Below are 109,640 nucleotides of genomic sequence, written 5' to 3' on the forward strand. Positions count from 1 at the left end.
ACACATGTACCACACATGTACAACACACGTGCACACACACGCACGCGCACACACACCCTGCACAGTGTCTCCTTTGCTCTCTACCTCCATTGAGGTAGGCTAACGATCTAGCACACAGCCTGTGGGGGAACCCCCAGCACCCCTCTGGAAGACCCCTTCTCCTAGCAGAAGGTTGACACATGCAGAAAGTGTCCATCCGTGTCCTGAGAAAGAGGCCCTCCTGGCTGAGGCCTGGCCTTCCCGATCCCAGTTGGCTCAGAGTGCCCTCTAGGACTCCCCACCCCACATACACACTGGAGGTTCTTGAGGGACAAACTGTGATATGGGTAACCTCGTGTCATGCTTCCTGTCCCAAAGCTAAGCCAGCCTGGGCCCTTTCGCAGCCACTCCTGAGGATGTGATATTTCAAAGGCTAGAACAGATAAGTCACAAAACCAAGCAGACTTAATGCTTGGTACTGGGCCTAGGAATCCCCAAGATGTGCTCCAGAAACAGCGTCTGCTGTCTGCTAGGTCTGGGAGTTTGCAGCCGGTGTGGAAGGCTTGATGCTTTTAGCCGGTGCCTCGTCTTCTGAGTTACGTCTCAGTCTAGTACATGTGTTTTAATATTATTCTGAGCCAGTTTCCACTTATTCTGGTCCAAAGAGCAGTTTGTTTTCATGTGGGATGTGTCTAGATTTTGTTTCTGTTTTGTTTTGTTTTGTTTTGTTTTCATTGATGACCTCAGTAGAGACAGGGGAAGAAAAACTAATATATTTTATGATATTAATATAGTCCCTGTTCTCCACATCTGGGATATTTATGTTGTGTCTGTGGAGATGGGAGTTCAGTGAGCAGTGTTAGGGAGGATGAGTTTACAGAGGGAAAGGTGGGGTCTGGGGAGGGAGAGATGTGAATACAGCAAGATAAAGAACAAGAGACTTCATCTCAGGATGCAGAGAGTCAAGCCCCTGGGGACTCTGACTTCATGAGTTGTCTGGGCAGAGTCAAGAAAAGCCTGGTTCTTGCAGGGATCTACAGTAGAGCCCTCAGGTGTACTTTGGTACAAAAAGTTTCAGTGCTGTCTGCCCCCAGCTGTCCAGATAGCTGCCTGAGACGTGGTGGGGCTGCTGCTGCTACAGAGCTTTACGGATGGAGTTAGGGCCACATGAGCCAGACTATCTGGACTTTAAAGGGTGTCCCACCAAGTGCTCCTGCATGACCAGACCCAAGGTCAAACCCTAGCAAATGTGAAGACTGGGAGCAATGGTCTGGGTTCTCCTCCCCTCTCTGAAATAACTAAGCTACCAGGTATCTAATATAATCACACACTGAAAAGTGCAGCCCATCTCTCCTCTGCCAAAGAGCAATGGAGAGGACCAAAAGAGGCATTATTGCTGGCGTATTGGGAACCTCGGAAAGTCACTTGAGAGGCTGATGCCTGTCAGATCCAGGGTGGTCACCACAAGTACATGTCCACGCACCTGTACAGGAAGGCGGGAGGACAGCGAGGCTGGCCTGGGACTGGTCAGGGACAGGCTCCACAAACACATCACTCCCAGTAAAACCCCCAAATAACCGCAGTGAAGTGGCTTCACCCCAGGGAAGGAGGAAAGAAAATACTTTCCATTCTTGTTGCACAAAAACCCTGGAAACTTTAAGAGGGGCTGAAAAGCCAAGCTTCTCTTGTGAGCTCTTCTAGAGAGCTAACAGTTTAGCATGATTGTAAGATTACCTAGGCTTTTGTGTTAACCTAAGTGGCTCCTCCAACCCAGAGGGAGAACCGTGGGAGCTTGGTCCAGGCCCCTGGCTGAAGCACGGTCTTCCTCTGTTGGCGTCAGACTGAGTGGTTAACTTGGGGTCAGGTCTTGTCTGGCATCTTCACATACATAGTTACATATGTAAATATCTCATCACCCAGAATGATGGGCCGACTTTGATAAAGCCGCTCTGCCCACTCAGTTAGGACATGATGGTGACTCAGCTTTGGGACCAAGCTCCCAGATTCACTCCATCCCCACCCCAATCCAACAAGGTTGCACCACAACCCACTCTGCCTCTGCCTTCTCCAGTGGGAGCATTTCAGGGAGCCACCATCAGCCTTGAGTTCATGAGAGGAAGAAAGCCCCACAGATCAAAGGCTGGAGCCCACTTCCTGAGTGATACCTTCCTCCCTCACCATAGCAGGCCCCTGGGGGTAGAGCACACAGCAGGCCGCCACCTCCCTGCTCACGGGTTTGCTTTCTGAACATTGCCCATCAACATTGGCCTTCAGGGAGTCGAGTAACCTACTACCTCCCCCATCGCTCCTCCTCCCTCCTGCAGCCCCACCCACACCGATGCTCCCCGTAGACAGCACACTGACTCAAACCCACCCCCAAGCCCTGCTCCAGTCTCTCCACCCACTGGTGTGGCTGTCACCGATGTTTACAACCAAGGGCCACCTGCTGATGTTTAATCTCTCACCTTCCCAAGGCTACCAGCTGGGTTTGCACTTCACCTCTGCCTACTCCTTCCCTGCTTAGGGTCCACCTGAGCACACAACCCTGATTCTCTTTTCCCTCCATCAAGGCAGTGTGTGATGACCGTGTGGGAATGAAATCTCTTGTACATACTTAGCACAGCACCTGGGGTATGAACTCACACCCCCATTCCGTAACGGGGTGCATTAGCGCTTACTGTAAAACATCGGGAGAAGTATAGTATTGTATTTGTAACAATATCGTTCTTTGTATACACGAAACTCAATGATCTCTATATATAAATATAAATATATATAAATAAAATATATCTACACGTGAGCCTGGAATGTCGCCACTGCACACCCACTGAATGTATTTCCTCTGAGAGTCTGGTCACCAGTCCTGGCCCACCCTCCCCGTCTTTGTGCCGTGGCCGCAGTTGTCTGGTTCGGGGTTGTGATGTATTAAATGTGCTCTCTCCTTATTTAACTGAACGCTAATGTCTGTATAAGAATCGCTGCAACAATAAACAAGGAATTTGCCTCTTAGCCCTGGCTGAGTGCCTGACTGTTTCAAGGAGGATGGGCCTCCGTGTGCAGGGAGGGTTTGCTCTTCCCAATAGGCCACCTCCGGCTCTAAGGATTATGGGGACTGGTTGCTACCCTGGTATTTATCTTATGAAGCTGGCTCTCAGTGGCCTGTCACCCCACAGTGTTCCCAGTCTCCCTGGAGCACGGGTGTCATGGGAGAAAGGACCCTGTTGGTTTCATACTTTGTGCCATCACTGAGGAAAGAAAGGCAGAAATTAATCCTTCCCACTACAATTAAATAAATTAAATAATAAATAAATAAATAAATAAATAAATAAATAAATAAATAAGTAAATGGAGACAGAAAAGGTCTTCATCAAGGATTGGGGCCACAGTGGGCAACAGTGCCTCAGAGGACCAACCTGAAGACTGTGAGAATGCTCCAGAAGCCTTTTACCTAGGACTCTGCAATCCCACTCTTCAGAGTTTGGCAACATGGTGTTCCTGCTGCCAGGGGCATGAGCGGAGCACAAGGCTCCCAAAAGAGAAGGCCTGGCCTAGTCTTCACTAGAACATCAACCTCCTTATCCTTCCAGAAAAACTAGTCCTTAGGGACTGTGCTCTGCAGCTGCTGGAAACCCTGGAAGGTAGAGGCTGGGAATTGTTGGGTTTTTGTTTTGTTTTTTACTTTTTTATTAATTTTTTTCATTTATTTTACATACCAACCAGTTTATCCTTCTTCATCTCCTCTTGTTCCCTCCCCTCACTCCCCTTTTATCCTGCCACCATCCACCCCTCCTGCATCATCTCCATATGGGGGCAGGCCTCCCATGGGTGTCAACAAAGCATGGCACATCAAGTTGAGAACAGGACCAAGCTCCTCCCACTGTGTTAAGGTTGGGCAAGCAACCCAGCTTGGGGATTGGGTTCCCAAAAGTCGGCTCAAAGTGCCAGGGACAGGTTCTGAGAATTGTAAAAGCCTTGTGGCAGCATGCTGTGCCCCAGAATCACTGGGTCTTTGTTACCATGCTTTATAGCTCTGTAACAAAACACTTGAGGTTGAAAAGCTTAAAAAAGATGGTGGTAGACTAAGACCCCCCACACACACACAGCTGTCTCCTCACAGAAGCATCTTAAATAGCTCTATTCACCACCAAAACCACTTTCACAAGAACTAACAAACCCAGATGAGGGATCACAGGACCTAGTTTTAGTGTGATAAAAAAAAAAAAAATGTGTTGACAGGAAGGGTCTTTATCCAGGAGCACTGACTTGGGCACAGGGTCTTCGGGATCTGCGAGTGCTCCTGGATGGAGACCACCCTGGCTCCAGGAAGAGAGCTAAGACTCCGGTAGGATGGATTTGTAAAGTAGCCTGAATCCACTCCAGCTGCTTCAGTGTCCTGCCACTAGTACACCATGCCATACCACTGTGGGTTTGGTCCCACTCCTCCTTACTGCACCAACAGATGGATTAAAACCTGGGTCAACTATGTGCTGCCTGCAAGAAATTCACTTCTGAAGATACATAATAGACTAAAAGAGAAGGGGTGATGTGATGGTTCATTTTCATTGTGCACTTAACTGGATTTAGAATCATATAGGAGGTTGGAAAGATGCACATCTGGGTGTATTTATGAGGGCGTTTCTAGACTCACTGAGGTAGGAGAGACCTATCATTGTACCTGAAAGAAAGAAAACTGCTAGATCTGAACTCCAGAGTTAATGGAAGGAAAAAAAAAAAGACCAAAAAGGAGCAATAAAGAAGTATGAACCATTAGCAAAATGAAAAGTTGTTCTTCTCAAAAACAAACTCCAGAGAAGTGAGCCAGACACAAAAGCAGAGGGAAGAAATACAACTTATACCATCGACTACAACAGCATTCAAGATTATGAACAATGACATACAAAAATTGATAAACTAAAAAAAAGAACAAATCTCTGTCCATATACAGGAAGACTGGCGGCATGGAGAAATAAAAACACTGGACAGTTGACATGAGCCTGTATTTAGACAACTCCCAAGAGTCCACCACAAAACAGCGACTTAATAAGTGAGTGTCACGTGATTGAGGGCAAGACCCCCAAACAGGCTGAAGTCAGGAGTGTCTCTACATAGCAACAGTGAAGTGATTGAAATGGAAAACAGTAGCCAAAAAAATTATCTAGGAGAAAAGAGCCCTGCAATGAAAAGTATAAGGCACTGGCAAAATGAACTGGGAAGGCCACAGAGAAACACAGAAAGATGTCTGTGTCCATGGAATCAAATGGTCGGTCGATACTAGCAAAACATTCATACTGACTGACTAAGCGACCTACAGATCCAGTGTGATCTCAGGCAAAATACCAATGACTTTCTTCCCATGTCTAGAAAAAGACCCTAGGATACATTTAGGAACACCAAGTAAATATGAACTAAAGCAAAGGAGAGCAAATTTGAGCCAAAAGAACATCATCTTGTCAGCTAACATGAAAATATACTACAAAGCTATAATAATCGAAACACGCTAATGATGTAAACTATGGGCCCATGGCACAACAGACTAGACCACGTAGGAGACTAGAACTGGACTCCATCTCTTACCACACACAAAAACTAGCTCAAATTAAGGACTCAACCATAAAACAGAGTGAAAGCAGACATAGGGAAAATATATTAAAAAAATAATTGGTTATTCCTAATAAGACTCCCAAACACAGAAAATACAAACAAAAACAGACAGGCAGGATAACACCAAACTGAAAAACCTGCAACGGTGAAGAAAAAAAAAGAATAAAGATCCAACCTAAAAACAGTGGGAGAAATATTTTCAAACTATGCATCTAACAAGGATAATTTTAGAATATGTTAGGAGATCAAGAGCAAATAATAATCTTCTTAAAAATCAGAACAAACCTAGAGTTATTTTCAAAAGGAAAAAACAGCAAAGAAATGAGAAACAGATGTGTGGCACCACGAGAAACATCACGGATGATCAAAGCCACAATCAGATGAACTCAGTCCACCTGGACTGGCCAGTGGCCGAGGAGACAGGAATGCCAGCAACTTCCGTGGGGAAAGAGAAGAAGAAAGAATGCAAATGAGTAGCGCCAGACGCAAATTCCTTAAGAACTAATTATGTGGTTGCCCTGTGATCCAGCAGCTCCACCGGTACGTACCCAAAAGTAAGAAGGTCCCAGTGTTAGAGAAGAGCTCTGGTCTCCACACTTGCACAAGGCGAGCTCGCTCACCCACTGAGCCATCACCACAGGCTTCTCAAGGCTGTCCTTGAACCATTACAACCAGCAGCCAGAAAAGCAACAGCAATCCCAGCATGGGGTCCCCCAGCCACAAGCAGCAGGGCTAGAGAGCAGTCAAGACTAATGGGCACTTTTAGCAAACTTTGAGAAACAAATATGTCACACACACACACACACACCCATGTGCTACCAGTCAGAGGGGTTTGGGATAATTCAGACAGGTGGGACTCCCAGCAGGGGAAGTTTTGGGACAGGACAGCAGCCCACAGGTGAGACTTTTCCCCCACGGCGGTCAGCTCACAATAACCCTTAGGAGGAGAAATGATTGTTTCTGGATTAGCTGGGCTTAACTATCTGGACAGAACATTTAAATGTAAGTCGGACTCAATCGCCCTGGTGGTGAGCCATGATGGAATACGAATTGCGGTTTTAATGAACACTCGAGATGGAAGTAGGACCTTTTGTGCCTTCCAGCCTATCGTTTACTAATAATTAACCCCTCTCCATCTCTTCTCGTCATTCTCTGGCTCTCAGTAATTAAGATATCTCAGAAGTTGGTTTTCTTATCGGTACCTGTATATCCAAACATCACAGGGCTCACTGTCACCCCAAAACTCAGCTCTCATCACAAAGGAAAGGGCTTTATTCTAGAGCCAGAAATGAGTGAGCATGACTCAGGGACACAGATTCAGGTTGTTCCAAATACCATATTCAACGTGGTAAGTTTCACCCAGTCTTTATAATTGCAGATCAAAAGACAGCTATAGATCCAGGCACTTTTCAAACGCTCAGGTGGAAACATCAGGTCGGCAGCTTCTGACCAAGCAGGGAAATCTCAGATAAATTTCAGATGCTGTCGATGCCTTTCTTAGCATCTGTGTTTGTGGAAGGCAGCGTTCTGTTATATCCTAAAAGGGTTCATAGGCTAGTCACAAGGATGCTAGGTCAGACAGAGTGAGTGCAATGGACAGCTAGGAAGGGAGCTAAAAATCTCCCCAGAGAGTTGGATTTGGGCTCTACAGGATTCCAACACTCCATAACCACAGAGTTCAGTCAGCCTGCCTGGTAGAATCTTCAGCATGGTTATAGCCTTTTCCAAAGAATTTCAGTTCTCAATAACCCATATATGTACATTGTAATGTGTCAATTTTTCAATCGTAAAAATGGCGATGAACAGTAACTTCAAAAGAAAATCATTTGACTCACAGTTCTGGAAAATCCAAGCAGCCTCACACCAGTGTCCTGTCCAGGGGCCCCTGGTGGAGAAACGAAAAGGGAGCCAGTAGCCTGAAGAAGTGGCCTAGCATGTGGGGGGCCTCCCTTTATAACCACGGGCTCTAGAAAGACTAACCCAACAGCCCATCCCATTCCTCCAAGACAGCACTGGCCTTGCTGGAGAGAGATGGCCTGGTTCTCAGCACCTTCCCTTCAGCTGGGGCTCCTGAGGGCCCTCCTCCACACAGCCACACTGAAGGCTAGAATACCAGCCCAAAACTTCCTCACTTCCGCTTTGGGGGCGGGACTAAATCTGAACTAGAGCAGAGCCTAGTCTCCCATCACACAGAGCAAAGTACCCCCATCGTGGATGACCAGGAAGAGCAGGAAGATAGATTTAGCTCAGTCCTGAGGAGCTGCTCAGAGAGGAAGACTCTCAGTTGGTCCTAGAGCGGGGACCTTTACCAAGCACTTTCTTTTCTGTCCGTTAGCTTAATCCCCACAACACCTGAGGGAAGCAGAGGCCCCTTCTCGTTTACAGCCCAGGAATCTTCGGTTTAAGAAATCAAGTTACCGCTCCAGTGGCTACAGCTGTGCTGGACTATCCCTGCCTCGCCAGTTTTTAAAGGCATTCCTTTAAATCGTAAGTGATCAGCAGTGGTCCATCTCCCGTGACAACTAGACGCTGGGAGCAGCAAGAGAAATCTTTGCTTATTGCCTTCTCTCCCCCTCATGTTGTAGGTGAGGTAATAACAGAAGTTTCCTTGAGAAGGTCACAGACCACCCTTTCTGGCTCACCCGGCTGACCTAAGCTACTGACCAGGAATTCCATGAGATAGAGCCCATCTCGGGCCCTGACAGGCTAGTCCTACAAAGAGAACCCTCTTGACGGAGCTGTGGCCCTGGAAGCCAGCCACAAGCACCCTCCTCACCCAGAGGCCCTGGCTCCCCACTTGCCCCCTCACTTCCCCACCGCCAAGGGCACCATCCTCCACAACTCACCCTCATCGCTAGGAAAAGGAACTCACCCTCATCGCTAGGAAAAGGCTTCGCCAGCACTGGGTGGCACCAGCGTGGGAGGGGGGCGCGTCTCAAGGGCAGAGAAGATGCTTCATTTTCCTTACCCCACAGGGAGAGAAGGAAGGAAGAGCTTTCCTGGTCTCTGTATTTGACAAAGGACAGTGCCCCTCAATGGGAGGGCAGTATCACCAAGAGTACCTGAAAGCGCCTGTAGTAGTGAGAAGCTGATGTGGGCAAGCCCCGCCCTGTGTCAAGCCACGCCCCTCTGAAGCCCCACACTCTTCCGCCCCACCCCAGCCACCCTAAAGCTCACAAAATCTCTTGGTCTTAGTCTTCTAAAAGTCTTGCTGTATCTGCTCCACGGTTACTTGACCTCATTGAGCGTGCTCATCTTGTGAGCCCCTGTGTCTAGTACGAACAGAATTTTTGCAGCTGAAAGGGATATCTAAAAACGGTTAGTGCCTGAAGACCTATAGGAAGTTGAATGGTTGGTTTTTTAATCAAGACGAGGGCACACAGAAATTTCAACCTTAGTACAATGTTAAATGAGAATGTGCCCTCAGAGTTCCGTTCCCCCTACACCGAGTGATCCCTTCTTAAAACAGGTACAGGCTGAGCGCTGACGGTTAATTGTACAACAAATGTGGGGTGTTTCCTAAGTTCAACACCCAGCAATACAAATCATGTTTAATGTATTTCAGACAATTTTAAATTTTTAATGGTTTTAATGGTAGTTGTTTTGCGTATATTGGTTAGAAAGTGCCTTTCTGAGACTAGGGAGAGGGTGCTATAGGGATCTAACCAAGAAGGGCTCCAGATTGACGGGGTAGTGTGCATGAACGCCCTGAAGCCAGCGTCCTCCAGACAGCGCTTGACTCCAGTGACTACAGCTGAGCTTGGCAGGCAGAGGGTAGGTAGACCGGCAGATGGAGATGGCTGGGGGAAAAAAACTGTAGTGCTACACATTTCTAATTGCTAATTGCTTCAACATGCGTTTTCAACTCTCCCCATCGCTTCCCTTTGCTATCTCCCAGGGAAACCACAGGCTTCAGAAAGCCAATGGTGGATTTGGCGCCCTCTGACGGAATAGTGAGGGAAAGGCCATGCCTACAAGATTCCCAGAGGGCAGCTGCAGGAGTGATGAATTGCTCAGACCTAGACTGGCTCCCACAGGTACCTTCCAGATGAGGACGCTAGGGAGACAGGCAGAGTTGGTGCTAAGACTCACTAACTAATGCTCCGCTGTGCAAACCCAGAGGCTGACAGAGGCGCTTTCGTCAGGTCCTGGCATTACACGTCAGGGACCCTGCTTGCAGGCCATCCCAGAGTTTCTCAGGTCATTTGGTGGAGACCATACATTTCAAAGGCATAGACTCTGGAACAGCATGATAAGAAGACACACACACACACACACACACACACACACATACACACACACACACACTTAGTGCCAGGGAAGCGCGGGGTGGGGGGGGGGGGTAGAATTCCCTGAGTCGACCTAAAATTTAGACTATTGTTTCCTAGCTCTCCATGTGACTCCAGCTTCAGGCTGGCCATGGAAGTACGAATAAGATTTGGAAGGCTCATCAAAGTCAGGGTCTTATAATATCATGTATATGGGAGTGCACATCCCCTGTCGCTGGCTGATGGCCCACATGGCCAGCACACACACACACACACACACACCCTTGAGCTGCAAACACCCTTCTGCAGCTTTGCATCACAGAAGTGATGGGCAGCAGTGGCCGGCTCCAGGTCACTCTATCCTCATGGACAACAGTCAGCCCTGCTGAAGTCAGAGGTCACACTTTGCCCAGGCCTCTTACTGGCCCGCACAGGTGTGCTTGACTGAGCTGTAGGGAATGCCTCGCTCCCTCCCACACAGAAGAAACCCAAGCACAACACAGAGGGGAACATGAATTGCCCGGGGTAACCAGCCCAAACAGGATGTGCTTTGTGACACCTGCTACGTGGCTTCGGCTTGGTGTCCCAGTTCCCTCTACCCTAACTTCTAACTTCTATATGCCTAACTTCTGGCATCTATATGAAAAATTTGGTTCTCGCTTTATGGCATCAGAAAGCGCAAAAGCTCCCCCATCTTAAGTTTGCTCCCAAGAACCTGGAAAGAACAACTCCAACTTCTGCAAAGATGAGCTCCTCAATGGCCATGCACCCCATCCTTTCCCATCTGACAGACCTGGGTACCAATAGCAGCTACAGGGACCTCCCCATCCTCCTGCTATTGTTAAGGAAGCAGGCTTTAATCCTCCAGGGGGCAGGAGGCCGAAGACACTGAACTGCCAACTAAATGGGCCAAGATTGGACCCAGCCGCCTGGGGCTCTGAGTCCCTAGGAGAATTCCACAGAACACTCCACAAGAAAAGCTAAAGGGAATACATCTAGCTCCCAGTGAAGGAGAAAGACCTGCCTCCTTCCCTGTTGTAGAATATTTGTTTTACTATGTAAAGATGTGTTGCATTTGCATTGATTAAATAAAATTAGCCTGGGCTCAGAGAGGCGGGGTTAGCAACTATTTCCCAGGAAGAATGAGAGGGGAGAGAACAAGGAAGAAAAAGAGGATGATACCCAGGGCAGCCAGGCAGACATACAGGGAGGAGGACATACAGAATGAAAGAAAGGCAAATGTAGATGAAGAGAAATGGGTTAAATTAAGTTATAAGAGCTAGTGGGACAAGCATAAGATAAGGCCAAGCATCCATAACTAAGAGTAAGTCTCCATGTCATGTTTTGGGGGCTGGTTGGTGGCCCAAAGAAAGCCCGCTACACTTCCTATGTCTCCAAAACAGCCCTGGTTTCTCATGAAGAGAACGAACCCTGGAGAAGGAAGAAGTGTGGAGTTGTCACAGCCTCAGTGACTTCTGAGGGTCCCTGATCTTGAGAGAATGACCACAGCCCTTGACTGTGCTCCGGAGGTCTCACCCTAGGGTCAGGTGTGTACCCTCCTGTGGGGACAGCCAAGCCCATGGCGTGTGGCAGCCAGCTCTGATTCCCCCTGAAGGAACAAATGTTAAATATATCATTACTAAAAATTAATGTGTGGGCTGGAGACTTGACACAGATAATGGAGTGTTTGCTATAAAAGCACTAGAGCCCCGGTCCCATCCCGAGAGTCCATTAAAAGTCCCAGTGTGGCAGTGCAAGCCTGTGATCCCAGCAGGGCAGCAAGAAGGCGACAGGCTCCTGAGGGACTTGCTGTCCTGTCAGTATAACCCGTCAGTGAGCTTCAGGCTCAGTGAAAGAGCCAGTCACACAAACTAAGGTAGAGCGTGACAGAGGACATTCGCTATTGCCCTCTGACCTCCTCACACACATGCTCACATACGAACACACATGTGCACAGTATCAAAGCAAATCACACAGGAAACAAAGATACTGTGTCATCGGGACAGAGTACTTCCGAGTCAGTTCACATCCCACACGGGGAGGGCCCCTAGCTCACAGCTCACTGCCCTCGGGGGGGATTTGCACTGGAATTACACACATCCGGGCCCATGGACAACTTTGGCAATCCTCTAAACTAACAAAACTGATAAGAAAAACGCTAATCATGGGGAGTAAAACTCTATGTCACTCGGCTTATGGACAGCACATAAATTTGAAGTGAGTCAGAAGACAGAGACCAGGGTGGAATCGCGTTGTTTTCTGACAGAAAGCACGGTGGGCCCAGTGCAGTTAGATCATGGGGTCCACGTAGTAAAGGTCGGGAAGAAATCCTGTTTCCTAATTCATTTCTCACTAAAATGAGTTATGAGTGACAGCAGGAGCTCTGAAAACCCCCAGGAATTCTGAGAATCGTCAAGCTTAGAGGGGAGCAGGCATCTCAGTCACCGGACCCTGTTTGGCGCACCCAAGTCATTGAGCCAAAGACTACGGTACTCTGGCGCCACCTGGTGGCAAACAGCAAAATGCGGGCTTGCTGATTGTCCCCATTTCTCTAATCATCTGGTGATCCCTTGGCTTATTCTTCCAAAGCAAGTGAGGGTAGGGCAGGGAAGAAAGCCCCTCCCGCTTTGGTTGCTTTGCCTTTTTTTTTTTTGTTACTTTCATGAAAAGGTAAATCAAGCAAAGAGGAGAAGCTATCAAGCTGGAATACACTCTTAGGGGGATTCCAGAACATTCCCTCCACCACCATGGCCCCCACTGGGTTCTCAGAATTCCAACCAATCTGGCCCTGGGATGTGTTTCTCCTGACCTGGGATACCCAAGATTTCCACAATACATGGGACTGCCTTCTGGAGGATCTGGGACAGGGACACCCAAAAGGCTTCGGGAGAAAATGATCTCCCTACCCTCCACTCCTGCTCCTGCCAGCCAGTTGCTGCCAAACCTTCAGGCCTGGAATAGCTTCTGCAGCAACACCCCTGAGAGCACTGGTCAAGCCTTGTACTTTCCCTGAACCAGCTTCTAAGCCCAGCGCCTATCCACCCAAACCCTGCAGAGTTGTTTTCCCTACTGCTGCCTGCTCCAATCTGTGAGCCAAACAGATCAAAGGTATATGTTGTTCCTGAACACATGAAACTGACCAATGGATAGTTTTTTTTTAAATGTGGGAAGAGAATTCTTTGAAGTGATATCTAACTGAATATGCACTGAGAATATGCACCTAAAGGAAAAATTAATACCTAATCAATCATAATACCTTAAACAGCCAGTGGTGAACCAAAAGGTCTCTTAGCGTTAAGTGGAATGTTTGGGCTCTTTGTAGATTGCTGCCGTCAGTCATCAAGCGTGGCTTCAGACTTAATTCTGTGCAGCTGAGCAGAACCCAAACAAAATCCCTGCCTGTCTGCAATTTAGTTTCCAGAAGAAGAGATAAAAAAAAATAATTAGGTAAAATATATACTTCTATCATATCATGATGTACACTCATGGGAAAAAAATAAGTGCAGAGGGTTGCAGTGTGGGAAGAGGGGGGCAGAAGAGGCATGTGTGCAAAGGCAGGGAGGGGAGTCTGACAGACGCGGAGCAGCACACTTGCAGTGGTGGGGTGTGCAGAGGCCCTGCGGCAGGAACAGGTCCTAGACTGTTCAGGAGAGCAGAGTGACCAGACCACGGGGGAGAAGGGGCATGGCATAAGAGCAGGGTCTAGAAGACCTAGTGATGGATGCCCACAACACCATCCACACACCTGCGCACGTGGAAAGCATGGAGGTGGGAGGGGACAACCATAGACCTCCTCACGATCCAAAGAGAATCCATAACCCTAGTGGCTTGTGGCAGGCTTCCTTTCAGACTTCTAAATATAAAGTTGTCCTTTTAAACCTCCCATCAGGAATTATTTGGAAATATTTTAATGTTTTCATTATACTATCATATATATCATATATTATATATAATATATATTTGTTATGAAATACTTGTTTAACTATGCAAATATATGTTGCATTTGTTTATGCTATGGATCATCCTGAAGGACAGTATCTTCCCGCTCAAACTCCCTTTGTGACAAACCCCAGCAAGGATAAATCCTCAAGTCCTCACCTGCACACAGTATCACTGTGGTGGGCTTGAAGAGAAATCCTAGGAGAAGGAGTCAAAATCTCCATTCATCATAGGTTTGTGAACAAGACAAAAAGAAGTTTACTTAATGTAAGTTTTACGTGATGTAAGTCTCCCAGCCATAGACCCAAAGAAACATGTACCAGAAGGTATGAAGGGAACATATATATATATATATATATATATATATATATATATATATATATATCACAATGACAGACATGTATTGTGGAACTACCCCACACAGAAGAACCAGAATAAGAAATCTACCATCCACCATCAAATCAATCATCAAAGATCAGACATCCCAATGCTCTAAAATATTTCAAGGCAGCAAAGAAGGAAGGGATACATCCTAATTAACTTTATAGAGAAAATATAATAACCTTTTTGATATAAGATAAAGTCAGAGTAGGAAAATAGACAAATACCACTGGCAAATACCATTGTGAATTTCCTAAATAAAATATTAGCAGAGTTCCACATTACATTAAGAAATAATACATGATGAATTAGTGGGGTTTATTCAATAATTCAAGAGTTTTTCCAATAGAAACCCATTATTATCATGGTACAGGCCCATCTTAATGTGATAAATAATACATACTTTGGAACCTAGGGATAGAGTTCAGTTGGCAGAGAGCTTGCCTCGTTGTATGAAGGGTTCAATCCCCAGCCCTGCATAAACCAGGCATGATGGTATGTGCCTGTATTACCAGCACACAACAGATGAAAGTCGTGAAGATAAGATGTTCAGAAGTTCAAGGCCAACCTCAAATACATGACTCCCTGTCTCCAAAAACAAAAAAAAAGCAAGAAAACATTAGAAGTATTTCCTCTAAGATGGGAGGGGAAGAGGTAAAAATGTGTATCTATCAGTGGTCTTTCAAACTGTACTAGAAATACTGGCCAATGCAATAAGAAAAGATAGTTCTAGAAGATCTCATAATAAATAAAGTCAGACATTTATTTGAGGCAGGGTCTTGTAGATAATCCAGACTGACCGCAAATACACGATTCATTGCCACAGTTTCCCAAGTGCTGGGATGACATATAATCCACACTGGTGTCACTATGGTCCTTTTGGAAAAGTGCCCTTGGGCCGGTGAGATGGTGCAGTAGGTAGAGGCACTTGCTGCTAAGCCTGGTGACCTGAGTTCAGTCTCTGGGATTAGAGCCACACAGTGGGAGGAGAGAAACAACTCCGGCAAGGTGTCCTCTGACCTCTACAAACACACTGCAGCATGCATACACACTAAATAAATACACAGAAACACACATAAATGTAAAAACAATTCAAGAGAAGTGATGTCACGGTATTGAGTATTGATGTTTCGACTCCGTGCATGTGTGTGTGTGTGTGTGTGTGCATGCGTGTGTGTGTGTGCATGCGTGTGTGTCTGTGCGCATGTGTGTGTGTGTCTGTGCGCACATGTGTGTGTGTGTCTGTGTCTGTGTCTTCTCTTTACCTCCCAGTTTCCATGCACCAGTGTCCTTGAAGTGACGGGCAGACTCTCCTGACAGAGGCAGAAAACAGAGACCACAGTTCTATGACTTGTAGATTATGTAATCTCAAGCAAGTGAATTTTCCTTGCTGAATAGCTGGCTCCTGAGCTACAAAATAAAGCAGCAGCCCTCATCAGAGGCCTCTGGTTTGTGAGTTGGGTTGATTGTTGAAAACGTGCTCACCTTTCAAAAGCGGGCGTGAGCACCTAGGCAGAGCAGCTCACAAACCAAAGCTGAAAATCCCCAGCAATTCTCCCTGCTTGGAATTCTCTCGTGCCCAATCTGGCTCCCTGAGACCAATGTGAATCTCTCGTTCTGAATTAGAATCCACGCACAGTATCTAAAGGGTGCTGGAAAACCCTCTGCAGACCTGGGACCTGCAGCCACTTGGCAAGAGAGAAACAAAGACTCATCCAGAATTTTGACTCTTGCTTTTTTGTTAGGGCAAAACACGAGAGAGCTTGCCAGCTGCCAGAAGACAATGGCCTGCCCTTAACCAGCACAAAGGTTCTCTTGTATCTCACCCATTACTTATTACTTGTTTACTTGTTCTTATTAGAGGAACTCTCACACCTCTCTCTCTCTCTCTCTCTCTCTCTCTCTCTCTCTCTCTCTCTCTCTCTCCCCCCCCCCCCCCACCCCGTCTCTCTCTCTCCTTGCTGGCACTTCTCTCCTCAGCCCTGGCCCTCTGCCCAGGATTCCATAGTTTAGGCAATACCTGTTGAGTGCCTAGCAAATTGAAATGGAAGAAAGGTGGAGCCCTCTGGCCTCAGGCTCCGCTTGTTTTTCAGAGGCCCCAGGGAGGAACACCTTATAAACAAAGATGGTTTTGTTGAGGCCTTTTCCAGCTCCCCCCCCCCATTGTTCTCTGTTGCAGCAGCCTGGGGAAAGGTAGAGACGGGCTCATTGGGTGGCAAGGTTGGCAACAGCTCCCTTTCCCTCTGCCAGTTCTTCCTGAAGCTGACAGACTCAAGGAGCCTTGGGCCTTGGCACTGTAGGCCTCTCCAGGGAATCTCAGGTACTAGCAGCCTCCAGCACAGACAGGAGGCACAAAGCAAGGGTGTGTGCACACCTGTTCCTGCTCCCTTCCAGTCCTCCTCCTCAGAATCCCCAGGTCCCACCAGAAAGTACAGGTTAAGGAGACACTGGGTGAGTTAGACTGGAGTGGGCCCCAGACCAACTCCAGGCCAGTGTAGGTCAGAGACAAGGTTAAGTTCAGAAAACAGTTTTGAAAGTTAATCTGAAAGATCACTTTCATGGCTGAGCCAGGGAATCTGCTGGTCCTGCTGAAGCAGCAACACTCGAGAAAGCAAATAAAAGCGGCCTGGCAAAGGGCAAACCGGTTAAGACCAGTAATTGTCAAGATGGGTGCAAATCTGACCAAAGCCAGTCCTTGTGTCAAGGCCTTCAACACAACTTCATTATAGTGTGTTAGCAACAGTCTGGGCTTTTAGTGTCATGTACCTCTCTCTCTCTCTCTCTCTCTCTCTCTCTCTCTCTCTCTCTCTCTCTCTCTCTCTCTCTCTCTCTCTCTTTTGCACGCGCGCATGGTTTCTCTTGTGTGTACATGTGTGTGTTATGTGGTGGATGCCAAGTACGTGCAGGTACCCTCTGAGGCCAGAAGAGGGCATCAGATCCCCTGAAGCTGCCCTAACAGGTGGTTGTGAGTGGCCAACATGGGGATTAGAAACAGCTATACCAGCTCCATTTGTTGAAGATGCTTTCTAGAATAAAATAGCAGTCACTCTGAACCCCTGAGACATCTCTCCAGCCCAGCATGGCAGACTTGAAATAATAAAATCTCTGTGGTGATTAGGATCACTCTAACACAAACATAAACACATTTTGAGCCTTGTGCAATGTGTCCCCCAAACCTATTCCAACCCTTACCCATTAAAAAGAAAATACACAACTCCGTTCACGGCTGGCCTGCCTATGGAGTGGTCTCCTGTGGCTCTGGAGTAGCCTAGTGTGCTTTCCTGGAGTAAACATCCACTTTCCCTTCACTGCAGAACTAGGCTATGCACCTTCTAACTTACATAACACAAAGGTCCTGCACGGCTGAAGACATGGCCAGGAAACAACTGTGAAAGGGTTGAATTACCAAATTATGAAAAAGACAAGGAGGAACCTTAAATGTCTATTTCTTTCTTGCTGAAAGGAGTTGGCTGAAAAGGCTACAGGCTCACAGCTGCTGCCCTACCAGGCATATGGAAGCCACTTTTACTAAAAGGTGCAGACTCCTTGCCTGAGCCCACGGGGTAACTGAACCAGAACGAAAGCCTGGCGTCTCCACCTGCATTTTGTGCCCCATCTCCTTTACTTTGGGTCAAATTCCTGCTAGTAAGCTGCCCGACAGGCGCCTCCTCAGCCTGAGTGCCTGAAAGCTGAGACACCTACTTTACCTCATCCCTCTTTAAAGCTAGAACACCAAGTCCTCTTTAAAGCTAGAACAACCCTAACCCTGCAGCACCTTGGCCTCCAGGGACAATAGACCCTGGTAGGCAGGACAGAGCACGCACAAGACGAGGGCAGGGATACAGATCTCCTTAGCAGAACCAGACTGGGCCCTCTGACAACAGCCTCCATTAACAACTTTGGAATCCCTTGAAGGTCAGAAGCTGAGCTGGTGACAGGCCAAACCCTGTCTAAGACTGCTTAGATATGCAAACCTCTTGCCTCCTACCGCTGTCATCCTCTGCTTGACCCGAAACTCAATAATACCCCAAGGCCAATTTGGGGTCACCCAACCTCTTATCTTCTGACCTCCCCAATGGATACCTCCCTCTGCTTTTCATCGCTTCTTGTTTCTGTAATTTGTGTGTCAGGATGGGTGTCTGAGCTTGCCCTGTAGGGACTGCTAGGCTCAGGGGCTTTTGCCCTACAACTTCAGCTAAACAATTGCTTGAGTACTGGCTTCTTTGAACATAACATGGTCACATAACCTTGTCATCCCATCGCCATACTAGCATAGAGAAGGCTACCTTAGCTGGAAGCCATTAACCACTGCAACTAAAGAAAACACAATACAGTGACCGTCAAGTCGATGCCAGACCTGAACTGGAGGGTTAACTGAAGGAGACCCCAGGGTGCAGCCTCCAGGAAGGAGGTCATCGTCTATAATGGGGTGAGACTACGTATTGATGTTTAGGGACACCCATGTTCTTGTAAATTAATGTATTGGCTCACCATACTGGATTTGAGTAGAATCCTAGCTTTGGTCTGTTGTTCGTACCTTATCTGAGGTGACCAGACTGGCTTGCTCACGTCACTTCAGGAAATGTTAACACAGGAATTGTATGGCATTCCAGAAAGGCCAAAATTATGGAGACAGCAAAAGATTGTGTCTTTTGGGAGTTACAGGTGAAAAGAATGAATACTCAAAATAAAGAGGGCTTCCAGACAGATGGACCACTAGGTGTGGTACTATACTGGTGGACACATGGCACACAGCTGTCTGTATCCTTAAGATATAGACAAAAAGTAAACTCATGTGCACCTCTGTCCTGACCTGCTTGGCTTATAAAATGAAGAAACCACAGACACACACCTAGAAAGGCTGAGATAGGGTGTGCTGTGCTCTCTCATGGTGACACAGCCCAGGCCAGAAACTCAGCTCTTAGTGTATACCACGGAGGAGGGGAGCTCGTGGTATATAGCTGAACAAGGAGGAAGGTTTATTATACACATACGGAGGCAGGCTAGTTCATCGTGATAGGCATTCTCTTAGGAGAGCATTCTCAGGTTTGTCCAGGAGGATGCTGTGGTTGACAGTTTCTGCATACACTGGTTTTAGCTAACAGTCATTCAAAACACCCATATTTAGACCAGGGACGGCTGTTCATCCTCTGCTCCCGGTCCAGGGAAGGCTTTGCTGTTTCCATGGGTCGGAGGCACTAGGGTCCTTGACATGACAGTAATGCACACTCCCTCCGGACATCATTCAGTACCCACACACATGCACTTGGGTGGTAAGTATGGGTCCATTGTGGTTAATGTGCCCTTCAGGTGGGGGGACGGTGATTATAAGGGTAGCTATGCCTATGATGGACAGAGGACAGTGAAGACTATTTGTTCCAATCAATTTCCAGTGAGCCTAGAAATACTTGAAAAAATAAACCTCTTTAATGAGAAAGGGGCTATGCTATACATGCCTTTTTATTGCTGCTACTTTATTTTTCTGTCAAGCCAGTTTGCTATCATTTATAAAAGTTTTTAGTCCATGACAGACATGGGGAAAGGAGCTGTTCTTTTATCCCAAAATGAGCCGCTATGTCCTGAACCAAACACTCTGGTTCCAAAATGGGAAGTGCTGGGCTCTCACCTCTGCTGTACCATTAATACTGTGCCTCAGTTTCCCCACTTGCCAACTGAGCGAAGAGAGCAAGCAGATTCCACCAGTTAGGCCTTCAGCAAATGTCTGGTTCCTCTGGCAAAGGAAAGCAGGCAGGCAGCCGGAATTTGGAGCCTCCTCCACAGACCTCACCAGGCAGGAAAGTAAGCCTTCGGGCAACGGCCAGCTGGACAGGCCTGAGCTCGTCTTCGTGAAGTGCAAAAGCTTGGTGAAGTCCTCCTCTCTGGCCTCAGACACCAAGACATAGAGCTTGCCGGAACATTCTGAAAGAGCAACTCCTGTCCTGGTTTATCCTGTGCCAATCTCACAAAGTGGGCACCATGTTCTTACTCATGGAAGCAGAGCCAACCATGATGTACAGTGTTCTGGCCAGCCAGATATCCTGAATGGCATTTACTTCACTAATGACGCCTTTGATATTTCTATGCTCAGTGATCACAGCTCTGGTATCATTCTGAGGTCACATTTGAAATTTTTCATCCCTACCCCTGGATCCCTTTAATGCAGAACAGACTACACTATATGCATTCAGTTAACACATGAGCACATATGCACATTGTTAAAACTTCAGTATGTGAGAGTATTTCTCTTTTTTTTTTAATATTTATTTATTTATTATGTATACAATAGTCTATCTGTATGTATGTCTGCAGGCCAGAAGAGGGCACCAGACCTCATTACAGGTGGTTGTGAGCCACCATGTGGTTGCTGGGAATTGAACTCAGAACCTTTGGAAGAGCAGGCAATGCTCTTAACCACTAAGCCATCTCTCCAGCCCCCGAGTATTTCTTTCTTTACACACACACACACACACACACACACACACACACACACACACACACACATACACGAGCAGGGAAATTAATGGTATTACTTCTAAGTAACCCCAAGATAAATATTCATAAACTATTGTAGCCTCATCAATAATTACAATATTACAGAGAGGGTAGCAGCCAAGGAAGAAAATGAAGTCTTCCCCCACAGCTTCAGGCTCTAGAATTCCGTGATACATTTTGGTTCTGATAAACTGAAGCAACCCTCTGCCTGCCGCTCTTAGGCTTCATGCCTTTTCCCCTTGGCTTGCAGCTAGCAACCACCTGTCCTCAGGATGGCTGTGGTAGAATATTTAACTATGTAAAGATGTGTTACATTTGTTTATGTTGCAGAATATTACTTTAACTATGTGAAGGTGTGTTACATTTGTTTATGTTGCAGAATATTACTTTAACTGTGTGAGGGTGTGTTACATTTGTTTATGCTGCATTTGTTTAATTATGTAAAGATGGGTCACATTTGTTTCACCTTGCCTGCCTAAGGCCCCTGATTGGTCTAATAAAAAGCCCACCATTCAATAGCTAAGTAGGAGAGGGGTAGGCAGGGCTGGCAGGCAGAGGGAATAAGTAGGAGGAGAAATATAGGCTCAAGAGAGAAACAGAAGAGGATGAGGGAGAGAGAGGCAGATATGTCCAGGGTCAGAAAAGCCAGGCAGCCTACAGATAGCCAGCCACGAGAAGCAGTGAAAAAATATGCAGAAAGAAAGAAAAGTAAAAAGCCCCAAGGCAAAATGTAGATGAAGAGAAACAAGTTATAAGAACTAGTGGGACAAGCATAGGATAAGGCCGAGCATTCATAACTAATAAGAAGCCTCCATGTCATGATTTGGGAGCTGGTTGGTGCTCCCCCACCCTGCGCCAAAAAAAAAAAAAAAAGTTTGCTACAGATGACTGGGAGCATCTTCGTACCATGCCTCAAAGCTTTGCGCTTCTGACATCTAGCTGGCTACAGCCCACCCTGAGCCTCTGAGCTCAATGGTGGTCGTCAGGGGCAACCAGCAAGGCACTGGGGGAAAGGACCTAGAAGGAGGAGCAACTAGGGAGGACAGTAGAGCGGGGGCTGGGCAGAGGGTATGTGAGTAACGTCTGGCCACACACAGGGGCAGGGCAGCACCTCCTCTCCCCACCCCTGGTAGGCAGAGAGCTCCTAAAGACGATGACTGAGGTGGATGCTCAGGGAAATGGCAACACTCAGCCTGCGGGCAAGTCGTCAGCAGTGATGCCAGAGATCCCCTGCTGCAGAGACTACAAGAAGGACAGGAGCTTGAAGGTGGGCAGCAGACCAGCCCCAGGTGACAAGCTATCGCGTGACAATGAGGACTTCTAGAGAAGCCAGAAGATGTGTGCCTCACTCGGGATGGGGCAGAGGTGGTAAGAACAGAAATTGCCCTCTGGGAAGTCACTGTTACTCTCTACTCAGGCGGCTCACTGGGGCACAGTCAGCCAGACCCAGCCTTGTCATGGCCCTTCATTTCTCCTTCATTTCTAGATGTTTCAACAGCCCACTTCCCACCGCAGTTCAGTGACCCCCGGGGCTCACTCCAGTTCTCACTCTGGCATAAGGGGCATGAGAGTCCCATGAGCCAAGCATGGAGCTCAACAACGTTCTTACAGAAAGGGGACACCCAAGTACTGCTCCCTGGAAAGTGGAGACAGGGCCAGGTGGCTGAGTTGAACCACCTTTGTGTGAACGTCAGCTCTGCCCCTTGGCTTCTGTGTGACCTTGGACAAGTTATACAATATTATTATCCTATAAAATGGAGACAGAGGCAGCTCCCACCCAACAGGCTGTCATGAGCATCAAATGAGAATTTAACCACCTCATCATAGTACTGAGGTAGAACCCAATAAGAATCAGTGCACACCTCCCAGGCAACCTTAATCCAGCCCCTTGCTTTCTCTCCTATCTACATTAACTATTTCCCAAGTAGCATGGTAATCTTTTAAAAATCTGATTAATATTATCTTTCTTGTGGCAGAAACATCCGCGGGCTCTCACTGTTAGCATAGAACACGGCTTGCCGGGCTCCCATCCAACTATCCTTTGGTACACGTCTGTGGTCACTAGTCTGCTCAGTCTCCTGTCTCTGCCTGGAACAAAGGAATAACTGGTCCTCAAAGTCATGACCCAGCTCAAATATCATTTCCTCAAAGATGTCCCCCTAACTCCCCTCTAACTTCCTAGCACTAATCCTACCAGTAATTGCTTTATTGATTTTCTGTTCAGGGCCATGCTTAGAATGCAGGTCCATGGCGCCACTCAGTCTAGCATTTGTAAAATTCAGCCCAGGGCTTGTCTAATGCGTTGTTATCTGTGACGTTCAGGTACTGTGGAAATGAAACTAGTTTGGTGGGCATTAGGGCACTCTGAACACCACATCTCCACACTCCAAACCCCCTAAGACAGTGGTTCTCAGCCTGTGGGTCGTGACTCTGATAAGCCTCTAGCTCCAAAAAAAAAAATATTTTCCATTATGATTCGTAACAGTAGCAAAATTACAGTTATGAAGTAGCAACAGAAATAATGTTATGGTTAGGGATCAGCACAACGTGAGGAACTGTGTTAAGAGGATGCAACATTAGGAAGGGTGAGAACCACTTCTCTATGGGTTAAGGCCTGTACAACTGAGTGAACACAAATCCTCCACACGGAGCCCAGAGTTCCAAAGCCAACACTTTATTCTCTCTTCTCCCTTAAGTGTTCTAGTTTGCAAACCTGAATAAACAAAATCTACCATATCCCTCCCCCTTAATGCCCTTCATGAAAAATCACCGCTTAGCAGGTCTCCTATCCTTTCTAAAGACGGGGTTGGAGGGTAACCCAGAGGAGGCCGGAGGACTGCAGTCACATGGGGTTAATCATCGTGTCTCCTGCCAGCTCCTCTCACCAAGCGGCCAGAGGCCGCAGGCAGCTATAAATAGCCCAGCAGCTCTCCCCTTACAGCAAGGGAATGAACTTGACAACAACAAGAGCCATAAGGGGTGAGGCAGGCAAAGACTCTTGAGCCTGCTTTTGGCTCACCCAGTGCGTGCCCCGATGGGGATGCTGCAAGATGCAGCAGAGAGAGGCTCCCTGCCTTCACTTCCAACTGGGAGCACACAGACAGGAAGGCACCTACTTCACCCGAGTTCACCTCAGTGCCCTCATCAGCAAAAACAGGAGCCAAAGAGCAGAAATAAGTAGTCTCCCAAGGACCCCTGTTTTCAGGTTCCCAGGGGGACCCCCAGCTCCCAGACAGTAAACAGCACTGAGGAAGGACATCCTTCCTTTGGACTGGCTTTCCTTGTCACTCAGTTCACAGGACAGTCTCTCGAATGACGCCTATGAGGCTGTGTGGCCGCTCAGCTTCCGCTCGCTGCTGGGGCCTCCGCTCGGCTCTAGGCCTTCCTGCCAGGGAAAAGGTGCTCAGGTCTCCACAGCTGCGCAGGTGCAGCAGGCCCGGCTGTCTCCTCAAGGTCAGCACATGGGCCTGGGAAGTGCTGGGCTGTGATGGGGCCATTATCTTTGGGAAAAGAAGAGAGGGAAAGAGGTTAGCCTCACTGGGACTGACCTTCCGACCCAGCCCCTTGCGTCTGTCTGTGGGCTTTAATGTTTAGGTGCTTCAGAACAGAAAGGGGTGTTTTCCAAAGTAGAATCTACTTAGAATTCTAAAAATGTTTTAGACTTTGCCTCTTCGGTAAGGTTTTGAAGAAATTCTAATTTTCTATTGTTTCAGCTGTACATAAGCCATCTATAATGGCTCAATTCTACTTTCTGGTTTTATTTTCAACATAGTTCTCTTGATATTTCTGCAGTATGCCTGTGTTCCAAGTCAGTGACCACTAGTGGCAGAGAGGGTTCTGGGTAGCGCAGCTTCTTCGGAATATCAAGTCCCACCTGCCACCTACTCTGACAGTCTACATGGAAGCTTGGTGTGTGTGTGTGTGCGTGTGTGTGTGTGTACATGCATTGTGGAATACACTCTGAGTGTGTAGGACAGAGACATTCAGTGTCTTCCTCTACCAATCTCCACCTCATTTTTTGGAGAGTCTCTCACTGTACCTGATGCTGGCCATTTTGGTTAGACTGGGTAACCAATGAGCCCCCAGGATTTGCCAAAGTTACAGGCTGGTGCCACCACGCCTTGCTTTTATGTAGATACTGAGGATCCAAACACTGGTCCCCAGGCTTGCACAGCAAACAGTTCTACCCACTGAGCCATCTCCCCAGCTCCAAGCTTGGGATTTTTTAACAAGAAGCAGGTGGTCCCAACATAGAAGAACTGGTCTGGATCGGGTAAAGAGTTTATAAAATGTCAATTAAGATGAGTGACGCTTCAGATGGATCTAATAACCCTCGGGTAAACAGATGGATCTAATAACCCTCGGATAAACAGCATAAAAAGCAGGGCACTATCTGTGAAAGCCGGAGAATGGCTCTACTGCCGGGCCGGTCTTTAATGTGCCATATAACTTTAAACACATAACTGTATGACTTCTCCAAAATGCAGAAATACAGATTATTTCTCATCCAACTAGGACCGATGAGGGAGGACTGGCCAGCTGACAGATCTGTGCAAAATTGAACTGTCTTGTCGCTATGGTGTGCGACACTGTTAGTGCCTTGGGAGAGAACCAGGGGTCTCACTGCCAACGAACCCCACAGGCCAAGCATCCCAAAGCCACACTGTTTCAGTCTGATTTTTCAAGGTCATTAATACCCACAAACGCTGTGACATTAAACTTTTCTAACACACTGTTAATTATAGTCACCTATAAGGCCTGTTCCTGTCTCCTAATTAAGAAGACAATTGACTGTACTCTTTATCAAATTTGACTATTATAAGACAAGTGTTATTTTTTTTAACTGGGGGAGAGTAAAATGGATCTAAAGAAAGTGTGAAAAGCTGAGTAGAGTTGGAAATAAAATGTACTCTTGCATTGTCCTTGCCTCCTTTTGGCTGGGGAGGGGTGTGGCGCTGATACCCCATGTGGGGTTCAGAAGCAAAAGCCCTCAGCTGATGACCCAGAATCTGTAACAATAGCCTCTGTACTCAAACTTCCAACTGATCTGGGGCAAAAGATTCAGTAAACAGGAGCTTTCTAGAGCCTGTTTTTCCAGAGCTAACTGTTAGGGACAGAGACTGGAGAGAAGGGCAGACCAAGCGCCTGGTGGACTCTCTGCCTTCGAGAAACAATGCCAAAGGGGAAGAGGCAGGAATGACAGTGGGAGCATCTCAGAGATGGCAGCGTGACCCGGAGCCGCTGGCTGACCACTCTTGAAGAGCGAGCTGCAGGAGGGTATGGAAGCCAAGCATCTCCTCTAACTAATCAGATCATTCTTTTCCCATGGGCTCCTGGGGAACTGGGGGAGGCTCTGACTTTGAATTTTGGTATGTATAAATGAATGGATGGATGGATGAGGCCAGCGAGTGGAAAGGAGGAGCAGAAAGGAAGTGAAGAGGTGAAGTGTTCAAATCCACCTGGAATGGTGAAGTAGTGATTATACTGAGAACCAGCCCAACTCAGCATAAGACACATTTGTTGGGCACTCCAAGGGCAAAGGCACAGAGCAGGTAACACTGGGCCCTGCGGTGTACTGTGTCCACAGCATCTGCCCCACTGGCCCAGAAGAATGAGTAAAGAGCCACACAGTAGCAGCAGCTCCCAGAGGGGTAAAGAAATGGTTCTTGCTGGGAGGAAATTCCACTTACTTGAAGATACAGGGCTGGAGACTACCCCGCCAACCCTCCCTTTAAAGATGGGAAACCCAAGGCCCAAATGGATTCCATCCATGCCTAGTTTTGTCTTTTCCCAGGGCGGCTTCAGTTAAGGAGCCTTTTACTTTTTAATCTACGGAACGAAAGGTATTCATTCCTCTAAGTCCTGTCAGATAACTTGTCTGGCCCAGAAACTCATAGGCACATGAACAGCTGCTAGAACCTTGCCAATCTTGAGAGTCTGTCATCATCTTTAAGGGCTGAGAAAACACAATATCCTGGGCTTCCCACCACTGAGGAAATCATAAACGGGGTGAACTCCATAGTGCCCAGAGCTTTTGCTTTCTACCAGGCACGGTTCCACCTTCCAGAAAATGGGGTTCTGTTCCCTTGGCCAAGACACTGCGGGAAAGGGACAAAGCCCAGAAGGAAAGCTCTGTAGTTTCCTCTCTCGTGACATAACCCTATCCCCAGGTCCCGAGAGACTGTAATCACAGACTTCAGCCACCGTAGACACCGGTTATTGGAAGCACGCCTGATATGAATCATAACAGTACCTGTTCTAGGAAACTGGCGCTTGTGATGGCTTCCTCCATGTGCTCCTCGTCAGACTTCAGAACGGATTTTATGTTCTCTACAAGTTCGTGGATGTCCGGAGTCAGGCTGCAGGAAGACTGCTCCAGGAACCTGGCCACTAGCAGTTTGGTGTCTATGTAAGACCTGTAATCTATCAAAGAGCGGGGTCTGCCTCGTGGTGCCCTTGGTCTCGCACCTCTCCTCAGAGTCACCGCAGCCAGCTCCAGCCTCCTTTCTGTCTGAGTTGCAGCTTCGCAGCTGAGCACTGGAGCAGCTGTGAACAGAAGTAAATAACACGTTACCATTGGCCAAGCCCCCTCTGAACACTAGCCATAAATCTCAGTGTAGACAACGACATCTAGCAGGTATCCGATGTCATGCGTGTACATCTCACCTTCATCTTGAAGAAGGAAAGAAAGGAAGGACAATGAAACCTACACAAGCCTATTGTGTGAAGCGTACTTCCAATAGGCTATGTCCTGAGACGCTGGACCACGGCCCATAAACATTCCCAAGGCGAAGATGGATGACACAGCACAGAATTCACGGTGCAAGCCACAGGGGAGTGTGTTTCATGGGGTACGGCAAGAAGATAGGAATGGATGGCCAAGCAGAAGAAACATAGCGGACCGAGGAAAGAATGTCGGGGATATAGAAGATACAGAATGGTCAAAGAGAGGAGGGGCTGATGAGAGACTTGTAGGATGGGCAGAATGTTTACTGCCACAGTACCTCTGTCCTGAACATCCTCAAGGGCACTGTACTGACTTCTATTACCGAGGCTCACAACACAGGTAGGAGGCAGATCTATGGCTATTACATAAAACATGGGTGAAGAAAGTTACATCACTCCAGAAGGCAAGAGAAGGTCTAAAAATCCGCTGCAGGTTCTACTTTCCGAAGGTTCCTCCATCGATAAAGGTATAAAGACTGGCAGGAAGCTGCTTCACCATGAAAGGGGTGAAGAAACAAATCCTCAGATCTGATCACCATGGGTCCAGAAGTCACCATCAGCCTTCATGGCACACAACTGTCAACCAAACACCCAGAAACACAGGCTAAAGCTGTGGGGGGACTGAGTGGGTTTCACACTCTCTCACTTCTTGGTGCCTTCCCCAACAAAACAAGCCAAAGGGGTAAATAATATCCTTTCCTCCACAGGACTGCAGAAGGCAAAGGGGGTCGAGGAAGGTCTCCATTTGCTGTGCCAACAGTTAAGTGCTCCTGGAAGCTGGAACACAGCCAGCTCGAAGACTCAACTTGCCATGCAGAACACAGGAGATCCACAATGAAGGTGGGGTTTGGAACCAGAGGCCAGGCTGTCAAGCCTACTGGTCTGCAGGGGCGCACAGCTAGTCTCAGGAGGTGGGGCTTCCTTCCCTCCTGGAAGCTGCTGCAGACACAAGAGAAGTGTCCTCTGTGGCTTCCATCTGGTCAGTCAGAGCTGTGACAAATGACACTCACTGTCAGAGGGACAGAACAGAGACCACAAGGGCCAGACAGGACCCAAGAGAGCAAGGTTAGAGGAGGTCCAATTACCCTCACAGAGTTCCCGAAGAGCAGAGAGTAATGCTAGACTAATTCCCCAAAAGAGGCCCTGCTGGCTGAATTACAAAAGCTGTTCACTTTATTCCTTTGTTTCCTTTATTTTTATGTACTTTTCTCTAATGAGAGATGTTTATAGACATTAAGGTATTCATATATTCAAAAAAGGCTCAGCGGTATTATTTTGAAAATTTCAAATTATTCAACCTCTCTCTATACTCAAGCAAACCCCAAAACAAAGAGGGAAGGAGATGAAATACGTGAACATGTTTTACTATATCCAAAGTTTTAAAGACATGGTTAGGTCTCAGTAATTAAGACTACTCGGGGCTGGAGAGATGGCTCAGAGGTTAAAAGCACTGATTGCTCTTCCAGAGGTCCTGAGTTCAATTCCCAGCAACCACATGGTGGCTCACAACCATCTGTAATGAGATCTGGTGCCCTCTTCTGGCCTGCAAGTATACATGTAAGCAGAACACTGTATATGTAATAAATAAATAAATAAATAATATTTTTAAAAAAGAAATAAAAAGGTATATAAAACTGCTTCAAAAAAAAGTTTAAAAAAATAATTAAGACTACTCAAACACAGTAAAATAATAAAATAAAATAAAATAAAATAAAAAGCTAACTAATGCAAGATCATGGAGCAAAAGAGTAAAGACATATGCCCCTTGACTGGTTCTCGCAGGCTGCCAGCAGCTAGCAATCAGGATGTGGTTTACATAATAATCTTGCAGTTACACCCAGCATAACAACATGTGCAACCAAATGCTATTGCCAATGACTTCAGGAACACACTCTACCAGCCTAAAACAAAGTGCCAGGGCCGGTAAGATCATCATCAGCTAAAGGCACTTGCCTCCCACATGGCCGTCTTAGTAGAGTCCCCAGAACCCATGTGGCAGAAGGGAACTCGCCCATACAAGTTATTTCTCCATTCTCCATCTATGCACCATAGTGTACCCACCCTCCCTGAAACAAAGAAACGATTCTTTTTTAATTTTAAAGGCATACCACATGTATTTTCCAAATGTGAAACGTAGAATATCTTATTTTCCCCGTGGCCTCTTAACCTCTCTCAAGATACCATTTAAATTTGCAGGGTCCTCAGCTAGCAAGAGCCACCTGACTGTACCTGGCCCCTCCGACCAATACTTAGCACCAATCAAATAAACACAGTCGTCTATCTACCAAGGACCTGGGGAATGACATCACCTCTCTCTTCTGAATGGTGAAGCAGAGGATCGCTCTTTGACCGTGTCCTCAGAGGTGGGAGGGCCCGCCGGCTTCTGGGAGGTTGCACCAGGTTGGAAAGAGGAGTTGGCGCAGGTGTGTTTTCTTCACCAGCTGTGTTAGGAAGAACCCCACCTGATTTTAAAAAAAATTAAAAATAAAAATAAAAGAAACACGTTATTTCAACAGCTGCAGCCTTCAAAATGTTGGCCAGGAAACACCTGCGGGCCCAAACCTGCCAAGGCAACAGTTATAAAATTAATAACATTTATTTAGGCTGGTGGCCCAGTCAGTTTTTCATTCCCAGCACCATGGCAAAACCTTCATCTCCAGATCACCCTGCTGCACTTAAAACAAGCAAACAAGCACAACTATAAAACCAAAGGGAAAAGTTAAGAAGCCATGCGAGCACACCAGTTTGGTTTGTTTCCTAGGGGTGTTTAGAATCTTTCTCACTGGGGCATCCTGATGCAGCCTCCAGGAGCCCCTGAGCTTCTCACAGCACCTGGCTCTTCAGGGAGGTGCTACCTACATGGGTGAGGAGGGTGCTACCCAAAGCTAGCAGATGCCCATCTGCCTGGCCCAGGGCACACCCAGGTTGGGACACTTTCAACAGTCCAGCAAAGGAGCCAGTGGCTGGAAAATGAAGTAGAAAATCACACTAGTTCTGGATGGTCCCTGCTCAGGAAATGCAGCTACATCAACTGGAAAGCTGAGGTTCTGATCGGAAAAGTCCTTGTTGTAAATAAATAGGAATCACAAGCATGCTTAAGGGGGAGAGAATGCTGGTTTATAATTCTTCCTAAGGTAGGGTTGTAGCTCAGTGGCAGGGGCCCAGTCTGCCCCCTCCCAAGGGTAAGGGGAACAGAAACACGCTCCAAGAGCACTACTGAGACGCTGCCTCCACCGGAAATGGCAGAAAGGTGATCCATTAGTTATTGTCATCTGCAGCTTTGTGCCGGTGGACAATTCTCTAGGCCATCTAAAACCTCCCCAAAGACAGAAAGCTGGGACAACGGTGTCCTTAAATTACAAGCATAGATGTAAATTGACTCTCGCATGGGCCACAGGGCTAAAACATTCTAATTCTCTGGGCAGTAAAAGCCTTGGCTGTAAATGACAGGGCAAACACACACTGCAAAATCATAGATGAAGAAACACAGGAATCATAAATTAACCTCTACTCTATTCCATGGGTTCCTAAGGATAGCTTGATTATTCATAAAGAGATTTTGTGTTTATCTTTATTTCAGTGTATTTTTTTCTCCTTCCCGTTCACATTTTAGGTCTTACGTCTAAGCCCTAAGCGTTGGACAGGATTTTGGCCCTGACAAGAGGATGTGGGCTGAACCATTGGCTCCAAGAATACCCTACCTCCATCAAAACACTGGTCAGAACATGGAATCAATGAAGACATGCACTACCTTGAGTTATTTGTGTGAAAACTGGCTCCAATGGGCTCGCAGCAGCTTCCGGTCCTTCTGGCATTTGTAATGAAGACTCCTGTATCACAAAGGAAGGGAGAAAGATTTATCTTTTTTATGATGTTCAAGTCACTGCTCAGAGGACCCCAGTAAACTCCTCAGATGGTGTAAGGGCACCTGTTTCCTCTGGACATACCTGCTCCTGGTCGATCTGGCTCACCACAGCTTCATACGGAGGTGGGGGATCCAGAGGGCAGAACACTTCCACACCCTTGATCCGTGCTCCATAGATATGTGGCAGCGGGATGACATCAGGACCAACCATCCTAGGAAAAGCACCTGGGCATCAGGAGGTGCGCTCTGCACACTGGCCCCTACAACTGGACCCTCTGCCTTTGCCTCTAGGCTAGGAGGAAAACCACTCACAGTGGCTCAGTCCTGAAGAGGACTAGCCATCCAAGCTGTCCGTAGAGGGTCCTTAGGCAAATGACAGAGTATAAAATTAAGTGCCTTTTTTTCCTCTTAAGTACACCAGTGAAAACACAAACAATAGTCCATAGCGACAGAAAGCACGAGTGACTGCCAGGCTCTGGGGGAAGGGGACTAGGGGCTGACTGTTTATGTTTGGTGTTTCCTTAGAATGAGAAAGAGGTAGTGGTTACACCATGCGGTGGATACGCTGAAGACCACTGAGTCATAACAGTCAAAGCAGCTAAGGATGAAAGACATCTTGGTTCACTCCTGCATTAGTCTACAGAAAATGCTGCTTGCCTTGGTTTCCTTAATGTCTGATTCATGAGAGGACTTCACTGCTAATTATTTAAGAGGAATTCATTTCAAACAAAAGTTGTTTTGCAATGCCACAGCTTAAAGCCAAAACAGGCGCCAACAGAAAGAACCACAAAGTGACTCCCACATCTTCCTAAGGGAGGTATTCTACAGTCCCAGGCTAATGATGCTCTGTGCCAGGTGTGAGGAATTAGGTAAAATTTAAAAACAGTCATAGAAATGACGGTGAAAGAGGTGGATTAAGGCCGGCGTTTTCTTTCTCTCTGAACTTGATCTAGCAAATGTGGCTGAGTTGACAAAAAAAAAATCTGAGTCTCACAATTACCAAGATATGGAGGCTGACTTGAGACAGTCACTCTATGTGATGTGAGCACGCCTGAACCAGCTGCTGGTTTCCTGTTAATCTCTCCCGGCGCTCCACTTCCTCCCCAACCCATCCTACCGGGATCAACTATTTCCACTCTGTTCTTCATCACCCTTCTCTTGGTCCAACACTTCCACTCTCTAACTGGGCATGAGTGGGGTTCCTTAGAAGGTAGCATCCAGTACATTTAGCAAGGCAAATGTATGATGCCTCCGCTGTATAGAATTACTCAGTGTTCCTTTCCCAGTGCCTTTCTCCCAGCTAAGTTAGGTGCTTTTCCCTCTAATTACTTCTTAAGGAATAGTCTCTTCGATGTTTGGAGAGGGCACGAGGTCCCTGTGCTCACAGACAGGCACTAGGGAACCCAGAAATGTTCAACATGCAGGGTTGTCTCTTTAAAGGAAGAGATGTATGACCAGTCAATGGAGGTGGTTAAAAGCCTTGGCGACCTCTGTGCTATCTGTATGACCACGGCCACATCTGGCTCCCCCAGGCTCCTACAAATAAGACTGGAGATGGCTAATAGCTTCCTTAGCTGGGATTTTATTGCTGTGAAAAGACACCATGACAACTCTTTAACTGGGGCTGGCTTACAGTTTCAGAGGTTCAGTCTATTATCATCATGGCAGAAGCATGGCGGCATGCGGGCAGACTCAGTGCTAGAGAAGGAGCTGAGAGTTCTACGCCTTGATCCACAGGCAGCAGAAGGAAACCGCTGGGCATAGGTAAAGCATATAAGGCCTCAAAGCTCACCTTACAGTGACACACTTACTTATTCCAACAAGGCCACACCTCCTAATAGTGCCATTCCCTATGGGCCAAGCATTCAAACACATGAGTCTATGGGAGCCATTCCTAGTCAAACCACCACAATAGTCTGGGTGACCTCTACGCTATCTATATGACAGAGACCACACCAGATCATTTGCTCTATCTATAGAACCCATCTAGGGGCTGGATAGATGGCTCTGGCTAAGAGAACTAGGTGCTCTTCAAGAGGTCCTCAATTCAATCTCCAGCAATCACATGGAGTCTCACAATCATCTATAAAGAGATCCAATGCCCGCTTCTAGCATGCAGACATACATGCAGACAGAGCACTTACATACCTAAAATACATAAATAAAACTTTAAGAAAAGAACTCACTTAGGGAAGAGCTGACTGCACTTTGAAAGAGTTTCAATGTAATTCTACCTTAATCTCTACTGTGCACACAGCATTGTGTTACACCAGTAAACGTTTTCCAGATTGTACTAACTTCAATATGCCTAAAATAAACAGCCCAGGGTCAGACTCTAGAAGTTGGATCCAACACTGGCTACTGAGTCATGCTGAACAGACTTCCTTCTTGCCCCACGTGGATCAACACTCTCCTTGCCGTGATGTTTGCAGAGACCCCCACCCCCCGCTCCCCCAACACACACACACACACACACACACACAGTTGTTTGTTGCTTTTCCTATAGTTGAGGGACCCTTGACAGCAAAATAAAAAACAAAACAAAACTAATTAGATTCCCTGCCAATAGTTACAGCAAATTATCAAAAGAAGAAAGGACACTAGAAAACAGGGAACTGAATTTTTGAAGTAATTAAAAAGTATAAAAAGGTTTAGAAAAAAAAGCAAAAACAGAGAGCCCTGCACTCAGGCTGTACTAGAGAATGTAAACAAACAATCCACCCATAACAATATCTGTTCTTGGAATATGAAAAAAAGAAAGGGGAACCTTATGGAAGTTGGTGAAAAGAAAGACTCAAGGCCAGCTGCATTTGAGAGACTAATATTGAGGAGGAGAGGCAGCAACTGGATTTAAAATTCATTTTATTCCTTGTGCCCATTTATGCTGCCCTGGAACGGAAAAGTTAGGATTTTCTATTGGCACCTAACTTGGGAGGTTCCCAGGGTGGGTGTTTACAAAGGAGTCCGATGAAAGACTCTTCCTGGGTTGGCTGGAGGGTACTGTCATGAGTGGGCATTCTCCCGGGACAAGGACTCGGCATGGATTTCATCCCAACTCTCCCATCCAGCTCATGCGTTTAAGACTCCAACTGCTGAGTGGCTCCAGGAAACTAGACCCTTCCTAGATTTAGTGGAGGAAGCCTAGCTGTTTGAATGAGGGAGGCCTACTTTCTCCCTAGAGGGCAGGCCAGCCTTCAGTCTTTAATGAGCACGACTCCTAGCATCATAGTTCTAGCACTTATAAACCTTTGCCCCTTCAGCAAAGGCAGAGGACTGCTGCACCCCTTGCCTATAGCGTGACTACCCCCAGCACTGTTTGTCCTGTCTGTTATGACAGTTTTTGGCATTCCCAACCCAGTGACTACCATTGCATCCACAGAGGTAAAGATACATTGGCTACCATTGTATCTACAGAGGTAAGGCACAGTATCTCCAGGGACCAAAAGGTCAGGAGAGCAGGCTTTCACCTTAGATGCTAAACTACCACAGAATCTCTTCCAGAAGAAAACCCAGAAGTTGGGGAGGGCATTTTACACAATGTGATCACCAAACAAATGACTCCTACGATGGTTACAATGACCACTGATGCTGCATTTTGATGGACCACACCTCAAAGTCAGTATGGAAGGAAAGTCTCTCTCCAGGGAAGCCACTTCTTACCTTACATCACTTCGGCAAATAAGAGTCCATGGGGACCATGGCAGTTTGACTAGGAATGGCCCCCACAGACTCAAATGTTTGAATGCTTATTCCTCAGGGACTGGCACTACTTGAGAGAAATTAGGAGGTGTGGCCTTTTTGGAGTAGGTGTGGCCTTTTTGGAGTAGGTGTAGTCTTGTTGGAGGAAGTGTGTCATGGAGGGCCCAAGTGAGGCCCAGTGGCTTTCTCTCTTCCTGCTGACTACAGATCCAGATGTGGAACCCTCATACCTCTCCAGCACCATGTCTATCTGCCTGCCACCAGACTTCCCACAATGATGACGATGAACTGAACTCTCTGAAACTGTAAGCCAGCCCCAGTTAAATGTTTTCCTTTGTAAGAGTTGCCGTGGTCATGGTATCTCTTCACAATAGAACACTGACGAAGGTAGAGACAAAAGATTGTTATTTCCTGGAAAGCTATTTTCTCTGGGATCCTTTGTAACTCAGCCCTAGAAGAATCAGCTTGGGAGGTTCTAAAACCAGAGATGGACCGCAGAGAGCATGTGTTTTATTGCTGTCCCTCTTTGACATCTGCAGTTCTCCTCTTATTTTCTGAAAGAATCAGAATCACCCCAGCCTGGCCCCTCATGCTCTGCAATGCCAGCAGGCCACTCTGCAAACAAAAGACTTGCTCTTCTAGACGCAACATCGGACATCTGTCTGCCCAGCTGATAGCCCCTCCCCCGGCTTCATGACTTGTCTCTGCCTGGGCAGGTATTCCAGAAGGGGCAAGATGAGACTCAAAGAACATTAGCAATGCCTAGAAGGGACCTATTTCAAATGCATCTATAGCTGTCCTCAACTCTAAATGTACTACAGATACTCAAAAATACACATGCCTGATCCCCAAAAAGCAAGCTAAAGGTGTTAATTTGTCCTGTAGACTCTTTTCCTTTAGGATTTAACCTTTAAACTCAGCGTAAGGTCACTTCTCTAGGGATGCCAGTGCTGACTTGGTAACCCAGTTGGCTATTCTGGGTTTGGGCAACCTCTAGGCACTGAGTACTGTGGTCCCTTCAGCCGCATTAGTGATCTTGACTGAGCTCCTGTCCTGGAAGCAAAGGAAATGGGTCTGACTCATTCTATAATCCAGCACGGCACTAAGCAAGCAGTAGAGGATTGATAGTGTTTGAGGAATGAATAAATGAGATTATTCATTAAAGGTCCAACTCTAAAAATCACTAACAACCAGACAAATGCATATTTCATTCTAGAAATAGATTTAAGAAAACAGTCAAAATTTGAGCTGGAATTTGAAAATGAAAAAAAAAAAAAACATGGTATCCATTTTTTTTCTAAGCCAGAGAGATGCAATTAATATTTTTTTTCCTTAGTGCCTGCAAAGAATCTCATGACTGTTGGGACCTGCTGATGGTGTTATAATGAAATATCGATTTTACCTAACTGGGCACACTTCCAGAGCAACAGAAATTCTCAATCATGTCAAATTACCCTGTTATCTCCCTGGGTGTCCATTTTCCCTAGGAAGCTAATGGAAATTGAAAAAGTATATCTCTGGGTCAAGGTTGGACTTATCTTTGAAGTCCTCTGGCTTATCAGAGAGAAACAGAAGGGAAGAGAATAACCCTCCAGGACAATCTGTCTGGATTTTAGAGAGAACGTGGAGCTCAGGATGAGCATTCCGGAGACCACACAAGTCTGACTGCGGACCGTACCACGGAGACCCCAGCGGGTTTAGGAATGGTACCTGCGGTTCAGCCGCGGTGTGCAGGAGTAAAATGTGGCAAAGTAGGATGGGGGAGGCACGGGTGGCACGAAGTCATCTGGGTCTGGAATCCGTCCGTGCTCTTCCACTTCTTCTGCAGACATCTGGGATTCATCCTAATTAAAGAGCATGTCAGGAGAAAAGCAATGGATCACACAGCAGGGATGGACAGCTGGGCCGAGACACCACACAGCGCTCCCACACACAGCAGGGATGGACAGCTGGGCAAAGACACCACACAGCGCTCCCACACACAGTAGGGATGGACAGCTGGGCCGAGACACCACACAGCATTTCCACACACTTACAATACACGGCCTCCTGCTGGCGAAGATCTGGAGATAGCGCAGAGCCGCAGCCACCAAACACACTGTGGTGGTCAGGGCGTTCAAGGCACACAGGGCGAACAGAACTTTCTGGAAACAACAAGACCACTGATCAGAGAGTAGTGTAAAATCATACCAATAACAGCGCTGCCCAAGCTGGCAAGCTTCCAAGCAGACGATAGCTACCAGGGAGTTAGGCAGCATCTGGCTTGTGGAAGTGCTGATGTAAATGCCGGCTAGGGTAACCCTCTGCCAGAATGGAGGTTATTATTTTACTTTAAAACCTATGTAGTTCCAGCTACTTTGAAGACTAAGGGAGGAGGATCATGAGTTCAAACCCAGACTGGGCAATACAAATACCGTAAGACTGCCTATGCAAACAAACAAAAACAAAACCAAACTAGACTGGATGTAATGAGATACACCTGTAATCCCAGTACCCTGAAGGCTTGAGACAGGAGGAACAGGATCTGAGTTCCAGGTCAGACTCCAATTCAAAAAAATAAGTAACCTAACACACACACACACACACACACACACACACACCAGAAGTTCCCTGTCTCACAAAGGTCTAGTGTTACATACAGGGCAGTCAGACCTTCACGTTTACGAGGTTCACCTCACAAATTCAATAAACCCCAAATGGAAAATGCTCAAAAAAGAACAAGGCTGTGCTGAACATGCGCAGATCCATTTTGTGTCATTTTTTTAATGATATAACAACTATTTGTAAAGTACTTCGCAGTAGGTCCTACCTCTAACAATGGCTCAAGCATGCAGACGTGTGTGTGTGTGTGTGTGTGTGTGTGTGTGTGTATGTGTGTGTGTGTGTGTGTGTGTGTGTGTGTAGGTTATGTACAAACCTATGCCATTTTATGGAAGAGGCTTGGTTGTAAGAGTTCAGTCTCCTCAGGGGTGCTGGCGCCAATCTCCCAGGGACTCAGAGGAACTGGTTATAAGCATCTGAAGGCTATCTAGAAATGTTCCTTCCAGAAGAACAGTGAGAATCTTCTGTGACTGGTGCCCCGCCCCACCCCACCCCAGCACTTCCCAGCAGAATGCAATCCACTTAATGTGAGGCCACTGCTTCTACTTTGGAAGCCACAGGCAGTGATGCGCTGCCTCAGGCACCCAGCTACACACAGCGGGAACCAGGGGCAGCCAGTGAGTAAACAGGACTTCTTTCCTCAAAATAGCAGCAAAGGCAACACTGAAAGTTGCTGTGGCTACAGCCCCAGCTTCTTCAGGGGCTTTCCCCAGCTATGCCAGACTTAGAACGCTCCAGATGACTCAGCTGCCAAATATGCAGAAGCCAAAGCAAGCAGGTCATTTTGTAAGTCCTGTACTGTACAGAGCTGGCATCTCTGAAGAGTTCTCTCTGTGCTTCCTCCCTCCTCTTCCTCTTCCTCCTCCTCACCAAAACCAAAGATCTAAAGAGAGTCGGTGGTGGCTGACTAACCCAAAGCTAAATGGTCACCAGATGATTTTGCCACCCACTGCAGCCAGGCTACAGTTGTCCGGCTCCATCCTAAAAGCTGATTTTGCATTTCTTTTTGACCCAAGTCTTTTGAGTGTTTTCCTAAAGACAAAGATCTCAAGTGTCTCCTGTATTTTCTGGCTGGTCTTGGTCTAGGTGTCCTAAAACAGCAGCATTCAACAAGTTCAGGAACAACAGTGCCAAGTGGGTGTGCAGCTAGCTTTCCCGAGAGCTGTGCCTCGGATGTGCATATAAACACACACCTATGGACACTTAGACTCCTTCCAATTTTTTTCTTATAAGTTTATATTCTTTAATGCAATGAAATCTCTCCATACTTAAGATGCAATCTGTGACCTTCTCTTCGCTCCACTCTGACGGTGGGTCATTAGTGAGGGGCTGCTCAAACTTGCTTTTAGCAGTGTGACTATTAGAACGCCATCGCTGAAAGGGAATAGCTCAAAGAGCCTTCTTGCCCTGCCCCCCATGACTCCCCCAGGGCCCCTCCCGGGTGCATGTCTTGGAGGTGCCCAGCATACCTTAAGCAGAAGGTGGACAGCATTGCAAGGCTGAACTGGAAAGAGCTTCAAGGCATTTTCCTTGTCTGTGCATTTGGCTGGTTGAAATTCTTCACAACAGAAGCAGATCTTGCCTTCTCCTAAGTCCACCTGAAGGAAAGATGCAGAAGAACAATGATTCTATTATGGGGGGCAAGGGAGGGAGACCCTCTTGCTACACCATACAGCACGTGTCATACAGGATGTGATGTGTATGGTATCAGTCAAGATTTATTTTATTTTTAATTGAATGTGCATGTGTGTGTGCATGTGCAATGTCAAACAAACAAACAAAAAGGCCAAAAGAGGCACTGGATCCCTAGAAGCTGAACTGACAAGAAGTTGTAAGCCACCCGACGTGGGTGCTAGGAGATGAATTTGGGTCTTCCAGAAGGGGAAGACATGCTCTTAACAGCTGATCCATCTCTCCAGCCCCAAAGTTCAATTCTTATATATGCTACAAGGCAGGCCAACATGGGGCTCCGTTTGCAACATTCCTTTGGGGACTCAGAGTTGTGAAACGTCCACCATCTCAGCGCTGTGGCACGAGTGACATATCTAAGGGACAGGGAGCACAGAGGAAACGACACTTAAAGCAGGAATGTCAGATAAAATGTGGGGCGTCCAATGTATGCGTGAGTTAAAGCAATTGTCTAAAATAAAAGAATGTCTGTTGAGAGTAACAAAGTCACTAGCGGTTCACCCAAAATGCAAACTCAATTGAGTAGCCTATAATTTTACTAATCAGAGTAGTCAGGGTTAGTCTTGCCTGTCACTTGAGCTCATAACTTAAGTGAATCACATAATTGACTTTGATTTCAAGAAGGCAAGAGGATCCCAATCTACCTCAAGGGTAAAAAGCACAGGGTGAATTCTGTGAACCATAGTCCTGGACCATATAGAACGACCTCCCTCTGCTCATTCTCAGTGCAGGCACAGGTTTTCAGCAAAGTGAAAATCGAGGAGTAACCTTGAACACTCTTAATAAGGTACTCTGCAAACTTTGGCCACTTCCAAGTTATTCTTAAGCAAGCTGAGGAAATACATAACTCCTGGCTTGTGTAAATAAAACCCCAAACTAGAGGACAGAGGCAATCTTTCTTTCTTGCTCTGTAGTCTGATCAGGTGAAGCTGGCGTTGCTTACCTTCTTCCTGAAAGGGAAGGTAATAGCTCATTCACTAATTGGTAATTAGGAGGCTCTCAATTCACTAACTGAAAACTCCTCAGGAATCCTCAAGGACTGTACAGTGAGTCTTAACTGTTAAAGTGAGGGAGGTTATTTTTCTTACTGAACTGATGTTCTTCACCTCTAGTTGCAGTACTGACTTTCATAGTTTGGCAAAAATAAGGGGAAAAATTGGTTCTTCATATTGAAATTGAGTAGGAAACTAAAGGAAAAAAATTCCCACGGTTGGAGTAGGTACCATTCGGTGGAAATGGCTAGTATAGTTTATTTTCTTTTCTGAGGTAAAAATTGTATATTATATATAAACTAAACTGAAGGGGTGTGCATGAATTTAATCCCAGCATTTGGTCTCAAAGGCAGGTAGATCTCTGCAAAGGCAATCTGGTCTACAGAGTGAGTTCCAGGACAGCCAGGGATACAAAGATAAACACTGTCTCAAAAAAACAAACAGATGAAACAAAAAAAAATTAAATTAAAAAATTACATATACACAAATAGTAAATATATCATTTGAGAAGTTTCAGCAGTATACTCATGCAACCCAGGGTCTTCTCAGCACCAGCTGTTACCATCATATCCAAGAGCATCCTTCATGGCCCTGCTCCATCAGCCTCTGGCCGCTTCCTCTCCAGGGACAGCCACCCTTCATTCTTTTTGCTCCCAAAGATTAGTATGACCCCGTCTAGACCTCCATGGATTCTAACATTTTTTTATGCTTTCTCATAAAACAATGTTTTAAAGGATGCATTACTTTATCAGGTTTTTATATACATTCTGTCTCTGATACAAAGAATGACAATCAGTCACCTTGATGGGCTCTCTGATTATCTCTACAGTGCATCCCATGCACTCGGTCCCTCATGTTTTGCCTACTGACACCACAACTTCAGCAACATCCCCACACTTGAGGACCCACACACAGAGACACAGGGCTATCTGTATTAGAATTTCCCCACCATTGTCTCAGTGTGGTGAAGTCCCACTGTTGACATCAACATTAGTTTCTCACCCTCTAAGTGAAAAGGGCCACGGCCACTCCAGCAGGCTCTCGTTCTAAGCTAGGCTCCACAGGAGGGCAGCTCCCCGACCTCCCAGCATCCCTTTGTCCTCCTCCTTCCTCACATAAAGTTGTGAGGCCTAAAGCAGCACCAACCACAGTACTGGGTAGCAACAAGATAATCCTCCTGCAGATGACAACTAACTTATTCTGCTTCCTCCTTGTGGGAACCAAACTGATTTCCACATGACTCAGGGTGGTTTCTATTTCTGGTCCTTGGTGCAAGCCTCCAGGCCTCACGCAAAGACCCATATTCCATAGTTCCCTCTGACAGTGCTAGGAGTCACTTTACAAAGGGTCCCCTTCCTCACCAGCCCATACTTGCTGTTTATAGTGAAGGGTGTCACAGGCTGGGGAGGAGGAGTTAGCAAGGCTGCAGTCTCCCACCAGACAGCCAAGGACACGGGCACTTCTGCTGTCTGCAAGCTTCAGGGTGAGCCCAGATAGATGGCAGGATTGTCCAGTTGAGTGCAAGCTAATCCCTTGAAACTTGAAAGTTTAATCATTACATGGTCATGAATGACAACTACTGTTCCCATTGCCACAAGGAAGTCCCTGAGGCTCTGTGCAAATGCCAGTAAGCAACAGTGCATTTTGTGTTCCTGCTCCTGCACCACCCTGGCCAACTGAACACCTACATCTACATTTCTGATTCCACCTCTGCTCAGTGTGGCTAAAGATCTGCTCTGATTTCTCTTCAAATGCTTCAAGTCATCTCAAAAATACCTGTATAACGTTCCCCAATTCCAAATGCTAAATTCCACCCTTCAACCTCAAAGTCATTTCCTCGTGGTCATAGTGTTTTATCACACCAATAGAAATGCCAACAAGTTCAAGACCCTTTCATACTAATCAACCTCATACCTGAAAGGACTATGCATCGGCTTCCTTTCTAGAACGACCACCACTGTGTTTCTCGTATTGGATTGAACATATATTTTCTATTTCACCTGACGACATCCGCATCGTACCAACCGGTCACCTATTGCTTATCACTATCATTTGATCCAAAAGCTTTAGTGTTTGTTTTAAAATTTGCAAAGAGTGTGAGGAATAATACCAGGTTTTGTGAGTCCCTGGGGAGCTTTCCTGATTGGGAAGGTTGTGGGTTTCACCGCAAGGGTTTGACCACCGTTTTTCTCATAATAAGTCAGCCTTCTTGGCTTGTATCCTCATCATTTCAATAAGGTAGATTGTAATGGGGGTAGAATTCCAAATAAATAAGATTTATTATAACCCATTAGGAGTCTACCCCTGCTGCTGTACTAAGTGAGACACTAATTACTAGAGGCTAGAAGCCCCCCTTTTATGGTTTAGGTCCCCAGAAATACCACTTCGGAGTAACATACCCAAGGGAACTGACAGCAGGGCTTGGAAGAGACATTTGTGCGCCCCTGGTCACATGGGTTTTCTATACAATGATTACAGACAGTGTGCATCATAGGTATGGACAATTCAACCTTCAAAAGGAAGAGAATTCTGACACACACTAAACCGTGGCTATCCCTTGAGGACATTACCCACAAAAAGACAAAAACTGTGGGACTCTATTTATACAAACATCTTTGGAGTGTTTGAATTGATGAAATAGACAGTGGACTATTGGTAGCTGGGGAAGGGACGATGGAGGGACATGCAGAGCTCTGGAGACTATTTGCACAGCAGTGTGACTGTGTGTGACACTACTGAACTGTACATGGTTAAAATGGGTTGTTTTATAAGCATTTTGCCACAATTTATAAAAACTATTTGCTTGGGTTGTTTGGTTTTTGTTTGAGACAAGGCCTCTGTACACAGACCTGAGTATCCTGTAACTATGCAGACCAGGCTGGCCTTGAACTCACAGAGATCTGCCTGCCTCTGCCTCCTGAATGCTGGGATTGAAGGCGTGCACCACAGTGCTGACACTGTAAAAACCTGTAAATTTATAGCTGCTTATCCACACGTGTGAGATCCAGAAATCTCTGAAAATCATAACCTCCTGCCCCATATGCCACTTACATGTTACGTAATAGATGGTTTATGCATCATGGCTCTCTTCCAAAATCAGAAAAATCTCAAAGGCTGGCACACGCTGGCCTCCAAAGCTTTCAGATAAAGGACTTTTGACCTGGATTCTGGTAATACCCATTTCTAGATGAGGCGGGCACATCATTTGAGGAGACCTGATCCATCTGTCCCCTACCTAACATCTGTGTCACACTGCTCTGGTCTGGCGCTGTACTGACCACTTGCTACTCTCTGGTCTAATGGCCAACAACCGAGGCAGACACCTAGCAGCAGGCTGCTCCTAGCTTACTTTTCCGGGTTTGTGCACCTTGCCCAACAGTGAGGACGACAGTCTGGGCCCCGCCCCATGTGCGCTAATGCTGCGGGAGGCTTACCAGGTCACACCTGGGCACGCTGGACACAAACTGTGCTCCTTGACAGCCTAGGATGAATCCTGCGAGATTTAAGAGGATGCAGACCACGGAGAGCAGCACAAAAAGGTTCACCTGCAACGAGACAGAAGAGGTGCTTGGGAAGGAACACGGCTAGACATGCAGACGGCCTCGAGTGCAGATACAGATTAAATACATGCGTTTACGCCAGACATTACCTTTCAGAAGGAAGCTTTAAGGAAAAACTCAAAACTTTTTTTAAAAAAATGAAGTCATGTTTTAATTTTTTTTCATATTCCTAAGTGCTGTGTGCTTTTCAGTCTTCACAAGAATCTCAGGTTCCTATTTTCATCCTCTTTGCAAATGTTTTTCCTCCTTGATCTTTTATCTGGATCTTACACTAGGCTCCAGCTATTTCCTCCTTAGGCCATTGAGATTTTGCCTGAGTTTTGCCAGATCAGTTACTGCAAGAGGCAGATGTGGAACCCCTGAGTCTATGGGGACCCCAGGAGTAGATCAGTAATTGCAGGAGGCAGATGTGGAGCCCCTGGGATCTATGGGGACCCCAGGAGGAGTGAGAAGTTGAGTCATTAACACCCAGAAATCACAGTGTCTGAATTTAAGAAAGGGGAGAGGCTCTTGCTTCAGTCCAAAACAGCTTTAGGTTCTAAAGAATGTTCAATAATCTTCCATGAACTTTTTTCCCAAGTTAAAAATAGTATCACTTCAAATAATTAAGAATTGACTAAGAAGTCAGTATTTGCTTGGTACCAATTAGACATTAAACATGTCTTTCAACTTGAGAACTGATTACTACAAAGCTGAAACCTTATCAAAAGCAAAAGCAAATATAAAACATCAGAGTCAATAATTGTCAGTATTAAAGCCAGTCATCCATTTAGATAGCTGATAATGTCAGAGATGTCTGGCAAATGAGTTTACATATAAACTTCAATATACCAAAAACATCTTCCTTATTTCAAGTCAGGCCAGCAAGCTCTCCTCAGACCCATTCTGTGTTAACAGTTAATGCCACATGGTGCCACTTTCCCTGGGGGAGGTAGGCTTCCATCTTCCTCTGCGATAGAACTTGGCTTCTTTCCTTTCTCTGTTACTTTGCACAAAAGCCATTGTCAAATCTTTGGGAAATCCTGCGGGAGCTCCTCTTGTGACTGTCACAAGCTGGCATCCTTGCTGATGTGAGCAGCCCTTTGCACTGTACCACTCATGCCAACACTCGTGGGGAAAGGAGGATGCGGAACTGGCCAAGGGCAGAGTGCAATCTTCCCACACAGCCGCCACATAGGCGATGTGAGGAGCTGTAATGAGCCTGCAGTCTTCGGACCCAGCCACACAACTAGTGTGATTACAGAGAAGACTTCAGCTGGGCTCTGGAAATTTTCTTTTTTTTTCTTTCTCATTTTTTTATTAATAATTTCCATCTCCTCCCCTCCTTCCCCTCCCCTCCCCTCCCCTCCACCCATACCCCCACTCCCTCCCTCTCCAGGCCAAAGAGCCATCAGGATTCCCTACACTATGTTAAGTCCAAGATCCTCCCAACTGCCCCCAGGTCCAGGAAGGTGAGCAACCAAACTAACAAGGCTCACAGTGAGCCCGTCCATGCCGTAGAATCAAAGCCTATCGCCATTGTAAATGACGGTGGAAATTTTCTTTTGTTTCAAGATAAGGTACCTTGATAAGAAAATGTGGTAATGGCCTGTATCACCATCAGTGTAATCACTAATCTTTATTACTAGAAATTAACACCATTGCATGGAAAATGTACGAAGACCCATCCCTCACAATACTGGACCCCAAAACTCAACAGAATCTTAAGTTCATCAAAAAACACAATAAAATCAACAAGTATGTCACAGACTAGGAGAAAATACTCTCAAGAACATAAAATATTACTTATACATTTTTTTATATGTTTGTGTGTGTACACATATACATGTATGTGTGTATGTATATATGTATGTATATATTATATATTGCATGTGGAAGTCACAGGACAATCTCGGATGTCTTTTTTTCAGGTACCACCGACCTTGTTTTTTTTTAAACAGGGCTCTGGCTGGAGCTCACTGATTTGACTAGTTTGACTGGTCAGTGAGTCCCAGGGATCCACCTGTCTCTAACTCCCCATCGCCGGAATTACAGTACAACACCATGCCTAGTTTTGTTTTTTGTTTTTTTTTTAACATGGGTTCTGGGTCTTGAACTTGGGTCTCATGCTTGCAGTGTGAGCCCTTTACTACTGGAGTTATCTGTCCAGCCCCATTGTAAATATTTTTATGATATATCTGCATGTGGAACACAGAAATAACTACCTACCTCAGGAATGAAGTGACATCCCAATTAAACAATGTAGTCCTAGGCAAAGATTTTACACACACACACACACACACACACACACACACACACACACACGGAGGGATAAAAATGCAGAATAGCCAAGAAGCACACAAAAAGGTATTCAACATTATTAGTCATCATGAACAAAAGTTAAACCATAATGAGACATCACTATATACCATCATAATGGTTACATTTTCAAAGCCAACAATGTTGCTAAGGATGAGGAATATTTAGACACTGTTGTATGAACAGAAAATAGTGCCAGCACTATAGAATACAGAAACTAAATAGAAATCTAATCTGCCATGTAAAGGTGTCCCAAATAATTCATGAAGATACTTCACCCTCTAGTCTCTACTTCATGAACTGCACAGGGTGACTTCCTCCCAAAAAATATACCATCCAAGAAGGAGGCAATTAACTCAGAGAAACCAACAAACACTCCATCCACCAGGTGACATCGTGTCAGCAGCACGGGACCTCGGTAAGGTGGACTGGGATCCTCCTCCAACCCATAATATCCTCCATCTAATCCTGAGAACCACTTCAGACAATCTCAATCTTGCAAAATACCCAAGAAGCAACCCTCAAATCTGTCAATGTCATCCCAGGGAACAAGGGACCCCCAGATGCTGCCTTGGCCAAGAGGAGCCTCGGCAGACCAGGCAGCTATGTAACGTGATACATTACGTTATGTTGCACCAACAGCAAACACTAGGAATACACCAGCTGTTAAAGAGAAATTTCAGTGTTACGTAAGCCACTCAGCAATACCCAGAAAGGGGACTTTTTCTTACGTTTCATATATTTTAATCATTCTTTCCTTTAAAATATCACCACAGGTGATTTGTTTCTTCTTTATAGAAATCTGAAATATGGGACCAGGATCCAGTGCAAATTTGCAAGACTTGCTTTTCCTACCTGTTAAATGGGTCTTTGTCCTTACCAATCTCAAGAAATTAATGTGGTATACAAATTTTCCTATCTTAAAGGCCTTTGAAAAATGTTACATATTAGCCGGGCGGTGGTAGCGCATGTCCTTAATCCTGGCACTTGGGAGGCAGAGGCAGGTAGATCTCTGTGAATTCAGGGCCAGCCAGCTGTTATAGCAAGTTCCAGACCAACCAGCCAGGGCTGCACAAAGAGACCCTGTCTTGAAAACAGTAAATGAATCAAAAGAACAAAGGACATTCCCTCTTTGGAGGAGGCAGCTTGTTATCATCACTAAGTGAGTTTGACCAAGAATGTCACCAGGCCCGGCACCAGCTTCTCACTCGTTTATTCTGTGAGCTCCCCTTCCCACCCTCCCTTCCCCCTCCATCTGTGGGAACTTGCTCTGAGGACTTCTTTGCCATTGCAAAGTGCAGTTCAGCCATGGAGAGGCAATGACAGAGTCTTCGAAAAGGGGGGAAAGCAAGGAAGGCTGTGGAACTGGCCATCCGTCTCCTTCTTTACATCTCGGGCCAGTTGTGCCCTCAGGGACAGACATGGGCCCTCTCTGAGGTCCTGCCCCGGGATGGTGGCCTTTGGATGCTGACCACAGCTCACTGCCCAGGCTGAGAGAAGAGTAACAGTATGCTCCCCACAGCATGCATGGGTGCTTGGAACTGTCCCTTTTTTAACCTCATGTCATGTTATAATACTGCCATCTGTTCCATACTGGGAGCCTGACGCAATGTCTCTACGAACTGTGCCTGGATTTAGACCATGCTTTCTACTTTCTGAGTTCAGATCCTTGTACTCAAATGAGTCTTCATCTATTCGGTGCCACAGATTGGGCCAGTGAAGTCACAGAAGCAGACTCATTCTGAAGAAACGGAAAGTCCAGGGTAGAAAGAGAAATGTCTGTCTACAACTTTGATCTTAGATGGTGAGCTGTAGGGAGAGCCAATATACTACCCTGAGATGTTTAAGAATAAGGTATGCAATCCAAAATCCAGAGAGTAATCCTAGGGGAGCCTCCACATGTGCTTACTAATGAGATCTGCATTTTATGAATATTTATATCAAATACTATTATCCAAAGGTATGAGTGTTTTGATTTGGTATTATAAATTTGCCTCTACTCAGATCTCTTGCAATTGAGATGCCATTTTAATCCAGGTCTTAAGTGGCCCCCAAAAAGAATACTGGTGGACCCTGAGGCAGCCCAGAAGCAGGCCCTGGGTTTGCCTATACCTTCTAGCTGAGTGTTTTCCATAATCCCAACACACAGCATCATTAAATACCCATGCCTGCCATAGCTTGGTAACGTTGAGTGTCTCTAAATTTCATTCTAGAAACAGGTGGACCTTTCCCTCCTGCCTAAGGAATTTTATAATTGTTCTTTACTTTCATTTGACTCCAAGGTCAAAAAGAACTTAAGCTTCCTGTGTGTGTCTAAATGATAAATGGCTCCAGGAACTACAGGACAGCATCGGCTTAAATATAATTATGTTTAAAAATGAATTTAGACTTTTTATTCTCATTCTATGTGTTTGAGTGTTGGCCTGCATGTGTGTAAATACACTGAGTGGGTGTAGTGTCCACAGAGGCCAGAAAAGAGAATCAGATCTCCTGGAACTGAAGTCACAGAGCGTTTGCGAGCTGCCATGTTAGTACTGAAAAAAACAGCCCTGGTCCTCTGCAAAAGCAGCAAGTGCTCTTAACTGCTGAGTTCTCTCTCTAACCCCTCCTGAAACGAACTTTCACATGGTGAGTTGAGGGTATTTCAGCATATTTTAAATTTCTGCATTGAAAGATTTCACTTTAACGCTCTTTTGGTTTTTTTTCGGTAACTAATATGCTAAATCCCAAAACAGCACTAATGTGAGATCTTTAAATGCAGAAATTTAAAAGACAGATAACAGGGGAAAAGCACAAGCCTTTGGAAGGTAGAATTGACTTGGGGGTCCCGAGGAACTGGATTGCACAACACCAACAAAGAAAAGGTAAACATGACAAGATTTACTCATCAGAACGCCCAAAGACTCAAACATGGGCAGCCATCAGATCCCTCTGGAAATAAAAGGAAGTTTAAAATTAAAATTAATGGAGTCTACTGATGAAGTCACTGTAAACTAAAACAAGCATGGTGGAACATTACTGGCCTTTAAACACAGCTCTGACCCACAAGGAGTCTCCTGTAGTGAGAATTCTAATTGGTCTTTACAACAAAAACCTGGAGTCAGAAATTAGGGAGTGAAAGCTGAAAGATCAGAGAAGCAGAGCAGTCGGCCACTAGTTCTCACCTCTACTGAATCCTCAGATGGAATGGAGTATCCTGTCTCTACAAGTCCTCAGACTGAATGCCTTGAGCTCCTTCTTCTACTATTCCTCTCTCTGCCCAGCCATATCCCTTCCTGTCTCCACCTCCCTAGTGCTGGAATTAAAGGCGAATGACTCTCAAGTACTGGGATTAAAGGTGTAAGCCACCATCCCTTAGCTCTGATTCTCTTTTAGACTGGATCAATCTCATGTAGCCCAGGGTGGCCTGGAACTCACAGAGATCCATCTGCCTCTGCCTCTTGAGTGCTGGGATTAAAGGTGTGCGCCACCACTGCCTGACCTCTATGGCTAACTAGCCCCACACTCTGATCCTCAGGCAAGCTTTAATTGTTATAGCACAAACAAAATATCACCACAGTCTCCAATGGCGTCAAGCACAGCAATGACCAGGAACAAGTCACTGATACATGTGACAATATGGATGATCTCAGAAACATCCAAGTAAGTGAAAACATATATGCTTTGTGCTTCCACATATGTAAAGTTCTAGAAAATAAAAAACTAAGAAAGGGAGAGAGAAAGGAAGTGGGGGGAGAGAAAAACAGGAGATAATACTATATATTTCCCAGTAACCCAATCAGTTTGCATGGACCAGGGAGTCAAGTATTTCCCATAACATCTCAAAAGTTCAAACACCAGAAAAGAAATGATAAAATCTAAAGAGTCCACTTGTAGCTGGGAGCCTAAAACCAAGCCTGCCATAAAGCATGTGCCCAGTAAAAATGACCACATAGTTGACTCATTATTTCTCAAACGTTCCCATTGGTTACTGGTTTTCAACAGGTAAACCAGCAGAGAAGGAGGGAAATAAGTGTTGATTGAAACAATAGGCATTCCAGAAGAAAGCTGTAACACGGTTCAAACGGACCACAAAGCCTCGAGTACAAGCTGCAGTATGTGGCTTCCTATGTAGACGCGGGTCATTCCCAAAGACGTGCATCTGACAAATCAGAGAACGGAAGGACTTCAAGGACCCAATGTGGGATCAATCATTCAAGGTCTTCTACTTGTGACTAATTTGCGTTTTTAAATATAAAAGACCAAAGTTACTTGAGCTGTCCCAACGTCATCAGTGACAGCCATATGACAAGAGAGTCAGCAGACAATGAGTGCTTACTGGCAACAGCGGAAGTCACCACAGAGGGAGTTCTTTGCCACCAGAATGCCACCTGAGCCAGGCCAAGCCTATAGATTTAACAGCCGGTTACAGGAAAGAAGACAGAGGAACACAGCAAACCTACCATGAGATGCAGTAGAACTCAAATAGAGAAAAAATATATAGTTTGTCCATCAGATAAAAAAAAAAAAGGAGGAAGAGAGGGTTATAGCAAACATGGAGAAACATCAGCCAGCTGCAACCAAGGGTTCAGTTTGGTGCCAATTAAAACAACGTAATTATGAAAACTACAAAGACAACGGTTAGATGCTTGGCAAGCTCAATAAAGTATCTATCATATATACATATATATATAGATAGACAGATATCATATATATATATAGGCTACACATACAAATATATATATATATTTGATATATAGGATATACACACAAATATATGTGTCTATGTATATATGTGTGTGTGTGTGTGTATGTGTGTGTGTGTGTGTGTAGTGTGTGTCTATCCTAAGGCATTTAAAAATGAAATGGAAATATGAAAATGCTGGGCTTTACTTCAAAGTCATCCAGATGCCAAGGAGGAGGGAAGTCATTAGGAGTCTCCATGACATCATTTTGGACAAGTGTTGGTTACTGTAACTGGACTATACAGGGGGGGAGGCTTGCTAGGTTTCTCTCTACTTGAAGTATGTTTGAAAGTTTCCCTAACAAAAGAAGAGAATGAAGGAAAAAAAGTTTTCTCAGTAGGTAAAAGGGAAGGGCAAAAGCAATCTGAGAGTTGTGCTTGATTCCCAAAGCCATGTAAAAATCCAGATGTGGTGGCATACATCTACATGTAATCTCCATGCTCCTGTGACATGGGACACAGACACATAGACGCAGGAGAGTCACCCAGGAAGCACACGGGCAGCTAACCTCGGATAAAGCAGCAGAAACAAGGGAGCTCCTCCTTCAGTGAGGTGGAACATGGGAACTGACTCCAGAAGGCTGTTCTCTCCTCCACACGTGTGCTACGGAGTGTGCACAAACTCATGGAGTGGTGCAACATTTGCACGTGCACATGCATGCAGACACACAAACTTTTCCAAGAGGATTTACTTTTTATAGTAAATGTATAGTCTCTCTTTTGAATTATTGTAGATTTATTTATCTTATTATTTTATGGGTATAGGTATGTTGCCTGCATGTATGTGGACCACGTGCTTGCCTGCTGCCCACAGAGGTCAGAAGAGGACATCAGAAGACCTAGAACTAGATCTACAGATACCATGTGGAAAAGAGCCAAGGTCCTCTGCGAGAGCAACAGATACTCCCACTCTTCAGCCCCAAATGTTATACTCTTTTATTGATTATCTTAGTTTGGATTATTATCACTGCGATGAAACACCATGACCATAGCAACTTGGCAAGGGGGAGGGGTTTATTTGGCTTATACTTCCATACCACTGCTCATAATCAAAAGAAGTTGATGTGGAAGGTCCTCTGTCTATGTGTTGCTTTTATTGGTTAATGAATAAGAAACTGCCTTGGCCTGTTGATAGGGCAGAGTAGAACCAGGTGGGGAAAACTAAACTGAATGCTGGAAGAAAGAAGGCAGAGTCAGAAGAAGCCATGGAGTCGCCACCAGAGACAGACATGCCCAAACTTTGCCAGTAAGCCACAGCCATGTGGCAATACACAGATTAATGGAGATGAGTTAGTTTAGGATATAAGAGTTAGCTAGAAATACGCTTAAGCTACTGGCCAAATAGTATTGCAAATAATATAGTTTTTGTGGGATTATTTCAGGAGTTTAAGCAGCTGGGAACACACAAGCGGACTCCTACAAGAAGAAGTCAGGACAGGAACTTCAACAGGAGACAGGAGCTGATGCAGAGGCCATAGAGGGGTACCACTTACTGCTTTGCTCCCATGACTTATTCAGCCTGCCTTATCATAGAGCCCAGGATCACCAGCCCAGGGATGGCAGTACCCACAATGGGCTGAGCCTTACCCTTTCAGTTACTAATTAAGAAAATGCCCTATAGGCCTGTCTACAGCCACTCTTATGGAGGCATTTTCTCAGTAGAGGCTCCCTCCTCTCAGATGACTCAAAGCTGTGTCAAGTTGAGTCAAAACTAGCCAGCACATTAATCCTGCCTCAAATCTCCAGAAAGTCTGTTTCAAAGTCAGCAACGGAGGATGTTAGTATTTAAACTGTCAGATATGCTCTTATGTAGTTTTCAAAAAATTTAATTTATAAACTAACAGGTTTCCTATGGTATTTCATACATACTGCTAACATTTCTTTGATCTGTGGTTGACTCCCTTTCTGGGACTGAAGAGATATGTGTTTGCATCTCTCTAGGTAAAGTCAAACAACACTACTCACTACAATGCAGAAAACATATTTCTCAGATAATAAAAATATATTAATGTATCAATTATCTATCTTCAAAGAGAAATGAAAATGTAGCATACATCAAACAAGAACAACTGTTATGGAAAGAATGATTTAGTGATCTCAAGTTGTTAATAGTTTTACAAAAATATAATTATAAAATAAATACCACTATAGCATGGTAAAAAAGCAAAATTCAAGAAAACACCTAGAGGATAAATTAAGAACTGAAGAGGAGCTGGACCAGCAACTGGCAGCAGTGACATTTGCACGTGCTTACATAAACCACTTGTGTTCTTTAGACAAGTAAAATTTATGTACGTCAATTACAGCATTGGAAACCCACACTTAAGAAAAAGAATATGGAGCAGGTACATAATATCTGAGATGAGATATTTTGTTTTGTTCACACAAGAAAGCAAAGGGGCATTAGGAACTTCAGGAAACAGAAAGCTGTGCATCAAAGATGTGCTGGTTTGACTGTGAACTGTCCCCCCCACCGGCTCCGGTATTTAAGCATTTGATCCCTGCTTGGTGATGTCATTTACGGAGACTGTAGGATCTTTGGGAGGTGCGGCCTTGCTGGAGGATGTGGATCACTTGGGGTGGGCTTTGAGGGTTTGTAGGCTGACCACACTTGTGGTTTACCCTCTGTGTTTGTGGCTAATGATGTGATCTCTCAGCTTCTTGTTCCTACTATCACGCTTGTTGCTTGTTGTCAGGCCACCCTGCCACCATGGGCTCTTATCCCGCAGGAGCCATAAGCCAAAATAAACTCTTGCCCTTAAGTCGCCTCTGGTCATGGTGTTTTAACAAAGCAGAAGAAGAGTAATTACTAGAAGTCATGGTCCAAAACAGAAGCCAATGAAAATATGGCATCTGCAGAGTGAAGAATAGACAAGAATATTAATGCGCTTTGGCTTGGCTGCTGAGAACACTGCTCGCCTGAGTGACACAGGATTGCATCTCCTGCTCTCTGCCCATCATGCTCCCAACCACAGGAAACAATGCGTGCAAGTGGGGCTTGAGAGACACAGGTCACCTGTTCCTTCCCAGTGTTGGTGGCAGCCGCTCTGTGAATTTTGCCACCCTTGTCTATTTAGATGAAATTCAGGGCTAGGCCCTTGACTTTCCTTCCAGCGCAAGATGAAAAATGAGCTCTGGTCACTTCAAGTCATAATTAAAACTTAGGTCCTTGAGATGCCCATATTTGTGTCCTAGTGGAAGCTCGGGATTTCGTTTGAGTTTTGGCTTTTCTCCTTGGCCCTGGGCCCATGACTGCAGGAAATAAGCAGGGCTGCACGGGAATGGCAAGGGGCAACTGCATGTCCTGCTTCCTCTGTCTTGTGTCTAGGTCTCAGCTTGCTGTGATTGATAATGTCTCATTATCAATCAGCTGATGATCTTCATCCATCTTAGCGCGGCTGCAGACACTCACTCCACCTATGAAGCCCGCACTGGCTCCTCCGGAACACCTATTGCTGGACCATAGTCTCTCTGTCTTAGCATCAGCAGTGCAAGCCCAGCCTCCCTCACCTGTGGTCTCCCCACTCCTCCAGGGTCCTCACTCCACTTTCCTGCAGGTCCAGTCAGCCAGCTACAAGCATTTTGCTAGAGCCCAGGCTGTGACTACACAGCTGTTTCCCAACTGAAGCCACAGGGCATTCCAACCAGCCTTTTTTGGCATAACGCTAGCACAGTCAAGGGACCCATATCAGGTCTCCAAGTGCTTATCTCTAAGTACCCCCTGGGGGAATGGGGAACTCATAATGCCACCACAATCCAGTAACTTCCTCCATAACATTTGTCTCTTTAAGCCCTAATCTTTTTATAGGCAGAGCAGGGGGGTGGGGGGAAAGGGGGTAAGGGAGAGCAGAGTTCAGCTAAGGACTGCAGAATGGGTTTTCAGTAACGGCTTTGCAAGCCCTGCTTAGATCATCAAAGACCTCTAGGATACAGGAGAAACAGTATCTATCTCTCCTCAGGTGAATTCAAAACAATCTGCTCCTGGCTCCCTAGGGCAGTACCGTCCACATCACACACACGCAGCAAACACCATGGATGGATTTCTCTGTCATATAGGTGGTGTGCAGGCAAGATCTGGATGGCATAACAACCTCGAAAAGCAAAATGTCTGCGCTATGACAGTATGAGGATAGCAATGTTATTGTCAAAACCCGGGGAGTGGAAGGAAGAAAGGAGGGGACATGGCTAATTTCTTCTTAGAAAAGGCACAGTCTGAAGAGACGATGGGAAGCTAAGGAACTATGTGAGACAGAAGCATATAATATAATTCAGTATTATAAGGTCACCAATAGAGAAAACGAAAACTATTTTAGAAAGAGGGAGAAAGGGAATACGGATTAGCACAAGGCAATGAGAGTTTACAATGCTTAACAGCAGCATGTCATCAGATCTGAAGGCTAGAAGAAATATAAAAAAGCCATAGCTTTTATTTTTAAAAAGAGTAATATGGTTAACAAGTTCTTTTGATAAACAAAAGTGGATTTTTTCCCCCTCGTATTTGTTACTTTTTCTTACTGCTGTGTGTCTTAGTTTGATTTCTAATGCTGCGATAAAGCCGATTACTAAAAGCAACTTGGGGCAGGAAGGGTTTATTTGGCTTCCATGTTCCTGATTACAGTCCATCACTGAGGGAAGCTGAGGCAAAAACTCAAAGCAACACTCCAGTCGGAGAACCAGGAAGCTAACTGTAGATCTGCAGCTCCCCCTCTAAGTCCAGCCCCCAGTCTCATCCCCAGCTCTGTAGCAGAACACCTGCTGCACCTCCCTCATGCTCTGACCCCATTCCCAGAGGACTAAGCAGATTCTGGTGGAACATCTTGGCTTCCTCCCTCCTGTGAACCCCTCAGCCCTCACTCCTCATTCATTTCCATCCCTAAATGTCAGCTTCCAATACATAGGAACACATTTGGCCTGGAACCCCTAGAAGTCACACCTACCAGAATCCTAGAATTTCCTACCTGACAATACACAACCACCACACTCTTCTAAGAACCAGAGTGGGCAACAGAAACTAAGAACAAAATACCCACCCAAAAAAGACAACACCAAATATCAGCACCTGGAATTACAATTTTCCCAGACCCAGCTGCCTAAATGTCAGTGTAAAAATACAATCAATAACGGCCAGGGCAGCATGTCTCCAGGAGAGCCCAGCATGCCTACCACAGCATGCCCTGAGGATTGCACCAGGCTGAGAAACTGCTGCGAAGCTCCTTCTGCTCCTTCAGCCAATTGCCTTTAAGATACCAGCCCACTTGGGCATGGTCTCTGCTGCTTTTTAAAGCAGGGGTAGCCTTGAGCTCTCTCTCTTGCTTCGGACTCCACTTCCAGCTACTAGACCCCTTTTCCTGGTCGTGCAGAGGGCTGTTGTCTAGGACAGTGATCTGTAGTTTTTCCTTTAAATAAATAACCCTTTTATTAATCATAATTCCAAACTGGTGTGGGATTGTTTTGTGACTTAGGCCGTCAAGAAACAACAACAAAACCCTTAAGAATGGCCTTTATGAATATGATACAGTTCCTTAAGGAGGAAATCTATGAAACTATAAACCAGTGAAAGGAAATAAAAAAAACAGTGCAGGACTAGAAAGTGGAAATAAAATTAATATAGAAAACTCAAGCTAAGTGGAATATGGAAATGAAAATTTTAGGAACTCGAACAAGAACCTCAGAGACAAGCCTCACCAACAGAGAAAAAGAGATGGAAGAAAGAATCTCAGGTATTAATGACAAGAAAGAAGAAATGAATACCTCAGTCAAAGAAAATGTTAAGTCTATCTATGCCCAAATACAAGGGCACCCTCGTATGTAAAATAAACACTACTAAAGCTTAAATCACACACTACACCCCACACACTAATAGTGAGAGACTTCAACACCCCACTCTCACCACTGGACAGGTCAGTCAGACAGCAAATTAACAGGGAAATAAGGGAACTAACAGATGTTATGACTCAAATGGACTAAACAGACATCTGTAGAAAATTCCATCCAAAAACAAAAGAATATACCTTCTTCTCAGCACTTCATAGAACCTTCTCAAAAATTGACAACATACTAAGTAACAAAGCAACCTCAACAAATACAAAAAAAATTGGAATAACCCCATGTATCTTATCGGATCACCAAGGATTAAACTTAGAATTCAACAGCAACACTAATTTCAGAAATCCCACAAATGGATTTTAAACATTTAAATATTGTTTAATGGAAATTAAACAATGCTCACCTGAATCATCAATGGGTCAAGGAAAAAATAAAGGAAGAAATTAAAGGCAGATTAACTCTCAACAGAGAAATCTAAACTGGCTGAAAGACACTTAAGGAAATATTCATCATCCTTAACCATCAGAGAAATGCAAATCAAAACAACTCTGAGATTCCATCTTACACCTGTCAGGATGGCTAAGATCAAAAACACAAATGACAACTTTTGCTAGAGAGGATGTGGAGCAAGAGGAACACTCTTCCACTGCTGGTAGAAGTGTAAACTTGTACGGCTACTTTAGAAATCAATATGGTAGTTTCTCAGAAAATTGGGAATTGATCTACCTCAAGACCACTTTTGGGCATATACCCAAAGGATGCTCAATACCACAAGGACACTTGCTCAACTATGCTCATAGCAGCTTTATTCATAATAGCCAGAACCTGGAAACAACCTAGATGCCCCTCAACCGAAGAAAAGATAAAGAAAATGTAGTACATTTATACATATATACTAAGTTGTTAAAAATAAAGAGATCATGAAATTTGAAGGAAAATGTATGGAACTAGAAAAAAAATCATCATGAGTAAGGTAACCCAGATCCAGAAAGACAAACATGGAATGTACTCACTTATAAGTGGATATTAGCTATAAAGTAAAGGATAACCTTGCTACAATCCACAGATCCAGAGATGCTAGGTAACAAGGAGAACCCAAGAGGGGACGCATGGATCTCCTGGGGATGGGGAAATAGAAGAGATCTCATAGATGGAGTGGGGGACGGTTGGAGATGGGACTGTGAGGAATACGGTTTGGGAGGGGACAGAGGTGGGGAGTTGATGGAGGAGAGTTATCTGTCTATGTTTCTTTCATTGGTTAATTAATAAAGAAAACTGCCTTGGCCCTTTAAGAACAGAAAATTAGGTAGGTGGAGTAGACAGAACAGAATTGTGGGAACAAGGAAGTAGAGTGGGGGAGACGCTTCAGGCATTCGCCATAGGAGACTCCATGCTGCTGCTCTCCGAGATGGACACAGGTTAAGATCTCTCCTGGTAAGCCACACCTCGTGGTGCTACCCAGATTACTAAATATGGGTTAAAGGAAGATGTGAGAATTAACCAATAAGAGGCTGAAACTATGGGCCAGGCAGTGTTTAAATGAATACAGTTTCCGTGTAATTATTTCGGATAAAGTTAGCCGGTTGCTGGGAACTGGGCGGCGGGACGCAGCCCCGCCGCTTCACACTACAGATTGGCGCCCAACGTGGGGCTAAATCCACTTAAAAACCTTGCCCGCTTGGGATCGGAAAGAAAGTACTTTGAGACCATGCCAATGGCTCACTGCTCCCTTCCTGCACCTGGGCAGATGGTGGAATCAGGCTTAGGCGAGCGGGACAGCGTTTGCGGATTCCTGCCGCCATAGAGAGAGAGGTGTTTTCAGTCTGCGCAGTACTCTGCGCATCTGATTTGGCTGTAACTTGGATTAAAAGAGTTTCTGTGCTGCACGCTCAGTATCAAAATTAAACTGCTGAGTGCGGCTCCAATGTCGACTGTTGTGTGCCTGGAACTGTGTGCGGCTCAGGGGCACCAAATGACTGAGACAGGAGCGGCTTTGGCTCTGCTCCGCCATGCTGAACTGTGCTGATCTCAGGCAGGATCTATCGTAATTACCACAATAACTGCGCAGTTAAGGTTTAGACTTGGCTGTAAACAGGCAGTACCGTATTACCTATAAGTGGCGCAACTTAAGTTTTTAAGAAGTGCTTAACCTTTTAAGAAGTGCTCCTGGATAGTAAAAAATTACAGATTCACAATAGAAAAGATTCAGACATAGAAGGCCTTTAAATGGCTCACGTAGGCTTAAAAGAGAGAAAAAGAAAATATAGAGAATAAAGTTAATGCCTTAAAAAAAAAAGGTTAAAGTCTTTAAAGAGACAGAGTACAGATAGTTATAGATTAAAAGAAGTAAAGTGATAGAGTAAAAATAAGCCACGTAAAAATGGAAAATTCACAGAGAGTCTGGATTATGTATTTTGTTGTGTTTTCTTTGATTTTTTTGACTGTAGAGGAGCTAAGTACAGAGAGACATTTCGTTATATGGGCTGCCAGGCTAGATCAGAATGGACATCTTAACGGTATGACTTCAGGATTTGGATCTAAGAACATGATGCTTTGGAAAAGAGTTTCTTCTTTTGTTTTCACAGAGGACGAGACTCTGTGGATTGCTTCTATCCCAATATGGTATGATAGACCACGCCCTCCTGAAAGGTTGCTGTGAACATCTTCAAAAAATTACTTCACTCAACTGCCAACTGAGAGGAACCTAGCACACAGGTTACACCATGAAAGACCTAAATAACAGCGCCCCCATTCAGCAGGAAGCAGTTTGGAGAGAAATAACTGCGCCCATTTTCCCAAATATTGTTTATAAATGTTCTTTTACATTTAAAGGGGGAGATGATATAGATATGAATAATTTGCATTGGTATAGATTTTAAGGTCAATTTTGTTATATGTATATGTATTTCTTATCTTGATTAAGCTATTGTGATTGTAGTTCATTTTAAAAACTGTAATGTATAATTAGGAAATATAGGTTGTTAATGGATAATCATTGATAATAGTTAAGCTTGTAGTCATGTTATTAGATTTTCTAGATATGTAGAGATATATTTCAGTTAGATAGACATTCTTCATATCTTTCAAAGACTGCAGAATATGGCATTTAATGTTTTAATAACTTAGGGTTTTTCATGACAATGAGACACGTCTGCTCCTGGCAGCACCAATCTACTTCAAGAGGAAGATGGGCATCGAAGAGGCTACTTATGGAGTTTGTTAGCCATTTGGGCAAGAAACTGCTCTTGGCTGGACTGTTGCATAAACTGGACACAAAAAACCAGCAGAGAGAGGACTGCTGAACTTGCCTAAAGGTGAGATGGTCTTTCGGGGTTCCTGATTCATGAAAGAGTCTGCGAGACATTCTGCAGGACACAGCAGAAAGTGACTGAACTGTCTTTGGAATTTTTCTGCTTCATGGAAATGTCTGCTGGATACTGTGGGCCTGAAGCCCGAAGATGGATGCCCCAACGGTACAGAGGAACTTTGGGTGACTGTCCAGGCAGCGAGTTGTCTCTGTCATTTCTAGAGTTTTATAAGTTACTTATTTCTTATTTACTCAGGTAGCATTGAATCCTTCTGGAGTCTTTGATGGAGTTGAAGAATAAATAGATACTTATAGCTTTCCTTAGTTATGATAAAAGATAAAATAGATTTAAATATTGTAACTGTAATACTTGCTTGATAACTGTTTTGTTATATGTAATTTTGCTATGTTAAAGTTGAAGCCTTTCTTTTTTGTTTAAACAGAAAAAGGGGAAATGATGGAGGAGAGTTATCTGTCTATGTTTCTTTCATTGGTTAATTAATAAAGAAAACTGCCTTGGCCCTTTAAGAACAGAAAATTAGGTAGGTGGAGTAGACAGAACAGAATTGTGGGAACAAGGAAGTAGAGTGGGGGAGACGCTTCAGGCATTCGCCATAGGAGACTCCATGCTGCTGCTCTCCGAGATGGACACAGGTTAAGATCTCTCCTGGTAAGCCACACCTCGTGGTGCTACCCAGATTACTAAATATGGGTTAAAGGAAGATGTGAGAATTAACCAATAAGAGGCTGAAACTATGGGCCAGGCAGTGTTTAAATGAATACAGTTTCCGTGTAATTATTTCGGATAAAGTTAGCCGGTTGCTGGGAACTGGGCGGCGGGACGCAGCCCCGCCGCTTCACACTACAGGGAGTACTAAAAGAGACCCCAGCTAAGACTCCTAGCAATAGTGGATGTGTAGTCTGAACTGGCCATCTCCTGTGACCCAGCCGGCCTAGCCACACAACCTTTTACCTACAGTCTGTTCTGTCAAAGGGACGTGGGTGCTAAGTAAGGAAGATTGTGAGGAGATTGTGAAAACAGCCAACCAATAACTGGTACAGCCAAAGAATAAGCCCACCCTCTGACATTGCCTGGAGTGCCAGATCCAGAGGCTGGGTGTCCCGGAGACCTAGGGTAGAACCAAATATGATTGGAGGGGGAAAAATGTCAATGTACTAATACCTAGTGATATTCTGCTATACTCATAAATTGCTGACTACCCCAACTGTCATCAGAGAGGCTTCATCCAGCAACTGATGGAAAAAGATCAGCCCCACAGCCAGGCATTGGGCCAAGCTCAGAAAATCCTGCTGAAGAGAGGGAGGAAGAGGCCAGGGGAGTCAAGGACTTCACAAAAGAACTCATAGAAACAACTAACCTAAGCACACAGGAGCTCACAGAGTCTGGTCCCACAAGTCAGTGAGCCTGCATGGGACCAGCCTAGACCCTTTATGAGGAACAGTTGGGTAGTTTGGTCTACTTGTGGAACTCCTAATGGTGAGAGCAGGGGCTGTCCCTAACGCTTTGGCTGGCTTCCAGGAACCTATACCTCATACTGGGTCGCCTTGCTTAGCCTTAAAATAAGGGCAGAACTTGGTCCTAAGGTAACTTGATATGCCTTGCTTTGTTGATATCCACAGAAGGCCTTCCCCCTTTCTGAATAGAAACAGAGGAGGAGTGAATTGAGGGAAGGGAATGAGAGGAAAGGTGGGAGGGGAAACTGGGGTCAGGATATAAAATAAATGAATAAAAATTTAATTAATAAAAAATGGGGTAGAGATCTACACAGAATACTCAGAAGAGGAAACTCTGATGGCTGAAAAACACTAAAATGCTCAACATCCTTAGCCATCTTGGAAATAGAAGCCATAAGTACTTTGAAATTTTATCCTTCACCTGTCAGAATGGCTAAGATCAATATTTTAAAATGACAGCTCATTCTGGCAAGGATGTGGAGTAAAGGGAACACTCATCCTCTGCTGGTGAGAGTGCAACCTTGCACAGTCACTGTGAAAATCAGCGTGGCAGTTCCTCAGGAAAAGGGGACCCAATCTACCTGGGGCATATACCTGAAGGATGCTTCATCCTACCACAGAGACATGCTCAACCATGTTCATTGCTGCTCTGTTCATAATAGCCAGGAACTGGAAACAACCTAGATGTCCCACAACAGAAGAATGATAAAGAAAATGTGTTATATTTAAACAATGAAGTTTTTAGTACTTTGCCATTAAAAAAAAATCATGAAATTTGCAGGTAAATAGATGGAATGAGAAAAAAATTACCCTGAGTGAAGTGCCCCAGACCCAGAAAGACAAACATGGTATATATTCACTTATATGTAGATGTTAGCAGCTAAGTCAATGATAATCACATAGGTTAGGTATAGAGCAAGGGACTCATGGGGACAGGTAGATCCCGTTAGGAAAGGGAACTAGACTAGACAGTTATGAATGGATTGGGTCGGGTGGCTGGAATGAGAGCCTCAAGTGGGGAAGAGGAGAGGAAAGGGGGATGAGAGACAGCAAAAATTAAGGGCATTTGAGGAGTACTATACAAACTTAAAAATAGTATAAGATTCCCAAAATATATATAAATATAAAGGTAATCTAACTGAAACAGCCAGATAATGAGGAGACAGACCCTCAAATAGCCATCTCTTGTCACCAAATGTAACTCCAGTACCAGAACTGGGTTACATCTAATCGAGTTGTTGGTCAAAGGGGTCCATCCCATGGAAACCCCCAAACAACCCCAGGCTATTGCCAAGACTATAAATTGCTCCTCACAAACTGATAACAAGGCCCCATTGCTGAAGACAACATCTACACAACTTGTTGACCATAGACAAGTTGAGCTGGTGACAACATAGCCCCTTCAGTCCATCCACGGTCTAGTGTTTTCTATATAAGAAAGTACTCTACAAATCACCAAAAGAAAAATGTGTTCACCAAACCAGCCACAAACATTTTGATCTAAAATGGTGTCCTGCCTCCAAGATATGCTAGTGTAATGGTGACACAAGGCTTACATAAGGAACCAATGTCTAATTTGACTTAGGGACATTTGACTTCACCTTGTTTCATCATCAGAGATGTTTCCTTCTATAAGAGATGGGGAAAAATACAGAGACCCATGGAGAGTGAGAGACCTCGGAACACTCAGCCCTAAAAGGGATGTTGCCAGCAAATCCCTCCTCTCAGGGCTTAGGGACCCCCACAGAAGAGGAGACAGAATGAGTGTTAGAGCCAGAGGGGATGGAGGACACCAAGAAAACAAGGCCTGAGAAATCAACATGATCCAAGCTCACAGGAACTCACAGGGACTACGGCAGTGTGCACAGGTCTGCACCAGGTCCTCTGGGTACATGTTATGGCTTTCAGGTTAGTGTTTTTATGGGACTCCTGAGTATGTGAATGAGTGAAGTCTCGATTCTTGGGCTCTTTTCTTGGGCTCTTTTCCTTCTGCTGGTTTTATGCAATTTTGATGTGTTACTTGTTGTTTGATTTTATTACTATCCCTTAGAAGCCTTTGTTTTCTAGTGAGAGACAGAAAGGGAGTGGATTTGGATGGGAAGAGAAGTGGGGGAGACCATGGGAAGTACACAGGGTGGGGAAACTGTAATCGGGATATATTATGTGAGAAAAAAAAATCTATCTTCAATAAAAGGAAGGGAAGGAAAAAAAGAGAACTTAAAGCAGGGACCTGGAGGCAGGAACTAAAACAGAGACCACGAGGAGCTCCCTGGCTCACTTTCAGCTCTTTTTCTTACACCATCCAGGGACAGCTGTATCATTGCCCACAGCTGGCTGGACCCTCCTACAGAAATCACTAATCAAGAGAATACCTCACCAACTTGCCTATAGGCCAGTTTGAGGCACTTTCTCAGTTGGGCATCATTTGCCCAGATGACTCTAGTGTGTGTCCAGTGGATGCCACACATTTAGACTGATTTCCCCCTTAAGCAATCCTCTCAATCTTCTAGGTTATTCTAAGCCCAAATAAGTTGACGGTGAAGATTAAACATTGCCTCCCCTGTTTAAAAGGCATTCTGTAAATTATACAGTGTCACAAGAGTGTGTTTGAAATACAGACAGATAACATATTTACAGGCAGAGGTAGATGTCAAGTATATGGGACTTAATCGCAAAGAGGAAGTCTATCATGCCCAGGATTTCACAACTAATTAGGGGACCCACTACAGACCTGGATCCTCCAATAGCATGAGGAATATCACTAATATACACACAATCCTTTCTCATCACTAAAGGGCTCTAACAGGCCCCCTGAGGCATCTCTGTGGTACAACTTCTTGCCACAATCACCCAAGCCCTTACATTGCTTCTCCACCTGTCCCACATAACCAAGACAACCACAATGATGCTGTCCAGTAGCTACACCCCTGGAACTCCTTCTCCTCACAGAGTTACCATAAATGCCTAGTACTTTAAAATAGATCTACACTTGAATTTTAATATTTTAACATAATATAAGTTAATATTAAATTCATGAGGGGAAATCACTGCCATATACAGCCAGAGTTCTTAATTATACTCCTAACAAGAGAAGCTAACTCAGCTTAACTATGGAAGGCATTTCTTGCAAGGCTATCAAGTAGCTTGCAAAATCCACAAGAATCTGAGAGAGTGCCAAGGCTACTGAGTGCTGGGACCTCTATCAAGGCCATACAGGAAAACCAGGCCCCTTGGCACCAGCCTTGGCACTCCTGCCACCCTCCATTCATGGGTTCTGAAGTGTTCTGGCTGCTCCACATGGGCACCAGCATTCATTCCAGTGGATGGCAGGGTCACAGCCTCATCTGCTGATGCTCAGAAGGAAAGGTGTGGCCTTAGAGCCTCCACTGCTGGAGGAGATGACCTGTTTCTCACAGAACTCACTAAGGTAGAGACACTAAGTCGAAGATGCTGAAGATGCTGAGAAGCCAAGGATTAAACAGAGGATAACTCTGTACAACCCCCTCTCACACAGTGTCTCCAACACAATTCAGAAAGTAAGTCTTCCCTCATTCCATCCCTAGTCTACCCCAGTTTCCTGAAAATCTTTTTAGAAAATGCCCACGCAAATGCAAGTGTTTAAACCGATTCCCCAAGTAGTTAATGTTGTCAACTGGTTAAGACCTAGAATCCCTGAGGAGACAGGCTTCTCGGCATGCCTGTGAGGCATCCTCTTGACTAAGTGTATTGAGATGGGGAGACCTCATCTAAATGTAGGTGGCCCATCCCTATGGCTGCTTCCTGACAGCCACAAAGGGGGCGCAGCTGCCTCAAGCTCCTGATGCCATCACTTCCCCAACATAATCAATTGGACCCTGGAAATGGGAACCAAATCAAACCCTCCCTCCTTGGGCTTCACTTGTCAGAGCAACACAGTGGGATGGGTCATTGGTTTTAGAAGGAAAAAAGCCCACACAATGGCACCCTCTGTATTACGTGTAACACCTCACAGACCAGTGACTTATATGAAGATGTCCTCCAACCCAAGTTGTTTCTCTTCTTGCCCCCAAATCACTCAGAAGCTGTATGACGACAGAAGTCACAAAATAATCCCACACTAGTTCAGAATTATGAATAATAAAGGGTTCTTTATTTAAGGGAGACTTACAGATCACTGTCCTAGATAACAGTCCTCTGCACAAAGGGGAACAGGAGCAGAGTCTAGCAGCCTTTACAGCTGCGTTTATAGTATAAGAGACCACGCCCAAGTGGGCTGGTATCTTAAAGGCTATTGGCTGAAGGAGCAGAAGGCATGCCCACGGCACTGTATCTTAAATGCTATTGGCTAAAGAAGTGAAATGTGCTCCCACAGCAGTTGCACTTCCCTCCAAGTCATTTCAGGAATAACAACAGTCCATGAGACCCTAGATGGCCAGGGCCACGGACCAGAAAGAGGGCTGCCTCTGGCACTGCCCAGCACTAGACTGTCTGTCCTGCTCCAGCGCTGACGGTGTGGACACACCCGCTGGCCCAGCTGCACCTGAAGGACAGTCAGGAACTCACAGTCCAGGACCACCAGGCAGCACTCACCAGAACAGCCAAACTCCAGAAGCCTGCCTATATTTTACCTTCCAACAACAGTGGGTGTCTTCACTAAAACAGAATGGCACATGTGGGAGCGAGGTGGCTAGTGAAGTCATCAGCTTACTCCACTAATATGAACGATGTAACAACTGGTTCTCAGAAAAACCTGTACAGACAACTAAAGCCCACGTAAGCTCCTGTCCCTGCGTCGGGCAGCTCTCATTTCAGACACGCCACTCTGGAGCTGCGTCTCAATCCCTGTCCCTCAGCTGACTAGTTCTGGGTTGGGCTATCCATTTCTGACATTTTGAACATTACTAAAAATAACAAAAAACAATCTAGCAGCTTTCCTCTGGGCAACACTTGATTCTCACAAGCAAGACTGTGAACCAATTATCCACGTATGTATCATGACTTAGCGCTTACAGGTCAAGTTCTGCGTCCAGACCCTTCTCTGGCTGACTAGCCCATAGCTCTTCTGATTCTGGACAATCCCAAACCTCAGCTTGTAAAATTCATCTTCAGATAGCTTGTAAAATTCATCTTCAGATAGCCCAACCACAACCCCAGCTAGAACCCTAAAATGACCCCCTGTTTCCTCATCCTTTCTGAGATCTGCTGGCAAGGAAGCATTTCTCCTACTGAAGTAGATTGAAGAGACAAAGTATGTGTTTGATCAACGGGCTCTTAGAGGATCAACCACGGTGGCCAAGACAAGAGGCTGCAGCAACACTGCTTGTGTGCTCTGTTCCATGCGGCTGCTATAAAATCTTAGCTCTGTGTCTCCAGGAGGTGTGTGATTATTCTTTGGTCTGGTAGCTAATACACATGAGTATTTATAGCAGAATTTGATGGAAGACTCCCTTTCGTTGGCTTAGCAGAACAGTTACCTCTAAGCTTCGATAATAACCTGGTGCTATCAAACCCTGCCTGATCTTGGGAATGCAGCCACACTGGCTTAGGTCACTGTGAAAAGCACAGCACCGCCCGGATCTAGATTCCACCCTGGGAGTGACTGCAGGCCTCTACCCCAGGGTCTTCCCCAGGGTCTTCCCAGGCACCACTCCCAAAGGTGATCACGAAGAAAAGCAAAGCTCTGTGGCCTGAACCCAGCAGCCTCAGCCAGGCCTAAGTGTGTCTGTAGTCACACAGCAGAGCAAGAGACGGGCTCTCCTTGGAGGCTTCCTCATGATGATTTTTATAATATATAATATGCTTGCCCTGCATTCCATTTATCAATTCGGTGTCAATGTGCATTTATACCTTTTCTTCATTATAATCCCGAGGGACAGCTGTATTCCCATTTTACAAGTGAGAGGCTCGAGCCCACCATTTCCTGCATGGTGGCACACGCCTATAGTCCCAGTGGCCAGAAAGTAAAGGTAGAAGGATCAAAAGTTTAAAGTCATCTTTGGATACATGATATTCTATCTCAAAATGACCACGAGAGAGAGAGAGACAGAGACAGAGACAGAGGAGAGAGAGACAGAGAGAGACAGAGACAGAGACAGAGAGACAGAGAGAGAGGTGTATGATTACTGAATTACAACTTATACAAAGGGAGCTTACGATGGTCTGTTGAAATGCCCATTTGAAATTAAAATATCATCAAAATAACTAAGGAAGGTTCTGGAAATCTCTAATAGTATATCATGAAGGACTCAAAATATTGTTCTAAATTAAAACGCCTATTTCACAGACATATAAATTAAGAGATTTCCCCCACAGGGACCTAATAATTAGTGGTAATGTGTCAGCATTAAATCAAGGTTTTATGCACTGTGAAATAATAAGGGCTCATTCCAAATTATGTACAGCCACAAAACGCATTTGAATGAACTAGCCTAGGGCCAAAGTGCCTCAGAGCTCATCTCAGCCTCATGGAAGACTCCTCACTTGCATGTGATGGTTTGGATTACAATTCTCCATGACATCAGGAGGTTCTTTGCATGGTGGCACATGCCTAGAGTCCTCGTACCCACAAAGTGAACACAGGAGGAACAGAAGTTTAAAGCCATCTTTGGATATATGATGCTCTATCTCGAAATGACAACCAGAAAGAAAAAGGAAGGAAGGGAGGAAGGGAAGGAGGGAGGAAGGAAAGGAGGGGTGGACGGAGGAAAGGACGGAGGGACGGTGGAAAGGAGGGAGGGACAGAGGGAGGGATGGTGGAAAGGAGGGAGGGACAGAGGGAGGGAGAAAGGAAGATGACACAGCTCTTTCTAACTTGGAGGTTAGTCATTGACCACTCTGAACAGGTATGTAAGCTTCCTATGATTCTCATAACAGATGAAGGGCCCCTGATCTCAAATGGCTTTCTGGAATAGAGCCCCCTCCCGAGCCTAACTTATTGAGTAAATGAAGGGAGGAATGTATACATTAAGCCATTCTGTTCTAACTATAATAATAGAAGGGTCCTTTTTAAATAGCCACTATAGTTACCATCTCTTATCCTCGGTGTGGGGTATGACCTAGGGGACCTCTGGAACCTGCCAGGCATGGCGGCACACACCTTTAATCCCAGCACTCAGAAGGCAGAAGCAAGCAGATTTCTGTAAATTCAAGGCAACCTAATCTACGTGATGAATTCCACGCATGTGGAGATGAGAGGACAACCTGTAAGACTACATTCCTTCCTTCTACCATGTGAATCCTGGGGATCAAACTCAGGCTGTCAGGCTTGAGCCACCACCTGGCCATGAGCCTTCCCTTCATTTGTAACAGTAAAGAACAGTGTCCTTCGCACACCGATTTGAAGGTCCTATGCATCCTGTCTATTCCAAACTGACAAGAAAGTACCAACAGTCCCAATTAGCACTTCACAAGTAACCTAAACTATAACAGTCAGCTGGGCACCCATAACGCAGATCCTTACTAATCCACCACCAAAGGAAACCATGTCATTAAGACAGTTCCATTTACAGGACAATTTTTGAGACCATTTCTAGAACAGGGACTGCTTTTTTTTTTTTTTTTTTTTTTGGTTTTTCGAGACAGGGTTTCCCTGTAGTTTTCCTGGAACTAGCTCTTGTAGACCAGGCTGGCCTCGAACTCAGAGATCCGCCTGCCTCTGCCTCCCGAGTGCTGGGATTAAAGGCATGCGCCACCACCACCCGGCCCCAGGGACTGCTTTTTAAACAACTACAAGACATTTTTGGTAAAATCAAAAAGGGTTAAACAGTAGAAAAATAAGAATACACCTTAAATGTGGAAAATGTTTGTCTTCTGTGGAAAAGACTACTACTACACTACCACACAAAGGCACATGCCTGACCCTACTGACAACTATAAGTGTTTAAGACCTATTTTCCAGTATTATTATTGTATGGAACATGTGAGCACTCTTCCTAAAGAAGAGGAGTATTCAATAAATGAAATTCTGGGTTCTTATGAAAGCCTGAGTTTGAAGGAACCGGGACAAACTGACCCGCACTTGTTCAAGCTGATAAACAGCCTGAAGTAATCATGACGACCATCACAGGGGCGGCTACACAAAAGAACTGCTTCTTACAGAGGGACGCTCACGTGTTCCGGGCTAGTGTAGCTGCAACTGAAAATGAGGACAGCTGCCTCACAAGGGACTGGACGTGGGCCAAGCTTGCCCCAACCTACACACGGCCCCAAAAGCATACGAGCAAACTGGAACTGACCAACAGTCTGGGACTAGGTCACTACACTCAGTTCTGGAGAGCAGGAAGCAGTCACTGGGGCAGCCACTTCTTGAGGGTGTGACTGCTGAGCTGAGAGGCCAAAGCGGGGGCAGTAGCCAAGCACCAGGCTAGAGGAAGAAAGACCCGAGGCAGACGGTGCCAGGACGGGAACAACGGCTGAAGCCAAGAGGTGCCAAACCTGGGCAACTGAGCCCGGGTCTGCAAAACGCTGCCCTAGCATGTGCCCCGGAAGAATAGTCCCAAATTCCCAGCCCTGGGGCTCAGAGGCAACAGCACGCAGAGAGCAAGGCAGCCTAGTTAAAGATGAAGTCCAAGGCTTGTCTGGGTAGCATGAGACCCTGGCTTGAAAAAGCAACAAAAGGTGCTGCTGGCTTCTCTAAGGGAACAGGCCTCTTTCCAGCGTTAGCCCTTGGCACATTCCAACACTCAGGAAGCAAGGGAGGAGGCCCGGCAACAAAGAAAGGAAGGAAAGAAAGGGGAGGGTTGAAATATACACCAAGAGAGGGGGAAGTAAAGCCACTCCTAGTATCCCAAAGTTATCCCCCTCAGTACAGAAGAAGCCATGTTCCACAAAGGCCAAGAGTTTTATCGCCCAGAGGAGGTGCCAGAAGAACTTCCAGGCACATCTGACAAGCACTTCCGGTTTCTTTCTGCGCACATTATTTTTATTTTTTAACATAATGTATTTAATGCAGGTTATGATAGCAAGAGTGTGTGTGTGTGTGTGTGTGTGTGTGTGTGTCCGAGCATGATGTGTGTGTGGCAGGAGGTACGTGTAGAGGACAGAAGATATTAGACCTGCTAAAGCTGGTATTACAGGCAGCTGTGAGCCACCTGATGTGGGTGCTGGGAACTGAAGTTGAGTCCTCTGCAAGAAACACTAAGCCATCTCTCAGTCATTGGTTACTTTGTGAGAGGAGGTTTTGCAATGTAGCGTAGACAGGTCTTGAACTCTCCACAGTTCTGCCTCAGCCTCCTGAGTGCTGGTATTACAGGCATGCATCACCACACCTGGCTATATTACTAAGATTTGTGCAAACCCTAGGTTTTTCATATAGCATAGTGACCAAGACTTAATTTATCAGCTGACAGACTCAGCATTGCCTAGTACAGTCCTAAAAAAATCATTTATTATAAGTTAATATTGATCGACATTTTACAACTGGCCTAGGTGCTCGTTTCTGTGACAAAATGCTGACCAAAAGCAACGTGGGGAGGAAGGGATTTATTTTAGTTTATGCTTCTCAGGTCACACCCATCACCAAAGGAAGTCGGGGCATGAACCTGGAAGCAGGAATTGGAGCAGGGAATGAATTGAAGGAATACTCCTTATTGGCTTGCTCCTCATGTCTTGCTAAGCCTGCTTTCTAAAGTACCCATGACCACCTGCCCAGGGGTGGCACTGCCCAGAGCAGGAAAATGCCCAACACATATTCCTGCAGGACAACCTAATGAGGACATATTCTCAACTACAGTTTCCTCTTTCCAGATGCCACTTGCTTGTATCGAGTTGACAGAAACTAATTGGCACAGTGACAGTCTTTACATAATCTTCTACCACTATAATATGAAAGTCCAAATGCCCAACTATAAGATAAAAATTAATGATGCAATGGAAATACAATAGAAGGCTGTTTAGCAATAGTGAGAGACACATGGAGAAACAATATTAACTAATGTTAATTTGTAAAACTTGAAATGGCTCTCAGAGTTGTTTTGATTTGCATTTCTCTAATGGCTAAAGATGTTGACCATTTCCTTAGCTGTCTTTCATCCATTTGCGATTCCTCTGTTGAAAGTTATCTGTTTATGTCTGTACCTCATTTTTTATTGGATTATTTGGTTTTTTAAAGTTCTTGAGTACTTTGTATTGGAGATCAGTCCTCTGTCCGATGTGGGGTTGGCGAAGATCTTTTCCCATTCTGTAGGCTGCCGTTTTGTCTTGTTGACCATGTCCTTTGCTTTACAGAAGCTTCTCAGTTTTAGGAGGTCCCATTTCTTAATTGTTTCTCTCAGTGTCTGTGCTACTGGGTTATATTTAGGAAATGGTCTCCTGTGCCAATGCATTCAAGTGCACTTCCCACTTTCCCTTCTAACAGGTTTAGTATGATTTGGTTTTATGTTGAGGTCTTTGATCCATTTGGACTTGAGTTTTGTGCATGGGGGTAGATATGAATCTATTTGCATTCTTCTACATGTTGATATCCAGTTATGCCAGCACCATTTGTTGAATATGTTTTCTTTTTTCCATTTTATAATTTTAGTTTCTTTGTCAAAAATAAGATGTTTGCAGGTGTGTGGATTGATATCCAGTTCTTCGATTCTATTCCATTGGTCCTCCTGTCTGTGTTTATGTCAATATCAGGCTGTTTACATTACTGTAGCTCAAAACAACTCTGAGATTCCATCTTACACCTATCAGAATGGTCAAGATCAAAAACACTGATGACAGCTTATGCTGGAGAGGATGTGGAGAAAGGGGAACAGTCCTCCATTGCTGGTGGGAGTGCAAACTTGTACAGTCACTTTGGAAATCTGTATGGAGATTTCTCAGAAAATTAGGAAACAATCTACCTCAAGACCCAGCAATACCACTTTTAGGTATATACCCAAAGGAAGCTCAATTATACCATAAGGACATGTGCTCAACTATGTTTATAGCAGCATTATTCATAATAGCCAGAACCTGAAAACAACCTAAATGCCCCTCAACCAAAGAATAGATAAAGAAAATGTGGTACATTTACACAATGGAGTACTGCTCAGTGGTTAAAAAAAATGACATCTTGAAATTTGCAGGCAAATGGGTGGATCTAGAAAAAAAACATATTGAGTGAGGTAACCCAGACCCAGAAAGACAAATATAATATGTACTCAATGTAAGTAGATTTTAGACGTAAAGAAAAGAAAAACTAGCCTATGATCCACAACCCTAGAGAACCTAGATAACAAAGAGGACCCTAAGAGAGACATACATGGATCTAAATAGGAAGGAGAAAAAGACAAGATCTCCTGAGTAAATTGGGAGCATGGGGTTCACAGGAGAGAACAGAAGGGGAGAGGGGAGGAAGGGAAGAGGGCAGAGAAAAATGCATAGCACAATAAAACAATAAAAAAATTAAAAACTGTTTCAGGTGTTATACATGTTGTATGTCCTATGTGGTGTGTGTGCATATGGTACATATATGTGAATGTCAGTGTATGTGTTCATGTATATGCATATGGAAGCCACAGCAGGACAGTAAGGTCTTCCTCTATCACTCTCTGCCGTAATGCCTTGACCAGGGATGGTCTCTCACTGAACAGAAAGATCATCATTTTGGCAAGGATGGCTGGGCAATGAGTCCACAGGATCTGCCTATATCTGCCCCCCAATGTTGGGTTGCAGGCATGCACAGCCATGCCCCCCTTTTGTATGTGGAAACTAGATATTCAAAAACAGATCTTCACGCCATCTTCCATACCCCCACACTGGGTACAACAAATATCCTTCACAACAAACTATAGATTTTTTTGAACAATGATGAAAAAATAGAGTAAAAAGCAGTTAAGAAAAATGACTTTTATTAAGGTCATTTTTACCTACACTTGTTAATGCCCACTAATGAATATATACGCCATCTTTCCAAATGATACAATTCAAGAACAAAAGCCTGCTAGTGTGTGCTTTCTTGAACTCTAGTTAGGATACATGCTCATATTCTTTTCATCATTTGGAATTTTTAGAATACAAATATCAGGGAAGGTTATTTTTCATTTGCTTTTTAAACTTGAGTATTTTAACAGTGAAATAGAAAACTGTACTGCAAAAGTTGTTCCTTTAGCCAAATACAAACAAAGAACACCATCCATCCAAAAATTTCCTGCAGAGACTAGTCCCAAACAGCTGCAGCAAACCATGCCTCAGCTATGAGCCATGGTTCATCTATACCTCCTTCCCTCCTGCCCTGCCTTCCAACATATTAAATGCTACACTGGCAACTTAACTCCTTACAATTTTTAAAGGTGTTTCACTAAAGGCAATAAATGATGGAGTTATAAATGTAGCCCATGTTACTTGAGGAGCTGAAGACATGTGTAGTTCAAGATTCTCAAAGCACTGTGGGGACCCATGATTCTGACATGTCTACTCCGCATCATGCTGCTTCACCATGGAGTCAAAGTGGAAGTGGCTGCCCGCGACCTAGCCTGTATGACTCTTGGGGTTGGAAAGATAGTCCGTATAATGCTTGTAGTGCATGCAAGAGGACCTCAGTTTGGTCCCTAGAACTCAAGTAAAAAGGCTGCCAGGATGGCATGTGCTGGAGTAGGAAGGCGGGAGGGTACCTAGCTCTCACTGACCAGCTACTCTGGCCTAATTGGTCAGCTCCATGTTCCGTGAGAGACAGTCTCAAAGTAGACAAGAGTTCTTGAAGATGCCACCAAGGCTGTCCTCTAGCCTCCATCACACACATATAAAGCAAACCTTTTTGTATGTTCGTTTGTTTGGTTTTTGTTGTTGTTGGTTTTTGGGTTTTTTTTTTGTTTGTTTGTTTGTTTTTTGAGACAGGGTTTCTTTGTGTAACTTTGGAACCTGTCCTGGAACTCACTCTGTAGACCAGACTGACCTTGAACTCACAGAGATCCACCTGCCTCTGTCTCCCAAGTGCTGGGATTAAAGGCTTACGCCACCACCACCCAGCTAAAACAAACCACTTTTGAAAATGACTTCTGGAAATAATTAAACCTTATATCAAGAGATATGAAAGAAAAGTAATACGAAAAGCTACCATGTGTTTTTAAATACTCTTCAATGTAAGTCAGATTTCCTAAACTTTATTTGAACGTGGCAGTTATGTAGACTCCACTGCTATTTATTTGTTTGTTGTCACTGTCTCTTAAACTAATTCCCACACCAGGTAAAAACAAAGAACAAAGACTCAGATCATTGGCATTGCCATTGGACACTGTAAAATGGTTCATTTTGGGACATTAATTTTAACTCTACAACAGGAAGATAAAATCATCAGCTAATGTCTACAAGAGCTAGCTCCAGGATAGGCTTCAAAGCTACAGAGAAACCCTGTCTCGAAAAAAAAAAAAAAAAAATCAACATTAATGAGCTAAAGAGACAATGTAGCAAATCTGAAAAACAAAATTATGAAGTTTCCCAGCCAAACTATTCGAACAATAAAATGTTATATATTTGTGGGCTGCTTGGGACAAAGAAGAACAAAGAATGTGGGTGGTGGGGTTAAGAGCTGGGCAATAGGTACAGTGAACTCACTATATCATCCCCGCACATGCATGTACCTGTACATATGCACGTGGAAACCAGAGGAGGATGTCAGGTGTCCTCTTCCACCATCCTCCATCTTTTTCTTTGAAGTGAACCTGATGCTCACCATTCCAACTAACCCAACCAACCATCTAGCACCCAGGATCCACCTGTCTCCACCCCTCAATAATGGAGTTATAGGCATCCATGGCCATGAACAGCTCTCATGTGGCTGTTGAGGATTTGAACTCAGGTCTTCTTGCTTGCATAGCAAGCACTCTTTCCCACTATGCCATCTCCTTAGCCCTAAACAGATTTTTTTTTCAACTGTATCATCAGAATGAATTTAATTCTGGAACAAGAAATATTTGTATAACTCTAGATGTGCACAGAGCTTAAAGCAAACCATAAACCATCAAGATTATCATCTTTCATCATCATTATTAAAGGAGCATTTACTTCTAAAGCATCTACTGTCAAATTATTTTTTAATGAGCAAGGACATTTAAGAATTTCAAGTTTACTTAAATGGGCTTCAGGTTTTCTGAAGAGGAATGTGGTACAGTCTGTACATACCAGAAGTATCATAGGTCTTTTCCAAGTGGTCAATCCAATGATTCCAGAGAGTATCACCTGTGAGGATAAATACATCATCAGCCCAGAAAATGCTAGTTAAACACTTCCCGTTCTTGCTGCTTATATAAACCATAGCAAAACCACTCTGGATTGTCTTACAGACCTACAAAGTATGTTTATTGGCTGTGGTAGTTTGAAAAGACTAGCCCCTAAGGGGAATGACACTATAAAGAGGCTTTTTTGGAGTAGGGTTGGCCTTATTGGAGGAAGTGTCACTGTGGAGGCAGACTTTGAGGTCTTATATGCTCAAGCCATGCTCAGTATCTCAGACCACTTCCTGTTGCCTACAGTCAAGATGTAAGAAAGAACTCTCAGCTCCTTCTCTAGCACCATGTCTGTCTACATGGTGCCTTGCTTCCTGCCATGATGATAATGGACTAAATCTCTGAACTGTAAGCCACCGCAATTAAATGTTTTCCTTTATAAGAGTTGCCATGGTCATGGTGTTTCTTTACACAATAGAAACCCTAACAAAGACACTGGCTGTGTGTGCCTTCCATTTGTGTTAGTAAAAAGATCAGTATCTCTGACCAAGTATTCCATATACTCAGTCTTCTGACAGTCAGTCTGTGACATACACAAGTATCTGCATGGGGCAGGTAAACTCCAAAACAGCAGACATAACCCTTGAGGGTATCTCCTAACCTAAGTTTAGAGCCTGGGTTCCACATTCCCCTGATCCCTCACTACACTTCCCTTCCAGGTACCCCTGCCCTTCCTTGGCCTTCCAGGCTAGACCCTGAACTTGGTGCTGCGCCCTTTTTACTGGAGTACCCATTCCTCTCGATGACCCTCCTAGCTGCCTGAGAACTCATGGCCATTCTACAAGCCCCTACTGTCATCTCCTTTGAGAAGCCTTCAGGAACCTCACCACCCCATGTGTCTGCCTGTACATATCAACTTCTTTTTTCCCTTAAAAACATCCTGATTATGGCAATTAAGAGAATCTGCTGCTCTTGAGAGGACTGGAGTTCAGGTCCCTGCACCTGAGTCAGGCAATGTGGCACCCACACACACATATACAGACAGACAGGCACACAAAGACACATACATGCCTTTTTCTTCTTCTCTTTAAGAAAAGTCTGGTCATCATTTGTGCATCTCTGCTCCTCTTAAATCCTTGGCTCCTACGAGTGCTGGCCACATGATTATCAACAAGTGACTGTCCCGGAACATTCACTCCACAAAGAGGAACTATGGAGAGAAAGCTCTCGTGTTGCACAACAATGCTTCAATTAAAAACAACACACTAAAAGAACCAGAATGTTGCCAAAACACAGACTGGAAACCACCCCAGCCTTTGGATGGCACGGTTCACTAAACCACCAGAGAGAAGAATCAAAGTAATCCTTCACTGGGGACACCCTGAGGCTCTTGAGTATACTTGTATAATGGGGTGCATCCACCAAGCGCAGCAAAGAGGAGTTTCCTTCATGGAGCATCTCCCTTGCTCCAATCCCTCCCATGCACACATCTACAACTGTTGTTTATTAACTACAATCAGGCAAGTGTGTTCAGATCAGGCGCACAGGTTCACCTGCAATCCCCCATCTCAAGACTGAAGCAGCCCAGAGCACACACCAGCACGGAACAAAATGTACTCACCTAACCTTGACCCAGAATCCCATATGTACAGGCTGGTGATGGTTTCTTTCTACCCAATCTATCCCGAAAGCACCATTAATTTCAATAGGAATCCTCTTGCCTTCATTCTTAATGTGTGGGCTGTGTTGCCTCTCTACATTGGAACAGGGACCCAGGGCTTTGGTGGCCTGCTCAGATTCAAAAGAGCCAGCCATATGACCTTGGCTAAGTCTCTTCATTGTCTCTGCCCTCACTCTGGTCTCCTGTGAGATGTTAAGTAAAAGAAATCAACTCTGGCTCTCTTCCAACTCAAAGAATGAACACTGAGCTAGGTGTAGTGGCGCACACATATAATACTCAGGATGCTGAGGCAGAAGGATCATAAACTCAAAGTCAGCCTGTTCTCAAACAACCAAAAATAAATAAATAAATAAACCACAAAAGACTGATCCCACCATGATGAGAGATTCCTCAGAAAACCTGATACCCAGTGAGTCTATGAGCACACACTCATGTGCCTGTGAACACATGTTGTTGTGTGTGCATGTGCATGCATCTGCCATATGGGGCCATTTGTTCATGCATGTATACATACAAACATCTGCATGGATGTCCTTGTCTGTGTGTCTCCGCCTCTTCACCCTGCGCTGACTGGACTTGGCTGAGGAAACGCAAACTGGTTTTATGTGAACACATGATTGAGTACTTCCCTGCCCTTGAGGAAATCACAAGCTGCCCACTTCAGTAAAAGAAAATAACTATGATTTGAATTATTTGAATTATTATTATGTTTGTTATTTGTGTCAGAGTTTCGTAATACCCTGTGGTCCAGCTTTCAGGAACATTCTCTTTTTTTTCCATTAAAGCAGTATTATTAAGATGAAATGTCCAGCCTAGGACAAAAGCCTATAAAACAGTGGTGTGTCAGAGCTACACTTTCCATCTCTGTAACAGCCTCAGGGTCCCACCTCCTCCACGCTCACAAGTTAGTACATTAGATGCATTTTATGTAAGCACACATCTCTCTCTAAATTCTTATTGCTATATGCCAATGGCATGCATGTGTATGCACATATGCACAAGGGTGTGATGGCCACAAAATCGTCATGACAGAATTGCTTTCTTGTTTGTTTTAGTTTGTTTCTCAAGACAGAGTTTCACTGTGTAGCCCTGGCTGTCTGGAACTCATTCTCCAGACCAGGCTGGCTTCAAACTCAAATAGATCCACCTGCCTTTGCCTCCTGAGTGCTGGGGTTAAAGGCATGCACCACCGCCTCCTGGTTTAGATTTGCTTTTTCTGATCTCAGTAAGCACTTCATTAGAATCTTGTCAATCCACTGAAATAGCTGTAATTTGTTTCAGCTTCGCGGCTATACAGCCTTCTATTGTGTGGCAGTGTCTAATGGAGTCAATCATTTCCATATTTGTGGGCATGAACTCTGGTCCCAGCTTTTTATTCTTGTAAACAATACAGCCATAGACATTCATATGTTTTGTGAGTATATCCTTAAAGACACGTGCTTTTATTCCTGTTGGACAAAGTCTCAAGAAAGGGGTGGCTAAGTAGCATGTTATTTATATTTCTTAATTCTAATATAGTCTCATGGGTGCCTTTTGCAACGAAGGCCTTCTTCTGATTTGGGGAGTGGCATTTTATCTACATCATAGCAACGGCAGAAAATGTAATTGAAAAATATGAATACAATATTATATATAAAAATATCAATAACCTCACAATATATTTGGCAAAGATATTAAGACTTGTTGGTGAGAAAAACAAAGCTTATAGGGCATTAAATAAACCAAGACATGCCAAGGTAGCGGGTTAGAAGGCATCGTTGCCACTTGACTTCTGAAACGGATTCTGAGCACAGCCTGCAAGCTTGTGTGAACCACATTCCTTACCAGGTGCTGGAAAGTAAGTGCAGTCGGCTGGCAGAGCTGATTTAAATCTCCAGCACTTTAGAAGGCTCGGGCCTGCCTATCACAAGTTCAAGGCCCACCTGGCTACTGAGTAGCTCTGAGGCCAGTTAGGCCAGGCAGGGAAATTCTATCTCAAATAGGAAGCCAGGCGGTGGTGCCGCACGCCTTTAATCCCAGCACTCGGGAGGCAGAGGCAGGCGGATCTCTGTGAGTTCGAGACCAGCCTGGTCTACAAGAGCTAGCCAGGACAGGCTCTAAAGCTGCAGAGAAACCCTGTCTCGAAAAACCAAAAAAAAAAAAAAATCAAAATAAATAGGAAAAAGAAGGCTGGGGTTACATTGAGGGGCTCGGTCCCCAGTACTAGGAGGCAGAAATAAAACTTCACCCTAGTTCCAGGTGGTAGTTGCATCCGCAAGCCCCAGTCTTAAACCGGCAATAAACCCATGACATGTTAACGTTCACCCAGTAGCCCTGTTCTTTGCAACCCTGGTGAATCCCAGGCATTTGGAGAACACTGTGAATGGGGAGGGCTGAAAAGTCGACAGAGAGTGAGAAGCCTCTGAAATTGGTGACAGGAACTGAGGCGCTGCTCTAAGGTCGAATCCCTTAAGAGTGCAAGACTCAAGGAACGGGATGCTTAGATGCCTGCACTTTGTGTCATCCAAGCAGGGTGTTGTGGAAGGCCAGAAGAGAGAGGCAGAGCACTCTAGGCTCTGCCTCCTCTGTGGCAGCAGTAGCTGAGCTCTGTCAGGAGAGAGTCCAGAAGGCCTTTAGGAATGACCTTTTATGGCTTCTCCTATACTCAGTGCTACTACTGACTTAACTGTCGAGGCCGTGAGGTTTCTGTGCCTGAGAAACCTCACTCAAATGCCGTGAGCAGCTTCTAGAAGGCACTTGGTGATGGTAAGAGTCAGTGACCAAACTAGGAGACGAGCTTGCTTAAGGATCACTACCTAAGTCTGAAGACATCTCCACCCCTGTGCATCCTGAAAGGACAACGCCATCAGCATTCTTCCACCCGGCACAAGACACAACGTGCCCCGAACACGCCGGTAAGAACCTACGGTAAATGCCAAACCATCTCCAGATAAATATAATCAGAGCCATTATCTTTCTGTGTTGTTCCTTGTAATTCGTTCCCTGTGGTTCATGGGAACAAAACAGATCTTTCCTCTTCCCGACAATGCAAAGGGAGCGCCTGAGGTCCAGCAGCACCGAGTCAGTGTGACCCACCATGTGCACCTAAAGCCCTGGATTTTCCAGCTTAGAAAGCAATCATTAAAATCAAAGGCTTATACCTCTACTGCCCTATATCCCTGGCTAATCCACAAACATGCCTTAAGGCAAAAGTGCTCTGGCTCATTTGTCAAAACCTGCTGGCCCTAAACACAGATGTTTAAAAGCCCTGTGTTTACCTTCTAAATAGGCAGAAAATAATTTATCCAACTCTCAACAACCTATCTTTCCCTGGAACTGAAAAAGTGTGTGTGGGGGGGGGTCCTTCCCTTTTTACAGCATTTGAAAATCTGAATAAGTGAACAGAACCCCCACAATAGGCACCACAGACAGCCTGTTCACTTTACTTTGGTTATATAGTTATTGCCTTGGTGCTGGAAAAATATGGAGGATTTTTCAATACAGTATCCAGTATATGCAAGGGAGGAGCCAAGCCTTTTCCCACATGTTCTCTGATACACAGAATCAGTCCAGAGGAAAGAGCACCCTGCTCATTTTCCAAATGAATAACTCAAGGCAAGAACGTGTACGTGAGATTCTGCTGTTCTGTAAAACAAAGAACTGAAGAAAGCCAATAAATTTCACTCCAAAAACTATCTTCAAATAAAAAAAAAACTATCTTCAAAATGTCCCTTAAATAATTGTTTTACATGATAGGATATGTGTGTGTGATTTACATGATAGGAAATATATATGCACAAACACTGTTTAAATGGTTGAGAGTAGAGAAGTAGAATCTAATGAATGTTACAGAAAATATATATTTCCTATTGTTTAACTGGCAGTAACTTCAGAGCTTTTTGTCAGTTTCTTCCCTGGTCATTCTTTTTTTTTTCTTTTTTCTTAGTTATAACGAATTTTTAAATAGGTTTTCCTCAATGATTCTTCATATGAAATTGGAATCTTGCCCTGGCATCATGGAGTCAAGAGAGGGAGAGTTCCAGTTACTGACAGAGCAGAGGGAAAGGAATGTTTGCAGACTGACCACGTGGAAAATGGGCTCCCTGGGAAGAGCTGCACAGGGCCGAATCCGTGCCCCTCCTCTGAAAGTGCTCCCAGGGATCCCACAGGGCATCAGCGCTGGGGCTGGACAAACCACTGCAACTCTCTCTACTCTTTCACATAGCTCGTGTGGGGGATGCCATCTCCCACAATCCCAATGGGCTCAAAACAATACTAACTAAACACACCCAAACTGAGAACCAGGAAGACACAACCTGAATTCACACAGACATCAAGAACCTCCCTCAGCCACTCACCAACTATAGGCTGTGTTTCAAGAAGGGCAGGCTAATCTCTTGGCACTACAAGCTTTGGACATAATAGTCATTAACCAAGACTGCCAAGGGGGAAATGGTCGTAGAATGTTCAAATAAAAAAGATCTGAATGCATTTTTTTTTTCTGAGACAGGGTCCAGTGTAGCATAGGTAAGCCTCGAGCTCGCTGAGCCAAGGATGAACTGGAAATCACAATCCGCCAACTTCCCCTTCACGAGTGGCCTGAATTATATGACTGACCCATGTGCCTCCACCACTCCTGTTCAGGCAGTGCTGGGGTTTGAACCCCAGGTCTCTGGTGTGCCAAGCTGGTGCTCTACCCGCTGAGCTACATCTACAGCAGTCAAATAAAAAAGATTACTTTAGGAGCCACTGTGATGGCTCAGCAGGTAAAGGCCCTTGCCACTAAGTCTGACAAACAGAATTCAATTCCTGAGACCCAGAGAGTAGAAGGAGAGAACTAATCCCTACAAGTTGTTCTCTGACATATATACTCTCTCCATCCCTCCCCTTCTCTAAAGAACATAGTTTAAAAAATAAACAAAGATTATATTAAAATAGTCCCTTCATATTGCTGAAATATTAATTCAAGAGTGTTGAGAAGGTTGCTTACAGGACTTCAGGGTTCAGAAAAGTGGGGGGAACCTCAGTCTGAGCGACACGCCTCCCAGAGGCAAGCATGGAGGAACAGCGCTGTTTCCAAGTGAATCCACTGCCACATCAAATACAAACCGGATATCTTTACAAAAACCAAACTAAGTTTGGCCGGTTTCAGTGAGGAGGCAAACCGTAAAGCGCTGGTGGTCATTCACAGTTTGAGAGGAGGAGGTTCTTTCCCAGTGCTCACACATAGATTTCGGTTAGCATCAGACTTGTTAGCCACTTCCTCTTTAAAGACCAGGTCAGATACAAATCAAAACTGCTGATGTGGGCCAGGGATGTGGCTCAAAGGTAAAGCTCTTGCCTCTAGCCCTGAGTTCAATCCCCAGATCTACAGAAAAGAAGGGCGAAGGGGAAGGGAAAAGGAAGAAGGGAAAGGGGGAAGGGAGAAGGCGAGGGAGAAACTGAGTGAACGTAATGACAGTATGCCTGCATAATGACATATCACACCACAATTAATGGGAATGAGTTATTGCTAAACTGGACGAGCCTTGAAAATACCCTAATTAAAAGAAGTTATTCATCCACAAATGACCATACATTGTATGATATGTATATATATATATGAATACATGAGAATATATGTGAATATATGAGTATATATGAATATATAGATATAGATGTAGATATGAAATGTTCAGGATAGAAGTAGTCTACGACGACAGAAAATAGGAAAATGGGTACTACCTGGACAGAGGGGTGGGGAGGGGGAGAGAAAGAAGGTCAGATGGTTTTGTGAATTTCCTAAAACTCATTGTGGTGATGGTTTTGCAACAATGAACTCTCGGGAAACTCCCAGGCCGTTCTCTTTACATGCAGGCTACAGCTTGGTAAAAAGTTGGCTTATTTTGTTCTGTTTCCATTTTTCCAGTCCTCAAGTCACAATTTTTCATCATTTTCCACAGAAACCTTCGTTCAGCCCTTTGAGTTTGTTGTAACGTGTCAGAGAATATGCACTGGAGTGTTGCATGGCTGAAGGCACACATTTGTAATCTGCCTGAAAATAACCAGTGTGTTAAGAGGAGAGACCGTGTCAGATATTCAGATGTTGTTAGCTCCTGTGGCTGGGGATGAGCCAACCCACAGGGACATTACATTCTCCTTTAAATGTGTTAAAACTTTAATTTTTTTTCATAGTGAAATGTTAAAAGTAGAAAGGGGGTCACTTCTTATGAATTCCATGTGTCTCTAAAAATACAAACACTGAAATACTTACACATAAAATTACAATGACGTAATATTGAGATTTTCAAATAATAAGGGAATTTTAATCTGCTAAATGGACTGAGAGTTAAAAGAGCCTAATTCCTGCTTGACGGTTCCTCGCTCTGGCATCTATCAGGACACACAGGACCAGTGGCAAAGCCTGGCACGGGGACAGATGAGACCACTGTTCTTGTGGCTGTGGGGTAGCTGTGGTTTTGTTATACAGTGTCTGCCTAAATCTAACTTTTCTCCTGATACAGGATCTCTTTTTAAATATTTATTTATTTATTATGTATACAGCATTCTATATGTGTGTATGCCTGCAGGCCAGAAGAGGGCACCAGACCCCATTATAGATGGTTGTGAGCCACCATGTGGTTGCTGGGAATTGAACTCAGGACCTTTGGAAGAGCAGGCAATGCTCTCAACCTCTGAGCCATCTCTCCAGCCCTACAGGATCTTTTTTTAAAGAGCTCTCTAACCTACATGAGTTTAAAACATGACACAAGTGTGGTATTTTTCTTCCTGAAACACCAAGAGATTCATGGTATCTAACAACATATGCTTAAACCCTATTTGCTTATTCTGAAGATACAGATAATATTCATTGGTTCTGTTGCCACTTTGCGAATTCTGAAGTTGACCTTAGGAACAGGTCACACACACACACAAAGAAAGAATAAGTGACAATTACAGGTCTGGATACTGACCTAAGGGCACAGGGTAGACTATGACATACAAAAGAGAACCTCTCAGGTCCAAATCCTAGACTCCATCTTGGGTCTGACTTGCTTGCGACAGAGAACAAGCCCGGCCGGTGAACTCAAGGTACCCCTGTGAGTTCTGCCTTGTGAGCTTTGTTTTCCATTGCATCAAATCCCCCTGTGGCTCCATTGACATCCAAGTGCATCTACTTACTCCTGAAATAATTCACAATTGCAACATGATTTCAGATTTTCATTTTAGGAAAAAAAACATGGTGTGTGTGTGTGTGTGTGTGTGTGTGTGTGTGTGTGTGCAGGTTATTTGTGTGGTGTATGTACCTGTAAGTGTTTGCATGTGTGTGGTGGCAGAGAATGATACTAGGTACACTCTCCACTGTATTTAATTTGTGGAGGCTGGGTGTCTCATCAGTTTGGCTAGGCTGACTAACCAATGACTGTCAGCAATCTGCCTGTATCCACCTTCTCCCAACCCCACCCCAGGCACTGGGGTTACAGACTCCCCTCTCCCAACACCCAGCTTTTAGGTGGGTCCCCAGGATTCAAACTCAGGTCCCCCATGTATATACAGCTTCACTGACTGAACCATCTCCCTAGACCCCCCCCCCACAAATCTTTTTAATAATCTAGCTGTCTTGAAAGAAAAATGGATTATGATTTTTCAAATTTTTGAAAAATTTTTGGAGTAAATCAAAAAATTATGTACAAGATTCTGGTTCAATGAACTTAGAGGAAAGAATGCAGACATCATTTGGATGACTAGCCTGGCAAGGGGAATTATTATTTCTGTTCCTATTCTATTTAGAGTATATTTCAAGGTTTTCCAGAGCACTCACAGACAGTAGCAGAGTCAAGGGACAGGACTACAGGGTGGAATTCTGTCAATCTAAGACATAAATTGTGAACTTCACTCACGACAGCCCGAAAGGACTGGGGTCCCAACAGAACCATTTAGCAATGGTGTTTAAAAGAAGAGTAGATTTGCCAGGCAGTGTTTGTGCACACCTTCAATTCCAGTGCTTCAGGGGCAGAGGCGGGCAGATTTCTGTGAGTTCAAGGCCAGCCTGGTCTACTGAGTGAGTTAGTTCAAAGACAGCCAGGATACAGAGAGAAACCCTGTCTCCAAAAAAAAAAAAAAAAAAAAAAAAAGTAAATTGATACTGGGTGGATAATACAAAACTCCAAGTTAAGCCAGAGAAACAGAAACCTATGTTCTTCATGTTCTTATTCAGACAATTACTCCAGGTTCAATAAGTTCTCCCACATTTTTTTAAAGCTGAATTTGGTCTTGATTCTGGCTGCGCTTTGACGAGCAGAGCACAAAATGTACACTCACTGCAGATGGTAGAAAAAGCTATAGACATTGCCAGGCTCTCCGAGGGCACTAGTTCATGGACGGGTCATTTGCTTTACTCAGCCTCCACAAGCATTGCACAAAGACCTGTTCCCAAGTCTCCTGGCCCCTGGTAAACCTCAGGGGGCTGGATGCTTTGAAAGTTGTGACACTTAGGCGGGATGAGTAGCCATCCTGTCTACAGATGCTTGCTCACTGGCAGCCACTTTTCTCAGAGGCCAGGCTTCCTTCCCTGTGCCCATTGGTCAGGGAGGCAGGACCAGGTGTCAGGGCAGGTCAGACATCCCCAGCTAGCTGCCCACACTTCTGGAGTTCGGGTGAGTGTATCCATAATGACAGGTTCTGTATCTTGAGCACCCACTTCTGCTGAGCAGCCTTGGTGGCTCCAGGAACCCACCCAGGGTTTGAGCCCTCTTCTAATGACCAGGTACCAAGCCACCAATCACACACAACCTCTTATTACCTCTGAGCTCCTTGGGGTGCAGTCACCCAACACCAGATACGCTCTCTCATTTATCTGTGTCTTAATGAAGAATAAAAACAATCGCCTCCCCTTCTTCAGTCTGTTACTTTGCCCACTCCAGAAGTACTCCATCATGCAGGGGTTTGTTGGTGTATCGGTAAGGAAAACACATCAAAACCCCTGCCCTGTGGGAGTTTACTTTGCCAATGTAGTACAAATATTCAGTGGCCAACAAGTTTCATTTTTCTCCCATCCTTATGCCAATCTCTTAAAGAGCTCAATAATGTGCTTAATGTTAACTTTACTGGAAACAAAATCCTTAGCGGGCAAGGAACAGACGCTGCCCAGGTGCAATCCAATTCTCCCTCGAACTTGACTGCCTCCCAACACTTTTCAGCACTCATTGTCGCCAGACACTTCAGGTGGCTGGAGGATCTGCGCTCCCCAACTGAGGTCAAACAAAAACAGCCGAAGAAACCCTCCACAACCCACTGCCCCAAGGGTGGACCCCCTCAGAGCGGCGCGCTGTACTCACCGAGGAGCCGGCCCAGAACGGGCACGAGTTCTTCACCTGCGGCGAACTGCTCAGCGACAGCGCCCCGAAGCTGAGCGCCACCATGCAGCAGCCCAGGATCAGCTGCAGCAGCCCGAGCGACAGGAGCGGGCGCGCGGGTAGCAGCGCGGAGCCGGGCGCGGCGGGACGGCGGGGCGCGAGAGCCGGTGGCGGGGCCAGCACAGCGGCTGGGGCGCAGCGGGGACGGGCTGGAGGCTGCAGAGCGCCCCGGGGCCAGCGTGGCCGCAGCGGGGGCAATGGTGGCTCCTGAGAGGCGGCGGTTGCGGCGCCGGGACCCCCGGCCTGAGGTCCGCCCGACAGCCCCGCCACAGGGCAGCAGGAACCCGGGAGCACCACGGGCAGAGACATGGGCGCGCGGCGGGCGGGTGGCGCAGCGGAGCGGAGGGTGCGGCGCACCGGGCACCCGCGCCGGCGTCGCGCAGGACGGACTGCGCACGGCCCAACCACTTGCTGCCGCCGCCCGCGCCGGCCGCGCCCACCTGCCCCGCGGGGCCCGCCCCCCGCCGTCCCCTCTCGGTCACCCACGATGACAAGTGCGCCGCCGCCTTGGGGTCACCCGGGAAAGGCGTCTGGGAACGGCGGGGCCACGCAGCTAGCGGCCCACCGTTCAGTGTCTGTCCCCAACAACGGTGCCGAGGGAAGTGTCGTAGACCCGGGTGCCTCTGAGGGCCGTCCTGAAAGTGGGACCCTGGCGACTTTTAAATGGGAAGGAAGTTCCCGTGTGATTCTCCTCCTCCGCCCCCCCCCACCCCCGCCGGGAGGAGGGGCTGCTGGCAACCCGACGGGAAAAGGTCCAAGCCTGGGAAGATGATGATTCCCTGGACGTTACTGCCTGGGAGCACGACCTGCGTCTATGGCCTCTACCGTAGGATTCCCGGCGCTGACGCTGCAGCCTTTGCCAGGAGAGGACACAGTGCTTTCCCAGCACCAGAGTAGGAACAAGAGTGGCAAGAGCAAGTTACTTTGGCAGTCACTACCCTGCACTCATAATAAAAGAGCCCAGGGCAGCCCTGTTGGCAAGAGTCACTAGCTCCATCCTTCTAGCTTTGACCCGGAGCTAATTGACATCACCTGATAGAACAGAGAATCCCAAACTTCCCAGGAAATAGTCTAATGTAATCGTTATCTACTTTGGTAATTTATGATACGTCTATCAAGCTTTAAAGAAAAAGCAATTATTCGCCCTTGCACAATAGTTTCCCCTAATAGAATGTCTAGACGTCTAATGTATCACTGGTGAGCGGCTGATAATGGACTTCTTTGCCAGCTACCAGCCAAAGCAGTGTCAATTTGCAAGGCACTTCTAGCATTTGAAAGCTTGACTTTTTGGAAAGGTTAGGGAATTTAATTCTCTCCTGTTCAGTAAAACAAGAGAAATGCAGGTTTGTGTGCTCTGATGGCAAAGGCTGTATTTATATCGTCATTACCTCACACCTTGTGATATATTACCAGTGTGCATATGTTTACATACACACTCTTTAAGCCATTAAACCACCTGTGATTAATAGTGCCTGGGACTTCCTTTCAGACTGCTCCCAGGAATAAACTTCGGGGTTCGGAAGGGAAAGTCGATGTCTTTTTAAATGAACGCTGGAAGTCTGATGTCTTGCATACTTTAAAAAAAAAAAAGCCTACAATAGACACTCTTAAATTGCAGGTGAAGATGAGTTAAGCTTCCTCAGTGCTGTGGTTATGACTTTTATTTTAAGCAAAGCTTAAAAGTATTTAATTTTTAAGTCCGGCTGACACTCTGCAATACAGCATGTCCACTGAGTGTTCAGACATCCTCTCCGCTAAACAAATCTATTCTATTGGCCAGCGCCTGACACCCGAACCATGCTATTAAAAATGCATTTCCTTGTGTCTAAGAATGTTGGTGTTAGAAGTCAGGGTACCCTCCTTTCCTTGGGGATACTTATGACGAGGACAGGGTTGGGGGAGGTGCTGGTGACAATCCATGTCTCGGTGCCAGTGCTAATTACACAGCAAAGATCACTGTGAAAATCCATACAGTTATGTTCAGGGTCTATCTGCTTCTCCATGTTTTACATTTAAGAATCTACCTAAGGACTTCAAGTGCATGAAGTTTCTAGGTATTTCCTCTCTGTAGAAACACACAGAAGCAGAGAGAAGTGAAATTCATAAGTGGTTTTTATCCCCAGCTCTGCCCATTAGAAGGTCATAGAACCTTCCTGGAAGCTCCTACCTCAGGGAGCTTTGTTGTTCTGTTTCTCTCCCCCACTCCCACTCCCTCTGTTGTTGTCAGCAACATTTGAGCTTCTTTTCCTTGTTCCCATAAACACAAATCTAGATAAAATTGTCCCAGCCTTTAAAGTGACAGCAATTAACGCCCTCCCTCCAGTATTTGTGCTTGAGATTCCTGTAACCAGATCTCGATACTTCACACTTCACACACCTGCTTACAATAAGTATGCGGTCATCCTTGACTGAGCTGTATGAAACAGATCTCTTCCAACAATGATTCAAAGCCACTGGGTCCAGTTTGGTGAGGAAGATAATAGTAAAATAGTCAGGGGCTGGAACTTGAGGGACCGGTGAGGGTGGGGTGGAGGGGTAGCAACTGAACCCTCCTACAGGACAGGAAGTTCCTCAAAAACTGACACAGAGTAACCCAAATCTACATCAAATGTGGACATAAACAGTTTCATAATTCATAGATTCATAATTTCCATCTGAAGATGGAAACAGCCCAAGAGTAAGTCAACTGGATGAACACAGAACTAAAACCTGGGGTACCCACCCAGTACGATGAAGTACTCACACGTGCTACGATGTGGGTGGACCCTGGAGACATGCTAAGTGAAAGACCAGTCACAGAAGGCACAGACTATACAATTCCATTTCGATAAAACGTTGACAGCCAATAAATCCATAGACAGGAAGTCGCTTTGTGGTTGTTGAGTGCTGGGGAAATGGGGGTATCGTGGGCGTAGGTAAGAGCTAATGAATGTGGGGGGCTGGTGTTTGTTTTCCCAAGGTGATAAAAGTAGTCTACAGTTGACTGTGGTGGCCACTGCACAATTCTCTGAATACATGAAAAACACTGAATTATATGCGCTTTGTTTAAATGGCCAAATTGTACAATATGTGAATTATAACTAAGTTGTTACAAAAATAGTAAAATTAGGAAGAGTATTTGGAAAACTTGACCCAGATGCCTTATTCATATAGGTAAAAGTTCAAGTGAACAATAGTCCCACCGCATTGTTTCATAAAACCCAGCAGCCAATTGTCCTCGAGATCAAAGTCATTTCCAAGAAGGGTCAGCTAATTCCTGCCCACTTTCCCCCTGCCTGTCACTCAAGGTCCACTCCAATCTTAAAGCCTTCTCCGCTGAGGAACCCTGCTCCCTGGACACTGTTCAACTCACACCCTGGTTTCTTCCACACTCCTCAGCAGACCCACTCAGCAAAGCCAATGAAAGGACATTCTTCCTGTCACCGTGGGAGCTGCCGAAGAAACTCTCCTCAAAACGCGCTCCCTGGCAGCCTGCCTCTAGCTGTTACAGTTCACAAAAAGACGAGGCCTGCTCTGAGCTGAGAGACCCCTGTGGCTCTGGAGCAGCTTCTCAAAGTGTGCCCCACAGACTCCTGAGCCATGGCGGAGAAATGCAGGGTCATGGACTTCTCTAAGTTCAGTGGATCCAGAGTCTCTACTGGATGGCTAGGGTCCTGTATTTTAAATTAAGAGAACTATTTGGGATCTGAAAATATTCAGACTCCAGAACTTTTATGTCTATCTTATCTTACGGTAGAAGTCTAGGGACAGCCGTTCTGTGAGAAAGCTGGTTTGGTTTAAAAGCAAGCTTGCGTGGACATGCGTTGTGGTGAAGCGTTTGTGGTTCTCAGCCACAAAGTACTGGTACAGGGGTGACTGGCACATGGGTGGAAACGGCACCCGCGTGCTCTCATACCAGTCAAGGTTTCTCCGGCCTTAGTTACTGGATAGCACAATCACTTGCAGATCCTTAAACCTTCAGTCCTTCGTCACCACTGGAGAAGAGGAACTAAGAAAGCCAGGCACACTGAGATGTCTGGATCCAAAATACCCGGGAAACCTCAAACTCCTGCTTCTAGATTCTGGGTCTTTAAGCCTCGCCCTTGCAGTTTCTCTAGAGGGCGCTGTGTTGTATGAGAGGATGTGAGGAAATGGATGAGGGGGACGTCCAGAGTTCACTACACAGCACAGGGGGCCGAGTAGGTTTTGTCGTTGTTGTTGTTAAGAGAATGGAATGAACGTGGATTAATGAAGGAATGAAACTCTGCACATAGCTAGGCAAATGAGACACCACGTCTTTCTCAAATGATAGTAGAAAGTGGTGGTGAAGAATTGCTAATAGCTTGGCGCCAACACAGATTCCTATGTTAAACGGGAAAGCTTCAGCCATGTTTTTCTTATTGGTGAAACTAAGTAGTACTTCCTGCATTGAAAAATCTCACAGAGGGCGACTCAAGACAACTGCCTTAAAAAATTGTAATTCACAAGTTTCTAGGGTAAATGAGCTACTGTGAGTGTATGTGAGAGAGAGAGAGAGAGAGAAAGAGAAAGAGAGAGAGAGAAAGGGAGAAAGAGAGAGAGAAAAAGGGGAGAGAGAGAGAGAGAGAGAGAGAGAGAGAGAGAGAAAGAAAGAGAGAGAGAGAGACCTATGGTATCAGAGTTTCCTGCAGTTTCACGTTTGAAGCGACAATTCAGCTTTGTCTGAGGGACTGGTGGGGCTTCCCAGGGAAACCGACAACTTGATATATTTTCTAAGGCCACACATGCTCGCTCAGAGGTGCTGGTGTAGGAGGCCTGTGATGGAGTAAGGATATGCAAATGTGTATAGCAGAAACTTCCCTGAAAATCTAGGTGCTGATCTATCAAGAACACCTCGGGGCCAAAATGTCATTCTAAACCAAGAATTTAGAGGGGTGTGTGTGTGTGTGTGTGTGTGTGTGTGTGTGTGTGTGCATACATGTTAAATGAAGCTTAAAGAGAACCCAGAGCCCACAGCCCTGGTGTCAGGCTCCCTGCGGCTGGAATATCTGGCGTCCCACTCACCGCAGCGTGTGACCGGCCAGGCTCAGGCTCTCGTCCCCAAGCTGTGTCCTCTCCTCCACAGAGAGGTTTAGGAAGTAACTGAGATGGGCCTGATTGTGCCAGGTCCCGATGACACTGATGGACTCCAGTCGCACCATCCTGGCTGGGCTTGGGTGGCGAGAGAAGACGGAAACTGCACAGTGGTGTGATCTTTCAGTGTCTGCGGAAGAGGCAGGTGGACACAGTCTTGGAAAAACCACCAAAGCCCCTTGAGGTTGGGATTTCAAAAATAAAACCACCAACACTGGACTTTGTAAGCACAGACCTTCATGCAGGCACAAAACAGAAGGATAGGCGTACCCAGTGCACCTGAGAACAAATTCTTAAACCATTCTAGAAAGTAGGAACCTGTGTAGCAACCATGCAGGGCATGGGAAGCAGAAAATATTGAAAGAGCCACTGGATGCTTGGAGCATATAAGGTTTGTAGGAGACCTGAGGCATTTTTTAAAAACATATTTCTTTTTATTTTATGGATATGGTTGCTCTGTTTGCACGTAATCTGTGCACCATGCATAGTTCCTGCAGCGGCCAGAAGAGGGTGTCTGAATCTCTGGAACTGGAAATAACCACTGTGAGCTGCCACGTGGGTGCTGAGAACTGAACCCAGGTCTCCTGGAAGAAGAATAAATACTCTTAACCACTGAGCCATCTATCCCCTAGTTACAACCTCAGGCACATTATCTCACTTAAGACCACCAGCAGCCACACCCAGCAGTTAATTTTACCCATTTACAAATCAAGAACTCTAGCAATAAGGAGAATGAGTCCCGAGGATCAAGAGTCTGAGCCTTGGCTGGGCCACACAGTTAGATTCTGTCAAGAGAACCAAAAAGAGAGGATAAGGAGGAAAAGAGGGAGGGAGAATGGAACTTGAGGTCCAGAGGTAACTAAGCATGGTGATGTTCTTGTCCCAGCTACTTAGGAAACTGAGGCAGGAGAATTGTTTGAGCATAGGATTTCAAGACCAGCCTGAAACAGAGTAAGACCCCATTTCCAAGAAAATATAATAAAAAACTTCAGATATTTAGACATTTTTTCCTTAGATTCAAACTACAGAGGCACAGAAAAACCTAGACCGCCTGATTTCTAGTTCAGTTTCCCAGTGCAGCACAGAGATATTTTGTGTCCAGCTTCATTCATAATTCAAGGACTCGCAGGCTGAGGTGGGGGAGGGGGTTTTAAGAATTTCTAATGCCTTAGTTAAGGCAGACGTTTTAATTATGTCTGTTCCATTTTCAGTGACTGTTTCGCTCTGCCAGGATAAGTCATCTTCATTGTCCATGAGACTGAAGTGAGAACTGCCTAGGAGACACACGTCTGGGCATTTCTCTGAGGGTGGGTTTATTGAAAGGTTTGAGTGAGGAGGGACGACTCGGAATGTGGGCAGCACCATCTTCTGGTTTGCCGTCCTCATCACTCTCTGCTTCCTGACTGCAGACGTAGTGTGACCAGTGGCCTCACACTCCTGCCACCAAGCCTTCCCACCGTGACGGATCACACCTCCAACTGTGAGCCAAAATAAACCCTTCGTTACACTACTTTCCTTTGGTATTTATCACAGCCACAAGGAAAACAACCACTAAATACTCAAACATATTCAGCCAGGGCTGCCATATTTCTGAATGACCCACCCCCCTGCCTAGAGGTGGAGCCTAGGGAAGCCACCTGTCCTGCAGGCCACAGTTGGTTGGTTTATGTTAACAGAGGGACTTCCACCATGTGACAGTTCTGATGACTCCATGTGAGATAAAAAATTTTTAATAAAAAAATTAAAAAAAACAACAGAATATCCCTCTTAATATTTCCTGAAAATGTTTTTGTCAAATTCAATATCTAGTCTTCTAGATGAAATTAGATGTAAATTAGCCAATTACAAAAACCCCACATACAATATGACTCTATTACATGAGTCCAACAAAGACAAACTTCGAGTCAGAAAGTAAATTAGTGATTGCTCCAGGCTGGGTATGGCACTAAAGACATGAAGGTGGGGCGTAACAAAACCTGGCTGTGATAACGGTCTCACGTACATATGACTCCACTAAAGACCAGTGAATTGTAGGCTTCAAATGGGTTGATGGGTAACATGTGCATTGTGGTTCAATAAACCTGTTCAGAAAGTTTCCCTTATTTTTAAATCTCTTAAATCACATAATTTCTCTTTTCTTTCCTTTTTTTTTTTTTGTTACAGTATTTTGCTATGTAACCCAGGATGGCCTTGAACACATGATCCTCTTGCCTCTACTAGCTGAGTGCTGGGATTATAATTTCTCAGTTATGGTGAACTCAAACTGTCAAAAAAAATCAAAACATCATCTATTAAATTTAGAACAAGCTTAGCATGTCATACACTTTACTTCCGATGCTGCCTTGAGTGCTTCAGCAAAGTAACAAAAAGTATTTAGGAAAACAGTGGCTATCATTTAAATATATAACTTATAAACTGGACAAAAAGTAGGATGATATGAGCATGAAGCCACAGAGGAATCCATCAAATGTGGACATCTTTACAGTGAAAAGTAGATTGAGAATTTCATAGATTCATATCAGTTTGTAAGTCGTTACCAGAAAACAAGTGTATATGCTGAAAATCCTGACAAGCAACCCAGTAGTGGAGGGCTGGTAGATTTCACGAGCTGGCAAAGGCTCAAAGTTGATACCACAGAAACAAACAAACAAACAAACAACAAAAGCATCATAGGACAGTGATGAGGAAATGTCCCATGTCTACAGCTCTGGGGGACACTTAGCCTTAACTTAGGGTGGTAAGGCAAATGTGTGCATGTGCGTGGGTACGTCCCCAGCTAACTTAGTACAGTGCCTCAGCTAAGTTAAAGCATCCTTCCTTCATGCCTCCCTAAGAAGGGATGACTGCTGTCAACTGTCGGTTGTCACTGCACAAGAGGCACATCCCACTTCCAGATACGTCACGTGTGAAGGAAAAACACAGAGCAGATCAGATTTCACTAGTGAATGAACATCTTGAAAAGTCTCAAAAGAATCCAGCTGAATTCTCTGGGATTCCCCTACTATCCCTTAGTGAAGACAAGCTTTAATCCGGGAAGCTTTAAATCGGGAAAGTTTAGAGGCATCAAAAGCACACTATTGATGTCTCAGTGTTAAGAGTTGTCCATGAGGAGTGACAGTCTTGTGATCTGGCTTTAAGACAGGCTACTGAATAGCCGAGTTAGATAAACAATGCCCTGTTGGAAACCTGCCAAGCTCAGGCTAGAATCAGAACGCCTACGAGAACACAGGGTTCTCCTTGTGAGATTATTTTACTGCATTCCTGTGCATTATTTACATGCTCAGAAGATTGACTGGTCAAACAATGAAAATATTTAAGAAGAAACCCAAATATAATAAAATGATTGTGCTTGAAATGTTGAAACAGTTCAATTGGCTGACGTTAAAGCAGATCAAACACTTAAAGGGCCCTGAAAAAGTGATTCACAGTTGACAGGTTTAGAAACAAGAGTTCTGCAATTGTAAACTGGAAACAAAATGCTTGACCCAAAAGGAGGTTTCTGAAGAGTCTTTTCTGCAAATAAAACCCTTCTTCAAAGTACTGAGAAGGCTCCCAGTAACAGGCCGGAGAATCACGTGATCCCAACCATCCAATCAGAGTGTTTGCCTAGCATTTTTCAAATTGCCTGGGGGGGGGGGCGGATTTTCTATGGAGGGGAGAGGTTGGAGTCACCAGTGTTGTGATCAACCTCTGACCTTGTCTTGGAAGGATACAGCTTAGATGGAGAGTGAACCTGATGAGCCAAAACACAGGTAAAACTCAGGACACAGGGAAGAGACTGTGGGACCTTCAATTCTGGACCAGCTACCCTGAAGTTAGCTATACTCGCCCTCTGGCATAAATTCTGTATTTAAGGAAAACTGAAACATTTTTCAGGCAAGGATGGCAAATCTAATGGACTCTATTCAGGATCTAGAAAGATCTATTTAGGAGCAGAAAGCGGTAGAAGAGAGAATGAATGCATTGAAAGCAGATGAAACCTCACCTTAGCCTGTGAATTCTGCTCATGTCAGCCTGGGGAGAAAGACCAAATGGAAATCTGCAAAAATAATAAAATCATGTAAGCTGTCAAATTCCTTCTCATTAAAACTGAATCATAATTCCGAACCCATCACGTTGTAGGAAGTAAATGATGGACAGGACACACCTCCACTACAAAGCATGGCTAAAGCAAGGGCCTTAATTACATATGGCCAAGGAGGTCATGACCCAAAACTTTCCACAGAACTTTAGCAATCTGTTTCACACAAGATAACACTAGGCTACAGACAAACATTTAGATCTGTGGACTAGAACTGGGAGACCGGAAATGAACACATTTAAAGTCAATTACTTTTTAACAAAGATGCCAGATGGGGAATGCCTTCTTCAACCAACAAGGCGACCTGCTTGCACGCCACATGCTAAAGAAGGAGACTAGAGTTTTCCTCCTTTGTGCACTGGAATTCACTCACAGGCACCCAAGTTACTCTCAGGGTATAAAGTTACTTTATAAAATGTGAGTGGGGGCACACGCCTGTAATCGTGGCACCCAGGTGATACACACCTGTAATCACGCACTTAGGTGGCACACGCCTGTAATCGTGGCACTCAGGTGACACACACCTGTAATCACGGCACTCAGGTGACACACACCTGTAATCCTGGCACTCAGGTGGCACACACCTGTAATCGCGGCACTCAGGTGGCACACACCTGTAATCGCGGCACTCAGGTGGCACACACCTATAATCCTGGCACTCAGGTGGCACATACCTGTACTCAAGAGACTGTGAGAAGATGACTAAGAGTTCAAGGCCTGGGCTGCATAGTAAAACTAGTTACAAAATGGTGTTCTAGACAGACAGTTCAGCAGTTAAGAGTGCTGTTGTTTCTGCAGTGGATCAGAATTCAGTTCCCAGCATCCACATCAGGTGCCTTACAACCTGTAACTCCAGTTACAGGGGATTAGATGCCCTAATTCAGCCTCCATGGACACCAGGCACCAGGCACACATGCACCGCAGACACCAGTACACATACAGGCATGGCAGCCCTGACACATATACATAAAATGAAAAGTAAATCTTTTTTAAAAAAATAAATATACGCGAAATTAAAAAAATTCCCACAAGAAAGTATAAACGCGATCTTCAAAATCTTTAGTTGGGCAATAATTTCTTAACTATGACACCAAAGTATAAGATGTGACCAACAAAAACAAGAACAAGGAAAGAGATAAATGGAGGTCATGAAAGTCACCCCTACATGCTACTAAAGAAGACACATGAACAACAACCCTGCCACAGAGTCTTTGCTCTAAAATGGTGTCCTGCACGCAAGCAATGCTAGTGCAATGGTTGCTCAAGTCTTGTAGGAGAAACCAACCAATATCTTTTTTGACTTAAGGCCCACATCACAAGATGGAGCCCATACCCGATACTGCCTGGGTGACCAAGAGCCTGAGACTAGACAGTCCAGGGACCTAGGGTTAAATCAAATTCTACTATTCTTTTTTTTAATGTAGCAATAAAACGACTCCTAATGACACTCTGCTATACCCATAGACCAGAGCCTTGCTCAGCCGTAATCAGAGAGCTTCCTCGTGTAGCAGATGGGAATAAATAGAGAGACCACAGTTGGATATTATGCAGAGAGTAAGAGACCTTGGAACACTCAGTCCAAAAAGGAATGTCTCCACCAAATTCCTTTTCTCGGGGGTCCAAGGAACTCTGCAGAAGAAGAGGCAGAAAGACTGTAGGAGCCAGAGGAGATGGAGGACACCCAGGAAACAGGCGCCCTTAATCAACAGGACTAACACACATATGAACCCACAGGCTGAGGCAGCTGCCCAGGGCCTACATGGGTGTGCACGAGATGGGGGTCCTGGGGCTGAAAGGAGAAGGGGACACACCCACCCATCCCTCACCTAGAAGCTATCTCCAATGGATCACCACTTGCAGACGAAAATTTAGTTTCCTCCAAGGAGTCTTACTGGGAAAACAAAGTGTTCTTAAGGGCAGGCTGCATGATAGCAGTAGACGGCCAACAGAAAACAAATTCAATGGCATCTTTGGAAGTTCTTTGCTTTATAAAGTCGTGTTAGGGCTTTTTCCCTTTTTAAAAAAATTATCTTAATATTTTTAAATTTTTATTTATATATTTTATCTCTTTTTACACTTACAGGTCCTTTGTGTACGTGTTATGGCTTCCAGTTTAGTGTTTTTATGAGACTCCTGAGTGTGCAAATGAGTGGGTCTATGTCTCGTGTGCCTTCTCTTGGGCTCTTTTCCTTCTGCTCGCTTCCTTTGTCTTATTCCCATGTGTTAGTTTTTGTTTTCTATTTTATTTTAAAATTATCCCTTAGAAGCCTGTTTGTTTTCTAATGAGAGGCAGAAAGGGGGAGCATCCAGATGGGAGGGGACATGGTGAGGAACTGGGAGGAGCAGAGGGAGGGAAGTGGTCATCAGGAGATGACAACGATGTGAGAGGGAAAAATCTAGAGAACACCATCAAGATTGTGAAAAGACAGTCCTCAAAATGAGAGAAAATTTCCTACACCATGTATTTGATGAGAGACTTTATCCTAAAGAACTTTATGAATCAAAAGGCAAGAAACCCAATTGAAAAAAATGTACAAGCAATCTAGAATTCTTTTCAAAGTAGACTTACATAGGCAACGGGAGCATGGAAAGATGATCGGTGTCATTAACCATTGGGAGAGAAACATGTTATCACCCACACTCAGCGGGATGGGGAAACAAATCCGGGAGAAATAAGAGTTAGCCAGGGTGAGGCAAAGTTGAAACGCTCATATGTTGCGGGTGGGGGACAGAAAGTGGAGCGGCCATTTTAGAAAACAGCTTGGCAGTTACTTACCATATTTAACATTTGACCCCGAGTTACTACACAACCCAGGAATCCCACAGCTAGTTCTATAACCAATATAAATGAAAATTTTGTCCACGCAGAAGTTTGTGTGCAAATATTCCTAGCAGCACTACTCATAATAGCCGAAAAGGAAAAATCACTCAGATGTCATCCTCCCATGCACAGAGAAAAGGGTAAACTCAGATGGATGTACCTGTATAAAGGAGTATTATCCAACCATAAAAGGAATGCAGCGTTGGTACAGGCTTCTATATGAATGCAGCTCTGGAATATTAAAATAAGAGAGAGAGGCCAGCCTCAAAAAACACACACACTATTTCTCTATTAAATAAAAGGTCCAGAATAGGCAAATCTATAGAGGTAGAAAGATTAGTGCCTGGTTGAGGATAGAAAGGTAGGATGGAGTGAGGGGTGGGTGTAGGGTCTTGCTAGAAATATGTACGGTGTTTTTTGTAGGGAGTATGATGTCCTAAAATTACGTTATTGCAATAGTTCTCCAGCTCTGTGAATACATAGCAAACCACCAAATACACACTTTAAGTGGGTGAATTACACGATATGGAAATTATATTTCAGCAAGGCTTTTCTGAGACACAGAGACTCATGGTTCCCCTTGAATTTTAAGTTCCACACTCAGGAACACCGCAGATCCCAGAGCAAGCCCTCTCCAGCCAAGCTTTGGGAGCTGAGGGAAACAAATGTCTCTCTTCTCCCTTCAAGGCTACAAGGGCTCAGAAGGAGGGGATGACAGAGAACAAATTGACAAAATCGCCGAGCAAGACAATGGCCCAAATATTATTTCAGAGTATCAACAGTCCGCCTTCACAACCAAACCAGCGCTTACAACCGAATTCACTTCTTCCTGACAGCCCGGAAGCCCGACAGCTCAGTGTGTGCACGCAAATTGCAGCTGCTGACAGAGGCCTAGAAAGCCTCCTAGGAAAACTCGAGTCTTCTGATAGCCAGAGCTCAGCCTCCACGTCTTCACCTCAACTGAGGAGACATAGCTAGAAGGCCCAGACACTACCAAGGTAGGAGAGTGGGTCAGCAAGGCCCACATGGCAGGAAGGGAGTCTGAGGAAACTGTGATGACCCAGCTTGCCTGCAAAGTTTCCCCCAGACCTGCAGTTCTTTGGACAGTATTGCCAGCTGGCACACTGTTTTGGCTGATCATTAACATTCTTCTTGTGTTTATTTTGGGCTGATAGCATCTGCTCATTGGAAAACTCCAAAGTCACAGTCCCCCCCACGAGATTGAAAATAGAATTATTGTGAGATCCAGGCATCCCACTGGATGTATACCCCCAAGGAACTGGAAGCACAAGTCTCCAACGGGTCCTCACCCGCCATGTTGACAGAAGCTTTTCGCAGTAGCCCGTCTGGTGCCTGTGGGTGGACAGAAACCAGGGAACAAGTGAAGTATCTTGAAGCCAAAGATCAGAAATCCAAGCTTTTCCAAAATCCAAAACTGAATTGCTGACATGCCACAAAGGAAATATTTCTTTTTCTTAATTATTTATTTTTATTTTATGTGCACAGGTGTTTTGCTTGCGTGTGTATATGTGTAAAGGTCTTGGAACTCCTGGAGCTTGAGTTATAGACAGTGGTGAGCTGCCATGTAGGTGCTAGGAATTGAACCCGGGTCCTCTGGAAGAGCATCCAGTGCTCTTAACCACTGAGCCATCTCTCTAGGCAAAGAAATATTTCTGCAGAGTGAACATTTATTTCATGCACAAGGTTAAAGTATTATGTAATAATTACCATTAGGCTGTATGGAGTATACATGAACCATGCGTCAGTTTCTGTGACGAGAAATGAATTCCATCCACAGGTTATATCACTATACATATGCAGATATTCCAAAACCCACAAAAAATGAGATCTGAAAAGCTTCTGATTTTAATCATTTGGTCTAAGGATGACTCAGCCTATGTCTATCCACAACGGAGTATTACTTATCTCTGAACACTGAGAGAATTCTTTCATCTGTGCACACTACATGAATGTATAGAAACTCATCGAACCACATTAGTCCATGTAGGTAACACAAGGTTTAAAAATTAAAAAGAGGGACTGGAGACACATGCTACAACATGGATTTAAAAACCTTTTAAGTGAGATAAGTCAGCCATAAGAGAGCAAATATTATGTGATTCCACTTATACCAGATGCCTTGAGGAGCCAAATTCACAGACACAAAGACTCAAAAACAGAGACATGGGAAGCCTGTAGTGAATGAGTTTGGACTTTTGGGTTTTGTAAGGTGAGAGTTCTGAAGATGGGGTACCCAACCATATAAATGCTTCAGTGACTGCTAACCTCACACGTGAAATGGTTAAAGTGGTAACTTTCATGTTATATTTTCCTAACAATAAATTTGTATTTACTTATTTAGGGACAGAATCACACTGTGTAGCCCTGTTGGTCTAGAACTCACTATGTAGCCCTGGCTGACCTAGAACTCAAAAAATCTGCCTGCCTCTGCCTCCCCAGGCTTGGGATTAAGGCCAAGCTAATGAAATATCTTTAAGTATAATTTCAGAGGGTAAAAAGGAGAAGAAAAGCATTTCCCTTCTTACCTCTCCCCCTTCTCTGAGTTCTCTCCCCTAAGGCAAGCCATAGTTTGTCTTTTCTAAAACCTTCTCATAAAGGTCAGAACTACACCATGGGAACACATGGGCCTGCCCAGCTCCCTTCCTGCAGACAGGAATCACTATGGGATGTGAGCTGAGCAATGGGTCATCTCTTTGTAGCTGATGCTCTAATCCCCTTCCCTTCATCCTGCCTGGCAGTTCTGAGTCCTGATGCTGGAGAGTCCCTCTGTCTAGGTCCCTGCGCTCTTCTAGGTGCTTTCCAGACATCCCACAATTAACAAGATGACACTAGCGATAGACCTTTGCGGTTGAGACCAAGCATGTGGCTGCTGTGACTGCAGCTTATCCACACCTGCCTGGTGCATCTTAAAGCCCAGATACTTTGGCTCCTGCCTTCTTTTGGCAACATATATGATGAGTTAATGTAGACTGTCTGTGGAAGCATACCCCTACAAATCTCACACAAACATAATAAAGGTTCATGTCTTATCTCATACAATAGGAGTGTGCTGGTGAACAGGTCAGTAGCTGGCTTCATCCATGCAGAAATTAATGTGGTAGATGCCAATGGTCTCTCTTCCAGATAGCTAGAAAGAAAAAGGAGCCCATAGAAGCAGCTAGGAGAGGAGCTGATGGCCCAAACTTGAAGTGAAGCATATCTGTAGGCAGAATTTTCTGTCCCTCCAGCCAGCTCCCAAATAACCACACAGAGACTTAGTATTAATTATAAGTGCTTGACCAATAGCTTAGGCTTATTACTAACTAGATCTTACAACTTAAATTAGCCCATATTTTATCTATGCTCCACCACATGGTTCTGTACCTTTTTTTCAACCCAGCATGTTTATCTTGCTTCTCCCCACATTTCCTGGTGACTCCATCCTTCATCTCATCTCAGAGAACTTTCTTCCTGTCCACAAGTTCTGCCTAACCTCTTCCCTGCCTAACTATTGGCCATTTAACTCTTCATTAAACCAATTAGAGCAACATGTCTGCACAGTGTCCAAAAACATTGTTCCACAGCACACATCCATGACTTTCAGCCATTGGCTAGAGTGTTGTCACCTGACCATGCATCTCTGTGAGGGAGGCTACAGAGGTTCTCTACCTGAGTGCCTAGGAAGAGGAGAAGCAGCAAATGGCAGCCTCTACCACCTACCCCTTGGCACATGGGCCCCAAACTGGACACATGACTTACACTAAGCCAATCAGAGTGCTTCCTCAGATCTTCTCTATGGATCAGACACAGACAGGAATTTATTTCTTGGCTTTGGAGTGTAGACCAGTCATTAGCCTTCATCCTTGAAACCTGATAAAAAAGCATTTCCACCATCAGAGGGAATGAGGATGAACATGGAGTTCATGGCTTGAAAGAGAGCAGACAGAGAGCAGTAAGCAAGTATCCTGGTGACCCTACTTGGACACAGCTTCAGTGCCTGATATCAAGTCTGCCCCTTCCATTCCAGGCATGCAAGCCAGCAACTTTACAACTGACTTCTAGATGGCCTTCTGTCCCTTAAGACTGGAAGAATGCAGGTGCTAAGCTCCTGTGAGAATGACGCATCCCAACACTGAACAAGCTTCCGTTGAGTGGCCCACCATGTGGAGAAGGAGACTGACTGGTGGAGTGAGAATCAGAGGAGCTGACTGGCCCTGCCACTAACTGCCCATGTGACCTAAAATAGAATAATGTTTCATATTCGTCTGATGGAGGAGAGTCATCTGTCTATGTGTTACTTTCATTGGTTAATAAAGAAACTGCCTTGGCCCTTTAATAGGACAGAAAATTAGGTAGGCAGAATAGACAGAACAGAATTCTGGGAGAGAGAAGGCAGATGCATCAGGCAGTTGCCATAGTCAGTCTCCATGCCTCTCCTCTCCAAGACAGACGCAGGTTAAGATCTTTCCTGGTAAGCGACCACCTGATGGTGCTACACAGATTACTAAATATGGGTTAAAGCAAGATATGAGAATTAGCCAATAAGAGGCTAAAACTAATAGGCCAGGCAGTGTTTAAAAGAATAGTTTCCTTGTAATTATTTTGGGTAAAGCTAGCCAGGTGGCAGGATACAGCCCCGCCATTCCTTCTACAATTCATCCCCAGTAAAATGAGGTGTCTGGGTCAATCTCAAAGGACCCCATCAATTATGAAAAGTTGAGCCTGTCTACACTCTTCATGTCCCAATACAAATATTCCTTCTCTAACACTGCAGGAGACAATGTCTGATGCTAACTTCATTATAAACACTCTTCCTTGCTCCTAAAGTCTCTCAACAGCTGTATTTATTTCATTTGTTTCTATGACATTGTACTACTAACTGGATACCTTCTAATAACAGAAATGTTTTTTAAATATTTATTTATTTATTTATTATGTATACAATATTCTGTCTGTGTGTATGCCTGCAGGCCAGAAGAGGGCACCAGACCCCATTACAGATAGTTGCGAGCCACCGTGCGGTTGCTGGGAATTGAACTCAGGACCTTTGGAAGTACAGGCAATGCTCGTAACCTCTGAGCCATCTCTCCAGCCCCTAACAGAAATGTTTTCAGTCATGGCTCTGTGGGTTAGGTGTCTGAATAAAGACATCATCAGGGCCTTGCTCCTTTCAGGGCTCTAGGGAAGAAACCTTTTTTGCTTCTGGTAGCTTTAGGTATTAAAGGTAGCTTGAGATATAGTTGTGGCTATACCACTTTGATCTCTACCTCTGGGTTCCCTTGGCTTCTCCATGTACCTGTGGTTAGTTCCCCTTCCAGATCTTCAAAGGAAACTTGTAGTTAGATTTCTGGTCTATCCAGAAACCTGGGGTTGATCCATCTTATCTTTAACTAATTAAACCTGCAAAGACCCTCTCCCAGTAAGGTCACATTCCCAGTTCTAGGCATCATGTTACAGGTATATATTTGGGGGACCACCACTCAACACACTATATCATAGGTGAGAAATATTAAGAAAACCTACAAAAGCAGCATATGGCTTGGGTATATGTTACACGTTCCGCTGATGTAATACATAAGGAAGACAGAAAATGCCTTCCACCACCAGCTGTAATGTTAATCTATCATGTGGAAAGACTGTCAGAACTAAGGGGTTAAGCAGGGGCTCTTTTTTAAAAAAAACAATAGGTCTGAAAATGAGCCATGCAGCCATGCAGCCATGCAGCCATGCAGTCATGCAGCCATGCAGCTCATCCCACTGATGCTTGATTATGTTTGCTCCCACTTCCGCCATCCAGGTAACAAAATGTGCGTATAGAATTTTTCCTGGGCCCCCGCTCTTCTTGAGTATGGAATGTCTATCAAAGGGAAGCAGTCAAGTGCTTATTCTCTGAAAGCAAATCAGAGAGCCAACCACCTTGTCTTTTCAAGAAGCCATTCTGTGTTTGTTTTTTCCATTCCAAAAATACCACAGTCATTTTGGGAGACAGTTGTATGGCGGGGAACCAGGAGGTGGAACGCAAAGCCCTCGTGTTTCTTGTGGGCAGGCTCTTGAGCACTTAAGTAGCTGCATTCCAGTGCCAGGGGCTGCTGGAGAGGTACAAACCAGTCAACCGACGAGAGCCACAGGCAATCTAAGATGGTCAGACCCTGGAAAGTTAGTGTGCCCTGTAGGAGGGGTGGCCACCTCTGAAGTCTGGGGAGGGGGGGATCTGAGCCTGCTCCAAGTTCTAATTCTCAGCAGAGTACTAATGCGTAAAACAATCCCACACCAGTTTGGATTCAAAGGGTTATTTATTTGAGGGAAAAACTTACAGAACACTGTCCTACACGTGTCTAGTCACTGGAGCAAGAGAGAGCGGAGGGCTACCTCTACTTTTTAAAGAGAAAGATACCATGCCCCAGTGGGCTGGTATCTCAGTGCCTATTAGCTGAATAGGAGCGGAAGGTGATCCCGCAGCAGAGGACAACCCCCCAGATACCATCTTGTTTTGTTTCTTGCCATATCCATAGGATAAAGTGCAGCCAATCCAGCTACTTCACCCAGTGGACAGTTTATGGTTGTTTATCACCATTCTCTTTCCCACAATAGGCGTTCTCCCCGCTCAGAATGGTACCAGGCTCAAGAAGGGGAAAGAAGCCATTCATGGTGCTCAGGTGGCAGAGACAGGCAGCTCTATATGAGTTTGAGGCCAGCTTGATCTACTTCCAGCCAGAGCTACACAGTAAGATCATGACTTCAACCAAAAGAGGGACAGACAGGGGAGGGAGCACAGCAAAGAGAACATCGGAAAATAACCATAACCACAATATGAATCATGAAACAGACACTCCCCTAAGGAGATGTGGGGTACTGTAGCTGTGAACATTAATTGGTCAGATATCAAAAGCCAATTTATTTTTAGTTTTGAGACAGGGTATCACCAAGTAGCCCTGGCTGGCCTAAACTCACTATGCAGACCAGGCTAACCTTAAATTCGCAGACATCTACCTGCCTCTGCCTCTTGAGAAATGTGATTAAAGGCATGCACCACTACATCTGTCAAAAGTCAAATTTAATCAAGCCACGTGATCAGTTTTGTAAAAATTTAAATATGTTGAAAATTATGTCTATGAATAGATTTTTTTTTTTTGGAGAGAGGGTTTCTCTATGTAGGCTTGGCTGTCCTGGAATTTGCTGTATATACTGGCCTTGAACACATAGAGATCCACCTGCCTCTGTTTCCTGAGTGCTGGGATTAAAGGCATGTACCACCAACTCTGGCTAGATTTTTTTTAATGTCCCAAACGTCCAATTAACTTAAGCAAATGTTTATTTGTTATTTTAATCAGTGATTTGTGAGAGAGGCCACCACAGTAAAATGTCTATATGAAGAGTCCATGAATAGAGTTAAAGAAAATCACCCCTAGACTCATTTATACAAAGCTCTCCTGACTAACCAGCCAAAGCACACAGGGTGGATTCCCACACGGAAGTACAGCCAGACACAGCAGGAGCAGACAAACAGCTTGGTTGCCACTGGCCTGGGAGGGCCTGGTTGGGAGCCCAGCATCTACCATAGGAGAGCCAAACTGTGTCTCACAGTTGTAAACCTGTCTACCCCTGTTCCTGATCAGAATGCTTTCCTTTCCTATTTCCACTGCAGAGAAGACAACAAGGGAATTTGGAGCCTCGTGGCGGAAGTAGATCTGAGCCCAACATGAATCTTTTTTGCCAAAAGCTACAGAGGTGGAGCATTCTCTGGGTGCTGCCTTGGATGATGGCAGCCCCGCAGCAGCCAGCTCCAGGGTAACCACAGGCTCAAGAACAGAGATTCAGGAGGACTCATCCTTAAGGATGCAGGGGAGTGGTCTGGGGCACAGAAGCTGAACTGAAGGCTTCTGTAACCCAGAGGAAGGGGAACATCAGAAACGAGGCATAGCTTCACCGACAAGCCTCCGAGATGACTCAGGAGGGTCCCTGATGGAGATAAACTCAGGGCAATCCCTGGCGTCCTTTTTGTTGAAGGCATTTCACTTCTGAACAAGTCAGATAAGACTCCACTCCTGCACTCCGACCAGGGAAACAGATCATCACTCAACCGCCACCAGAGACGCTTCCGCCTGCGGCAGATGGGAACAAACGCCGGGACCCACAGCTGAACATTACTCAGAGGGTGGGAGATCTTGGGACACACAGCTCTGAATGGGGTGTCTCCATCAAACCCTACCCCTCAGAGCTCAGGGAAACCAGAGAAAGAGGAGGCAGAAGCAGTGTAAGAGCCAGAGGGGATGGAGAGCACCAAGAAAACAAGGCCCTCTGAACCAACATGAGCTACGTACATCACAGATAACTCGCAGAAACTGGAGCGGCACAAGCAGGGGCTGCACGGGTCTGCACCATGTCCTGTGTACACATTATAGCTTCCAGTTTGGTGTCTTTATGGGACTCCTGAGAGTGTGAACAAGTGTGGCTCTGGTTCTTGTGCCTGCCCTTGGGCTCTCTTTTCCTTCTGTTTGTCCTGTCCACCTCCAATATGTTAATGTTTATTCTATCTTATTGTATTTTATTATTATTATCCCTTAAAAGCCTGTTTGTTTTCTAACGAGAGACAAAAAGGGAGTGGATCCAGATGGGAGAGGAGGTGGGTGAGGAACCGAGAGGGGTGGAGGAAGAGGATATTGTAATCAGGATCAATTATGTGAGAAAAAAAAAATCTATTTTTAATAAAAGGAAGAGCGCACACCTTGGCACTTGCTGGACGGTCTACAATGCTGTCCTGAAATTGGGTCTGGCCTTCTGAAAGCTATGCCTGTGGTCTGCTTTCTTCCACCCACTTCCAGAGTCCCAGGTAACCAGGTTACCCACTGCCCACACTGAGCGCAACATGCAGGAGGAGCCTTCAAACTGTCCACCGTTTTATTTTTTTTTTTATTTTTTTTTTTCCACCGTTTTATTGAAGGAATGATTTTGAGGGTTTTGTGTCTCCTGTCACACAAAGGCTTCCTGGAGTAATAGGAAATCCCAGGATGTCCGCTTCCCTGGACTTGCTTAGACTTGAATGATGGCTATCAATGCTGTCTCCACTCTGTTTGATGGCCTAGAAGCTCAGACAGAGCTACACCACCAGCAAAGAATACAGGGCCCCATGTCATTTGCTGTGCATCTCCCAATCACCCTTGATTACGTCACATTTGCCTACACTGAGCTTTCTTTATTCAGATGGCATCGTGTTCTTTGGACCTCTCTCCACATCTGCCCTTTGAACATACTTAAAGGATAAAAAAAAAAAAAAACTTGTCAAACTCAGATGGGGAACCGGCAGAAACAGCTTGCTTCGGAATACTTTTATCCCGCTTTTTTGTTTCGACTCTTGCCTCCCCTCATCTTTAAATGGCTGTGTTTGCAAACTAACATCTGCTATGTTGAGTGGAGAATGCATCTCTAAATGACTGGGGATATTTTTAACCTCTGGTGTATTTATTCCCACTTGGGGACTTCTTCCAAATGATGTCTCATGAAGAGCTTCTCCTGAGTCCTGTGAGAGCATGCTCAGAGAGTTTCCCAGGGGGAAAAAAAATGAACTTCTGGGTGGCTCTGGGTGTCCTGAGAAATCTGTGACAGTCAGTGACCCAGTGGAAGATGCCAGAGGTCCGAAGGAAGGTGTGTTAGGGTCATCTGTCCCTTCTTCCTTTCTCCTTCAGCTGGTCATAAGGAGCGGGCTACTGCTTCTGGGCCCTAGGTTTCTCCTCAGAGAGAGGGCCTCATGTTCAGAATGGTAAAGTGGAGGATCTCGGGAAGTATGGTAACTCCCTGAGGAATCACAGGCCCACACAGAGAGATGGAGAAGGGACCGTCTGTGTGTTATGGTTTGATACAAAGTATTGCCCTCTGTCCTCATTTGCTTTCTGGTGTGAAAATACCATGACCAAAAGCAGCTTGGGAAGGACAGCGTTTGTTTCAGCTGACAGGCTACATTCTATCATTGAGAGAAACCAGGGCAAGAGTTCAAGCAGGAACCTGGACGGACACAGGAACTGAAACAGAAACCACAGAGGAATGCTGCTTACTCGCTGTCTCCCAGGCTCACATTTAGCTATGTTTCTTACAGATCCCAGGCCCACTTGCCTAGGAATGGTGCCACCCACAGTGGGCTGTGCCCTCCTACATCAATTAGCAATCAAGAAAATGACCCACAGTCCAGTCTGATCAGGCTCCCTCTTCCCAAGAGACTTTAGCTTGTGTCAAAGCTATGACAAGGATACACACACACACACACCACACATACACAAAGACACACACACACAAAGACACACAGATGGAGGATTTCCTGCCTCCTTGCTTGCTGGCTGCTTAGAAGGAGCAGCTCTGTTCATCTCCCTCTCTCACCACTGGACCATGAACTGAAGCATATGGAACTGGGGGCACAGTAAATCTTTCCCTTTTTAAATTTTTTCTCTCGGGCGTTTGTCTCAGAGACAGAAAGCTGACTGGCGTACCCTGTTTCTTGATTATGTGGCCTCAGCTACTACCTCAGAAACCCAGGGCCTTTAGGTAAGGAGAGTAGGCAGGAGCTTGGACCAGAGACCCAGGTTAGGGAATGGCAGTCACAGTGAAGATCTGTGGTTTCTCATGATGATTGCTCTCACCCACATGCTCAGCTTTCTCCTCTTCTTGTTCTGCCTGTATCATTTTTGGGGGGGTGGGGTTTCAAGACAGGGTTTCCCTGTAGTTTCTAGAGCCTGTCCTGGAACTAGCTCTTGTAGACCAGGCTGGCCTCAAACTCAGAGATCTGCCTGCTTCTGCCTCCCGAGTGCTGGGATTAAAGGCATGCGCCACCACCGCCCAGCCCGTATCATTTTTTTAAACGTTAGATCTATAAAGCATTTTTACTGTAGTAAACTAGCAATATCATAAAATCTATGTCTTTGATGTGCCAGTGAACATTGGGTTGCTTTGGTCTTTATGGTATTGTAAATTATGGATTTTAGAAGATATGTGCAGGGCCTGGAGAGATGGCTCAGAAGGTTAAGCACTTGCTCTTACAAAAAGCCAGGGTTCAGTTCTCTGCAGTCCCAAG

General features: G+C 45.1%; 1 protein-coding gene and 1 long non-coding RNA gene across 2 annotated transcripts; both read right to left on the reverse strand.

The window, feature by feature from the left end:
- Positions 1 to 23,396: 23,396 nt before the first annotated feature.
- Positions 23,397 to 86,897, reverse strand: Fam189a2 (family with sequence similarity 189 member A2). Its single transcript, XM_038350020.1, has 11 exons — positions 86,511 to 86,897; positions 75,490 to 75,546; positions 43,667 to 43,777; positions 39,021 to 39,149; positions 36,987 to 37,094; positions 36,661 to 36,794; positions 31,334 to 31,463; positions 31,138 to 31,216; positions 29,696 to 29,848; positions 26,914 to 27,206; positions 23,397 to 24,160 (listed from the first exon to the last, which is right to left on the reverse strand). Exons 1-11 carry the CDS (start codon positions 86,895 to 86,897, stop codon positions 23,954 to 23,956), a joined length of 1,788 nt encoding a protein of 595 aa, XP_038205948.1. The 3' UTR covers positions 23,397 to 23,953.
- A 5,231-nt stretch (positions 86,898 to 92,128) lies between these two features.
- On the reverse strand, positions 92,129 to 99,659 carry LOC119806745. The gene is made up of 3 exons (XR_005284260.1): positions 99,393 to 99,659; positions 95,665 to 95,718; positions 92,129 to 92,263 (listed from the first exon to the last, which is right to left on the reverse strand). It is a non-coding gene; the product is annotated as an uncharacterized LOC119806745 (long non-coding RNA).
- Positions 99,660 to 109,640: the final 9,981 nt, after the last annotated feature.

This window comes from Arvicola amphibius, chromosome 1 (assembly GCF_903992535.2).
Source record: "Arvicola amphibius chromosome 1, mArvAmp1.2, whole genome shotgun sequence".
Classification (NCBI taxonomy): domain Eukaryota; kingdom Metazoa; phylum Chordata; class Mammalia; order Rodentia; family Cricetidae; genus Arvicola; species Arvicola amphibius.

Coding starts and splice junctions, on each gene's coding strand:
- Fam189a2 (XM_038350020.1), bottom strand. CDS start 86,897: ATGTCTCTGCCCGTGGTGCTCCCGGGTTCCTGCTGCCCTGTGGCGGGG. Junction 36,795..36,986: donor CCAGCAGGAGGCCGTGTATT/GTAAGTGTGTGG, acceptor CTCTTTAATTAG/GATGAATCCCAGATGTCTGC. Junction 29,849..31,137: donor TTTCACACAAATAACTCAAG/GTAGTGCATGTC, acceptor TTTTAAAATCAG/GTGGGGTTCTTCCTAACACA.